Raw genomic sequence first — 133,701 nt, 5'->3', positions numbered from 1 at the left:
TAAAACACCATTAGTGCTAATGAGAAAGGGACTGGGAAGGGTTGTCCTAAAGGACTGTCACAAATAGAGGAGAGGCCCTAATGTTTTTTCCCCAGGCAGATTAAAAAAAAATCTCTCCTGAAGGAGATGTCGTGGTTTAACCTCAGTCGGCAACTGAGCACCACCCAGCCGCTCGCTCACTCCCCCCCCACCCCGGTGGGATGGGGGAGAGAATCAGGAGAGTAAAAGTGAGAAACTCATTTAGAAGTGAGAAACTGTTTAAGAACAGTTTAATAATTGAAATAAAATAAAATACTAATACTAATAATAATAGTAATAATAATAAGAAGAATATACAAAACAAGTGATGCACAGCACAATTGCTCACCACCCACCCACCGATGCCCAGCCAGTCCCCGAGCAGCGGCCCCCCCCGGCCAGCTTTCCCCAGTTTATGTACTGAGCATGACGTCCCATGGTATGGAATGTCCCTCTGGCCAGTTGGGGTCAGCTGTCCTGGCTGTGCCCCCTCCCAGCTTCTTGTGCACCTCCAGCCTTCTCAGTCGGTAGAGCATGGGAAGCTGAAAAGTCCTTGACTAGTGTAAGCACTGCTTAGCAACAACTAAAACACCGGTGTGTTATCAACATTGTTCTCCTACTAAATCCAAAACACAGCTCTGTACCACTACTAGGAAGAAAATTAACTCTATCCCAGCCGAAACCAGGACAGGAGAAAACGAGGCCTTGAGGCAGAGAGAGACCATCAACGAGGGGACAGGGCAGACATTTCCCTACTGAAGTCTCTGACTCTTTGGGTTCATCAGTGACAGTGAGGATTTAGACTGCTGCAGCCAGTCCAGCTCTCATCACTAACCTCCCATTCTTTCCTCTTTTTGCAGGGTGAGTTCACCCCTGTAAACTTTTTGGGATATTCCCTTCCGCAACCTCCAAACATCCCTTGCAATAATATCATGATTCTCACTGCCCCTGGAAACAAAGCGCAGATACTTCATAGTCACCCCACACGAAGTAAGCTACCCGTATTTTTGCAGTCAATCCCCAATTTACAGGTGGGGAAATGGACTAAGAGCAATGAAATCTGGCAGATCAGCTCTGGTTTGAGGTGCCTCCTTTGTAGAAAGATTGTGAGAAAGCTGTTTACCTGCAGCACACTAATTTTAGCTTTCTAGAGAGTAGACAAGATGTTCAGGCTCGGCCACTCAGAATTTTTTGCTCTGTTGCATGTAGGGCAGAACATGGAATAGGCCCCAGAAGACCTGTTTCTAACGGGCAAGTTTTAATCAGCAGCTGGCCTTTCATGCCACAGTAGGTAGGTAGATACCACATGGTATCTATGAAGTAATTGCACACGCTGAGACAGTAGCACAAAGTGCTTAGTTTGCTTTATTTGTACTATAAACAGGAATAAATATTGCACAATCGGACATGGCTGGTAAGTTTAGAGGTTAACTGAGTCATGGGTTTTTATGGCCAGAAGACGTGGTTATGATTGCTTAGACTGATCTCAGCGTAACACAAATCTTTGGATTTTCCCTGAAGCATTTCGCTCTTCAAGTTCAATACAAGGGTGCTTGATCTAGAAAACTATCTTCTGTGAAACATCCACTCATGATTTACCAAAATACACAGTTCACCCTGGTGCTTGAGTCACTTGTCTCACTGGTGAATCCCTCTTGCTGTGAAAGAGACGTGCTGTGTTTCTAGTTGTGCGTGCATTCAGTTTTTGCTTCTTGCAACAGACAGCTTCTTGCAGTAGCTTTGTGTGACTGCAGAGTCTTTACTGACCAGTTCCCTACTACATCCTTCCCCTTTCTTTCGGTAAACTGAATTCATTTCCTGGAGCCTTTTGCTCTAAGACTTCCTTTAAACCTCTTATCCATTCCCACTGCATCTTTATTAACACTGTGTGGACAGCACGTGGGCAGTTGACAACGACCATGACTCAATGGCTATTTCAGTCATTATTTCATAGGCTGCATTTCTTCCTGCCTGCAACTACATGTCTGCAGTTTGTGCGTAGATTTAGGTCTCTGACATGTAAAAACAAAGCAACAGGTTGTTTGCTTGCAACCAGCAGCTGAAGAGATCCAGACTGGATGCAGATCTCAGTGGCCCAGCCTTACTGGTTCCAGTTACTGGAGGACACTGGTGTGTTTCTGTGGTTTATCAGCAGCCTCTTCATTGCACCAGCTTTGACATTCAAATTCATCTGCGTTGCCTCCCCAAGCCTGTGATCTCTGCTAGACGGATAGGTGGTAGGAACCAAGCTTGAACATTGCAGCTGACACAAGCATTGGCCTCTGCAGAGCGGATGGGGAAGCAGGATGGGCGCATCAAGGAAGCCTTGTCTCCAGGATCCTGCCAGGGGCAGACACACATGCATTCACACAGGTGCTGCCATCACCGGTGCAGCCAGCGTACAGGGGAAGGGAAGGAGTAGCTGCTTACCAGCTTGTCTTAATTCACGTACACGCAGGTACATGCATACGGGGATATAAATCTATCATAAGGACACAGGCAGGTGACATGACTGGAAGTGCAGAGTAATGTGGTGAACCATCACAGACACAGGAGGAACTTCACGTGGGCAGAAAGTTGTCACCTGCATTTGGGTTTTGGCTGGAGAGCAGAGTCTAAAAGGCTTAATAAAAGGTTAGCCAGGCCTTTTCACAACTGTGAGAAATTACTGCCATCTCGAAAGGAAGTGTCTACTGTGCTGGTAGACATCGCAAAATATATGTCAACTATACAGACAGAGGGAGAATATAATCTGTAGAGAATTGTCCATAACCACTCAGAAAATTAGAGGCACTCAGAAAAACAAGGGTGTCAGTTCTGTGATCTGATTGCAAGGCCTGAATTTCCTTCCCTTACTGCTAGAGTTTCCTTGCAAAGCAAAAGCTGATGTTGTAGTTGTTCAGATAAATGGACAAAATAACAGGTAAGATGCCGATTGTCTTCAGCAGTGGCAGGAGAGAAGAGTTTTACCATTGAAGAATTAAATTTCAGCTTTAATATGCCTTTATCTGGCAAACACTGGGAAGGTTAATTGCCCTGTATAGTGAGATGGGGATGCTGAAGAAGTTGTTGCTGCTTCTGACAGATCCCCAGAGACTGGAGATGCACAGTTTTCATTTTTGTGAGGTGAGTTCTAACACAACAATTTTTTTTTTAATTGAATGGATAAGCAATAAATTGATTTGCAGGAGCAGGGGGGAAAGGTAGCTGAAGTAGTCATTTTGAGCTGCTTCTCATAGACCTGTGCTATCACTTTTAAAATCAGAAGCAACAGAGTGGTTTAAGTGTTTGTTCATTTGGTGGTTTTTTTTTGTAAGCAGATGTGAGTAGAGATTATTTTGCACATAGTTTATTTTAATGAGCTTTCTTTAGCCACAGAACAGGGCAGCAAAGGCAGAGGTATGTGGAGCATATTTTGGAGACCACGAGGGACGTTCTGACTCCTGGCCTGAAGTTATCATTGAGGTCAGAAGGTAATTTAATAGCTATAATATGTTAGAGTGTCCCTGTGCCATCTGTCATTTTTAGTGTCAAGAGCAGTTTTAGGTGTTGTGGATTATCGGCCATTGCCACCTTATCTTCAGCAACTACCAGTCTCTTGATGAAAGCCTTTGCCTCAGGATACAGTAAAGGGAAGGCAGAAGATCTGTTTGTTGATAGTCTGTTGATACTGGAAACAAAAATGGGCAAGATTCTAGGGATGCTCTAAATTGATGTAGCTAATTTGAAATAACTGATGGCTATATGGATTTATACTCACTCAGAGCTGTCTTTAATCTTTTCCTTTATAGATATTGCTGACTATTTTGATCCTTTCCCGTTCATTCCTGGAAATGGTATGCTTCCCTTACCTAACGTCTGTTTATGGCTAGTAATTGTGGGCAGATTCTTTTCCAAAGCACTAGAGGGCGGCAATAGTATATTAAAAATAAATCTCTCTCCAGCCCTGGACGATACCGGTGCCACCAAGATGAGCCCTGGTTTCTCTTTCTAGTCCTCTTTTCCAAGCTGGTAATCTTGTTCAGTCGCAATTCTGACTGCTAGGGCAAACACCATATCACTGATCTTTTAGTGGTTTTTTTTTTTTTTTAAATGAGTCCTTATTCATCTTTTGCTGTACTAAAGCAGACTTCAAGCATGCGAAGTCTGCCACTTGGGTATGGTGTGCTGGCTTGTACTCAGTACCTCTGCCTTTGCATTAGACCACTTCTTGGTTTAAATACACGCTTAGGTGGAAGGGGCATGAAGAAGCTCCCACTGTGCGCAAGTTGCTGTACATGAGATCTGCTTGTCTGAGGGTTTCTCACTGTTCCTGCTGGCCACCTCCTGGCACATGGGCTCTCCTGCACTGTTAAAGGACAGCCCTTACCGATACTGAGCAAGAATGTCATAACTGGGCTGTTGCCATCTATTTGGCAATATCAGACACGGCTGTTCCCTTGACGTACTCAGTACTCGTGGTTTTGCGTGCCAGCTTCACTTCTACTTGAGACAGGAGGGTGACAGATCTATGCATGATTCTGAACAGGGTGTTCACATGTCAGCTCTTGGTCTGGAGAGAATATCCTCTTATCCAACACTTCTCCTGCTCTTGAGATTTTCCAGGAGGAGACTACATGCTTTTCAGGTTATTTGGCATTACTCTTTGGAAAGCAGACCTTTGAGAGCTTCAGCTTTTTCTATTTCATATAAAACAAAGACAGAACTCTTTGAGGCAGGCAAGGCCAAAGCAGTAAAAGTTCAGCATTTTAGATGACAGAGAAAAGTGTATGTGATCGGAGTTCCTAAACACTGCATATGTCTGCGAATAATTGCATTAGGTTTCATAAAGCCTGCACTTACACCACAGTCAGTGAGAGCAGGAGAAATCAAGTTGGATTAAGTCCTTTCAGCTTCAACAGATGACTCAACATCTCTACCATTGTAACTAGCAACAGCCTTTGGTTCAATGGGTTAGGGGCCAAACCCTCACTTTTTTCATTTAAGGGAGGTAAGTTTTCTTGGCTTGTAGAAAGTAGTGCAGCTAGGTAACATCAAGGCAAAAGGCTGGATAAGATTAACTGAATTTAAATGGTAAACAAAGCAGAAACATGGACGAAGACCCTAGATCAGAACTGCCTTTCGGGTAATTCTGCCTCTAAATCCAGAGAGAGTCTGATTTTCTAGCTCAGGGCCATCTTTAACTGTCTACTTAACTCCAAGCTTCAGGGCACACGATAGTCACTACCTGGGTAAGAGGCAATCATCAGGTTAGTAGGATAGCAATGTATCGGCTCATAGTTTTTAGTGCCTCCTTTGGAGCTGTCCTCTACTGTTCACCTCAGGGATTGCATCCTGTGCTAGAAAGACAGACGGTTTTGCTTCACAATCCACATGGCAATTACCAGTGTTACTGAACAAATTCCCTGTTTGTACCTATGCAAGTGGTGGACAATGCTTGAATACCTTCAGTGCAGTGAGAGAAATATTAAGTGAGCTGTTTTCCAAATGTTTCCTTGTAAGAGTTGAGTTGGAGCCTAATATCCTAGTTTTAACATCTGGCCTTTGGAAGGTCTCTTTCCAACTTCGGCTTCTCTGGTGAGCACAACTAAAACTCTACACCCAGCATCTGGCACTGAGCTGCTTGATGTGTGAGTGCAAAGTTCATATCTCCACCTATTCCAATAACTAGCTGGACTGACACCAAGACTGGGTGAAAAAGCTTGAAATAAGAGCAAAACCATGCCTTAAAAGCGAGGAATGCCCTGAATACTTTACCACACAACCCAGGGTCTAAGCCTCCGGTGGATTTGCTAGCAGACACCAGCATTTTCCACTGCTTTTTCAGGCAGCTGCCAACATAAGAGCGATTCAGCTTTGTACAGGGAAGAAGGAAAGAAAAGGAACTGGCAATGGCAGAAACCAGGAAGGATGTTTCATTCTGTCTATAAAATCCACATTCAAGACATAAGAAAGGGAAGGCGCAGACATCCTGGTGGGACTTGCGAGCACCATGTGGTAAGTCATGTCACTTTTCTTTCTTGTGGAGGCAGTAAAACACGTATTTCTATCCTAACCAATGAACTCCCCAGCGATTTTATAGAAAAGATGAATTTGTTTCTGGCTTTACTGGCTTTTTTTCTCCTTTCCCTCCTGACGTGCTCCCTGTGGGATGAACTGCACTGTTTGGCTCAGCTCCCCAAATCCAGGCTGCTTTTACTGTTGTGTCCGTTTGGTAACTGCAAGACAAAAGTGCTTGGGAAGAATGTCACCAGGCAAGACTCCTTGGCAGGTTCAGCCAGAGAACCCATTTTAATTAGGTAGGCATTTGATGGTACAGGCTATGCTTTTCTTTCTTTTTAAACCTTCTAGCTGCAGATGGGTTATTAGTTACTGCTAATAGTGTATTCACCTACTCAGACTGAGCTACTGCTGGATCTATTTTGCAGATGTTGCTCCTGCAGTTTGTTTTCCTTTCCATAAATAGCAGACCTTGTGTCTGCAGATTTCTTCTTTCCTTTTGCTTACTCGACTAGAAACAACATTTAGAAACAGAAAACCATGAAAAAAAGCAATTAGTGCTCCCTCATGTTTTCTGTGTTTCCAGGCCAATAATAAAATCAAGTTGTCTAGGAGAAAGTGAGAAGTGGGCCTCGATGTGGTAAGAGATGCTCTGGAACTGCTGGGGTCTCCTTGATGCTCTCAGGGTCTTCACTCTTACTAATATTTCCTCATCCCAGACTGGGCTCAGTGAGACAACACACAGGAAACCACCATGGTTTGGGTTTCAAGTCTTTATTCTCAGAAGTGATATGTATATCTGTTCTCACATACCATGGTTATCTTTCACATATGCCTAAACAAACAAATACACTGGTAGAAACTAATGTGTCGTCTATAATGTTCTTGATTTGCCTGTGGCAGAAGAAGATCTCTGCCTGACCTTATTATATTGCCAAGTCAGAGCAGTTGCATGAGGACCGGTACTAAAGATTGACTCCTTAGGCCAGGCGTATATGTGGTGGTTAGGGCCAGAGCCTGTGTCTGACGGGATATTCTCCTGTGCTGGTTTTGGCTGGGATAGAGTTAATTTTCTTCATAGAAGCTAGTATGGGGCTGTGTTTTGGATTTGTGCTGGAAACAGTGTTGATAACACAGGGATGTTTTCGTTACTGCTGAGCAGTGCTGGCAGAGTCCAGGCCTTTTCTGCCTCTCACCCCACCCCACCAGCGAGTAGGCTGGGGGTGCACAAGAAGTTGGGAGGAGGCACAGCCGGGACAGCTGACCCCGACTGACCCAAGGGATATCCCACACCATATGGTGTCATGCTCAGCATATAAAGCTGGGGGAAGAAGAAGGAAGGGGGGGATTTTCGGAGTGATGGCGTTTGTCTTCTCAAGTAACCGTTACGCGTGATGGAGCCCTGCTTTCCTGGAGATGGCTGAACACCTGCCTGCCGATGGGAAGGAGTGAATGAATTCCTTGTTTTGCTTTGCCTGTGCACGCGGCTTTTGCTTTACTTATTAAACTGTCTTTATCTCAACCCATGAGATTTCTCATTTTTACCCTTCTGATTCTCTCCTCCATCCCACCAGGGGGGAGTGAGCGAGTGGCTGTGTGGGGCTTAGTTGCCAGCTGGGGTTAAACCATGACATCTCCAAAGCTCAGTGATATCTGGATGCATATTGTTGCTCAGTGACAGGTGATTTGTGTGGAGTACAAGGATGCAATACATATTGCTCACATTCAAAAACTTCACTACAAAATGTGTCCTTCTTGGAAGCTACCCGTGTTTTATGTCCCTTGGCTTTTCACAAGTTCTGTGGTAGGGACTCAAACATGCCAATAGAAATGATTCATGTAGTGTTGGCTACATGAACTTTTTATTCATCTACTGGCAGAACAGGATTGTTTCATCTGCCAAAGGGCATTAAGCATTCAGTACCCACTAAGAACTAGTGGTAGCTAGTAGAAATTTGGTAAATTCTGCATATAAGGACTTGTGGAAAATTCCTATAGACCCAAAGAAGGCCCATGCTAACACAGTCCTACTGAAACTCTAACAACATCTAATCACCTACAAAGCAGGAATTAGGCTCTACAGTGATTGGTCTGTTTTTCTGAGTTGCTGAACATGCTAGACAAATATTGGCCTTTTAAATGAGTCTTCAGTTCAGTTACTCCTGTAATTAGTCCTCTTCTCTATGCAGAAGCTGTGTGGTGCAGAGAGAAATGTAGAGACTGAAGAGGTGAGGTGTGGTACGACAAAGCAAGGCAAATCAGCTTTTCTAGACAAAGAGTTTGCAGTGGCCTTGGCCACAGTTTGAGGGAGCTGTTTGGAGAAGTTGGAGAGAACTGCCTGGTGGGGAGTGAATAGAAGAAGGCTGTGAGAAAGTCCTGTGCACCAGAAACTGGGACCCAGCAGGAAGCAGTTGGATAGTTTCACTATTTAATTTTGAGCTTCATATTAATAAACCGTGATCCTAGTAAACCCTTTCAGGCTGCAGCATGGGTAACAGTTGGAAAAGGAAACAGGCGAAGTAGCAAGCATACCTGCAAATATAGCAGTGATACATCCTACTATGATGATGAAAAGGAAAAGGCCCACCTTGCTATGTTCTGTTCTGTAGCTTTTCAGTTGCTGGAAGAAATATGGATTGTTAGATGTGAATGAAAACAACACGACATCGTTTCCTGGGTGTTCTGCACAGATGCATGCCGATATCCTCAAGGACATGAAAGTTACCACCTGGATATCTGTAAAGAAATACTTACAAAGCAAGGCAGGAGAATAACTGAGACCACCCTACCAATGCTTCTAGGGGAAGGCAAACTGAGCCTCCTATGGCAGTGGAAGCTGCCATAAATGTTTGTAGAACCTGATCTTATGTCCGCTCCACAAAGACCTCAGTGATACCACAGTGCAGGAGCTAGAAAGCATAGAAAAGGTGATAGCCTGGAGCTGAAAGGACTCTTCCTTGATCACCACTGCCTGTTAGGGTCTGAAATCCTGCAAACTGTTCTTGTAAGAATTCTTCAGCTCCTAACATTTATTGTCTGACCACCTTCTTTAACCTGTCTGATCTCCAGGCTTGATCCTGAGCCCTGGCTCTGGTCTGGCCATGGAATATGAAAAGTCAGTCCACGGTGATCTACCTCAGCTTAACAATTGTGCCTGATCGAAAACAGCACAAGGAACAGTACAGGGAAGAGATCAAGTACACACATGTGAATGCCCCGTCCATTTGCTCTGTGACTCTACAAACGCCCTGAGAAGGATGAATACCAACAGTGAGACAGAAACCTGTCAGCTGTGTGGAGAAAGGAAACGTGGTGAGGGTCTCCAAAACCAGTCTATCTAGGCTGCAGCCTGCAGCTGGTCTGCAAGCTCAGAGCATTGTTCTCTGAACTGGGAACATCCCTCAAGCCCTCTATTAAAAGGACAATATTGTCCCAGGTACGTGGAGGTAGATCAGAGGAGATGGGGAAAAGGAAACTCTTGGAAGTGATCATTTTCTCTAAACAAATCATTAGCAGGAAACTTTAGAGCAAACGTTGATTACTCAAGTCTCAAAGCCTTGATGGCAAAATTTACAAACGCACCAAGTTTAATATTCAACAAGAACCAAATGCAAGAGTGACTTAAAACCCTACCCTGAAATACATATCTCTTTTCTTCCAACATTGGAGTGTGTGCAGAACCTGAACTTTGCTCGGGGCTGCTCTGGATGGCTGTGTCACTGCTCAAATTTGCTAGTAATTATGTCAATGCCTCTTGGATCAATGTCCACTGAAGGTAGTGGGTATTTTTGCTTTAACTTCAGTTAATGTAAGTTTGGAATTAGTCCTTCAGAGTCCCTTCATAAAGCACCAAGGGGAAGCCATTTTTCTCTCCCAGAACATTATCTCAGTTTCAGGTTAACTATTATGAGTGTATAGAATAAAATGAAAATTACCTACTTCACCAAAATCAGATCTTGCTCCATACTCGACCTTTTTGCTAAGCTGAAACATTAGACGGTCCTGAAGAGAAATGCAAGAATCCTAAAAGCTTATTCAGAGACTGTGATCTTCTAATACGCATCTAGAGCATAGAGTGGACTAGCAAATATTGAATATAGTAGCAAAGACAAGTGCAAAGTCCTGCACCTGGGATGACAACCATATCCCACTCTCCTCAGCACTAGTCAGGCCACACCTGGAGTGTGGTCCAGTTCTGGTCCCCACAGTTCAAAAAAGATACGGACAGACTGGAGATGGCCCAAAGGAGGGCCACAAAGATGATCAAAGGGCTGGAGAACCTGTCCTGTAAGGAAAGACTGAAGGAGTTACGTCTTTTCTCCCTGGAGAAGAGGTGGCTCAGGGGGGACCTCATCGCAGTATTCCAATACTTAAAGGGCAGCTACAAAAAGAATGGAGGCTCTCTTCACAAGGAGCTACATGGAGAAAACAAGGGGCAAGCAATGCATACAAATTCCACTGGGAGAGGTTTCATCTTGATATAAGAAAGAAATTTTTTACAGTGAGAACAATCAATCCCTGGAACAACGTCCCTAGGGACATGGTGGAGTTCCCATCACTGGAGGTTTTCAAGATGCAATTGAACAGGGTGCTAGATAATCTCACCTAGGCTTCCTTTCCCATGAAAGGTTGGACCAGATGATCTTTCGGGGTCCTTCCAATCTGGGCTGTTCTATGATTCCATGATCTTTTTCTTTCATTCAAAGTATAGAATTTCACTCAGACCTGAATACGTGTTTATACATTGCCCAAATGCATCTGCAGTAGGCAAAACTAATGCTCTTCTTCCTAGTGAAGGAGCAGTCATTGCACTGTGAAGTTAACTGGATTTCCTATAGGGATATTCCCATGTAGAACCAATATTCCTGACTGAGTGGAGTGAGCTGTACTACTACTCATCTTGTATCGTTTCAGGTGACCTCATTTGTCATAAACTGTATTGCTATGACCTCTACATCCCATCTGCACCTGCACCACGGAACAAGGAGCAGATAGCTGTTGACAGCTTTATTAATGATAAGATTGTGGAAGTCCTGGAGAATGATGATTACTGCTGTTACCACGGTTACAGGAATTTTGTTGGTGGAGATACCATTATACATGCCATGCAGAAACCCATGAAAATTATCTCTGTTACACTTATACCAGTCTGCAAAGACCAATACTTCCAAACTCTTTTAGACATGCTTGTAACTGCAGATAAGCTGAGGAGAATTGTGCTGCTTTTGTTTGATGCTATTTACACCTTGCCCGATCTATGGCAATGTTGCTTTTCAATAGAAGTCAACAACCCACAACTTCTGCGCAAAATAATAAAGAAAACCATAGATAGTCATAGAAAACTGATGCCATTGAGCAGAAGGAAACAGGTAGTATCGAGGGAAATAGACACAGGTAAGATCATAGGTCTTGTCATGTTTAACTGTTGGATTAATTTAATTTGAAGTTTATTTTGCCCTGGAGAGGCAGAGGAGGGTGACAGCTTTGGAAAGAGGCAGTTTCTAGTATGGGACATTAAGGATTGCTCAGCAATACTGGTGCAAGTTTCTGCCAGATTATCTCCATCAGTCCAGGCTTCCTCCATCAGTCTATCCAGGATGCAAGTTGGGACAACAGTTTGTTATATGGGTACCTCACTTCAGTGAGGATTTTGACAGATCCACCTTGCTGTAGAATGTCTAAGGCTATGTCTATGCAGTCAGACCCCACGATGAGACAGAACTGCCTAATTCGGGCACAGTTCTATGCTTACAAATGATTTCTAAGATAGTCATAGATCATGTTACATCAACTAGAAACACAGGTAGAGCAAAGTCACACTGTCTGCACTTGGTGATGGTAATATATCCTGAGAGTTTTACCAAAACAGTCCTGTGGCAGTTCTTTCAAAACTCTTCTATCTGTGAAATCTAGATCTTTGGTCCCAGAGGGAGAGAAAAAAATATATTCTGCCTAAAGGTAAAAGCCTTCTAATGCAACCTGAAATAACATCTTTAGTCAGCCTAAAATATCTTGTCTAAAGAATTTCAAGAAATCTTAGTGCTCCAGTGAGATTTGCATACCTTGAGGGGAACCTGAAATCGTTTCTTTCCAATAGTAAAGAAACTCTCCAGATAGCCAGGGGGATGTAGGACATTCAAGCCACTGCTGTGTAGAACTGATCATGACTTTCTGGCCACCAGTTTGGTATTCAGATAAAGGACACATTTCTTGTGATAGATTTTCAGTATCTGACCTGGTTTGGGGAATAAACTCGGTAATGGAACTCTGGAGTATTTTCTTCAGCGCCCTTCACTGTGCTGAACACTTCACAAAACAGACAGACAGGCGCAGCTGCTGTCTCTAAAATCCTAAACCTTTCCTGACACCTATGTGTCTGCATACTGATAGAGAAGCAGATCTGCACTGATTCGTGTCTGTGCACCCAGCAGTAAACAAACACACGGGGCCAGGTACATAACATCAGTTACAAAGCGGCTTGCTTATTCCATGTCAGATTAGACATGATTGTGCCTTTTGGTTGTTTATATTTTGTCTTATCCTGGAGAAGAGCTTGCTCTCCTTAACTGTCCTGCCTTCTCTTTCCAGAGTCTACTTCGCCTTTCTCATCCTCCACAGGCAGAGACTGTAGGCGATACCAGCGTTTTTTAGTATGCATTACTGCAGAGTGTCTGCAGGATAACAGAGGTGGATTTAGCCAACTAATGTCTCTGTGCTCCATCTTTGTATTACAGCCCCTTTCAGGAGGTCAGATAGATCAAGGGAGTCATTCAGACCGTACTGGAGACATCACTGCACCTCTTCCTTCAGCAACTCATTCTTGCAGCACAGAGTGCTCCCCCACAGAGGTACTGCTCCTGCACATTCACTCCATACACAGGCTGCTCCCACATACTCGGTAATGCTCGCCCAGCCAGGGCGCTCCCACTCGTGTAATAGTCCCACACAGCAGCAGCTGGGAGGACTTTGTTGCAGTAGCCTTTAGGAACTTTAATGTCCTGCATAACAGATTCCTGCCTTTGCAATTGTGCTCTTGAGCTGAAAAATAAAGACCGTATTTATCTGCATCAGAGTAATTACTGGAAGATGATTCATATAGGCATAATGCTCTCAGGTGGTGGTGGTTGATAAACAGTGCACTGGAGCTGCTGCAAAGGAAAGAGCTGGTGGGGAAAGCAAGCATGAACTGCATGGCCCTTGCTTATGGCATTAAGTGTACATCTGACTGCCTGGTGAAGCTAGCTGAACTATAAAACACAAGCAAGATAAGAGAGGTGTTACGATTCAGCTTGAGTCTCTTAGGGCTGTATAGTCTTAATGGGCAAGCATCAGCTGAAATGTGGATTGCCATTCATGTCTGTGCAGCATTGCTTCTGCAGTGCTGTGAGCCAACTTCAGTTCTTACCATAGTCAATAGTAAGACTTCACCTCTTCCAATTTATCTCTTCGAGGGGGCAATAGACTGGCTCTTTCCTTAAAAACACAAGCTGTAGTCAGGTTTTCACCACTGCACCACTTTCAGAATATGTATATAGCTTTGTATTTTGGGAGATCTTCAAGGAGCATTATGTGCAAGGTTTGGTCAGGATGCCTAACAGAATAGTAAGGAGTGACTCTCTTCTTTTCCTTTCAGATTTCTGGTAGATTGGAAGTATGTTCATTGGTACGTTCCTAGCACCATCTCAAACCACATCATCTTCTCTGAGGACAGACAAACTAACTAATGGTCCCTGTAGGCTGTGATCCCGTACAGAAACCAGCTAGAAACTCTGGGAGGGTTCCAGCTGATATATGTTTATTTTGTTTTCTGTCCAGAAACTGAAGACATCCTGAAAGAAATGTCCTACATATATTTTCAAGAGCTGGATGATTATTTTATGAGATACTGGGATGCTAGCAATCAGTGGATCAGACAACAGATCTGTCAGGTGTTGGTCAAAAACATCAAGAGGGACTTTCTGACTTTCTCTAGGTTGGCAAACCTGGAGAACTTAGAGATGAGAGTAAGAAATCTCATCCAGTGCAACAGCTCTGCTTCCAACCAGGAGCTTCGCATTCAGCAGGAGAAAGTACACTGTTGGATTCTGGCAGCAATGTTTGTTCATGTCTACACAATAAACAAAGCTGAAAGGACATCAGTGTGTGTCCTTGTTTCGGCAGGGATAGAGTTAATTTCCTTCCTAGTAGCTGGTACAGAGCTGTGTTTTGGATTTAGGATGAGAATAATGTTGATAACACACCGATGTTTTAGTTGTTGCTAAGCAGTGCTTACACTAGCCAAGGACTTTTTAGTTTTCCATGCTCTACCGACTGAGAAGGCTGGAGGTGCACAAGAAGCTGGGAGGGGGCACAGCCAAACTGGCCAAAGGGACATTCCATACCATGGGACGTCATGCTCAGTACATAAACTGGGGGAAAGCTGGCCGGGGGGGCCGCTGCTCGGGGACTGGCTGGGTCAGCGGGTGGTGAGCAATTGCATTGTGCATCACTTGCTTTGTGTATTATTATTATTATTATTATTATTATTATTATTATTATTATTATTATTACTACATTATTATTATTATTGCTATTATTATTTTATTTCAATTATTAAACTGTCTTTATCTCAACCCACGAGTTTTTCTCACTTCTACTCTTCCAATTCTCTCCCCCATCCCACCGGGGTGGGGGGGAGGAGTGAACGAGCAGGTGTGTGGTACTCAGTTGCCAACTGGGGTTAAACCACGACAGTGTCTTATCAACATTATTCTCATCCTAAATCCCAAACACAGCACTGTATCAGCTACTAGGAAGAAAATTAACTCTATCCCAGCTGAAACCAGGACAGTATCCACCCCTTATTCTATACCATCTATGTCATGCCCAGGTCCCACACTTTCCAATACATTCCCATTAATCACCACCCCTTTTCCTGTCTTTTGATAGGATATCATTCCCTTAGTCTATGGGCCATTCCTCTAAAATGTCCATTGAGTTTATTTAGTCCATGACTTTGGAGTCTGTCTGTCATAATAATCTTTCAGGGCAGGAAAGATGGGGATGGTATGTGGTGTTGGATTGTTTCATGTTGAAGTCGGTTCTGGTTCCATCATCACTGCTCTTTGCTAGGTTTCATCAAAGTTCATTCTTCATTAACCTGGGTGATTCTTAGTGTAATACCATTGATATGGCATATAATATTATGTAGCAGTTAACATCATACAGTTCAAATCACTGGCTATTCTCACCCAAAATCAAATCCCCTTGAGGTACACATTGGACTTCCCCATCCTTCCGCATTATCTACCAAGTGCACCCAGGTCCTTGAGCAAAAGCAATCCCACGGATGGGTTTGCCTTTTCCCGAGGCAGGAATAACCCAGACTGTCTTCCCCAGCATATTTTTTATGTGCACTACCGGGACTTTATTCCCATCTACAGTACGTAAAAGTTCTGACTGGGCAGGGCCAGCTCGACTGGCAGATCCCCTCGTGTTGACTAACCAGGTGGCCTTTGCTAAATGCGTATCCCAATGTTTGAATGTCCCGCCACCCATTGCTCTCAGTGCAGTCTTTAACAGTCCATTGTATTGTTCGATTTTCCTGGAGGCTGGTGCATGATAGGGGATGTGATACACCCACTCAATGCTGTTTGGCCCAGGTGTCTATGAGGTTGTTTCAGAAATGAGTCCCGTTGTCTGACTCACTTCTTTCTGGGGTGCCATGTCGCCATAGGAATTGCTTTTCAAGGCCCAGGATAGTGTTCCGGGCGGTGGCATGGGGCACGGGATATGTTTCCAGCCATCCGGTGGTTGCCTCCACCATTGTAAGCACGTGGCGCTTGCCTTGGCGGGTTTGTGGGAGTGTGATATAATCGATCTGCCAGGCCTCCACATATTTATATTTCAACCATCGTCCTCCACACCAGAGGGGCTTTAACGACTTGGCTTGCCTGATTGCAGCGCATGTTTCGCATTCATGGATAACCTGTGCAATAGTGTCCATGGTCACGTCCACCCCTCGATCAGAGCCCATCTATATGTTGCATCTCTTACTTGATGGCCTGAGGTGTCATGGGCCCACCGAGCTATAAATAATTCACCCTTATGTTTCCAGTCCAGATCCACCTGAGCCACTTCAATCTTAGCAGCCTGATCCACCTGCTGGCTGTTTTGATGTTCTTCAGTGGCCCAACTCTTGGGTACGTGAGCATCTACGTGATGTACTTTTATAACCAGATTTTCTACCCAGGCAGCAGTATCTTGCCACAATGCAGCAGCCCAGATGGGTTTGCCTCTGTGCTGTCAGTTGCTCTGCTTCCATTGCTGCAACCACCCCCACAGGGCATTGGCCACCATCCGTGAGTCAGTACAGAGAGAGAGCACTGGCCACTTTTCTCGGTCAGCAATGTCTAAAGCCAGCTGGATGGCTCTCACCTCAGCAAACTGACTCAATTCACCTTCTCCTTCAGCAGTTTCTGCAACTTGTCATATAGGACTCCACACAGCAGCCTTCTACCTCCGATGCTTTCCCACAAGACGACAGGACCCATCAGTGAACAGAGCATATTGCTTCTCATTTTCTGGTAGTTCATTATACATTGGGGCCTCCTCAGCACGCGTGACCACCTCCTCTGGTGATATTCCAAAATCCTTGCCTTCTGGCCAGTCCATGATCACTTCCAAGATTCCTGGGCGACCGGGGTTTCCTATTCGAGCACTATGTGATCAGTGCAACCCACTTACTCCATGTAGCATCAGTTGCATGGTGTGTACAGGGGACCCTCCCTCTGAACATCCAGCCTAGCACCGGCAGCCGGGGTACCAGGAGGAGCTGTGCTTCAGTACCAACCACTTCCGAAGCAGCTCAAACCCCTTCCTATGCTGCCAATATCTCTTTTTCAGTTGGAGTATAGCAGGCCTCGGATCCTTTGTATCCCCGACTCCAAAACCCTAGGGGTCGACCTCGAGTCTCCCCTGGTGCTTTCTGCCAGAGGCTCCAGGTAGGGCCATTCTCCCCGGCTGCGGTGTAGAGCACATTTTTTACATCTTGCCCTGCCCAGACTGGCCCAAGGGCTACTGCATGAACTATCTCCTGTTCAATTTGTTCAAAGGCTTTTCATTGCTCAGGGCCCCATTTGAAATCATTCTTCTTCCGGGTCACTTGATAAAGAGGGTTTATGATCAGACTGTAATTTGGAATATGCATTCTCCAAAACCCCACAATGCCTAAGAAAGCTTGTGTTTCTTTTTAACTAGTTGGTGGAGACATGGCTGTTATTTTGTTGATCACATCTATTGGGATTTGACGATGTCCATCTTGCCATTTTATTCCTAAAAACTGGATCTCCTGTGCAGGTCCCTTGACTATACTTTGTTTTATGGCAAAACCGGCTTTCAGAAGGATTTGGACTATTTTCTTCCCTTTTTCAAAAAAAACTTCTGCTGTGTTGCCCCACACAACGATGCCATCAATGTATTGCAGGTGTTCCGGAGCCTCACCCTGTTCCAGTGCAGTCTGGATCAGTCCATGGCAAATGGTGGGGCTGTGTTTCCACCCCTGGGGCAGTTGGTTCCAGGTGTACTGGACGCCCCTCCAAGTGAAAGCAAACTGTGGCCTGCACTCCGCTGCCAAAGGGATTGAGAAAAACGCATTAGCGATATCAGTTGTGGCATACCGCTTGGCTGCCTTTGACTCCAGTTTGTATTGAAGTTCTAGCATGTCTGGCACGGCAGCACTCAGTGGCGGCATGACTTCATTCAGGCCACGATAGTCTGCTGTTAGTCTCCACTCTCCATTAGACTTTTGCACTGGCCATATGGGACTGTTAAAGGGTGAGCGAGTCTTGCTGATCACTCCTTGGCTCTCCAGTCGATGAATCAGCTTATGGATGGGAATCAGGGAGTCTCGGTTGGTGTGATACTGCTGCTGGTGCACTGTTGTGGTAGCGACTGGCACCTGCTGGTCTTCAACCTTCAGCACCCCCACAGCAGAAGGGTCCCCCAAGAGACCAGGCAAGGTAGACAGCTGTTTAATTTCTTCTGTCTCCAAGGCGGCTACACCAAAAGCCCACCGGTTGGGGTGGCCCCTTTTGGGTCCTTGAAATACCCTCTCCTGAGGTAGTCTATGCCAAGGATGCACGGAGCCTCTGGGCCAGTCACAATGGGGTGCTTTTGCCGCTCATTCCCAGTTAGACTTACTTTGGCTTCCAATACAGTTAGCTGTTGAGAACCCCCCGTCACCCCAGAAATACAGATGGGTTCTGCCCCTTTATAGCTTGATGGCATTAGGGTACACTGTGCACCGGTGTCTACTAGAGCCTTATACTCCTGTGGGTGTGATGTGTCAGGCCACCGAACCCACACAGTCCAGTAAACCCGGTTGTCCCTTTCCTCCCCCTGGCTGGAGGCAGGGCCCCTCTAGTCCTCATCATAGTATTCGTTTCTCATTTCCTGCAAATATGAGTGAGAAGTCTCTTCGTTAAGATCAGAAGAAAGATTGGCCCTTCTACTTTGTCTGGAGAACTGCCCGCTGGAAACTGGAGCAGCAATTTTCCTGGAAGAACCCCCTTTTGTGACTGTTTTTCCTTGCAACTCATGTACCTGTGCCTCTAGGGCTGAGTTAGGTTTTCCATCCCACTTCCTCATGTCCTCTCTGTAGTCACGCAGGTAAAACCACAGGGTGCCCCGTGGTGTGTATGCTTTATATCCTCTCTTGAGCAAAAGAACGCTGACTCCTAATAGCTGAGATACTGGTCCGTACAGGTGGGGAGTAGGACCTATCCTCTTTGAATTGCTGGACCTTCCAGGACAGTTTCTCCACAGCTGAGACGAGGGAGAAAGAGAGACCTTCTTTGTATTGCCGGAGTTGACCAGCCAATTCATCCACTGTTCGTCCCTCTCCGACTTTCCAGGTCATCACTGCCAATGAGTTGGCATATGAAGATGGTGCACTCCATGCAAACTTCTGCCACATGGGTCGTGTGCACTTGACTTCATCTGGATCTTTGGATAACTGCTTGTTGTTCAGGTCACCATAAATCACCTCCAGCATGGCTAATTCCCTCAGGTACTGAATAACTCTCCCCATGGTGGTCCACTTGCCTGGATGACATATAACGTCTTCCTTGAAGGGATACCTTTCCTTCACGCTTGACAGGAGTCGCCTCCAAAGGCTGAGGACTTGTGTCCTTCTTCCAATTGTTTTGCCAATGCCCCCTTCCCCAGAAAAGCATCCCAGCTGCTTGGCTTCCCTACCCTCTAATTCCAGGCTACTGGCCCCATTATCCCAGCATCGGAGCAGCCAGGTGACAATATGCTCGCCTGGACGACGGCTGAAATCTTTTTGTATATCTCGCAGCTCACTCAGGGATAGAGATCGGGTGGTCACTGCCTCGTTTATGAGTTCTTCCTCTTCTTCCTCCCCGAGCAGCGGCCGACTCTCCTCCTCCTGTTCTCGTGATAGCCCTACTCCGGGGCAGGCTGCCTCGTACACTTCTTCCTCCGGCTCCCTTTTAGAAGAATTTTCTTCCTCCTTTACTAAACGAGCTGACTTCCACTTCCAAGATTTCTTCTTGTGTACAGGGGCGACTGATACCGGCACAGGTTGGCTCTTTGGTTCAGCCGGGGTGCCTGTTGCCAGGGTCGGAGTAGCCGCAGGGCCTGTCGTTTTGTCATCAGATCCAGAGACCTTCTCTTCCCCTTGAGGGTACTGAATGGTGTTGAACAGGGCTCGGTAGGCATGGGCCAGGCCCCAGCACGTTGCAGTGATCTGTGTCTCTCTGGAGTTGCCAGGGTGACAGCATACTTTTTCCAAATATTCTACTAATTTTTCAGGATTCTGCACTTGTTCAGGGGTGAAGTTCCAAAACACTGGGGGTGCCCACTGTCCTAGGTACTTGCCCATGCTATCCCACACACCCTGCCACTCATAACTATCCAGCCTTGGGGCAGATCTCTGGATGATATTCTTAAATTGCTTATTAACAAAGCAATTAGACAAAACCGAAACAATATTCCCAAGAAATACCAATAGAAGTATCTTAACTACCCAGGGATGTTCAAGATACTGAAAAGTTACTGTAACAAAGGACAAAACATCATAGAAGAAGGTAGTGATGCTGCCATTCTGTATTTCCTCCATAAAAAAACCCTCAGAGGAAGAACTATAATTGCTAATTGTCTCCACGAAGTGGTACCCGAAGTACAGTAATGGCTTCAGTACAAAGCTCAAATACCAGATTAAGCTCAAGGCCGTGTTTTGAAAACAAACCTCCCAGGCAAAACATCACTAGTCACTGCAGACCACAGCAAACAGCAAAACCCAACACCAATCTCTAACATGTACAGCAAAAAAAAAGAGCATGATGCAGATCAGATAAACTAATATCAAGAACAGATGAATTAATATCGTGACCCACAACTGTTAACAGATATAAATTCCTTAATGCACTCTGGTTAATCTGTTACTATCTCAAACCCTTCAAGCGCCACGTTGGACACCAAAAAGGACTGTTGTGGTTTAATCTCAGCTGGCAACTGAGCACCACACAGCTGCTCGTTCACTCCTCCCCCCCACCCCGGTGGGATGGGGGAGAGAATCGGAAGAGTAAAAGTGAGACAACTCGTGGGTTGAGATAAGAACAGTTTAATAATTGAAATAAAATAAAATACTACTACTAATAGTAATAATAAGAAGAAGAATATAGAAAGCAAGTGATGCACAGTGCAATTGCTTATCACCCACCCACCGATGCCCAGCCAGTCCCCGAGCAGCGGCCCCCCCCGGCCAGCTTTCCCCAGTTTATGTACTGAGCATGACGTCCCATGGTATGGAATGTCCCTTTGGCCAGTTTGGCTGTGCCCCCTCCCAGCTTCTTGTGCACCTCCAGCCTTCTCAGTCGGTAGAACATGGGGAGCTGAAAAGTCCTTGGCTAGTGTAAGCACTGCTTAGCAACAACTAAAACATCGGTGTGTTATCAACCTTATTCTCATCCTAAATCCAAAACACAGCTCTGTACCAGCTGCTAGGAAGAAAATTAACTCTATCCCTGCCGAAACCAGGACACTAGTGCATTGCATAGTCAGAGGGATAGAAGTCTGCCTCAGCAACATTACTCAGCTAGGTCTTAATTTCCAGTTGAACTAACAACAATTTTGGCTCCCTGGTTGAATTCTCTTTCATTAGAGAAGCTATTAAATAAGAGACTCCTCAGATGATGACAATGAATTTTGATAGCATGATGTCACCAACCTGACACTTACAATAGCCTGGAACTGCCCTACAGAGATAGAGGCAGGAGGTCCTTTCCCAGCCTCTGGTCCAATTCCCTGGTTACAGAGCACACTGATGGATCCATCTGTTCCCACACCTGGGAGTGTTTTTGAGTCTCCTCTTCACAGAGGAACTTGTTGGTCTTTGGAGGGGCCTAGACATTTCCTGTAGTTATTCACAGTGCTCACTCAGAGCATGGGAACGTGCCCGTGGTGGTTTCTGCTGCCTGGTGGTCACTGCTGCAGCCTCTTGATTCAGAAGTTGTAAGACATTTTAATCAATAGAGGTTAGTTTCTGATGCTAGAAATATTTAACCTGTACTTAACTTAATCAGGGTTCACTCTAAAGTTAATTCAGGCTTTTGGCTGCCTGCATATATCAGTATAGAGCAGACGTTTCTGGGAAGTCTGGCCAGCCAGTTCAGCAGAACTGCACACATACAGCAGAGGAACGCCTTACACTCGATGTAATTACCACAGTTTGTGTCAGCGGTGGGAACTAGACTGAGATCATCCTTTTATATGGGTCACTGAAAAGTCATTTCTTTCCCAACTTGGTGCTTGTCTGTAGAGCTCTTTATTCACTTTTCAGTACCTTGTTTGAGCACCTTCCTCACACACATGAAGTGATTAACACCATGTGCAGACTGACAGCTGTCACATGTAGTTCCTCCCTCCCCACACGCTGCTTCTTCAGGATCCATTTCAGGAGAAATCCCTGTAGGCAAGTGGTACATCGGTCTTCCTGAAGACTGGGCAGCAGAGTCTCTGAGTCCTGTTGTCTGTGCTGGAAGCACAGCAATACAAGAGCCACCGTCCCTGGGGGGGCTGAAGTGTATGCATGACTCTCATCTCACTTAAATGACTGTTAGATACTTTACTTATAATACAATGTTCTTTGCTTGCAGCCTGCAGCTCTTAGCCAGATTTTTTGTTTCAGTTCAGCAAAAGCTGAGCCATACCATTTGCCTCAAAGGTACTGCAGCCATGACAGCAAAGGGAGCTCTATCCCTGCCCTCAGGGTTTGGGTAGTATGAAATACAAACTCCAGCCTTTATTTTCTTTTCTTTTTCTAGGGTCAGATCTGGACAAGCTACATGAGATAATGAGCCAGTTCTCTCCCATCCACAAGGAAGATATTATAAGGGTAATTGTCAAAGCTGCTAAGTAACTTTTCCAGATCTGCCAGCTTTGTAAATACCTTTTCTGCATGTTCTAGAGCATGGTGTCTATGGCACTGGCTGCTGCCACCCACATTATATCTACTAATGGTTAGTACCAATCAGTGTTAAGCAGTAATCAATAATCAGCATTAATCATTATCCTAATAATTGCAGGGTGAACTATCTGGAGGGCATGTTTGTTGAAAACCAGATGTCTGCTGAGAAATCCAGCCTGATACTCTGGTGGTCAGGTCTCACAAAGTGTTTGTGTAAAGCTTTGAACAGTCTGGCTTTGTCCAGCGCTTGCCTGGTCACTGCTGAACTTTAAATGGTAGGAAAGCTGTGTTTGGCCGGGCCTAAAACAAGCAGATCTGGTTTCTCTGACCCTGTGGAAAAAAAGGGTCAGAAGCAGACTTGCTGGTCCCATGTGTTAATGAGAAGTATGTAAGTGTTGCCTTATTTTCACTTGGCCACTGCATTTGGCCCAAAGTAAAAGTACCCATTTAACAGACTTGATAGTGGACTCCAGAAAATCAGGTTGATTTCAGACATGAAGAAAAATGTTTTTTAAATTTTAACCTAAAAGCAATGGACTTACACCATTGGGATCCTACTTAAGCCTGGGTTGTTTCAGTATGTTCAAGCTGTTCTAGCAGCAGCATTTCACAGCAGGCTTTTCTTCTTCGGGGAATGAAAGGCCATCTGGAAGCCTTCTCCTTCCCAGGATCTGCACTGCTGAAACCTGATTTTTCTGGCATTGTTAGATCTCAAAGGCTAATGAATGCTACGTGATTTAAAAGTGGGAGTACTGGTATTTCTGTCTGCACAGATGGAAGTAAGCAGAAGTAATAACTAGGAATGGTTAAGATTTAGTCATGTTTCTTCTCCCTTTTGTTTTACAGGGCTACCTTGACAGTAAAGGTATTGAACTAGTTTTCTCAAAGCATGCATGACAAATGTCTCTGGCAAGAAAACTTTCTTAACAGTACTTGTGTCTCAAGAGGAAATCAACAGATGTAATAATAGGAGATGCAGGAGGCTTTGCAAAATGCATGTACTGGAATCAGGAGGGTCTGAAGAGAACAGTGGCAGAGCAGGTTGGGCTGCATTTGGGTAACCCACAGAAAGGTCAGGGGCTTTGCTGAAGTAACCGATCAGTTTGCAATCATATTCAGATGTATGAATTGATCCAAGCATCTTATGACAGAAGGTCTTTCCATAAGGTTTTTCAGAGTTCTACAGGTGGGGAACCAGAAATGCAAGTCTGGGGATAAGTTAGCAGCTAACCCACAGTCTGGATGAGTTCTGGATGACAGTTCTGCTTGGCTCTAACAGTTTATGTGAAAAATCTCCCAGAACAGGTGTTATCAGTCATGAAAAGGGAATCTGTGCTTCAGCAGTTAACCCAGCATGTGGGAAACTGCCAAAGGAGACTCAGTGGGACTGAGCACGGGTGATGGGACAACACTAAGAATTTGAGGCTTTATAAACACTGAAATCTTGTGAGATCAATTCCTGAAAGACCTCAGAAATGATAAGAATAAAGGGTGTCACAAGCAGGTGGTTGTTTGAAGCCTTCGGCTGCTTTCAGAAACACACAGTGCAACCTTACAGCATGGATTCTGAGATTCCCCACTCCCGTTTCCTTCACCGTCGGCTGGCAGAACATGCTGCGCTGGAAATGGGAGCCCTGCGGAGGGGAGGAGGGAGAGTCCTTTTGGTGGGAGATTGCTCTGCACAAGTTACTTCCCCATGACCGCCACACTGGCGAATGCAGCAGGAATGATTTGTGAGAGCTTTGCCAGGGCTCTGTGTCACCAAGCGAGCAATGTCTGTGGCCTGACTTCCCGCGCATAGAGCGCTGGCGGGGGACGGCTCTGTGTTCAGACCTGGAGGGGAGATAAGAGAGGGCAGATGTGATGCAGCCGTAGGAGGGTTTTAGGTTTTGAGGGTCTGGATGTGAGTCAGTGAAGAAAACCAGAGTCAAACATCTGACATGAGTATGATGTGAATTCTGATATGAATCTTACGCCTTTAATACTGTGGGTCTTCCATGGGTTGTTACCGCTATTCTCTTGCATTCCTGAAACCCAGCTTGTTTCAGGTGGAAGGTAGTTTGGTTTGGAGGTAGCTTTGTGACTATGTTTAGATAGTCTACTGTGCTCTGGGAGATCATCAGGAGGGCTAAGAAAAAGAAACATTTTCTTTGTAACAAAATGATGAGATCAGAGTTCTCTAGAGCGTCTTACAATAGATTTACAAAATGAGAGTCATAGTGGCCGTGACCTCTCATATTCCAGGTGTGGGTCATTGTGGAGGATGGGAAGGGGTGGTGGAAGCCCTGGAGTGGCGGTCGTGGAGCAGGCATGTCTCTGGGGAGGTCCCACAGGGCATGGGGCAGGCAGGGAGATGTACCTGTGACGGGGCTCCTTCCACCTGGGGTGGGCAGGGGCACCTGAAGCAAGGAGGGGAGGGTGCCGAGGGGGCTCAGAGCACAAGCTGTGAGGGTGGGAATGGCTACAGCGTGGGCAAGGATCACACAGGGAGGAGCTGGGGTAAGTATCCTGAGAGAAGAGTGGAACTGAAGCAGGACCCAAAGCTGAGCGGCCGGAGAAGGGAAGCAGCCTGGCAGAGATGCAAAGGCGAGTCCTGGAGAACTGCCAGAGCCTCCAAGGGACCTTGCAGGGTGGAGGGGACTGCCCCAGCCAGGGTTACTCTGGGCTCTGAAGTCAGATGTTGTTGTGACTGGTGCCCTCTGCTGCTGCTATATCACGTTAATCACCTTAAGCATTTTTTAGAAATATTTCTTGTCCTTTGCCAACATTGTAAATCTTTACCGCCTGGTAAAGGGAATGCTCTGGCATCTCACCGCAGTATTTCGAAGAGAGCGTGTGTAAGCATGTGGCCAGGATTTTCTTCTTTGCTAGAGTTTTACTGCTGACAGCACCGATGTCTCCCTTCTTTACATCTCAGCAAGTTGTGGAGTGGTCCCTAGTGATCCCTGCTGGTCTGATTTCCCTTGGAATCAGCTCTGAGCTCAGAGTCAGAGTTTCTAGGAGCTTATGTTTTCACCTGACATACCCCAGTACAGTGATTTTTTCCAGTTATAATCACACAGACATGGCTTTACGTGACTGGCTACTACTGACTTCATCTCTCATTCAGTGGTTATCAGTATAAAAACACTGAGTCGTTTTGTGTAGACAGCATTCCCATGCCTTGGGTGGGTACAGCATTTTTTTTTACTCAGTGAAACCTGTTGGCTCCTCATTATCTGAGATCATAAAATATGTTGGTGACGTTTGCTGAAGATGTCCTCAGCACTTCCTCCAGGTACAAGCACACAGAAGACTCTCTTCCTTTCTCAGCCACAGCAGAAACATCAGAGCAGTCATTTCTGGAGTGAGGTAGCGCAAGGAGACCCCCACAGGTGACGATAAAAGCAGTCCCACAGCAGCAGTGATGTGGCCGTGAGGTACAGGAATCAGTGCAGGGCCTTCAGGTCTGTCCCAAGCTCTGTGACTACAGGAGGGCTCTCCAGGCACATCATGTCACCAACCAGTCAGTCCCTAAGCTCTGTCTCTACGTGCATTGCTAACATTTTGCAATTGCAAGCTTCTGCTATTCTCTTTGTGTGGCTTTTGATAGTGGCGAGTGTGCATGCATTAGTGTGTGCGGTGGCAGAAACAAGAGGCTCGAGGAAGCATGAAGTGTAAATTTGCTCCTGTTAGAAAGGCTGTTTGTGCTTCCCTTGTGAAATACCTGGTCAGAGCAAAGCAGGCAGAGAAAGGTCATTTTTCTTCTCTCTGAAAGCAGAGATGGAGACCTCAGAAAAGGAATATTCACTGTGGTAATAAGGAGCTACTAGTTATCTGTGTGCTTTTTACTTTTCCTGTAAGCAAGGGAGGTGGAGGTGTAATTCCACAGCAGAATGATTTTCAGCCTGTTGTCAATGGGCTTATTTCTCTGTAATTAACTGACTTTCATAATCACATCAGAACTGTATCATAGACTGTCTTTTCCCAGGGGCCTGCCAGGCCAAGGTTGAAAATCAGTTATCATACCTTGGAGAGGTCTTTTTGCAGATGATGAAGGCATTACTGGATAATTCTGCTCTTATTCATTCCCACATTAATCAGGAGCGATTCTTCTGAATTCAGGAGAAGTTCTGCATATTTATACCAGCGTGGTGGAGGAAAGAGTAATTTCTCTGTACAAAGAATTTCTTTGACATATTACCTGGTGTCTGGGTTTGTCATGTCTTGAGCTAGGATCCTGGGCAATGTACAAGAGGAGCCTTGTAGGTAGACAGAGGAACGAGATTGTTATCTTTGCAGTCTTCCTGCTGCTGAGTCCTTCCTTGGGTAGGGAAATCGCCATCTAGCTGTAACTGTTTGCACGAAGTGTTTTGTGGTAATGGTTGTTGGCTACTCTGCTGTTTGTGCATTTCAAGGAGCTGAACAGCAGTGGAGAGAGCTGCCAGCTTCCACTGAGAGATTGTAAAGTGTTTTACAAAGCATTTAGCCACAGCAGGCACTGAAAGAGCTGCACAGTAGTGAGTGAAGAATTAAAGAAAGGGGCTGTTTGTCGGGCAATGGACTGTAAACTCTGGGAGTCAGAGACCTCGTCCCAGTTTGTGTCTTCCCAGTCTTTTGCAAGGTGGTGCCCTCATCAAGCACTGCTACAGTATATGGTTGTGATCGCTGTACTACTGTTTGCAGTGTCTGGGGAGGGTGTTGTTTTGAAATCCCATCAGATAAGGGTGAAATATCATCCCCACTATGCCACACTAAACACATTCTCCTGAATGCAGACAAGTTAATTCTGTGCTGACTTGGGTGTGTTCCCCCGGCTTGCAGAGCTTCAGGCTCTGCCTGTTGCTCACTCAGAGCTAGCACAGGAACCTTTGCACATCGCACCTGTGCACAAAGTAGGCAAACCACATAGATCCAGGGCAAAATACAGCATCTTGCTATTCACTCCTGGCAGGTGGGAAACTGCTGCGAGGGATACATATGGAGGCAGAGCTTTGCTTTGCTTGTGATAACTTGCTAGCAAGCATTTGCCCTTTGACTCCTCTCCCTAATCTCTTTTGCAGATCTCCAAGCCTCTTGATGGCAACCCAAAGTCCCTAATAGAAGTTGCTGCAAGTCTTAGCATGGATGATGTCAAACTTCTTACTTGCCTGGAGCAGGTTGCTTCTGCCATGGCATATCTTCATGCCAGGAGGATCATACACTGCGAGCTACAGTACCGTTACATTTACATTAACTCTGGCCACAGCTGTCCAGAGGTATTTGTTCTTTCTATTCATTCAGTCTTGTTTCAGATTATTCCCTAACTCTACTTGGACCGCTGCTGCCTGTAACCACAATCCGCTTCCACCCAGGTAGACCCCTGTACAAAGAGAGCCCTTGGCAACTGAGCAGGAAAGTACACACAGGTGGACATTAAGGAGCACAGCACTACAGTCATAGATGGTTTGTCACATGTTGAAGGATGCATTTTTAGTTACATTAGAACAGGGAGGTTTGCAAAAACTTTAGTTGTTTTTTTCTTAATCAGGTGGTAATGCAGTCAGGTGGCAATGCAGTCACCCCAGGCAGAGATTCATCGTATGCCAAGGTAGGTTTCTGGGGAAGAGGTGTCTAATTGTTTTCTGGAGGTGCTCAGCTCTGTCCTGTGAGGAAGGTTATATAAAAAGCTTATATTGACTATCTTAACTTCTGAAAGGTTAGCTTAGATGACTGTCAAGACAGGTCAATCTATCATTACTCATCCCTGAACTGGGAAGCAGTGATGCTGGTCACTGTTGACAGAACACAGATAAACTGTCCAGCAAGCCCTGCACTGTTATAACTCCTGAATTCTTGCTGCTTTTGCTGAAGAGTTGATAAATGCTGTGGATTTAAATCCCCCCTCTCTTTCCCTTGTCTTCTGAAAGGTGATGGCAAAAGTTGGTTGCTGGGGAAGAGCAGTCTGTCTGCCACATCCAGGGACAGATGACAACCTCTTTGAGCCTTATGTGCGCAAAGTTATGCCAGCTGATGCAGCCAAGTGGTAAGTGCATTGTTATGTTTTACTCCCCCTCTCTTTTCTGCCCATTTTCCTACCACAAACTCTACCTTATCCATCCACAACTTTAGCCACCATCTTGTTTCACAATATCCACGTGCTTCTTACAGCCTCTATGAAAATGAGGAAAATGCTGAGGGTTTTCTCTTAAAGTTGTGTTTTCCATATTCTACCTCATACCTGTCCAAACAGCAGAACATGGTTGTTTCTTTGCTTCAGAGAAACTGTCTTACAGCTTTTTATCCAGCAGAAAACTTGGACATTCTGGCAAAAATTGAATTCTCCCATAACTCTGAACATGGAAGAAAACGCTGCTGTGCCTCGTGCCCCCTTTCTTTTCAATAGCTTAGGTATATGCCCCACGATGCACCGTTGTCACCCCACTTCTCTTACTGAGACACGTAGCCATAGCCACTAACACAAAGTATGAACTCAAGGTTCTGGATCCACAGTGAAAAGCATGAACCTCTCTGCTTTGCCTTGCCCACCAGCTCTATAGTATACAGAAACATGTTAGACCAATAACCTGTTCATTTCTTCAGTAGGGCTGCCCCAGAAGTGAGAAATGATGGGCTCTATTCCCGAGCATCAGATGTCTTTAGTTTTGGGATTGTGGTATGGGAAGCTTTAATGGCACAGTTGACCAACCTGCACATGTACAAGCCACTGAAACCTTTCCGCTCACCGAACAGCAGGGAGGTAAGGATAGTAAGGGTGTTTTGGGGGGAAACTCAGTATCAGCCTCTATATATATAAACTCTGACATTGCTAGGGATGGGAAGACCCATTTTCCAGTTTTTCTCTTTCATGTGTGGAAAGAACACCCCCCTCCCAAGTGTGGATGTTGCCATTGGTTGGAAGAGGAAGAGCAGAAAGACAGTTGTTCAGGTACCAACAATATAATAACGGAGTTAATACTCTGCTGTCAAATAAGTTGTCCTGGAATGGCTCCATTTGCTGCATTTGCCTTCACGAAATTCCCCAAGGCACAGAGACTTGCTGTCTGCTTCCTAGGAAGTTTATATTGTTTCCTGTTAGCCTATGTAAAAATAACGTAAAGCAGCAGAAAAACGGTGCCAGCCTCCTCCACTTGCTAGCTGAGAGAGTCACTGCAGAACACAGAGCTCCAAAGAGGAAATCACTTCCCCCCATAGAACAAACCCCAGTCTCAGCAGCATCATGAGGAATTCAGCCATTCACTTCAACAGGCAAGAGATCTGGTGTCCGTGTAGATATGCCACAAGTGTCTTCATTAAAAGTTTTTAAATGCTAAAATATGGTAAATTTCAGCATGTATTTTCTAAGGCATGGTCATGAAACACAGTCCTGCAGAGTTGCCTGCTGGAGGAAGTCTTTAACCTAATGGACAGCAATAAAGATTTTTGCTTGTCTCTAGCTGTGCTTTTCATGGAAACTGCCTCCTGAACTCTGAGTGCAGTGTATGGAAAGCAGACATAGAGACTTGTCTACAGGAGAACACCTCTGATCTTAAAAAAAAAGCCCTGAACTAAAAGACAGCATGTAAGTGCTGCAGGTGGGATTAGCACAGCTCCACATTACCTTCCACGTGCTATGTGTGACACCCCCTGTCAGCCCAGCAGCTTGCTGCCACTGGAACGACACTGAGGTAGCATGTGGCACATGCTAGTTCCAGAGCATCCTGCGGCTTTCCAAACCGAGGGGAAATCATGTGGTGCTTCATGCTAAGAGCAGGTAGATGATAGTTTCTGATGCTGAATGCTCCTGAATAACGATGGGAGCTAGCCATGAGTCCGGCAGAATGGGTCAGCACTTGGCATAATCGCAGCCCAGCAGCAGGGTGTGGGTAAGCGGCGCTTTTTCTCTCCTCTCTCCAAAGGGAATCAGAGGCTGCCAGACTTGCAGCAGTGCCTTCTCGTGTTGACACGGAGGACTACAACTCTGTTTACTTTGGGAGCAAAGCCCCAGAGGAGGATTCCTTCAGCCATATTTACGACATGGTTCTAGGGTTAGACCCTGGTCTCCCACAGGCTGCTGGCAATGTGTTGGACCCTGGTGATCCCCCCCAAGTCCAGCTGTTAGAAGGGAATGATCTTTATTTCTCCAAGCAAGATAAATGGGGAGAGATGGTTTATGAGTTTGAGGCAAAAAGAGGAACAGATAGGAGCCCAGCCACTTTCAAGGAGACTGGAAGATATGGTGATACTGGCATTAACTGGCATTAAAAAAAAAAAACAAAGATGGAAAAAGCAAGACGTTGGACCTCTGCAAATCCCTGATTCACGGCAGATGAAAATCCCAGCATGGCCAGTACCAGCCAGGAGAGGGCACTGGGATCTCATAACACTCGGAGGAGCCTGAACACCTTACACGATCACTGGTGGGACCAAAGTGACAGCAAAAGGACATCCTCTCTCCTGCATTCTCCCATTCTGATCAGAAATTATTAACAAACTAGCCAAGCAGCAGAAGTCGTTCATTTCTCAAAATAACACAGTATCAGTTAACACAGAGGATTCCACCAATGGTGGGGTGGTTTGGTTTTTTTTGCCACAGGGCAGCTACCAGCCTTTCAATGGGCTGTTTAATAATGACACTATTTCCAAACACTGTTCCACACTATTTCTCCTCTGGCAAGGAGAATGCATCGGTGGCAGGCAGGAGCCCACCCACGTCCCATAAGCTACCTCCACGACTGTACTGCAAGGACTTCACTTCTGTTCACTTTTAAAAAGCGTTTTTAATGTTAACATATGAGTACATAACCTTTGGGACTAAAACTGGGTGATTTTGTTTACTGAAATACAACTGTGATAACAAACAGTGTTGGTTTGTTTGTTTTCAAAAAATTGTTGGTGGATTTGGATGAAAACTAGAATACAAAACCAGAATTTACTTCCTGCTGGAGAGTTACACTTCTGTCCTCCCACTACATCAGCTCTGTCATTAGGTGAATTAAACACATCCTAAATTGTATCGCAACGCACAGCTGGAAATGTGTGCAGAAGGAGTGTAAGAAGAGCCAGCAGCCAAGCCTGGTCAGACCAGTGCTCCATCTATGCCAAAGCCTGTCTGATAGTGGCTGGGAGTGTGTGAGTATGTGAATGCGTATGGCACACACTTCTGGCTGCTTGCAACATACTCTGTATTGATAGTCAAAGAGTCAACAAGGTGAAGATTGGGAGAGAGGACAAGGCTTTCTTCACCCTTCCAGTCACAGCCCTGGATGGGGATGAGGAGAAGACTGAGTTTGCATGAGGGACTGTAGCAAGGATTTCAATTGCACAGCTCTTGATGAGATTGATTGCTGAGTTCATGAGATTAAGGGTGTAATTCTTAGGTTGACCAGAAGACAAAGTGTTGTTTGGCATTAGATGGCACTGAGAACTGGCCTGAAGGATAAGTTGCTGTCTGACCTGCTTGTCTTAGGAGCAGCCTGTGGAGTGGGATAGAAAAATTTCTGGATCTTAGGTGTTACAACATCTGTGTAGGCATCCAGCTTCAATGGGCACAAAATGGTCAATCTCTTGGTACAATTTCTCTGGCAAGGAGTATATGACGTTTAGCACAAGCTCTAAATGAACATCACACAGATTTGCCCAAATTCCTGTAGTCTTGCCGTACACATGGTGCATATATCCCAATGTTGCAGGCTCAGATATGTCAGATATGGTCGATGTGATCCTCCTCCACTGATGTAATCACATCGCACGTGGCCGGTTAGGTTGTACAACACATTGCCATCACTGGGGCAAATAATGTGTTCAGCCAGAGGCCTGGGAAGAAAGAGGGTCTGTGGAGCACCTGAGAAAGCAGCAAGTTTGCAGCATCTCGTCCTCTCCAGCACAAACCTCTTAGTGAGCAGCGATCTGGAGAGATCACTTTGTGTATCATGACGATTTGAACTCCAGTAGCTCTCCTTGGATCTGGGGTAAACCAGGCAGCAGTAGAAAAGGAGCAGAGGAATGTCCCAGACCACCCCTAGCTCATGTCTCCCTGTTTTAGGGACTCTTACCAAATGGCCTGGTCACAGAGGTTACAGGTCTCTGGAGCCCAGCTCCAAAAGTGACAGTTATGGTGACTCGTGTCTCTGGGTAGTTAGGAGTACGAGGAGACCTTCTACTCCAGTTATCCTTGCTCTGTGGTCCCTCCACACAGGTCTCTTGCTTAGTCTGGGAGCATTGAGTCAATCCGTGATTACACAATGAAACAGAGCTTTCCTATATGGAGCAAACATATCTCTAGGTCCATGTGCAGTGCAGTGCAGAGCCCCAGAAATGTCCTGTCATGCTGAGGATTGCCTCGCTGCATCCGTAGAGCCCTAGGTCTGCAGGCCTTTGGGGATATTTCTTATCTTTTAAGAAGGGAAAAACGTGACATATATGATGCATTGTCCTTGCGCAGTGCCACCTGTCACTGGAGCTTCTTCTTATTTATGGTTTTGATTTGGGAAGTAAAAAATATGTTTGGAGTCTTTAGGGAGCAAAAAGAAGGATAAGGAAAGCAAATATTTGTAGCATGACTGATTGGTCTGCTGTTGATGCACTGCAAGGAAGGCCTTCCTCTGTGTAACTAGAGGTAGAACAGCAGCCTACTGACATCAATCCAAGCTCTCCCAGATCAACGTGAGACAATATTGGAAGAAAATTCCTAGGCAGGGTTCCTTAAAGGTTTTTTTTGACTGTAGATCATTGTCTGCGGGTGTATGACTTGGTCTACCTTTCTTTAGAGCTTACTGCCAGCAGTGACATTCTGCTGCCAGACTAAAGTGAAGGGAGAAAAAGTGGTAAATTGCAGCGGTTACTCTGGTCACTTGGTTCCTGTTAGGTTTTGAACTCCACCTTTAGAACCAAAAATGCCTCAATACAAATATTGATGGTTTTGACCTTATAGTCATCAGTGGAGTGATCATAAATGAGCTTTTCAAGGGTGTAGCTAATCTCAACTCTGATTCAATCCCCCAAGACATGCCTGTCTGATTTCATTAACTCTAGTGGGCATGTAGACAATCATCTAGGATGTAGACGCATTGGTTGTGGAGCCTGTTATTTTAATTTTTGCGATATAAGGAAAGGCCCATATTTTTTGCCAGTGGAGAGTTGAGGGAAAAAATGGAGAGAGGTGAGAGGAGAAGCATGTAAAGAAAGGAATTCGTATTGCTTTTTTGATTTTTCTTATTTTTTGCCAAAAATTTACTTTACCCAGCACAGCCATAAGCAATTTATCAGATTATCACACTGATAGAGCGAGACTATATATCCATGACACCAGTAGGCAACAACTTTCCATATATATATATATCTCTCAATAAAATTAAATGAAAAAACAATGGCTGAGGCAAGTAGTTTAAAATCCTTTTAAAATTTGTATACTATGGTTATAAATTATCCGGATAGCTGTATTTGTTTTTATAAATACTTGCTTTCTCTCATCTAAGTTTGTTCATGACTTTCAATTGCTCTTTATATCAGCCAAGATTTATTTCCCTTCATGGCAGAAGGGGAAATGCCTTAGAAGTGCCTCCTTGATCTTTGTAAATCCCTCACTTTCCAGCAGCAGGGTGTGGCTGAGTCTAAGGAATGAAATGGGACCCCTTGACTGGACACCTACCAGTATCTCTCCCTACTTCTTCCTCCTCTGCAGCCCATAGTCCCCTGCAGGCTCTCAGAAGTGGAGCTACTGCCTTCCTCCCAAGAGACCTGCTGCTCACGGGCTGCACCCTCATCCTGCCTTTATTCTGGCACATATTGTCTTTTAACCCTGTCTACCCGTTACCCCCAGATAGTTCTTCCTTACTGACCAGGTTTTTGTGCTAAGGTTTCCTGCCAGCAGCTCCCTGAGACCTCTGCCTCTGACACGTCTCCTTCGGGGAATGACGATGGACCCGTGCTGCTTGGAGCTGCTTTTCTGAGGTCATATTTTACCTAGAGCCCCTTCTCCTCTTGGCCTGCAAGCACATGGTCTGTGAGCCATTCAAAATTCAGGACCTGCACTTAGTGGCTGGGCTGATGATTTTCTGCCTTAATGTCTCGTTTTCCCAAAGGCAGCAGTCTGCAGTTTGCAAAATATATTCAGATGGACTTATGGGAAGCGAAACAAATTACTCTGCCTCCAATAGTGGCACAAACCACAATGCCATAAGGATGAATCCACTTTTGAGGCTAGGGCTTGGATAACTCAATTCAGACCTAGGAAAAACACTTTATTATTTAAAAAGAGGGTGGTGATGTCCCTTTTTTTTTTTTCTTTTTTAAATTTTACTTTATTAAGGCTGAAGTACTTTTAGGCAGGACTTCACCCTCACTTGATCTACAGGTCCCCTCAAGTACACCTGGATCAAATAATAAATAATAGTCCTTCCTTAATAGCTTTTAGTCTGAAGAGTCAGTGTACCTTACATTGAAAGGTACAATGAAAGAGGTCATGGTACATTGAAAGAGGTCATGGAATTTCACTCTTCATTTTCAGTGAAAGCTATTTAGAAAGTCTGATGTTGGACCCTTTCAGCTGATGCCTGGATAAAGTGAGTTCATTAAGAAACATTTAACCCACCCATTTGCACTGATAAATCAAATAACCTTCTTGCCAAGTCCTTGTGAAACATCAGATAGGCTTTGCAATGTGTCTGGTTAGTTCTTATTTATTCTTTGTTTTGCTTCCAGCGGCTGTATCATCTGAGCTATTGAATATTAACAGAATGTATTGTACTCTACCATGTGTGGATCACTGTGCATCTTTTGCCTTAGCACTACTGGGAGATTTACTTCAGTTAATAACTCTATTTGAAAGTCACATAGGAAGAAGGCAGGGGTACATACCCGTTTGGTTTTTTTTTTAATTGACAATTTTTCTCTGAAATGTCATATATTGCATACCTCTCAAGTGGGGAAAATAAATCATAGTTGATGTTCTCTTCCACTATTCCAAATGAGTTTAAGCCAAAGGATAGGGGACATCTTTCATGTTTATGAGAAAGAATGCATTAGGCACCATCATTTTCAGAGGTGATATGTGCAGGTGAAGATGACGGCTAAGAGGAGGGGCTGAGCCAGCTTTCACACTTAAGGGAGGCAGGGATGCGAGCTGCAGCAGAAGAGTCTTTACGTGGGCTTTGTTCTCCCAGTGGTCCCATGCATGAAACCTGTAGTGGGGGAGGGCTGGAAGAGCTTGTTACATGCTTTGGCTATGGGATGGGGCGAGAGAATCAAGACCTGAATCCAGACAGCTGCCACAGAAGAGAATGGTCCCTGTGGGCTCTGAACCAATCATTATCAAACATTAAATGAAACTCAAATACAGTGGTTAGCTTAGAAAAATTCACTTCAGCATGAAGTACACACATATTTTGCTTTAATCAAGTGAACTCTGTCTTTGGTTCATTGACAAGTTCATCTTTCATGTAACCTTCCAAGCCATTGCTGCTTGTGTCCTGCCAGGAAAGCACTGTCTGTTCATCTGCTACCCAGGTACTGCTTGTGAGGTTATGCAAGTTCTTGTTTCTCATGGGACGCAGGTCATGAAAGGTCAAGCTGTGTCAGTTAATCATTCGCTGCCAGAGCATTTCATGGCTGGTTTCCACTGTGATGAGTGGAAAAGATGTCCCAGAAACTCCCCCTCCACCCTGCAAATTCTCCTTTTCCCTGTGTCACCATGCAGCTGGTGTAGGCCCTCACAGAGGGAATGACTTGAGGTCTTTGGCCAAGGCAACTACTGGTCCTCCCTGTCTCACCTGTCTCTGTCCTTGCACCCTGCAGCCCCACTGTGTACCCACCAGTTTGGCACTGACTTCTACAGAGAAAGGTCCCTCCCAGGCAGTGCCCTCCACCCTGTCCTGGGCTCTCTGCACTTCTCTCTGACTTGTAGTATATTAAACACACTTCCCTCACTTTCCTCCATTTTCTGACACAGTCCTTCTTTCTAAAGTTATTCTACATGTCCTCGGTTATCATTTAGAGTCGGGAAACATGATTTACACTTTTACTGCGTTTCCTGTATTTTGGCATGGTTAGGAGAAAAGCCCGACTGACAGATACTAATACCTGTAAACTTGAAGTTAAAACGCTGCTGGTTTCTGGAATTTTTCTCCATTCAAAAACTGAAGCCTCCCAAATGGTAAGAAAACAGGTAAATCCATCTGTGGGAACTTGTCTGGAAGACTAGGCTGATGAGAAGAATAGCCAACAGTGTGTTCTCCCGCAGATATTGGTGTTGTATTGCGCTAGGGGATTCTTGCATGATACTGAGGAAATTGCTATAGCCTGACTTTCTACACAATCAACAGGGACATGGTGTCACCACAGTGAAGAATCCTCCTCCACCACCATCCTCCTGCTAGAATGGTCCAGTGCTGGCTGTGCCACTGTGGTGGGATCACTTCTTAGGGCTGTCCTGTTTCTTTGATTTTCTCCTTTAACTTCCCAAACCACCCTGCTACTTTTGTGCTTCTGTCTCCGGCAGGACTGAAAAGCATAGTGAAGGTATACATTATATCACTTGGCATTAGTATCAGTTACTTTTTTCTTCACGTTTTAAACGCATGATTTCTCATCTGTTTTTCTTATCACTGTAGTTACTTGATATCACCAAGTGTAGCCAAAGGTTTCATTACTTGATGATTGCTGAATTTTTCTTGAATTTTAAATTGTCAGTTGGGGTATTTTTCCGTTATCATTTTTCTTTATGATATGCACTGTTTTCAGTACATATAAACTATCAGCAAGTTGCATGTTTCCATTATCTTTTGTGATGATAAGCAACTTTTTAAAGTTGCTGAATGCCTCTAGTTAAGGCCCTAGCCCGAGTTTCAGCAGGTCTATGTTCAGGTCCTCTTTGCACTGCAGATTCCTGGCTCAGCCTTTGGAAAGGCAGGGTGGGCACTCTGCCCTGTGATGATGATGTCACAGCTGGGGGCATCTGATAAAGTTGCCCTTTCACTTCTTTGTCTCCCAGAGCATGGACCTTTTGGATGACCTGCAGTACACCATGGTGGTTCTGCAGCTGGTTCAGGAGGAGCTCCACTGCCCATGCAGCCAGCTGGGAGCAGCAATCTCAGGAGCCCTACTAAGTTCAGCCATCTTCTTTGCAATTTGGCAGCCTTCACTTCTGTGCCTCTCTTTACCGTGTATAGCACTGGGACAGACTTTTCCCATTTCCTGACTTTTTTCCGCCTGGCATGAGGAAGGGTCTGTTCTTTCTCAATGCTGACCATAGTCTAGAGCTAAGCATTTTGGCTTTATTCTAAGATGATGGGTTATAGCAGCAACATAGTGATTTACTGTCGGTGGAGTCACAGTACAGGTCACAGGAAGGCTGTTATCAGCTTAATTTCCTTGCCCTTTTGGAGACTAAACAAGCAATTCGCTATGTATTGCAAATGACTGATGAACTTCATTGGCTTCGTCCTTTTCAGCTGAGTTATGTTTTGGGTCCAGCAAGTTCCTACACAAATATTTAACCATTTTTTTTTAAGCTAGCTGGCCAAATGTAATTTCTGTGATCTGAAAACTAATGGTGTGGTTTGTATCTTACCTCTAGTACTAGTGTAGCATGTTACAAATATGGGTGTCACACAAATTGTTGAATGCTGAAGTTATCACCGAACCTTTAATACATGCTGATCACGGCAGATCCTTTGTCAAATTGCTGCCAGAAATAAGGCAGAGGTTAATATTGTGATTTTCTACAAGGCACTAAGGACAGTCCTATCTGAAAGTAGTAAGAGTTTAGTAGCTGAGATATTGTTATTCACAGCAGAACTGGCAAGATGATTTCCGCAGGCTACTCTGCTAATCTGCTCAATGAAAACGTTCAGTGAATTGTCACATTATAATGTAAGGACATAAGAGTCTGAGGATGGATATACTGGATCACGACAATAGTCAAGCCAGCCCAGAATCCTGTCCAACAGTGGCTTAAAAATGAGTTCCCAAGGAACAGAATAAAAGCACGGCAACCACAGAGGAAAATGCTCTCAGACTGCTCCAGCCTCCAGTGATTCCTGAGCCATCGGTGGTATCTTGGTGTTTGAGTACCCTCAATGGATTTTTCTCCCATTAATTTGTCTGGTTACTTTTTGGACACATACATCTTTCAAAATGGTGTTCCACAGCTCAAGGGCGTGGTGTGTGAAGAACCACCTTCTTTTGCCTGTTTAAAACCTGCCAATTGCTATTTTAGTGCTCTATTGCTCTATACAGGAAGAGAATATGAGCAGTCATTCCTTTCTTACTTTCTCCAAACCCTTCACAGTTTCACAGATGTCTGCTATATCCACTTCATTCATATCATTTCCAGCCCAGGGACACCTAGTCCATTTAACCTTCCAGATTTTAAGTCATCCTAACTGCCTTATTTAAGGCTTTTCAAGGCCTACTCCATCCTTTTGGAATCACAGCTTCACACAGAATTCCAGCTAAAGGTCCACCATAGGCTTGTATGGTGGTGTAAAGAGGTGCCCTTTTTGTTCTCTATTCCTTTTTTAATAACGTTCTAATGTTTGGTTTGCTTTTTTGGACATCCTACTTGGCATAGAGCCCCCTTAATATCCAGCCTACAATGGAGGAAAAAAAATGAGTAAAAACTCTGACACGGTCTCCTCTTACATGACCTCAATCTGCCAAAAAGCAAAGGTTTCGGGATGTTCTCAAGGAGTGCTCGCAGATTTCCAGGCTTCAGCCTCTTGCATTTGTCTGTCCATGGCAGTAGGAAGGGGGGGACTGCTGCAGCACACTCCTTTTGCACATCTTGTTTCTCCCAATCACCTCCCAGCCTCATCCTAGCAAAGAGAAAGGGTAGAAAAATTTTGTCCTTGTAAAGGCTAAGGGAAGATGGGAAATTTGGCCTATGTAAGAGATGCTAATGTTGCTGATAATTTTGCAGTTTGATCTACAGTCTTCATGAGATCAGGAAGACCTTTCCCCACCAAAACCTGCTGTAGCCAGCCAGCCTTCCCTGCCTATTTCTTTCCTCACTAAAGCATGTCAAACATGTAGCTGTGTCTCAGGGGTGAGAAAAGATTCAAATGCTGGATGTCTTAAGGTATATGTACAAGTATGATTCAGCCTTTGCAAAGTGCTTGACTGGAGCAGATAGCCCAGGAGACTTTTGAAAGAGGTTGGAGCTTGCACAGTTGGTCAGTAAGTTTGCAGACGACACCAAGTTGGGTGGGAGTGTTGATCTGCTCGAGGGTAGGAAGGCTCTGCAGAGGGACCTGGACAGGCTGGATGGATGGGCCCAGGCCAACTGTATGAGGTTCAACAAGGCCAAGTGCCGGGTCCTGCACTTCGGCCACAACAACCCCATGCAGCGCTACAGGCTTGGGGAAGGGTGGCTGGAAAGCTGCCCAGCAGAGAAGGACCTGGGGGTGTTGGTCGACAGCCGGCTGAACATGAGCTGGCAGTGTGCCCAGGCGGCCAAGAAGGCCAATGGCATCCTGGCCTGTATCAGAAATGGTGTGGCCAGCAGGAGTAGGGAAGTGATTGTCCCCCTGTACTCGGCCCTGGTGAGGCTGCACCTCGAATACTGTGTTCAGTTTTGGGCCCCTCACTACAAGAAGGACGTCGAGGTGCTGGAGCGTGTCCAGAGAAGGGCAACGAGGCTGGTGAGGGGTCTGGAGAACAAGTCTTATGAGGAGCGGCTGAGGGAACTGGGGTTGTTTAGTTTGGAGAAAAGGAGGCTGAGGGGAGACCTCATCGCTCTCTACAGCTACCTGAAAGGAGGTTGTAGCGAGGTGGGTGTTGGTCTTTTCTCCGAAGTAACAAGCGATAGGACGAGAGGAAACGACCTCAAGTTGCGGCAGGGGAGGTTTAGATTGGATGTAAGGAAAAATTTCTTTACTGAAAGAGTGGTGAAACATTGGAACAGGCTGCCCAGGGAAGTGGTGGAGTCCCCATCCCTGGAGGTATTTAAAAGACGTGTAGATGAGGCGCTTAGGGACATGGTTTAGTGGGCATGGTGGTGTTGGGTTGACGGTTGGACTCGATGATCTTAGAGGTCTTTTCCAACCTCAATGATTCTATGATTCTATGATTCTATGATTAGAATAGCATAGCATAGCATAGCATAGCAAAGAATAGAATTAGAATAGAATAGAATAGAATAGAATAGAATAGAATAGAATAGAATAGAATAGAATAGAATATTTTCAGTTGGAAGGGACCTACAACGGTCACCTAGTCCAACTGCCTGACCACTTCAGGGCTGACCAAAAGTTAAAGCATGTTATTAAGGGCATTGATGCTAGAAATTTGATTGCATGTCCTTGCCTCTCAGCTTACGGTACAACATCCCACTGCCTGGGGCTCAAGGGTAAAGCTGTCCTTTTCAGAAGCTGGATCTGCTTTCAGTTTGTTTCTGGTATGTTGTTTGTATGTTTCTGGCACATATGTAATCGTGTAAGGGTTACACTATGTAAAGCTGTTCTTAGAACCTTCGATACCCATCACACTCCCCAGTGCATGATTAGCCAGAAGGTATATATTCTGATGTTGTAAATGTTTATAGCCAGATAGCTTCCTTTGCCGGGCAATATTTCTGAACATTGAACAAATATTGAAAATTGTTACTTTTATTTGTATCTGGAAGCCAGGGAATAGACACTGGCTAATAGCCTGCACCCAGCTTTCCACTGTGGAAACTCTGGATCCCTCTCCAGCAGGATGGGGGAGAGACTTGGAAGAGCAAAAGTGAGAAAAACTGCTAGGTCAAAGTAATTACAGTTAAGGAAAGAGAAGGAAAAAAAAAAAAATAACCAAGTGATGCAAAGACTCACCACCTCCCACCAGATAACTGATGACCAGACAGTCTCTGAGCAATGGCTACACTGGAGAGACAACTCCCCAGTTTTTATTGCTGAGAAAGACGTTAGATGACATGGATTATCTCTTTGGTCAGTTTGGGTCAGTTGTCCTGGCTGTGTCCCCTCCCAACCTCTTGCCCACCCCCAGCCTGCTACCTGGGTTTGGGGACAGAGTGAGCAACCGAGAAGGCCTCGACACTGTGCAAGCACTCTTCAGCAATAGCTAAAACACTGGAGTGTTATCAACACTGGTTTAGTCACAAATCTAAAAAACAGCACCATACAGGCTGCTGTGAAGGAGCCAGATCCAGTACACCCCTGTAGGCTGTAAATACACTTGAAGGGGCTGTTTTGGGAATAAGAAGGTGTCTTTTTTCTCAGAGACCCAATCTGGAGGAGAACAGAAGCAAGTGAATTAAACAGTAAGTGCAGGTCCCAGATTAAAGGCTATGTATAAACACAGGATGGGATCCCAGGAGCTGGCCCATACATGCCACTAGGCATGTATGCAACAGCCTCCAGAAGACATTCAGAGGAAGGCTTGGATTTTGAAAGATCAGTTCGTACAGTGGCATCCCACCCTGTCAATCTGAGCTCAAATTCACAGGTGGAGCCAGAGAATGGTGCCATTTCATAACAAGGCCAGAGGCACCAGCATCTGCTTTCATACCACGCTGGGAAGAAAGCAGAGCCTTTCAGGTGCTTCTCGTGAATGTGAACTGTATCAGGATGGGTCTTTCATACGCAAATAAGCCTTTCATATTCAAATAGCCTTTCATACTCAAATAATTCCTGTCTTTCTGTCATCAGAGGTGACCCAAGACCTTTGGCAGTTAAATCTCTTTCCAATGAAACTCACAGATCCCTCCAAGCAGTTCTGGCTTTATCCCAACACCATTTTGAAACCCTTCAGGGATTATATGAGTAATTAGATAAATAATAACAAAGCCATGTCCGGACGTGAGAGTGACTCTGCGAGCAAAGCCCTGCTTTTTCAGTGCACTAGGCTTCACAGCAGTTGTTCACCCTCAGGGCTGCCAAAAGAGGAACGCAATGCACCTTATCTGCAAAAGTAAAGGAAAAGAAAATGCAAACAACTTCGGTTTTTCCTTGATGACAATAAAACTGACTGTTCTCAGTGATATAATCATCCCTCCAGACACAGCCTAGAAAGCTCATCTCAATTTCACTCATCTGCCCGCTTCTGGTTGTAAATACCCTTGGTGTGCAGTATTCAGAGCAGTGCCCGTTGTACCAGAATTTGCAGAATTTGTTGCTGATAAAGAACATCATTAGGACCAGGAGAGATGCACAGGGAATCAGAGTCATCTGTCTCAAAACAGATCTCTAGCAGTCAGACATGTAAATCTGTATAAGTCTCCTGAGGCTCCCTTTGTAGTCAAGGGAAACAAATAAACTTCTTCAGTGACTGACTCATTTCACACTAAAATAGGCGCGTAAGAAAAGTCAGATGACCCGTTCTCTGGAAGTATCAGTGCTTCTCCACTAACAGGGGAGACTAGCTGATTTATACACCTACCTTTTTAATATCTAAATTTAGGTGGGAAATGTTTCTTTCCTTGCTGCTGTAGAATCTGCTAGTCCTCAGCTAATTGGGATAAAGATAAAATCTGCCCATCCTTTAAATCCCATTTTGACAGCTCAGTAGAAGACAAAGTCTGGTGTTCACAGTATATCTGGCTATTTTTGTACACGTGAAAGTGCAGATGTGAGCACTCAAAAACTGATTGAACCAATGTGGACTCAAGTTCTAAACCAATGAGTTGGTGCAGGAAAGAAAATGCCTTTCACAGCCCATTACCATTACCTGAGAGACAAATAAGAGACTTATATATGTAAAAGTAGGATATATAAGGATATATAAGAATATATCCTTTTTAACACTTCCTTCCAGTGTCACACCACCTAAGGGGTCAGTATCATTTTGCCTATGTATCTCAAAAGATGTAATGGGATGGGCTGAGTGTTGGCAGGTGGCAGAGCCTGTTTCGCTGGCTCGGAGGAACTGAAATGGTCCCTGCTGTGGTCATTTGGGTGGGATCTGTCTCATCTGACATTAGTTGTCTGAAAGTCTGGATGAGCTCCCTCTCTAGTGTGTGGAGAGAAATAGGCACTGCCAGAGGACACTGACACCCATTTAATGCTCACCCACTATCGATAGGTACTGGACAGAGACCTGGGTGTCTGAGGCAAAGAGCGGGTGACCAGAGCCTATGGGGTGATGGGGAAGGGCTCTTCTGTGGGGCAAGACCTACCCAGGGAGCAGAAATGGGGACTTCTCACCCCTGCTGGGGATCTGGAGCTGTAAAACAAAAGGCTTCTCAACAACAGGGAGAAAAAAAGAAGAAAAAAAAAAAGGCAAAAAAAAGCAGCAAGCTGTTTCAAACAGAGCTGTCCAGGGAGATTTTGCTACAGAGCAACTCCGTTTGACCCACTCTATTTTTCTTGCCAGCATTATCCACTGCATTGTCTTTGAGCACCAGTTTCATAGATAGGAAATATCTATGACCTTTGTTAATCAGAGCTAAACATGAAAATAATATCCTTTGGCACTAATTCTCATTCAGACTGAGTTTAAGAGTATTTTCATGTCTCTTTCTTATTACACAGAGATTTCCTTCAGTGATGAAACTAATTGTTTTTTTATTCCAGTAATGTTCCCATTCCCTTCCTTAAGCTGCAGTTGTTATCAGCTGCCATTCTCTACACCCCATGTCCTCTTCCCTTGTTTATTTGTTTCCCTACTGGGGCTTCACTGGGTCTGAATTAATATTGCTTTAGGACTATTACATGACTCACAAAAGTCAAGTTTAGTAACATTCATTAACCTTAATAACCAAAGAGTAATTCATGCTCTTGACACTTAAGCAGAGTCAGAAAATAAGTATAATTTTGCACTTACTAAATTCCTTTTTCTCACCTTGTACATACTTCACTGGTTTACTGCACTACAGGTTTCCTGAAACCTGAGCTATGCTATTTAGTGATTATGTGTCTAGTTTAGGAAAGGTGTACCTGTTATTCAGACTCCTTCCCATACCGACTTAGTCTTAAGAAGACATCATCCACCCAGCCCTGGCCAGCAGCAAGCCTGAGTGCCTGCTGAATACGCAGCCCCTTTCACATGCCCTTGTACAGTGATGTTTCCTCCAAGCTTCCCTGACTTGCTCTAGTCATCTCGCTATAGCTACTGTGTTCAAATGTGCTCCGAGAGGATCAGTATCTCCTTACATAAAGTCACATAAAAAGGAAATATACAGCCTAATGCCATGCCTTGTAGTTGGGGCTGAGTGGAAAGTGGGGGAATGGCAGGGGAGGCACATTAGACCCAAGGGGCTGCAGGAGTCTGCGTACAGTGTTTACAGTACATGGCTAACACTTTAGACACTACATATGATGATGCACAGACAAGATTTGGCAACAGAGTCCTGGGATCAGCTCTTTGGTCTCAGGTGACTGAATCACTGTTCTGCTCTACTTCTCTGCCAGAAAACACACACAGTTCTCAGCCTGTTTGTAGGGTTTTGGATTCCTGTGGGGAGGAGGAGTGGGAAGCATAATATTTCATTTAAGATTTTGCATTGTATTAAATACTCAATATTAATTAAGCCAATCATTCTGTTAAGCTCTGTTCAGGGTGCCTTTACCTTTCATGGATCTTCACACCTTCTATGGATCTTCAACAAGTTTCTAGAAACATCAGAAAGGAGACTGCAGGTTGCTGCAGGGATTTGTGGTTTGGGGAGAACCTGTGACCATGCAAATGCTGTAGGCACTATGGTTTGTCTGGTTAAAATATCAGGTTAGGATAAGCTGAGTGTATTCCTCAAAATCTGCATGTGTGACTTGGGTACAATTGCATAATTTCATTCCAGAAATGGAGGTGAAATGCCTAGGAAGAACTTGGAGCGATGCCCTTTTTCAACCACAACACCTCCCTCCACTGTGCTCAGATACTAGAGGGGCTGGCAGATGTCAATCTATGTATGAGGGCAAACAGCAAGATTTTAAGCATACACATAGCAGCTAGGCTCTAAATATTTCTGCATTTTGAGTTTGTTTGACAGCACTAGAACATGATTTCTTTAGTCCTGCATGAATGATTACCCAAAGGTACACAAGCTGGAGAGGTAAAAAATCAGTATGCAAACAAGGAGTTCACCCCTAGTTTGTTCATTCTTATCTTGAGCAGATTAATAAGTAATCTCATATCTCAGCAGGAATAGGGAGGCACTATTGGCTAATTTCATCCACGTGCTTTGGTATCACAGCATATAAATAAGCATGGATTTACAGGTCCAACATCAGGCTCTTCTGACACTTGACTTCTCTTCCTCAGCCCACCAGGGAGCTCCTGGGAATGACCACTATTTTCTTGCTGATCTGCATCTCATGCCTTCTTCTCTTTGCCACCTGGAGAAGCGTATCACAAAAAGAGAAGCAGCCTCCTGGTCCCATCACACTCCCCATTGTTGGAAACGTATTCCAGCTGAACCTGTGGAACTTGCCTGAAAGCTTGAAGAAGGTAAGAAACTATGTCCTTCTTTCCTATGTTGTCTCCATTGCATATAAAACAAAGTCCGGTCCAGACTGTCTCAGCTTAATTCACGAGCTTAATTTGCATTGACCAAATGTCAGACTCAAACAGAAACAAAATGTTTCCCAGAAATACATGCTTCTGAAGTCTATATATTGCAATAATCTATATATCAAAGTCTATATCTAAGTCTATATATTGCAAATCTAAGTCTATATATTTGCAATAATCATACTAATGATGACTCCTGTGCTGACCTCACGGCAGTACTGCAATTTGCAGTGGATTTGCAATCAAGGCACTGATGCTATTGCAATATTCACTGTACTCCTCCTGTGCCAAACTCCTCACCATGCTGGCAACATGGCCTGGCCCTTTTTTGGGGAGGACCCTGCTCCGTTTTGCTGCCTCTGCTCCCTAGCAGATAGGTAGGATCTCCCGGGAGCAGAAGTAGTGAGTTAAGGGGTTGAAACAAGAAAGTTGGGAGGTGAATTGTGCTGTCCGTTCCCTCCCCTGGCTGATGTCACCCATCTGTCAAACAAAACCTGTGTGTTGCAAGGCCTGGGAGGGGATAGGTGGAGGGATTTCAGCTGGAGTGCCTGTTCCTTAGGGGATTGTGAGGGGATAGTGGCAGATGGATGGGAAGGGCAGGTGTCCCTGGGTTCTTCAAAGCAAAATTGTGGTGATAGCTGACATCACCATGTGTATCGTCAGATACACACATACCCATATGAGCTCCTTTTTGCTTTGGTGCTTGTGAACGTTGAGAATCATGACCACCCATAGGCATTCTGCTTTGTTTCAGAGCACTAGGTGGTTCAGTTTCCCACCATAAAAAACCTGGGACTATATCTAGTTTGCTCTTAAAAAGTGAGCATGAGACTAAGTGTTACAGGTCAGACCAAGTAGCCCAAGAATCTTTCTGCAATTGTAGCCAAAAGCAGATGCCTGGGAAAGAGTACATGATTAGTGTAAGGATGCAGTGACTCTCTGCTGATATATTCGCCCAATTTCCAGAGATCTGTGGCCCAGGAGATTTTAGAGACAACTGTGGTATGTTTGTGCTCAAAAACCCTTTAGGCACTTGCTTCCATAAGTGTATATAATTGCTTTTTGAGCCCATGTAAACTGTTATCCACTGTGGCTGTAGAAAGGCATTCCAAACTGTTTAGCCAGCCCTATGAAGAACTATTTTCTTTTCTGGGATTTGGACTTGACACCTCAACATTTCCATTCATATCCCCTATTTCTTGTACAAATCCCTCTTCCCCTGGCTGTAATTGCAAGTTGAAAGATCTCTGCACTGCTGCTAATCAATGCCATGTCTCAGTGATGCTGGGACAATGGCATATCACGCCTCAGACCCCTTCGCTACAAATTTCTTTTCACATGATTAACATTCAGACATGTTGTTCTTTGTGTTCTTCTTTTCTACAGCTCAGCAAGAAGTATGGTCCTGTCTTCACAATATATTTAGGCCCACAAAAGGTTGTGGTGCTGTATGGCTATGATGTTGTGAAAGAAGCTCTGATTGATCAGGCAGATGACTTCAGCGGAAGAGGCAATCTACCACTGCTTAAAAAAATCTTCCAAGGCACAGGTACGTCCCTGGTAATGTTAGCATAAAAAGCTGATGCTTTCAGTGCTTCAGGAGCACAGCTGAGAGGGCAGTGGAGGACGGAATGGTGGATTTCATTTACTACTTTCATGCATACAAATTAGCAGTAAAAGACTAAAAGCCCAACTCATTACTTGGACCATTGAGTAAATTGGACCCCTGGAGAACTGTTTAAGGTCCCAGGTTGGCTTCACTGAGTGCCTTTCTGTTTTCAGCATGCTTCAAATTATGGCTAAAATTTTGTTCATTAAATGTACCTCTAAGTTCTGATGTTCATTCTCCCATTTCTGAAAATATTGACAATATACATACAGCTAAGGAACCAGCAAAAGGAAAGTCCACAGCACAACAAAGACAAGATAATATAGGCTGTCCCAGTAAGGGCCATATTCAAGATTAGGCCCTGAGCTTATTCATCAGGGCAGTTCCCAGTATGGCATTTATCTGGATAAATAGTACCTATTCCATGGTACTATAGTACAGTATCAATGGTATTGTCAATAATGATACGCTGTGTGAAGATGCATAGCAGAACATTTGAGCAGTTATGTCAGTGCAAAGGCCATGTGCTTGTGGCCAAGATCAATTCAGCACCAGTGTTACCTTCTTATTTACATCCTAATGTAGTTTTTCTTATTCTGGGAATAAACTCAGTTTTACTCAAAGTTATGTGACAGATGGATCAGATTTGTCACCTCCAGAATTGCAGAGAAGTTAGGTTTTTGGGCATATAGCAATTGCAGTATAACCCCACAGAGAGGTGTCTTTGCATGTTGAGTACTTACTGTGTAGCACCCATTCAGGGAAAAAAAAATCTACTTCCTCATGGAGGTCTATTTTTCCTTCCTGTGTCAGGCATTGTGACCAGCAATGGGGAGACCTGGAAGCAGCTCCGACGATTTGCACTCACCACCCTGCGGGATTTTGGGATGGGGAGGAAGACCATCGAGAAGCGAATCCAGGAGGAAGCTCATTTTCTGGTGGAGAGGATCAGGAACACACATGGTAGGACATAGACTTTGTGCCTGCTGGGACACCCTGCATCTCTGCAATGAGACAATGAGGGGTGTAGGGCTGCTTCACCAAATCTATGACCCAAGAAGTGGGCATGTGGCTGCTGTTTCTGCTACCTGCTCCAATAGGCAAAGTTATCACTGCTGGGAGTGGGTCAGTCAAAGGCACTGTGACAGTATGGAGGGATAAATGTAGGAGATTGATGTTGGAAAGCATCCTTTAACGTGTTCTGCTTGAAGAACAAGACAGGAAGTGGCAAAGGGAATGGCTTGGCCCCACAGCCGAGGATTTGGTGGAGTTCAGCCATGGAGACAGGGCTGGGCACTGCCAGGTAACCAAGCAACATGCACCTCCTTGCTTTGTCTCCTGCAGCTCTAAGTAAATGGATCCTGAAGAAGTGGGTGACCAGAGAACTCATTTACAGATATTTGGGTTTGGATCCAGTCCATCTGAATGCTAGACAATACCTCCTAGTATTGGCGGGGGCGTGCAATGGGAACAGGGGCTATAAGCTGCTTTTGAGGGCAGGGCATAAGGTAACCCCCTTGGTTTCAACCTATAAATGCGTTTTCTGGTAGTATATAAGACAATGTTACTTCTAAGTATTTCACCTGAGAGTGGCACAGTACCAGCCTGGACCACAGGCTTCCTTTCCACAGCCAGCCTTCAATGCGTGCTTATTCTGCAAGGAGGAAAAAGCAGGTGGATCTAAAAGGATGCTGAAGCATCACTGTTTCCCTTGAGCCACTAGAAAATTCAGTCTGGCTTCACAGATAAACAGTCCTGCTACAAATCAGAGAAAACACTCTCACCTGCATTGCTCTTACCCTTTCACTAGCACGGTAATACTGTATTTCCTATGCCCTACTGCAAGCCTCCATCTCTGGCTCACCTTGTTACGGTATCTTTTACTGTGTACTAAAAGGCTTTGCAAGCAAGATATATACAACTGAAAAGTATAAAGCCGTTATTTACTCTTAATGCAAATAATAAATAGCCAGGACTAGTTATCTACTAGGCTTAGCATTAATATACTCACCACCTCTGATGAAACATCTACTGAGTCTTCAATGGCCAGGGAGTCATCAGTCAGGCAGAGAAGGGTTGATGCCATTGCTCCTTGGAATAGGCTGATCCTCAGTGCTGCCCAGTTGCCATTTTCTGACTCCTTGTTTTTCTTTTAGGATTTTATATCTTTTCGTGTTGTTGTTGCTCCTCTTGAAACCTTGAGATGCAGCCTATCACTGCCTGCAATTATACCTTTCCTTTCTTTCTTGGGTCTAATCTAACTTTTTTCTCACACTGTAGTTCTCTTCTTAGAAGCTTATGCAACTGTGCCATCAAAACTAGACTTTGATCACAGGCATTTGAACCCCTAGGAGAGGGTTATACAACTGAGGTTACGCTAATAGAGTTCATAAACAGGGTGCAATAACCTAAAGACATGGCTCAGGCAAAGTCCTTATGGTTTCATTGGGTTTTGGTGGGAATCTTTAGGCCATTTCCAATAAACAGTCTATAAGGCAGACAGGCATGTGTCAGCTGAAGAGGAACCAAACCACTCAGACCAGTGTTCTGCTGAGAACAGTACAAAAGAGATACTTAAACCATTCAAACAGGGAAATTAGTTCACTTCAAGTAGAGAAGAATAAATTGGATAAGCCCTTCACCATCCTTTCAAAGGACTGCAAAACTCTGGGTCTCAAAAGGATGCAAAACTTCCCTGTAGTCTCAGAGGAGGGGATGATGCCTGAAATACTGAAAGCAAGATACCGTTGGGGTTTTTTTTGTTGTTGCAGAGCAACCCTTCAACCCTGGCAACTTCTTAGCCCACGCTGTTTCCAACATCATCTGCTCCATCATCTTTGGGGATCGGTTTGACTATGAGGACAAGAAATTTCGAACTTTAATTGAGTTGATAAATGAAAACAACAAGCTCCAGAACTCTGTACAAACACAGGTGTGTACAGTTTTATTTAATGAATAAATTTGTTAATGATTACAATATTTTATTAATGAATATTTATTCATGTTATTAATTTTTAATTGGAGTGGATTTTCCTAAATTTGCAGAATTTTTTTGAAAGCCAAAAAGGCAGTTAAATAACCAATTCCTGCTGCTTTTTCTTACCTTATGGAATTGCCATTGTATGTCCAAAGAAGGATATCATTGCAAAAGTCACTCAGATAAAGTCTATCCCTGAATATAGTGAAACCAGAAAGTAAAAGGCATTAAAATCCAGTTGAATAATAAAGACCTACTGTTCCAAAACAGTTTAACTGCCCCACTTTCATAGTTACAGTTAGGGGAACATTTTATTGTATCCACATTAATTAGAATGTGCTCTTCCATCATTTTATTTTTACAGCTATACAATTTCTTCCCAGCTGTCATGGATTTTTTACCTGGGCCTCATAAAAAATTTATAAAAAATACTGAAAAAGTTGATCAATTTACTTTAGAAATCATAGCGGAACACCAGAAAACCCTGGATCCCACTTGTCCTCGAGATTTTATTGATGCTTTTCTTAACAAAATGGAACAGGTAATGTAAGAGCAAGAGATTTATTGGATTATAAGAAAACCACTGCTTGAATCCCAGCTTATTTTCAGTTGTGGCAGGGCACTGGGCTTTTGCAAATACAGAGGGGAACTTGCTTTTCTTGGCACATCAACTTCATTCTATCCTGTCCATTTTCTTATCAAGGATTTTTAAGCACAGAATTAACAGCACTAGCCAAAGTTAGGAAAGCTGAAGACCAACCTGGTTGATGTAATTCAATACTCCTCCCATATTAAAAAAGGTTCATAAGATTATTTAGTAAAAGTACCTTAAATGCTGGTGTTCTGGAGACTGAGTGTCTTATCTTTGAAAGGACATTAGATGTGTTTAAAAACATACATTATGGGTACAGGACTTTCCTTTTTAAACAAACTGCCTAGCTCTGTCATTCAAAACATTCTGCCAAATCTTCCTCCAGGAGAAAGGGAATGGTCACTCAGAATTCACCGTTGAGACCTTGAGCAGAACCACGCTCGACTTGTTCTTTGCAGGAACAGGGACCACCAGCACGACACTGAGACATGGAATTCTGATTCTCCAGAAATACCCAGAGATAGTAGGTAATAGAAAAGGAAATAAATAATTGAAAACTTTTTAATAGGTCATGGGATCAATTTGGACAATTCCTGTCACTACCACATGTGGCAATGGTCCCCCAACTAAGGAAACATGTATTTGTGTGTGAAAATGTGTATTAGTCTTAGTTCTATTCGCAGAAAAGAGATACTATTCCTGGTGCTCTAAAAGCAAGTTTTGCTGTAAATATGGGGAGAGGTTTAGGCAAACAGATGGGGGACTTGTGCATTCAACACTTAACTTATTTCCTAACAGAGAAAATTCAAAAGGAGATTGACTGTGTGATTGGCCAAGACCGAAGCCCCTGCATGGCAGATCGGAGCCAGATGCCCTACACAGATGCTGTGGTCCATGAAATCCAGAGATTCATTGATTTCGTTCCACTTAATGTCCCACATACTGTGATCAAAGACACCAAGTTGAGAGACTATTTTATCCCCAAGGTCTGTTCCACTCTGTCTGAGAAAGGTCATAATCTCTTGAAAACAATGATGTGTTCTAGTCATTGTATTTTATTTTCTTTTCAAAAACACTGAAATGTGATATAGAGTTGGAATAATTTTGTTTGGAAGGGGATTCTGGAAGTTATTGAGTCCCTTGTATTTGAAGACAAAAAGACTTTTCATCTTCTACGTGAAGAGGGAGATAGAGCTTTCTTTTTTTTTTTTTGTAAATGTAAGCAAAGTTCTAATTTATTTGGAAGAAATATTAAATACTCTAATCGGACTCACCATTAAAATTCATTAAAAAAAATGTTTTCCATACCAATGGCACACATTTTTATTCATTAAATGCTCATTTTAAACTGGTTAAGTTATGACTACCCTTCTATTCAGCTCTGGGAACTTCTCAGTGCTACTTTGCTTTAGCATGTCTCCATTTTAACTTTCTTCTCCTCTCTTTGTTAATTCAGGACACTATGATATTCCCTACGCTGACTTCCATCCTACATGACAGCAAGGAATTTCCAAATCCAGAAAAATTTGACCCAGGACATTTCCTGAATGCAAATGGTTCCTTTAAAAAGAGTGACTACTTCATGCCATTTTCTGCAGGTAAGACCTCCTTCTATTTCAGATCCTAGACTATCCTCTCCTAGAACCTCTTTGAAGATTTTGGCTCCATCACCATGGTCTGTACAGTGAAGTCTGGTGATCTGCTAGAGTCACTTCTGGGTAGCTCTAACCCCTGTACTAGAGTTTCAGTTGACTTCCTTTTTTAGCAATCACAAAAGCTCCTCCAATGCATTCTACAAAAAGAGATGTATGAAGTGGGACTCAGCCATGCAACTTCTCTCTCTCCAAACTTAGCATCAAACAGCAGCAGAACATGAGAAACTGAAGCCTTCAAACTGCCTTTGCCCACTGAGCACTCTCATTGTTCTAGACACTTAGCCCCTAGTTTAATTCATTTGCTTCCCCAAAATGCTGCAGTGCTGTCTGTCCATTCTGAGATGTCTGAACTTTCATGGAACAGTGGTTAAAATAAGTTACCAGCAAAATACTCCACTGTCACCTCACTTTTTATTATTTTTTGCTTGCAGGAAAACGCATCTGTGCAGGAGAAGGTCTGGCCCGGATGGAGCTATTCATATTTTTAACAGCCATCCTGCAGAACTTTACCTTGAAACCTGTTGTGGATCACAAGGACATTGACATTTCCCCATTAGTCAGCACTCTGGCAAACATTCCCCGACCTTATGAGGTCGCTTTTCTTCCACGTTAGCCAAGTGAAGACAGTTGCCAGTTCCCAAACTCATGAAAGCTCCGGTTGAATGACAGTAATTTCCTGATCATTTGCTAGATACTTTATGGAGAGAAACATGCTCAGAAAAGAAAAGTGTATGGTGCTTTTATAATCACCACAGCCAGCTCTAAACAAGAGACAGTGTAGGCAAGTGCATAGGGAAGGAGACAGCTCCCTGTGCAAAATTATACAGGCTCTCCTCTGCACCTACCTCACCTAGCTCAGGTTCCTATCTGGCTCCTGACGTCCCGACATGTCAGGGTGTGTGGACTAGTGCTCTGAGAGCCCTGCTGCTGCTGTCCCTATGGCTTGATCCTCTCAGCACAGCAGGAACAGACGCTTGTACTCCAGGGTTTCCACAGACTCTGCTTGAGGTACCTCTCTCCTCTGTATTTTCAGTTTGTTTGTGACCTATTTGTAAAGGTAAGCATAAAACAGTGGGGTTTTTTCTATTAGAAGATGATCATCTACTGTATTCTTGCCCCAATACATATTGTCTCCTGTGGTGGGAATGGAGTTTACCAATAACTGGGCAGATGGGTCCTCTCCTGTGTGATTATAATGAAGGTTTGTGAAATTACAATTTATATTGCAAAATAAAGTAGTAGTACACTGAATTGTTGTTTTTCTGAGATCCCAGAAAAACATCTTTTAGTGAAAAACCTGCCTCCACAAAGCTTATACTCCCAAATGTCTTCCAAGTCTTGTACATATCTGACTGTTTCATTTCACTCACTTATATGAAATATATTATGGCTTGAAGACTGAGCTGGCCAATGACCTATAAAACTTCCATTCTCGGTAACAATGTGGGAGAAGGCTGGACTGACCCTACGAGACCTACCAGAACCCCAACTGTGGTTACAGAGCTGTCCATTGTGGCAAAAGAGGACAAATTAAGTAATACTGGCATCCCCCTAGTGCCATTTACTAGATGAATGGCAGCTTGCATCTTCCCATTATTTTATGAAGCGCATAAAGATCACTACAGCAATGTTACAATCAGGAAAAAAAAAAAGAGTTTACATGAGTTACCAAGCATACACGTACAGATGTAGGACTGGTGTTTCCTAACTTGATCACATTGCCTGCAATGTATAATTTATAGCGATTACAGTGAAGACAGAGAGCTGGATCTGCGCTATGTGGAAAAAGACAGCAACTGTAATATTACCACAATGGCATTAACTGTTTATGTGAAACAGGCACAACTTCTTTCCTTTCAAAGTATTAATAAGCTACATATACCATGAGTTGGTAGCATGGCATTGCAAAGGCAAAAGCCACAAATGTCACGGAATCACAGAAATATGAATAAAAGAAAGAGATATGAAAATATCACCTAGTTTATCGCCATATACCAAAGAGGATCAACTATTACAAGTCTTCTTACCAGATAAAAAGAAGAAAGCATTCCATACTTCCTCTTCAGCTGTGCCATGACTAAAATAGGCAAAACAAATGGCCCGGGGGCAGCTTCCCTGTTCCAGACATCTTCCTCCATGCTGAAAAGACAAGGAGGCAGCCAATGCAAACCAGCAAGAAAACAGCTTTAGCTCCCAGAGATTCCACCATAACATGCACTGGGGCTTTGAGATTAGAGGAGGGCTAAAGCTGTGTCCTGGAAGCCTCACTTTGCGTCACCTGTGGTACAAAAAGCAGTGCAATGGTAACCAAAAACTGCTCACAATTCATCTGGGTTAACCTGCTTTAGCACCAAGTAATATTACCACCTTCTGGGAGACTAAGGATCAGATTTTAAAAAATTCAAATGCTTAATAAATAGGATTTAGCTCATCAACCTTTGTTGACCACTAAACTTAAAATCATCAGTTTAAAAAATTAACCATCATTGAAAAGCTCTACATCTCCCACGAAGCCATACTGCTCGCTCTCTCCCTGCCTGCTAGCACTCAATGTTGCCTAGACTTTTTCTTCTGCTGGGACTGTACAGACAGTGCATTGCTTGCTCATGTGCAGGACTAGGCAGGGCTATATGAATTTTCTGTGGCAAACCTGACACAATGTCCTGTCACTTGGCCACATGAAGAAGTGGCTTTCAAACTCGATTAATCCATTCTGCGCACTGTTACCATTAGTTCCCAAATACCTCTCGCAGAACTTAAGCACCTCTGTGAGCTCAAGTTTCTAAGATGTTTCGAAGAAGCTGGGCAGCAGCTATAGAAGCAAAAGTCAGCTGGGCAAGCACTAACAAAGAAAAGAACTGGCAAGTTCTCAAACCCACTAAGGGTGTCCCCGAGTGAGGAACTCAGTGAAGCAATCCATGAGGCAAACAAATGTACGTTGCAAACAGTTCATACTATTTTATTGCATGGATTTCCTATATTGTGTCTGTATTGCATTGCTCTCTTTAATTACTCCCTATGCAGTGCCTTTAAGTAAAATTCTTTAACTTGCTATCATGTCAGAGATATGCCGGGTTTCTTTATGGCAGCTTGCCTGAACTTCCTTTGTTCCTAGTTCAACTCTTTGGAGAGAGAGGGAGGGCAATGGCCCCCAGTGAAAAGTAGTCCTGGCTATCTTAGGATATACTTGTCCCACTGGGATGACATACCCAGTTACTAGAGTGGAAAGCTGTGTGAGGATGCCACCACAGCCATCTGCTCTCCGGGTCATAACCCAGACCTTACAAGATACAACAGCTATCATCTACAACAGCAAGAGACTAGGACCATTTAATGCCAGTGAGCCAAAAGTCTCTCCAGATTCTGCCGGGCTTTGCTCCTATACTAAATGAAACATCAGCCCTTCCCGCTTCTGACTTCTCAGTTACATCCTCCCCAAAGAACACCTCTACCTAGGGAGAATCTCGCAGAAAAGTACCTGCTCCTCTGGAGAGCTTTTGGGAGAGTGGCGTAAGTCCTTTTCCACTGAACTCTACGCCTTTATCAATCAATCAGAGCTTATTTCACAACATAAGGTCCATACAACACCACTGCATGTATGGAGCCCAAACATATTGTGAACATAGGACCATACTTCTTACTGAGCTGAAACAATTTACCAAAAAAGAACACAGCTTTTAAGTTACATCCACTTGCCTCAGGAAAGTTATTCTTCAGCTGCAGCATGTTTCCTATGAGGGGCAAAGGAAATGGCCCAGGAGGCAGCTTCCCTGTTTCAGACATCTTCCTCCACGCTGAACAGACAAGGAGGCAGACAATGCAAACCAGCAAGAAAACGATTGTGGCTCCCAGGGGTTCCATTGCAATGTGGAACAGGGATGTGGGATCAGGAAGGGCTGAAGCTGCATCCTGGAAGGCTCACTTTATGAAGCCGACAGTAAAAACAACAGTGCAAAAGTAACCAATAGCTGCTCTCGTTTCCTCTGGATTAAACATACTGGTGAGAAAAAATCACTCGCTGCCAACAAACTTGGATGAACTGCTTAATTTTTAAGTCTTTGTGACCTTTTTTAAGATCAACCTTGTTCTATAACTATAATATCAGAAAGCAGGGACAAACATTAATCGTTAACAAACCTTGCATTAACAAACCCTGTCATACTTTCATAGCATGCTTGTCTTCTGCCTATTACTGTTGCTTATATGTTTGTCCTCTGATGGGATGCTGCAAATACAACAATGTATTTATCTTCAGGCCATCATATACACTTGTGATTATCATCCCATTGGATATCTTTTAACATTTCTATTGAACACAGAGTTCCAGGTTAAAAAGCATACTCCATTCTAGAAGAGCTGTTTTTCAGCTGTTGGACATGTTGCAGTTTCCACTAATGATTTCAGAGCCCATTCTGAAGACTGTGGACATCTCCACAAAGTACTGTTCTGAAAGTTGGATGACTTCAGAATTACCTGTTAGAGCAGCCGGGCAGAACTGTCTTGAGGTGCCGGGGAAAAAATCTTCCTCTGGAACTGAACTCTTCTATTTCTGCTTGAAGAGCTGCATTTGCTAGGCTGATTTTCACCCCCTGGTTTGCAGTTGCAGTCCAAGTCCTCAAGAACTGCTCCAGCTCCAAAGCAGTTGCACAGACCGCTTTGATGTACTTTGCCCCTTGACTCTCATCTGTCAGCCCTCCCTTTCCTCTGTTCTCTTCCGTGTTCTTCCCTTCAAGCACCCGCTACTTTCTTACTATCTTTTCCACCAGGAAATGCTGCAGAAGAGAAGAGATAGAGATTTAGTCTCCCCCTGTACCTCCTCTGGAACTTCTCACGGACTCTCCAGGTGAAATGTTTGAGCAGCAACCAAGTTGTGCCCCTGCTTTTGGACTATACATTTCCCCAGTACAATGCTGTTCACGCACACCTAGCTATGTCTCTTCTGTGGTGCTAGTCTCCAAGGACCTGCCATCTTTGCCATGATTTGGATTCTACCAGTCACACAGAGGGCCCTCAGGCAGAGAGGGGAATAGTTACTCAGAGACAGAACTGGGAACACAGCTGTCGGCTCTTGGCCTGATCGGGACGCCGCTGTCACACAATCCTCCAGCCAGCCAGGTAGACAGTCTCTAAAATTTTCTCCCAATAAAAAGTCACTTGTGGGACAAGCTCCTCTTCCCATTTCTACTTCCTGGAGGTGGGATACTCAAGAGTTTGTGAAGGAATTTGCTATTTCTTAGCTCTCTTACCTGAAAACACTAAGTGCTTGCTGACAATGCATGGCTAGATGGATTTCCATCTTCAGAGTTCCTGGAGGTTTTCATCTTTGTAGTTTTAAAACAGCATTGTATTTTCCATACGTAGAAAAGCAACCTTTTCAACAGGAACAAGATTTGGTCCTCACTTTGCCTTTACTGCTTTATCTTGTGGAAGTTTTTTTCTGCTGACACATCGCCCTCTTGTGGCCCTCCTGCAATCCTGTCAAGGAAAGACCATGAGCAGAGAAACGCCATATTATTTTTCTTTGAAATTCTCTATGCCCCGATAGCACAGATTCCTAGACCTTCCAACAGCATGCTGGGTTGCATGTGGTGAGTGGATCTCTTCATCAAAGCAACTATCAAATGCACCTGTGATTAAAACAAGACATGGCTAAGCCAGTGGTTCTACAAAAACAAATCCAAATAGCAGTGTCACTGGAGTATATTTAAACCTATTCTTGAGCCTGCTCTTTGCCTTGCTATGAACATACAAACCAGGCACCAGGCCTCTGACTACAAAGAGGTGGGATGGGGCAGGCCAGGAAGCTCCAGGCAGTCTGAGCATTCTCCAGGTGAGGTAAGTACAGAGGGAATGAGATACAATGGTTTTACTTCCATGTGACCCTATTTACCTATCCACTGTCACTCAGTCCCCTTGATCTCCTCGGCCTCGAGGGGTGAGGAGCAATACCTGTAAACAACAGCTACATGGATGCTGTTTTAGAGGGCACCACTCCAATTTTGGTCATGACACTGACAGCACCCTCTGCTTCCAGACATGTCTTCGGAGACCTGAGAAGTGATTAGGGCTTACAGCTAGTATGCGTGTACTCCAGAGTGGTGTTTTGTATAGTCACAATCTGCTTAATCACAAATTTCCAGTTCTCTGCTGAGCAGAGGACAAACTCTAGCCCTCGTGCCCCTGAGAACGTATTCTTGCTTAGTTAGGACTAGCCTATCCTTGAGTGCAACCCTTTCTGCCCAAACACTCTGACAATCCTTATATCTAACTACCATGTTAGGAGAACTTCCTACTGGGCTGCTGTCATGCCCATAGCTGCCTTTGGCAACACAGCATGCTCCAGGCACACGTTATGGAAGGAAAGTCTTCCTGCTGCAGGGTGAGCTCGGTACATTAAACCATGCTTAGGAAGGGTGAGGCACATAACTGTCTCCTCTTTTCTATTAAGAAAGACTAGCAGCCCTGAAACATCTTCATTATTATGTGCCTCCCCATGGTCTCAAGATGAAAAGATGCCCTACTGGGTCCAAGGCAGCTGGAAGTGCTAGAGGATGTAAACACAAAACAGAGAGGAGAGCCGTGCTGTTTTTCTTGGCCACTTCAGGAACTTACATAGCAAGGCTGCTGTTATGATCCCAGTGACAGTGAATCCTTCTTACTATGGAACTATGAGTTGTGGCATCCCAACTGGAATGTGGACAGTATGTGTTAAGGAAAAGGGAAGGTGACTGGGACTCATCTTAAGACAGAGCAGGGCTGCCATACATCCAGTTCCGTATCTGGCTTAGATCTGTGGAGTCTGTCTCCCATTGAGGGTCTGAGCATATGGTCCACATCCAATAAGGGAGTGGACTTGCCACTACATTGGCAGTGTGCTGCCATTAGAGCATGGAGCGTGTCTGGGCCGTGTTCCGTTCTATGTTCAATACTTGATTTGCAGGCTATCTGCCATAAGCAGAACTTATTTGGCTTGCTGCCATGCGATAGGACAAGTCACTGGCACTTAAGGCTTGATATTATTCTTATCACATGGAGATGATCACAATTCTCTAGACAGCAGGTGGCCAGCTCTCCATTGTAGTTCCTTAGGATACAATTCTGTCACCCCTTCATCTTGGCCCTGCACCTAGCCAGAGTGCAGGGCCAGCTGCATCCCTGCAGTGGAGAACAATCCCTTTGTGTGCCAGCATCCGCTCTGTGCCTCTAGCACCATCTTCCCAGAAAGAGCTGGGAATCAGAGAGATCACTAGGCTGGAAGATCGGTGGTGGTGTTTCAAACCTAGAACAACCTGCCCTTGTAAGCATTTCAGTGGCTGGTCAGCTCTAGATGATGTCCACCTATCCAGAACCATTTCCAACCTGATATAAATCAGCAACTTTTCTGTTCTTGGAGATGGGTAGGGGCCAGGAAGGGGACTTACAGGGGATCAGGGACTAAGCTCCCAGCCACATGCAGGTGCTGTATGCTGTAATGAAAATTCTCATTCTTCCACGGAACAGAGGAGCTCCGAGCAGCACCCTCAAGCTTTTACATCAGCAGCCAAACATCTGTGATTCTCCTTCACAATGGCAAAGCCAAAGGATGGTACTATCAAAAACACTGTTGAGTCTGTCTGAATCATGTCTAGCTCTTGTATAATCTATAGATGCATGAAACACTGGAGAAACAGGACTTTTAGATTGTCTACCACTTTGTGGTACCACTTCCCAGCATGAGAGATCACCAAGCAGGCCACTGTTCAGGCTGTCATTCAAATGCCAGTCTCTAGGCACGAAGACTTTAGGTCTGCCTGGCTAGATCCTCTTGTCCAGCAGAACTGCGAACACACCATGAATCCTGAGAAGATGACGATCTGTCAGATTTTAAAACAGTCTGCTGTTCTACATGGTATAATTTCCTCCAACACAGAAATGATAACTCATCTGTTGGTACCTCTGTGGCTTTGATAACAGTACTAAAATGTCTAATTTGCTTTCACAGGTAGAAAAGTCATCAGTGAGCTAACTATGGATAAAAGCAATACAGATGCAAATGGCTGGATACCTCTGGGAGACTTAAACCCCGTTCTTTAAAGATGCTCATTCCAAAAAGGCCTTTCTTCAAAGTGAACTCAACACTTTCTCAAATCCTACATCAAGGCCATACAGAATAGTATTTTCTATTTTAAATTTAGGATTTTTAAAGTGATGGTGAAGGCTTTCAAAGGTCATCTGCTTCACTGCTTTTAAATAGCACTAGGGAAAAGCGTCCATCTTGACTATTTACAGTGGCTGTACACTGACTGACAGCATTATGATCTTTACCACACTGGCACCTGACTAGACATTCTTCTAAACAGCCTGTAGGAAGTTTGAACTACTTCTTTCCTACATCAGCACTTGTACTATCCTCAACTGCAACTCACTCAAAAGCCAGATTGAGCTAGTCAGCGTCAATAGGTACGGAAATAAGAAACTTGGAGTAGGAGTACCTGTTCAGTAAGAAGGGCTCTGCTAAATTAGCAATTTGGAACACTGTTAATCTGGTAGAGAAGAAGCTTTTTGTGCTGGGCATGCCTCTTCAAAAACTACTAGGATCAAAATTCATTGGTAAAGTAGAGAAAGATCTACTAAGTTCACTGAGCATGTGATAAAGCAATACTTCTTGCAATTTCACCTGAGGCCCAGACAGTCAAAGAATGTAATTGCAGGAATACTTGACGCAGAGTTAAAAACATGTTCTCTTCTATGATCTCCAGCAGCTGGAAGGAGTTTGTCTTTATTAACAGACCCTTGGAAAAAATAAAAAGACAACTTACATAATCGTTCCAACAGGAATTTGAGATTCCAGAGAGACAAATGCAGCAAGGTGTTTTATTGTAAATTTATAATAGTCTCTCTATTTCTAACAGATAAAGGTGGATACCAAAAATGAAGTGTTTTCAATACCATGCTCATAACTCCAAAGGCCTGGGTATCTTCTCAACGCAGAGCTCAATGAAGGAAAAAATGAAGTTTAGGTCCTGCTGCTACTAAGGGAAAATGTCTTTATAGGTTATGGAGGGCTTTTCTTAGACAGAGTATTTCATGTGGGACATAGGACTAACACACAGATAGCCAGTATCAACATATGAGTTAGGGACAGGCTTCTACTTTTCACTGCAGAACGACTGAGGCAACAGAACCTCTTGAGAAGAGGAAAATACTATTCAGCCTTAAGCCTGAATACAGCCTACTGTATTCAATAGATAGAAAAAGTTACCAGTCTTGATGTTAGCTGTAACCAAATCCTTGTCAACATACAGAATTGCTGTTGTGCAACTTAAACAGAAATCAGTCTGACTCATAGCCCAACTCCAACTTAAAGACTCTTGTAATTTCATCGTTTCTCCAGTTTTTTGTACTTGGCTTCTGCAGAAGGAAAAATAACAGTATTTTAGGACTGGATAGGTAAAAGCTTTGAATCCTGTAAGCTGCTATACATCTTAAAATTCAAGTTAATTTACAGTATCACTCAGGGTCATTTTTTACTAAAGCATTTAGGCAAATACAACTGTATAATACAATTCTTAAGGACCAGGTGCTTAAGCCAGACAACTAATATTAATTTAAGCCAAGGGGACTTGAGTGCCTGGTGGAACTTTATGAATCCCTCTGTTTGCAGGATTAAACATCCGTTTTTAAAATTTGGGTCAGTGCATATTGTAAAAGAGAAATCAAGATTCACTAATAAGCCGTAGTTCAATAATACCTGTACTGGTCCACCTCCATATAACTTGATATATTAATCTTTTCCCAACGCTTCCCACTTCACATACAATGTTCATTGCTCAAAAGCAGCACAGGCAACTCTGCAGCTCAGACTTGTTAAATAGAGGAGGAGTTTGTCTTTTTAAATCCCCTTGCAAGGGACTATGCTGCTAGGTAGTAACAGTAGAGGACAATAGTTACCAAGTTTTTTGGAATACGCATCCAATTTATAAGCTGCCTGCTCCAGAGCTGCAACCTGTTCCTCAATTAGGTTGATTTGTTCCAGATATGGTTGAAGAGCAGCATCTTAAAAAAGCAGAAAAATCGTATCTGTCAGTTCTCAGTAATTCACTTCCAAGAAAAAGTTCACACTTGAAACACAAGAATTTCTCATTACATTCTTCAGATAGAACAATTTAAAAGCTCCTTCCTTACCCTGCCCCAAAATCAAGTGGTGATACTGATCGCCATGTTCGAGGAAAGTACGAAATGTTTAAGAGTACTGGCTAGACTCAACACAAGTAACGATACAATGTGAATCAAAAGAAGCGTTATTTCATATCAGATCCAAAATTTGGGGTAAACCAGGACATAAATTCAGATGTCTTTTCTCTTATGCTAGTCTACATAGTCTATAGCTGTAAAGAAATATAGAAGATTGGCATTGTATAGCAGCATGTCTATTTCAGTCAGTTTTCCTTCCTTCAGCACCTAATGGAGTGTGAACTACCTGACACTCAGATGTTTCATTTCCCAAACAAGCGTACTGTTCGTTATACCCCTACCTTATTTGGTTTACTTACATTTTTGATTTAAATCCTTCAGATTTCTACTGATGTTTATAGCAATATCTTTCATTTCTAGATACTTCAGGCTAGTCAGCTTATTCATGTTTTCCAAGAGTTTGTAGTCTTCACTGGTGGCTTAAAAAGAATAGAGTTTATTTTAATTAAAAGTTGATGTGGTTTGAATTAGGTGCAGACTCTTCAAGAGGACAAGAGATTTCAAACCAACAGCCAAATGTAACAAAGAATAGTTTAGATGGTAATACAGGTGTTGGTATAATGTTCTACAAAAAGAGAGATGACATTTTGTGCATTGTAAAAATCAACTGGACTGATGAATACTTATTCACTTGCAATTTTTTCTGAGAGAGAAAAATTGACTAATTCCTCACATTTCTACTCTTAGTCTGTCAGTTAAACACTTACGTTTACAAAACTGATAGCACAAATCCAGACTGGTAATCTGTACCGTATACCCTCCAAGTCCACACAAATCAGTAGTGCCGTGGAGTCTTTTCAAAACTAGAGCCTACGGAATCCACTAACTTGTTGAGCAGTTTACTTTGCTCCAGTTAATGTTGCACAGCACTTTATTCTAAAGCATGAATGTTGGAAAACGTGTATGATCCTTGCTCTCACTCAGAAACAAAATAGCTGCACATGTTCCACTCTCAGTTGTGCTTCTTTTCTAGTCCTTCTTAACCTAGACCCCTTTTGTTTGTTTGTTTTTCCATGTACAAGCTTCCGCAAGACTAAAAAGAACTTTTTTTTACGTTGCTGATATCACACCGAATTCTTTTGAAAAACGTGCTATTCTGGGACTTCATTAATATGACTAATCTCAGTGTTGTTAGTAGTCTAGCAACACACCAGACTTGAACTGCCAGTCTTGCTAGATATGACCTAAATAGATATAGTTTAGACAAACTATACAACAGATTTTTTTAAAAGAAAATGAAAAGAAACAAAAACTCACTTGCAGGTCAGTATTGCAGTGCCTTACCTGTCAGTTCACCTGTTAAATAAGTGGCCATCTTGTTGAACATGTCTTTACAGAGTTCATTGATGTCTGCCTCTGCTGGTTCCTTAGCTTCCTCCGCTGTTTCAACAGCAGGATCCTCTAATCAGGGTACAGACATTACAGGGTTAGGGGAAAGTTAGCAGGTACGGAAACACACCGTAAAGATTAAATGGTCCCATCTTTTTCCCCTTCAAATTGACTACACCTACTTTCCATGTAATTTGTCTACTTTACACTAAGGGGTAACAAACCTAGGCAGTTTACTTGAAGCAGCATCAAGATTATTTCAAAATAATACTTTAGGGAGCATTTAAGGGACAGGCACCTGGCCTGACCACACTTGCAAATATCAGCCCCCTCCTGTGCTTAGACGACAGGAAAGGAATTTGGGGAGAGCTTTTGAGTGATTTTGTGCACAATACTACTGATGTTTATTTCTAGTCACCGATTCAGAACGGAAGAACAGCCCCCCCCCAGTCCGTTTCACGAGGGGCTACAACAGATTCCCCACCCGTGGAAAGCGATAATCACCGCTTTTCTTCTCCAAACCCATTTCTACCACAACCTGCCCTCGTTCTGCTCTTCGCAGGAGCAGTTCAGCACCTCTTCCTCAACCCAAAAGGTTGCTCTTTCGTTTGTCGGCAGCTTTTGCCGGCTTGAACACAAAGGCTGCCCCGAGGCCCGCGGCTCCCGCCGGCCGAAGCAGCGGCGCGGGGGGTGGTGGCGGTGGTGACAGGCACACGGGGGTAAGCCCCTGGCGGGACGCAGCCGCCGGGCTCCAGAGCAGCGGCCGGCCGGCCGACATACGCGAAGCCGCGAGCCCGCCCCGCAGCCGGCCCCCACCCCACCGCCGGAGCCCTTCCCGCCGCGGGGCGGCTGCTGCCCCGCCGGGCGGCTCCTCCCTGCGCCGCGCCGCGCCGGGAGCAGGCCGCGGCCTGGCAGGGCCCGGCCACCGCCACGCGGCCAAGGGGCGAACCCGCAGACGGCCCCCTCGGCCCCGGCCCCTTACGCTTGGCGGGCTGCGCGCCGGACTCGGGCAGCCCCTCCGCCGCGGTCGCCATGGCGACAGGCCCCCTCCCGCGGCGCCCGCTTCCGCCTTCGACCCCGCGCAAGGCCGCGGCCCCGCCCTTCGCCGCCGCGGCGCACGCGCGACTGCGGGCGGGCCGGGGGGAGGCTGAGGCGGCGCGGGGCCGGGGCGGGCCGCGGCCCTCAGCGCTGGGCCCTGGCCGGAGGGGACGCCGCCGCCGTGCCGGCCCCGGCCCGCTCCCCGCCGGGGGCACGCGGCAGCCGGGGCCTGACAGCCGCCCCGCGCGTAGATCCGGGGCCTGGCACCGCCACCGCTTCTGGCCGCGTCGTGAGGGGAGGCCTCCGCTGCCGCGTACAGCGGGTGTCTGATGGGCGACAGCTTCGGTCGCGGGAACAAGCAAGAACAAACAGCCTTCACCACGGCAGGAGGAGAAAGACAAATACCGAGATGTAAAACGTGGCACGAGTTTACTTTTTACCAGCTGTAAAGGGCAGCGAAGCAGCACAGAAAGAGCATGGTTTGTGCTTGACGGGGCCGCGCTGTCAGTTTGATTATTTCCCTCTTTCTAACACCGCGAGTGAACCGTTTATTGCAAGAGCACCAGAAGCACGTTCACGCCGCAGGCCAGTTTTGAGGGCTGCTGCTAGCCCGGCCCTCGCAAGCGAACTCTCTAGCCTTGTGTTTGAGGATGTTTTCCTTTGGCTTAGTCGGTCCGCTTGCATCCGAGTGTCTTAATGCAGCTTAAAAGCAGCTCTGCTTTTGCTAATGATGTGGCGAGGAGACAACTGCTAGCATGCTATACAGTCTGTCCTGTGGTGACTGTGGTAAGCGTTGCTGTAGTTGCCACAGCAGTGACTACACGGGTTTTTTCAGTCCATAGTGCAAGTAGAGTATAGGTGCAGCTAAGCATTAAGTCTGTTAAAAAGATCTGCCATTGCTAAGTAGACAAATTTTTATTTAAAAAAAGAGAAAGGGAATTTCCTCCCCTCCTCTTAAGTAGTAAATGTATTTTTACTGTTTGGTGGTTTTTTGAGGGGGTTTTGTTTGGGTTTGTTGGGGTTTTTTGGTTTTTTTGTGGTTTTTTTTTTTTTTTTACAGTACAACAGTATATATTTCTCACTTTTCTTAGATGAGATGTCTTATACCACTGCTGTTTAGTTTTTAATCAGGCAAGAGCTTCTGCAAGTAGCTCCCATGGAGAAGCTACTAGAAGTGTAACTGTTGGTTGGAAGGAGCACTCGTTACCTGTCCTGACTTCAAACTCAAATGCATCTCCAACATGCTGTGAATGGCTCTCCTCAGATGTGACGGGCACTAACAAGGGGCAACATATCGATGCATAAATGCTGTCATCACCTTATACCATTTGTGACAGAGAATCTCACATGTTCAAAGGAAAACGTTTCCCTTATACAGGAAACGTTCCAAGTTGGCCACAGAAGAAGAATGCTTTACAATATATAGTTTGATATGTACCTAAGGAATTATGAGAATTATATTCTCTTACAAAAAAATCACTTATGCAATATACATTAATGCATTTCTTCTTAAAAACCAAAATCATACAATCATGTGGAGATCATGCTCCAGAAACAAGGGGACAGGGTTCCCATCTGAAGTCCAGTAAAGTCAGTTGAAATCTTTTGGCAATCTCCAGTAGGCCCTAACAAGCTTTGCAGTTTTAAGACCGGAGAAGCTGCAGAGCAAGGCAACGCAGGAGTCTATGTGAACTTTCTCATAAACCGGAGTTTTGCATAGGCAATGATAAGGAAGATAACAGTCATGCAGAAGAGAGCCACTATGTTTTCCCACATTGCCCAGTTGGTAGGTGCGATTCCTTGGCTGCACAGGTATGCTTCACCAGAACACCTGCAGAAAAGCATGGGGCAGAAGTTGGTATTACTATGTGGTGCAAGTCTTCAGGTAGTTACCTTTATTCCTGTTCCACAAAGATTCTTCTACCCTCAACTCTGCAAAACAGGTGACAAATAGAGTAACTTCATAACCTATCACTGAGAAAAAAAGCTTAAGGGACAAATCTAGATCTCTAGTTCTCAAATTTTTCAGTAGTATCTTAATTGTTGTTTATAAGTAGCTGGCAATTTATGAGTAAACCTCAGAACCACAGTAAACCGTGATAAGTACAAAAGCATTAGTTTCACACAGCAACCACTGGAGGTCCATAGCAGGGGTTTGGGGACCAAAAGCTGTGGAAACAGCGCTCTAGCACTGTTCCTTGCAATAACCTCAGTTTGCCAGCCCTCTAGCACGTGTCATGAAATACTTGCGTTGCTACAACTTCAGGTATTGATAGTCAAGAGTATTTCAAGTGGAGCGGTAGCACTGGGAGATGGATACCTTGGCTCTCTGCTGTATCTGCAGGGAGGTTAATATTTACAAACAAGTTCTGAGGGGGCAGGCATGTTTCTGATCACAGGTCTACTGCTTCCCAACAACTTTGTGGCCGTCCACACATTGCATTTCCATTGCTAAGTGACCCTGGGTTTGTTTAAGAAAACTGATAAGCTAGGGCTAGGTTATCAAAAACAAAATTTAATTTAGCTCATCTGCCTATTTTTAGGAGTAAAGTTTCATCCCTACTTCACTCTTGGGTAATTGTGAAGTTTTACTATATAATCCTAAAATACATTATTTTGGGACATATTATTGAGACTGGCCTGTGAGTGCCAGTGGTTATTCTGTGAATAATAAAAGTTTGAAACAGTCAGACTTCTCTTTAAGCAAGCCATCACAATTCAGGCCCAAGAACCACCATGAGTTAGACTTACATTTCTCCTGAAATATCAGGGGGACAACTGCCTGCATCTCCCACAGACACAGTAACATTTGGATTCTTCTCACCACAGAAGTAGAGATCTCTGAACTCATTCACTTGAAGAGCCTAGGGAAAGAGGCAGACATCAGATTTTCACAGAGTTAGTGATTTGGGGTGCTAAAAACTGAAACACCTCAAAGGAACTTGATTATAAGACGACACATATCGCCATTCTTGGAATATTATGTTTATGTTCCTTTTTATTTTGAAGCTCTTAATTACTGCCTCTCTGAGGAACTGCTCCAAGTGCTACATGCAGGATGGTTTGGTGTCTTGAGTCTTTGGCTTCAAAGTTACATTTCAGTGATTTAGCCATGGGTTTCTGTCTTGCCAGCTACAAAATCCTGTTCATCCACTTCATCTGGGTCAATCTACTGACCCAGAAAACTATGTGGCTGCATGCAGACACCCCAGCACCAGCACACTGAAGCAGATGGCACAGTCAGCCAAGGCAAGAGGAGAAGGGTTCCCTTGCGCTGGCATCCTGGGCTAACCACAATCTCAGGGGACACTTCGATGTTCAGCAACACTGATAAAAATATCTCAGTGATACCCAAACAGGGGAGGTCTCACATCTGCCCCCTCCCTGATCCTACCTTTCTCTTCCACTGCTGGTCAACGTGGTCCTGTCCATGCCACCCTGCACCAGCTCCAGCATTCATTTCACCCATTTTTACTCAAAGGTAGGAAACTATTCCTCCCAAATAGGCTTGGCCAGGATGAAGACAGGAGATGGAAGCACAACTCCCACCTGTGACCAGTGGGTGACCTGCTATGTCTAGTTACTGTGTTTCAAGGACCTGTACCTTTAGCTTTCAGGTACTCCAGCTCCTTATTATTTACAAATGGCAGTAAGTCATATTTCACTTCAGAGGAGGCCACGCTGAAGACTGGGACGCTCGGTCATTATGGTAAATCTTTTAACCAGTTGGACAGTCATTAACCTCAGACTGGCCATGCAAACAGCAGTCTCTGGAGAGGCCATACAGTATCTGACTTTATTCTAAACTATAGGGATCAACTATTCAGGCTAGGAATTAGTGCCTCACTGGACAGCTCTGTTGCTGTCCAAGCAGCACTAATTTTGTGGCACAAAGGATTTGTTCAGTCTGAGACTTCCACCTCTCACACACAGATTAACTTTTGCTTCCTTTTTGGGGTTGGCTGGTTTGTTCTTCTTTTACCACATTCATGCAAGGAAAGAAACCAAATCTGACTTCTTTTAAAAGAACTTCATTTATACTCAAAATCTCTCCAGAAAGCAGCAGTGTGGCTACATTACTCACAGGAGACCGATGCTACTTTCTACTCACAGTGAGGCCGTATCGGGGGATGCTGAAGTACTTGAGCCAGTTCAGCCAGCCCATTACAGAAGGGAGGTTTACTAAGAGCCCCGAAAAGATCTGAAATAGAACAGAAGAGGCTAATGAGTCAAACTCTGTTTACTGCAGACAATGCTACTCCTGCACAGATGCAGTTGCCCAGCAGCGGTGCGCTGGGATAGATGGACCTCCTACTGCTGTTATGCCTGTGCCTACAGGCCTGAGGTTCAAACCTTGCAGCAGTCCCAGCCAGCTGCCCCAACAGCACACCCAAGTACTCCAGTTGAACTGCTTGCAAAGAGGTCAGAAAGGTTTTCTACATCCACATGTGAGCTAAGAAGCATGCATGCTAACAAACTTCTTACTCTGGAGGACTGTGTCCTATGGTAGAGCTAGCCAGAGGCTAAAGAAGGATGGGAGATGAGGAAGTGGAGAAACAAGAAGGAAACCACGGGGACTCTTAAGGGCTGTTACTGTTTCAGCTTTCTCCTCTGACCTACATCTTTTATCTGTGCTCTCTCCTGCCTGGAACAAGGTTTGCTCTTTTACTTCTTAGCACAATTGGACTTCATAGCTAAAAATGACACTTCAGGCTGTGCTTCATCACAAGTGTTCTTGTGCTTACCCTGCTGTCTTTCAGGATGCACATGTCCCGTTCCTTATATGCTGTGACTTAACTCAACGTACATCAGCTGCATCAGCTGTCCTCCACTATGCATGCACGCTTCTCATCCACAGCAAGCGTTTGAAGCGATACACTATCACTTAGCTTATTGCAAAAGCCGGTTAAGTTGCAAATCGAAGAATAAGGATGTGCTGTGGGCTCAGAATATGTACACAGACAGCTACCAGGAATCACCTGACAGAAGGTACTTTTTACTCTAAGGTAACTTGATAGGCCTCACAGTCAAGAAGTTTCATCACTAACATTATCTCTCTGAAAAAGAATTCACATCCCTCATCTATGAGTAGTCAAAATACCTTTCTCTCACACTTGCTCTCTTACTTAGAAGTCCTTGAAGAAGAGTATTGCAGTAATTTCTGGAACCCAAGGGCAATATTGAATTAAAATAAAGAGGGTATGCTCCTGCTAATCCCAATGGGCAACAAAAATTAATGCAATAAAATCAATCAATCTAAAGTTTATTTCAAGATTTTTTTCCTTTTAAATGATCTAGTCGATCACTTAGATTTCTAATACTGGAAATGTAAGATTTTTTTTTTTTAAATCAATTTTTGTAAGGACAATTTAAAAAAAAACACACACTACTTTCTTGGGGCACACTGTTTGCAAAGCTCTGGTAGCATCACACCTACTGAACTGCACCTGAGCAATGATTTGACCCTTAGATTACAAGTTGGCAGAAGTACATCTTTGACTATAGTGACAATAAAATCACAATAAAATCACAGGCGTGGGGCTGACATGCTACTGGACTGTGGATTCTCAGCCTGCTTAGGGCTGGCTCAACCCAGTCCTCTCAGCCTGTCTCAGCTGCTTCCTCACCTCCACCAAAGGAGCACACACACCCTTACATACTTACAAGCATCAGGACAAGACAAATAGTGATGAGCAGATTGGCCACAGCCACGACATCCATCCCAGCGCTGATAGCCAGAGACATGGCCGTGGCGGTGTAGGACACGAGTACCAGGGTCAGCATGAAGAAGAAGAACCGGCCTGCAACAGCTTGGTATCCTGTCAAAAAACAGAAAGGAAAGAGTCCAGTAAACAAGCACATTATGAATCCCAGAGAGGTACCCTTGGATTCCTATACAAGACAGGGAAAGCAGGAAGAAAGACCAAGTTTGGAGTTGGCAGGAACTATGCATGCTCCAAAGGCCCAAAGAGCATTACGAAAAGATGTGGTCAAGCAGGTCCCTGTCTTAGATTGCTGGTGTCTCTGCCCCTGCCCCAGAGTCCTCCAAAGTTATGGTGCCAAGCACTTAAATCAGTTGAAGGCTCAACTAGTTTCATGTTATAGATATAGGAACTCTGGCTAAGTCAGAAATCAGATGTGTTGGAAGATGACAGGTTCAATGAAAGCATCAATTCTTTACCAATCATCCAGTAACTGATGCATGAGAATATGATGGCTGGAGCAGTTCTCATGGGCAGCAGATCTCCTATCATCAAGGCCAGGAAGTAGGCAGACACACGGTAATATCCGCTGGTGTACTGATGGCTGCGAGGACAGGAAGGAGGGGAGTTGTACAGGTTTAGAGGTTATCTAGTAAGCAGGCTCAGCATGTGTGTCTGGTTTATCCTGATTCAGTTTCTGTTCTCTCTACCACTGACTCCTCTATGTGCAAGTTGCTTGTTTTCTCTGTGCTATCACTTCCCACTCTGTGAAGTAAGGGCTGATCTATCTCACAGGCCCTGCAGTCATACTGAGAGCCCTCCGAGGAAAGTGAATGAAAGGCTATGTGACTGCTAAGTAACATATTGGAGAAAAGCTCCTAAATCTCTTTTCAAAGAGAATGATCCTTAATACAAGAGTATGGGAAAGTATTAGGCTGCTATTAACTGGAGGAACACTTCATCCACAGCTAACTCATCCAGCTGCTTCCAGGGGAGAAGGAATGATACCCAACAATGGGAAAACACCTTTAGGACATCAACTCACCTCCAGTTCACAGGGCAATTAAATGTCATTATGATGTTTTGCTGCTTAATGGAGCTCCTGAAAAGATGCTTTAATTGGCAAGGTGCCAAAATCCCCATTGACACAGCTGGTAAGCTAAGCTGGTAAGCAGGGTAGACTGGCAAGAAATGTCAGCACGATGGAGGTTTACTCCTGAGCAGCTGTTAGGGGCAATATTAAGGTGCTCTGAGCAACCTGTGGGTGGACATGTGCATTCCACGCACAAATCTCCAATTTCTTCTTTACTGCGTAGGATCTGCCTCTTGCCCTTTCATCCCATGAGCAGGAGGCTATTCCAAACTACATTTTCAACATATGTGTATATATACATGTGTGTATATAATACACACACATTTACATATACACACATACAAACAGATATACATATTTATATAGACAGAGATATGCACTTGATTATTAGGGAGCTCTTGTAAGCCAGCCAGCAGGCCTCTTTATCTGAGCATCCCTTGCGAAGCTTTTCCAAGAAGTCTCCCTTCATCTTTGCACAGTCTTACCACTTCAGGATCATTGCAAGACAGTGTTTCAACCCTGTCAGCAAGAGGGCAGGCAGGGTTCACAGTCTGCAGGATTCTCATGCAGACTTCAAAACGAGCTGTTACCAAAAGTGAGTAGGAAAAGCACTTCTCAATAAACTGTGACACAGCAAGCAAGTAAAAGCATTTTATTTCTCCCCTCCTTCCCCCACCTCTTAGCGTTTCAGCTCCCTGCTCTACAGACCAATTTAGCATTACTATCACAATCTGATGTTGCAAGGGAGCAATCAAGTCTTTGGTGGAAATCATTTTGTTTAGCCTGTCAGATACTCTCCGCACCTCACTCCAGGGTATGAGACAGTCTAAGTGCCTCACTACTTACACAAAGAGTTTCTTGTCTCTGATGAACAGCTCAATTGCAGAGACACTGGAAAAACACTGGTTTGTGGTGACAAAAAACAAGGATCCAACCCTAGAAGGCAAAACAGAACAGTCAAAAAGTGAGAAAACAGCCTAGATCAACACTGGCAGCCTCAGACATCATCAATACCATAAAGTCAGTGCTTTTCTGTCTCTGTCCACAGAATAGAGATATTTAATTGTGCTACTGTAGATCTTAGCTGTAAAACCAGGTTTATTCCTTTATCTTCCCTTTCACATGTCCTTTGTACACATGTGTGAGCCTGACAGAACTGCAGTCCCTTTAGGGCCTCCATCAATACCATGCTGCAGTGCATTGAGGCTTGTTAACCCAACTCTCTTTTGTGGTCCAAGTGGATTCCAGGGCCTTCCCTGTGGCTGAAACCTGTCTGCTACAGATAGAAAAATGAGCAAAGCTGTGGCTTTCCAACTTACCGATTCTGAATGCCACTTCGATCCAATTTTACACCAAAAAAGATAGCACCCACAACCAAGGCTAGAATTACGGTCACTGCAATCTAGAAGTGGAAAGAAGAAAGGGAGAAGGGAGTCCTTCAGATAAGTAAATAGGGATGAACTTATTATTAAGAATTATGCAGGGTTTAAGATTCACATCTACCTAAAACTTTGCTGTTGTGAGTCAATGTATACCTATGACACACACAATTAAAAGCCTTACGGCAAATTTTCTGAGTTTATCCTCTTCACTTTTCTCCTTCCTCTGATGATCTTTGGCTGGGAAAGGTTAGTAGAAGCACACTTGAATAACCCAGCTTAAAATTTCAAGTGAGGCACAAAATTAACATCACCCTAGAAGCTCCCCATGTGAACCAGAGAATGGGGCATTTCCCCCCCACTCCCCAGTCTTCAGTGCAGTAGTCCCTGTGCTAAACTAAAATGGAAATTTTTTTCAAAGGCAACAAAGGTAGCTGGGCATCTCACTCCACTTAAGTGGCAGTGGCACAGGACTTTCCTGTTTCCCTAGCTGCCTTTGAAAACAGAAGTCTGTCCTACAAACTGCAGGTTGTGGGACTGAGAGCAGAGGGAGTCTGAGACTTTTAGCAATTGTTACCTACTTGTGCAATGGAGGCCTGTGGGTTCCTGATAAGGTTTTTCAGGGAACGCTTGGACACCCAGTACAGCTGGGTGAGGAATCCATTTGCATAGGTAATCTCATGCCCCTGCTTGGATACTCTCTGCTTGCTTCCCCGTCCAAGCTCCACTTTCCCCAGTGCTTCCTTTGTGCTCTGATACAGGCTGGAGTTGAGATATTTCTGGTGCAGCACATCTACCACACTGCTGTCCACATTATCTTCTGCCACGCCATTTTCACTGCTCACCTCTGAGTGAGAAAGACAAGATATGGCTTGTGATTCCCCATGAACTCTACCTTCAGATGTGGCCCATCAACATGCTCAGCCACTTTGGAGGCTGAATAAAAAAAAAGCGGGAATGCCCAGAGAATTTGAATTGTTCAAGCCTTAGCTCTGAGCTTAAGAGGCTGGCTTGAGTGAGAGGGTTTCCCTACAGTTTTAATTGAACCTAGCTAATCTGCCTGTTCTTGGTGGCACAAAAGTGGCCATATTCTTAGAATAAGGCACCAGAAAACCTTTGTTTCACTGAATTTTGGGGAAATCAATGTTTGCTCTGATCCATTTCCCCATCCCCAAAATGCACCATTACAAAAACTGTTCTCTTACAATCCTTCAGTCATGGATATGCTACAGCATCCCCAAACAAATATTTCTCAACATTCACTCACTATATTGTTAGAGTTTGTTCTCTAATCTAGTTCCAATCTTTCTCAGTGCCCTGTAAATCCATTACTCCTTAGCCTATCTACCCCGTCTTCTCTGCAGCAGCCTCTTACGTGACTGAAAACTTCTGTCTTCTCTCAGGTGTCTCTTGAGACTAAGCAATTCTAGTTTTTCAGACTTTCCCACATAGGTTTTGTAAATTACTGATATTTATCACTGCTTTCCTATATTACTGAAGGAAGAAAAAAAACCCTTTTAGAAGTTTTCTGAGCTCTTTAAAGAAGCCCAAAGCCAAGTATATCTATTAGTAGGAAAAATAAAAAGATAATAAAGTGCCCTTAGACTGGAGGAAACCCAGAGAATACAAGCTTGCCAGCACCACATACAACTTCCCTTCTACACCAGCCAACAGTGGATTTCTCCTGCACAATTCACCTTTTCCTGTGTCCACAGGTCTGTGATCTTCCTTGCCTGCTGCCACAGCTGTTGAATCACCATTTATGATATCAAGGAAGAAGTCAGCTGGATTGTTGAAGGGTTCACATTCATATCCTAAAAAAAACCCCAAAACACACATGCAACATGTTTGTATTGCACAGAGCACAGCTTGGAAGGTCAGGTCTAATACTATATCACCCTTCCACAACCCTGTTACAAGAAAGCTTCACTGATTTCCACGAGCATTAGTTTACAGCAGTAGAATGGACAGGATTTAGGAGATGGTGAATCTGAGGTATCTACACAGAGCTTCAAAGTTGCTTATTCCCCACTGATTTCAGGTGAGGAGAAATCTGTAACTTGCTTCTACACAGCTCAGCATGGACAACTCTTGCCTCCTTCCTAGCGCTATTCAACCACATCCCACTCAAAGACGCACAGTTCCCCAGTAGAGGTTGCTGGGTGTCTCCTCTACAGCCTCAGATGCTTGCTCTAGAAGCTCAACTCTCGCTTGTTTCCTTGGTCACAAGGAAGAAAAAAGGGCTGTCCAAGAGCAGCTTCTTATAATATGGTTCTAGCTATGGGACGAGGAGGAAAGAAAAAACAAAAAAAAGGATGCTTATTCTATAGCATTCCTGTGAGAAAGGAAGTGAGGTGGGATACTAAGAGGAGGAGTAGAAGTAGTGAGATTGATTAAAGCATCTCCCTCAAAGCCAGGGAAAACTTACAATCCAGTGTGTTCATGGCTGCATCTAGACTACATTGGAAATTCACTCCACATTCTCTGTCCATTACAGTCAGAAACCCTCACCCTGCTTGCTTGGAGAGGGGGCAGCCACCCAACAGTGCAATTATTAACCCATCTTAAGACACACCATGATTTTGTCCTCTCAGTCGCCCACCTGCATTCAGACTAGAGCAGATTCTTGGATAAGCCCCTATAGATTGCTGCCAATCTGCAGGCTGTGTTTCAAAACCCACTGGGTCTGCCACCTAGGCCTGGCAGAACTACAAGCATCATCTTGTCTGTTGTGCATCACGCTTCCAAATGTCCAAGCGATTCTGGGTTTTTGTCCTGATGCAAGGCAAAACAAAGGCAGGAGAGCACCATGCTCTGTGTTGTCTGGAAAATCTTGTTTCTATCATTCTGTTTTTTTCCTGTTCTAACACAACACTGTTCAGACTGTATGTGTACCATCTCTAGTATACTAGTGATAAAACAGCACAGGATTGTTATCCAGTGCTAGGGTAAGAGTCTACCCACAGATTAAACTCATTAGCCAGTTGCCTTTGCTCTTGGCACAGGAGACTTACCAATAGAACTAAAGTACTCCAGGGCCTGCTTCGCAGGACCATGGTACAGCACCTTTCCCAAAGCTAGTAATGTCAGACTGTCAAACAGCTTGAATATGGAATAGCGGGGCTGATGGATGGAAAATATGATGGTTCGCCCTCTTCTTGAGAGCCTGAAATAGAAACAAAAAGTCTCTCAAATACACCACGCTTTGCATTTCAGAAAGGTCATGGTAACCCAAGCAAAAAATAAGTATCCAAATCCAAGATGAATACTTGTCAACTTCTCAGTGTCTCAACCCAGAAAAGCTGTAGTGCCCCCTTCTCTGTCACTGTGTCAGATGCTGCCTGCAAGACCTTCAAGACAGTACCCATCATTACAAGAGATCGTCATTGCAGTCTGGGTAGACAAAGTACGATGTTGTCTGTAGCTAGCAAAGGTTGAGGCCACAGCTGTGCATAAACCCTCCTTACATGTTTTCTATACCAGGCTTCAACTTGACTAACTGGAACAGTCCTACTGCACTCAATGGCAGTACCAGGCTTTACATAGCAGGCTGTGGCCAGCTGAGATTTCTTAGTTCTTCTGCTGAAGATTTACTCTCTAGAAAAGTCAAAACTAATTTTCCTTCAGGTTTGTCAGATGCTCTTTCAAGTGCTTTAGCACTGGTGCTCAACAAGTATCCTTGCCAATCAAAGACCTCTATCCACAAACAGCAGAGCAAAATGACCCCCCAGGCAAAACCAGACAACATGCTACAAACCCAGGAGGAGGGTTAGAAACTTGTTCTCATTAAATAAGCCTTGTTTGGTCCTCTTTGTACCAGAAGACGGTTCATCTCCAAAACAGAGGGCGCTGAGGGTAAATCTGCAGGTGAAGTCTGATCTGAGTTCAAGGCCATTGCCAGAGTGGAGGAAGAGACTTTGTAATAGACTCATCTGGAAGGCCAAGAAATTATGATTACAAGGCCTGACCTCCCAGTCCACCCCTCTCTGTGGCAAAGGGAAGCTGTCCAAGCTACATCTGCTTTTTGGGCTCCAATCCAATGCTTGCTGTGGAAAGATTCCCATCAACTTCAAAAGGCTTTGGACAAGACCCAAATAAAGAATTTACTACTATTTCTGAGTCTACTTGTCTAGTTACTCAGTCATAACAGCATTTCTTTTTTTACTAATGAGCTGACAACAAAATTGCAGCAGAGCCCTGAAGAACTGACTCTTACTTCTTCAAGACGATGAGGACTGCATTGGCTGTGCTGGCATCAAGGCCAGTTGTGGGCTCATCCAGAAAAAGGACTGGTGGCTCTGTAATGAGCTCCATCCCAATGTTGGTTCTCTTCCGTTCCCCTCCAGACACTCCCCGGATCAATTCGGTTCCTACCTACAAGCAGAAGAAATCAAGTATTTGCAACAAGACCTAGGCAGTGCATGCTCTGGCATTCAGGGCTCTCCACACCCAGCAGCCCTTTCCATTTTCAGAGTCCCATTAGTGAACTCTAGGGCCAGCAGCAGCAGATGGGTCTGTCTCTGTGAGGGACTGTGTAGCAGTAAGCAGAGCCTGATTTTTTCAGAGGTACCAGGCACGTTATGACTTCAAGGAACAAGGATGACCCTGACAAGGAAGAGCCAGAATGAGGCCACAGCAGTCACAGGTGACATTGGTGTTCAGGGATGCCTTTCGTTGGTAGCTCACCTGCTGCTCAAGAGTGGGGTAAGTAAAGTAAAAGTAAATTAAGAATAAAAATGCTGCTGGGAGGAACAAGCTCTGCGCAGAACTTCTCCATCACAGCCCAGCTTTCCATCCCTCACAGCTTTCAGCACTGTAAAAACAATTTCCCTGTCTTGTCCCACAAAGCCAGGAAGTGACTGAGCAGCTTTCCAAGGTGCTATGACTAGGCGAATTTTTCCCCTCTGAACTTATACAACATGCTGGACACGGTCCAAAATCTTCCTGTTTTAGTAGCAAATATACATACCTCTTGTCCAAGCTATGTCCTGAGCTGGAGACTGATTTCTTGTGTGCAGTATGGTTTAGTCAGGTTCCTGCTTAGCTTAGTGTAGCTGCACTATGTACGCCATACTGCACAGAGTCAAGTAGTTCAGTTTCCAGAGGTAGTATGATTTCTGAGAAAGGTATTCTCACTGCTCACCTTAGCATCAGCCACTTTGCTTAATCCCAGCTCGCTGATTATCTGGGTGACTCGCTTTTCCTTCTCTTTGACACTGATGGAGCTGGGGAGTCGCAGGGCGGCAGAGAAGTGCAGGTTCTCCCTCACCGTCATTGTGCCCATGACAACATCATCCTGAAAGCAGTACAAGTGGATAGTTGGAAAGCCTCCTTCTCAGCTACCTGACTGGGCACCAGCGTCCCTGTAGTGGCAGTTGCTGGATAAGCTGTTTGTGGACCACAGTGGAAACTGGACTGAGGGACAACCCCTGCTTCAAAACTTCATGACACGAAAATCAAGGTCACTCAGTAGCAGTCAAGGGGAGAATGCAGCTCTGCAGGCTCCCAGCTTACAACGAGCACCACCCTCAGCCTGCTTTCAGGCTCAGGAGTTCAAGCACAGACAGTACCATTTTGTACTACACATGCATTTTCCTTACAAGCCAAAGGGAGGCAGAGCAGGTAGCTGGTTTTGTAAAGAGTTAACCTTCTGCCAGTCCAGCTGAAGCCAATGGACATTGCTAGTGCTCAGTGTTCAAGGTAGAGACACTCAGGGAATCACCCAAGTCAGCTCTGTTCCCAGTTACAAGCCATATCTTGCTGTGGTCCAGAGCACCTGCTGAGTTCAGCTGCCAACTGAACTGTCATGTCCTCCCCCACTCCGTGTCCTCCCCTTTCTGTGTCCTCCCCTTTCCGTGTCCCACCACCCCCCCCCCAAGACGAACCAGTCCCTGTCCCTGCCCCCCCCCTTGTGTAACCGGCCCCGGTTGCTCTCCCCAGCTCCTTGCTGGCAGCAGCTCCTCAGAGAAACAAGAGTATTGCACCAAGATGCTCCTGATTTTTTCCATGTCTCAACTATATATAACTCTTGGGACAAGACCTTATTCTAAGGGCTTTAGAAAAACTCCAAGTCATGTGCATTCTGAGTAAGAATCAAGTCTATCCAGTTGACAAACATCTGGGCAGCCTACACCAACCTGTAACAACCATGAGCCACACAGAGTTGACATCAGGTCCATCCAGAGCTCCATGCCTCTCCATCACCCCTGCTTTGATATTTGAGCTAATTCTGCATCCCACCATATGACAGGAGAAGGACTGCAACACTGGGCAGCTGCTGAGAAACATGCCTGTTAATCAGGCACCTTTCAACTCTAGTGCCCTTTTGGAAGACACAGCCCCTAAGCTGCAGGGCAGCAGATTCTTGCCTGTTTTGGGACTCCTTCCACATCAGATGTAGTTGATCAGCAGCACAAAGGATGTGCCAGCCAACCATGTTTGGCACTGGAGTTAACAGAGGAAGACTGAACGTGCTGCTGTGCTAGAAACATGTGACAAATTACTCAGGGTGTAGTGTTATGATAAACTGGTTTTGCTGCCAAAGCTGGTTTAGGAATTTCCTACCATCACTGCCCTCCCCACACATCCCCAGTCTCTCATCCTAGCCTCCCATTCCCCATCCTCAGATCCACCAACTGTTGGGTCACCACATTGGAAACTAAACGGCGAATTTAAGCTACCTTAATACCAAACGTAACAAACTGTGGCACGACACCCTCACTTGCAAGGCACAAGTGGAGAGACCACCAGCAGTTTTACAGGGATAACACATGACTTAGCATGTCTGTATGCTCATCTGCATAAAACTGACCCTATAAGTATGTATGTATTTAGGCCTTAAGTGTTGTTTGTAGTCTTTGGGCCATCTTTATTGATCTAGGGAGTACTACACAGGGGTGGGAGGTGAGAGAGATCATTTAATGTCTCACCTAGTTGCCTACCATTTTAAGGTTAAGTTTGGTTGCTTTGGACATTTGAGAGACAAGTGTCTCAAACTGGGACCGCTTGAAAGAAACTTCCTGGCCATTCATGAAACACTGAGGATTTGGGGATCTTTGACCTGCAGCATCAAGACTCAGCATCAGTCTCGTCACATGCATCCTCCCAGAGCTCCCCAGCTGGCAGAAAAGCTGCCTATTTCACATCTGCCTGCAGTCAGAAGCCTGGATGGTTTCCAGATTTGGCTGCTCATATGGCTGCCAAAAATCCCCTTCTCCTCAGCTCCCCCAGGGCTTTGAGGGTCTATTATTGGTCCAGGCCTCCACCCACTTCCGCAGATTCAGCCGGCTTTTCCTGTCTCTGAGTGGAACCAAGCTCTGTCCCAGCCAACCAGAATCAGAGGAAGAACAGCAGGGATCTATTTACTTCCTAGAATTATTGTCTGATAGCTTGAAGGTACTTCTGCCAGCGAGAACTGCTTTTGAGTTTTACAAGAGATTTTGGGTGTTGTGGGTTTTTTCCTTACCTTTTTATTTTTTTAAAGCCTTGCTAGTACTTCAGGGCAGAGCCCAAAGAACAAGCCACAGTAGCCCAGTGGTTTGGGCTTTGGGAAGACAAACACCTCTGTGCTTGACTCAGCTGGAATAACAGTTTGATCCTCTTGTCTTCCATATCCCAGAAAAATACTAAATATTGTAACATCTGAGTTACCAAATTAGACTCTATATGGATCGTTGAAAATTACCTAACCTAGCAGTTCATGCTTTGCACATCTTATGCGGTCTACCCTCCCAAGGGCTCCCAGGCCTCCACTGAAGGCAGTTACTCACCTGCACAACATATCCTGAGATGCACTTGAAATTTGGAGGTTGTGGGATGCCATCTATAAGCACTTCTCCAGACAGGCCTGCTGGGTCCTTTCTGGCAGCCAGCACATCTAGGAGACTTCAGACAAACACCAGGCATTAGGTTTTGCCATAACAGCCGCTTTTACCTTTGACTGGATAAGTACCACCAGCCAGGACTGCAGTTACAGCCTGCTCACAGCATACTGCAAACCAAAGGGCACAGAAAGGGGCTTCCTCCACTCTGGGGGCTTTAGCTCTTTGTACAGAAAGCCTGGTGTAGATACAGGATTTTCCAGCACAAGGTGTGCCACAGCAGTATGGTAGTATACAGACCCTCACAATTCACAGCAGTCAACCCCCTACAGACAAACTCAGTCTCCATATTAACAGCAAACCTCAAATGCACACAGACAAAAGCACCCTGCCGAGTAGCTGCAGTCTGCTCTCCAGCCAGGGGAGCACAGAAGTAACTACTTTGATCTCAAGGAAATTAATCCAAATGGGTATAAACAAGACTAAAGTTAAGATTAATTCTATAAAGTCATTTTGTTTTAACACATCACTGGATTCCCCTCACTGCCAATGCAGAGGCCAGCCTGCCCGCTAGCTAAGTAAACACTGCCCTGATGAAGTGCTGCTCTTGAAAACATCCTGATTAGCCAGCAGTCTCCTTAGAGGGGGAGATCAAGGGTCACCACAAAGTCACACCTGTGTGAACAATGGCCGTATTTGCCAGTCTCAGACATTCTTGAAGGCAGAGAGTGACAAAGAGCCATGGTTATACGGGAGAGAAGACAGAATCAGCACTGCTTGGAGATAGTCTGCAGGGTATTTCTCTGTGCTTGCATCCAAAGAACTCGAGCACATATGCGCCCCCACCACCAGGCCACAGCCAAGCTGGGGTGAGGATCCAAAGGATCCCACAGACTGACATTACACCATATTCCTGTCAGTCATCAGAGAGGGGGTTTGGCCTAGCATCTTCAAGAAAGTCTTGCTGCAGCAACTTCACAGAGGACTACATCCCTCCTGCCGCCAAAGGAGCTTGCCCCCATCTCCACCCCATGACAGGTCTAGGACAGAGCCTACACCTGAGCTCCAGTCACCCCAGTTCAGCCTGGTATCTTAACTTAGGCCACCACCAAAGCTGACTGCAGTAATATGGGCCACCAGTTGGAGCAGATGAGACACACTGCAGGGCAAGAACACCAGCAAAGCAGACAGCAGTGGGCCACCAGGTCAGACTGCATCACCAGACTTCTCACAGGCACACAAAGGTCTGAGCCTGCAGATCCTCACATCTTCCCCAACCCTCAGAGTCCCCGATCCTCTTTGCACAGCTGACTGTCCATTTGAAGGAGCAGGAGAAAGTACTCACGAAGATTTACCGCTCCCTGTTGGCCCCAGGATAGCATTCAAGCCTGGCTTCATAATGCCACTGGAAGAAGGAAAGAGTTATTTCCAAATGGAGGACTGTTCACATGCAGCTCATAGTACAGGTAAGGTGTGAACAAAGTGCTGCTGAAAGGAAAACTCAGAGATTATTAAAAACTTCTCCTTAAACCTGAAATCAACAAGTATTTTTCCTTTCTTGTCCTAGACTGCCAGTCAGAACAGAAACAGAGCCGGACATAAAAAGCAATCTACAAAAGACAGAAATTAAGCGTCTTCCCCGCTGAGCTGGGTCTTGAAAAGAATAAGCAACTGCTCTCTGCTGCTCATTCCTCTCACCGCAGCTTGAATCATAGTTAAGGGAACCCTCAGATGATCTGGCAGAAGAGTTCACACAAGTTTAGTCCTAATTTGCTCAGATCAATAACTGAAACTGCTCCAGCTATATCCCCGCTATTTTGCCTAAAAGCAAATTAGAAAGTGCTCACATGAACTGCAGACTGGCAGGAGGGTAGTCATTTCTTTACCAGCATAGCTAGATCTGGAAGGTGACATTGAGGTCACAGATTCACAGCAGCAGGTTAATTCCTGCCCTCTGGTGTTTTATTTAAGCAAGAACTTACTAAACATTATGAAGGATCTTCTTTTCCACAGTTTTCCATTTACATAGGAATCCACTGGACTGCTTAACGGAGTACTGGATGTTATGGAAACTCACAACAGAGCCCCGAGGTGATCGGAGTGACTCTTGTGTTGGAAGAGAACGTTGGAAATTGCCCGCTCCTTCCTCTTCTCCAACAGAAATAATGCTGTGATCAAATGTGTCTGCCATCATGTCCTTGTTACACAGGTCAAGCTCCACTGCATGGAGTTGTTTGAGGTCAATGTTGTTTTGAGCAGTTCCCATCTGTTGAGACAAAGAACACAAAAACATGCAGGGAAGGAAACATGCAAGCAAAGATTTCTGCAGAAAGTGTCTTGGAAAAGTTCACACACACCACACCAATCCTTACACGTGCCAAGTTTCCAAAAGAATGGACATCCACACTGGAAGACATCCAGTAGTCCCCAAAGGCACGGAAACCCACAGATTTAGAACAATACACACAGCCTTTAAGAATGAGATGTGTAAGTTCCTGAAGTGATGCTAGCTCAAAGAACATCTAATGAGGTAAAACCCAAGCCCATCTGTGATGGTCACCATCTTGCTCAACACAGCAGGGACTATAAATGCAAGCTGCTACCACTTGAGCTAAAGAGACTCAAGCTCCCCTACTTCAGGTGTAACATGCTTACTTCCCCTCACATCCCCACAAAGCCAGCAGAGAAAACCTATTGATGAACCTGTGTGAAGAACCACAGGAAGAAAAACAGTTGTGCTTATGAAAATGAAGGCCAGACACATGCACCTTGTTTGCTGGCAGAAGTTTGTTTCAGAGATACCACTGTGATTAAAATAGCAATTACACGTTGCTTATCATGTTTCAGTCACACCAGTATCAAGATACTTCACAACTACAAATAGGAAGAGAAATTGGGATTTGTCTGCAGGCACCATTTACCCTGAAGAACAGTAGGAGTTCCCCCTTCCACAGGGAGAGATCTGCGACATCCCACAGTAAGGAAAAACATAGTACAAACTGGTACATTAAGGAAAATTAAATACGATATCTATTTGTAATCACAAAGTTATAAAGCATTCTGGTTCAAGCAGATAAGCTGCCTCTGTAGCTCAGGATGGGAGCACCTGTAAGGGAGGACATGTGAACAGCAAAGGGAAGGAACTGTTCTCCCTGTCCATGCATCAGGGCCCACATAGGAGGAAATATATCAATATGGGTATAACCATTAATATTGATTCACTTACTGGTCACGGCAGCAGAGCTCTTTTGTCAAGGGGCTGCTTCCCTTCCTGTTGCTGTAACTGATGGAGACCAAGTTTGGATCCCTTCTCTCATTTAAAAAAAAAGAAAAACTTTAAAGTCCTTGCCTTGACCTTGCACGTGAAGAACTTGGAAACCCTGCAGTCCCCAAGTTCTGCAGCCTGTGCAAGGCCTGGGCATAACTTGTACCCTGCCTTTTAGCCAGGTGCCCTCACAGCCATAAACCTTCCTGTCCCCCTTCCAGGGAACTACAGCAAGGAAGAGAGGAATTGCTATGTGCCCCTTCCAGAAATTGAACATGACGGGTTAGACTAACACAAGTTAGTCTAATCATTTACTTCCCTTCTAGCTGCTGGCATGATGGTGTTTGTTGGAAAGCTAGAAATTTACTATGATGTTGCGGACAGCCAAGGCAGTCACCAGACTAACTAAGAGAGCAAGGAGAGAGAACTGTCCACAAAGACATCCATTGCTGGTTACTAGAGTTCTGTGGGAAGGTAGACGTATCCCACCAATCACCCTTTTCCCACCATCTGCACTTCTTTCCTCCCAGGACTGAGAGGGTGATAACCAGTAGGACCAACCATATCCACCACTGCAGAAGTAGTGGATTTCTCAGGTAGAGAGAGATGGTCATCCTTTTAAGAAACTGGAACTACAAGAGCCAGATTTAAAGAAACAGGAATTGCCCTTTCCTCTCTGCCTCTTCCTATCACTTAAAGCTCAAGAAGTTGCAGTAGTTTTTTCCTGTAGAAGTAAAATAAAAGTGGTGGGGAGAAGGAAGGGTTGTTTAGCTCGGACACACCCTGAATTCTAAGGCTGGTCACCCTTGGGAAAGCCTTGCTTATGGGAAACAAGAAAGGATATGCTGGTTGTATCAGCAAGAGAAGGCTTATATGCTTGAAAGGTTGCACAACAGATCAGGACAAAAAAAAAAAAAGTCAGGATGACAGTGACACGAGGGGCAAAGACCTGGTTAGACTTTTGAACACTTGACTGTCTTGTATACCTCACATCTGTTCTGGATAGGTTCTGTAGTTTATTACACCACGAACCCTTTTATATGGGTTTTTGCAAAGCTCCTGATTAGCACTGGCAAGCTAAACCACTGCTGCGGGCATGTGCGAGGATGACAGGAGGATGAGAAAAGCTTAGCAGAGGCTACAAGCGGGATCAGGCAGCAGCACCTCACAAGCAGTGTCCCTCCAGCCTCCCACCCTCGCCCCCACGGGCCGGTTCCGCCACTAAGCCGGAGCCGCGAACCGGCCCGGCCGACCGCGCTCCGCTTTCCTCCCCAGACCCCCGCCCGCCAGCGGGGCGGCCCCACGCCCCGGCCGCGCCGCGCCAAGAGCGCTGCCCGCCGGAGGGCTCCGCCGCGGCCCGGCCCGCGCCCTTACCTCCCGGCTACCGCTGCGCTCCGGACGGCGGCAGCGAGGGTCTCGGCGGCGGCGCTGCCTCGGCGGCGTTTTATAACCGGGTCCGGGTGGCGGGTTACATAAACCGGCGGCGGGAAGCGCCCGGCGCTGTCACGCAAACCCCGCCGGGACGCGGGCGAAGGCAGCGGCGGTGGTGATGGAGCCCCGCCCCGCTCCGCCAGGCAGCGCGGGCCCGGCCCGCGGCTGCGCGACCCCCGGGGCGGTGCCGCCGCTGAGCCGGGCCGCCCCCAGCTGTGTGGGCCGCGCGGAGGGAGCCCGTGCCCCCGGCCGGCGGCGCTCGGTCCGGGGTAGCGGCGCGGCCGAGCCCCCGTGCGCGGGGATGCCGAGGCTGTCACCCCGCCCTTCTGGGGCGGGAAGAGGAGGAGGAGGAGGGGGGAAAGCAACACTGTTCTCTCGTTAGAAACCACCGAAGGGGGGAACGGGCATCGGACAAGAGATGCCCAGTAAGTTGTCCGCGGCCCCTGCACGTCCTTGGCACAGAGGGGTACAGCCGGGGGGTGGGAGGCAGCACCCACACTCTCTCTCTCTCCCGCCCTCCCACCTTCTGGAAAGGTCATCACACCCAGGGGATGGTTCCAGTCCAGCTGGGTCAGCTGAGGCCAGAGGCTGCCCTGGGAGCGCCTCCAAGGGTGACACTGCCACACTGATCTCACACCTTCAGAGGCACTGTGCTCCTCAGGTGTTTCCCCGCTGGGCCCAAGGGGGTCATGGCAGCCCGCTTGGGGTTACCCATTGTCCATCGGGCTGACCCTCTGTGCTGCCCTGTGTTCCCAGCTAGGAGAATCCGTGAAAGCAGGAAGATGGGCTTTCTTTCGGTTTGTTGTCAAGACTTCTCCTCGGCCTCCTGTTCCCAAGCACTACTGTCGTTTTAAATAAGCTCGCTCTCCCCAGGCTCCTTGGTGTTGTGAATGCAGGAAAAGCCTGCTTTTATGGTTTATAAATATGATTTATAGCAGAGCTGTCCAGTCACCATATTAATTGCCTCCAGTTTGACTGCCCCCTGCAGTTCTGTACAGCATTGCTTTTTTCTAACAAAACCTCTTGCTAGATCAATTTAAGGCTCAGCTAAGCTGAAGCATACCTCTAGCCACCCAATCAATACCGATAATAAAAACTCCAAAGGTTCACCTATCCCCTTTCCGACGCCTGCCTCCCTCCAGGCACGTTGATGCACTAGGCAGAACGGCATCGTTCTCATCGCATCTCGTGGAGCTGCATCGCTCTACAGGGCTGACAGGAGTCCGGAGCTGGTGGGATTGTGAGGGTATTGAAATAGCTTTAGCGATCTGTCAGGAGAGCAAGTTTTGGCATAGGTACACCCAAAGATCAGGCTTGCTGAATAAGAATGTTATCTTCAGTCACTCTATGGGTCAGAAGCGGACTTGAGTTCATGTTTCATTTGTGATTTAACTTCCTCTTTTAGGAAAATCTGCCTGCACTGAAGACTTTTGCCCTAGTGTTTTACCAAGCACACACATCTCTCTGTCTCCAAGCGTAGTTCAAACCTAAATACTCACTAGCCCTCAGTGTGCTGCAGTGACAATCCTCTCGTCATGTGCCTGGGACAGTGAGGGAAAAAAGCCTGCGTGCTTGGGAGCAGAGGTGAGCATTTTCTGAGTCATGAACTTGCTGCTCCACATAGTGCCTGCACAGTGGTGCAGGAGAACAACTCGCTGAAGGAGCACAATTAAAGGTTCAGGTTACTCTTGACAGTTAGTTTCAGTTGCTCAGCTGCTCCTCAGACAAAGGTGATGGATGCCTTCATGCTGGTAATTTCGGAAAACAGCACTGCTCCTCCCACACTTCATGAAATGGAAAACCCACTTCTCTGCCCCCTGTGCCTAAGCACATCCTGATGGCAAAGGAATAGACAGAGACCCGAGATATGTGGAGGAACCAGATCTGCCAACTACTGCATCTGGCTGGAGGCTCTGGCTTTCCTCTAGCCCATTCTTCAAGCAACAGTCTCCTGGGCTTCTTCAAGGCCCTTTTGATCCTCAGCCTGTTTCACCTCCCATCGCAGTTGGGAGTATTTTTCAGCTGTATCATTTTACTGATCCGGTTGATCTAGCTCATACTGTTGCTGATGATTTCTGCCAGTACGGGGGTAGGAAACAGTGGCCAGGGGTGTGGGTTTTTAAGACAAATACTCATAACAAGCCTGAGGAGAGCCTGTTACGCTCTGTACTTTTCTCTCACTGCACCACTGTAGGTTGGTGGGTGCCAGCACTGCTTTCTGCTGCAGCTCCGCAGAGAGGGGCATTTGCCTTGTACACTGTCAGCCTTTGCTTCTGATTAAAGGATGTGGTCTTTACAGAATGACAACAAAGGCATTAGCCCAGCGTAAAGCTCTAGCAAGCACCAAGCTACAAAGCCCTGTTGCTTTTACTGAGTGACATTAAACAAATAATGCTACAGGCCTTGCCTTGATACACTGTGATAGCAAGGCAAGAGCAACCTGGGTCATGTTTCAGATCTCATGCAGGTTTTAGCACAGATTTGGGATCTTTGCTCTTGCTCCTTAGCCCCTGCTGCCTTGAGCCTCTGATCTGTCTGCCACTACAGGGTCACAGAGCAGGAGAGACCATGACACTGTGCTGGGCATAAGGGAAGGGACCTAGCAGAAAGTCAGACTTTGAGGAGCCCTGCTGAAAAGCATCATTCTCATTTGCAGCTAATTTGAACATTGCTTCTTTCTTAGGGTTTCTGGTCACCCTAGACATGTCCTGCATGTGCCCCAGCATACAGAGTGGATAAGAAGTTACTGAGGACTATGAGTTCCACGCTCCGCTGAAGGTCCTGGCCTCTTCTTCCCGTCTTCCTGCAGCCTGAGCCACAGCATTACAAAAACATCTGTTTGAAGGGGGTCCCGTGGGTTCCCTCTAGCCCAGCTTTCCACTTGGACCAAAACTTGCCACCACTTGATCAAGTCAGACATGACTTTGTCTAGCAGAATCGCCAGGCACAAAATTTTCAGATCTGTTTCTCCACTGCTTGCTTTAGGATGCTGCTTTCATTGCCCTGAGGATCCAGGTTGTTTTTTAATCCTGCCTAATGCCTTTATGAATTTCATAAAGGTTGTAAAATATTTCAGGGACTTGAGCCAGCAAGAGAGTGCATGAGAAATATGTGCAGGAGGAACTGCATGCTAATGAGTACTATTGCCTTCTCTACCGAATACAGCAAGAAGCAGATCCCAATGCTCGCTGTACAAAAGCAGCTCTGAGATCTTTGCAGAAGACAGCAATATCAGACATGGTGCATAAGTGACAGATATTTCCCAGCTCTTCTTTTCCAAAAGCTCCAGTAAACCATTCTAAAAGACATACCCTGTACAGATGTGTACACATGTGCTGAATCTGCTGCATCTACAAATTCACCACCCTAGGCACAAAAAAAACCTCTCATCATGCCTTTTCCACCCTGATTGCTCATCATGTTAAAGCTACTGCTGACTGGCCTCCCTTACTTGGTTAAAGTGCTGCTTGCCTTTGGGAAGTTGGCTTTTGCAAGACTTGCAGATTATGTCGAAGAAATCTGACTTTGTCAAGTTTTGTTAATCATTTAGTCCATTATCTGAATTCATAGTAGCACTAAATCCTTAACTGGTTAAAGATAAGAAAGGATTCATGCAAGACTAAGAGTAAAGGAAATCAGTATTTAACTAGTGCGCTACACTGAGATATCATGGGCTTGACTCTGACAGAAATCACGAATAGCTAAACTATAGGATCAGTAGAACTACACACGGGTGTTATCTGGGTAAAGCAAGTAATCAGACAAGGATGTAATATCTGTACTTTAAAGTATCTAGTGCATCTAAACCACCACTGCAGTTCTTCAGTAGTTAAAAAGCTAACATCATAAATGTGCTCAGATATTTACAACTCCAGCTTGCTGTTGTTAGTAATGTTACAGAGAACCGAGGACTACCATAAGATGTACAATAAAAATACAGAGACACACCCCTTTCCCTCACCATCTAGATAGATGAAGAGAGGGAGCTAACACAGGCAGCGGGAGCAGAAACGGTGAGGTCTGATGAGAAAGCTGGGAACAGACACCTAGACCAGGGATACATCTTAGCCATGCAGTATAACAGCTACTAGGGAGGTAAGCTTTGGAAGCCTGCTAAGAAGAAAGGAAGCTCCCATGACCTCTCTAATGAAGCAGATCTGGAGAGACACCAGTCGTGACTGTCCCATGTTCTTACACCTTTAGGACAAAGCCTGGGACTGCAGACTAAGAAGTGGCACTGAGCTAAGCTGGGGCAGCAACACACGTTTCCCGGTGCAAGATTCTCCCACACTCAGCCCAAGCTCCTGGGACAGGACTCCCTCAAGTACAGTTTGCATTGCTATTTGCAAATGAAGAATGGGCACTCCGCCCTTCTGCTTCCCTTTTGAGGGCCTCAGTGCCCGCAGGAGGTTAACAGGATTAAAGTGTGTTTTATCTGTTCCAACTCAGCTCTCCAGAGGTCAGCTACCTCCCTAGACATGAATGTTGACAAACACAATGTTACGTATCCACTTCACCTCCTTCCTCAGGAGCAAAGTCCAGGCTGCCCCACCAGCCATTCCTAAAAACTTTAACTTTTATCCAGTCCCAAGGCCTGAGCTGCTGCCATTAGTACTTGTTGTGGCAGCCCGGAACAGATTCAGACTTTTCTGCAGTAGTGGCTGTACACCCAGAGTCGCAGTGTCCTTCCCCAAAGGGACACTGCACAACAGCAGAACATGAGAGAGCATAAACAGCTTGTGTTCTGGAGAAGGAGAGATAAGAAACTAGCTCTGTCTCGTCCATAACTCCCCCCTTCTTTTGTGCCTTCCTAGATGCCTACAGCGTTATAAGACCTTGACAGAAAACTACCACGCCACATCCTTCCAACACAGGGCAGAGCATCATGTTAGGTGAAAAAAAAGGCGAATGTTTTGAATCTCAGCTGTCCCCTACTCTGATGCAAACTGCAGGAAAATCACATTCACCAATAGGAAAACTGAGGCAAAAAGACGGGGAATCACCAGGTAGCAAGTGTTATCAAAGAGAACCCAAAGCAGTAGGCCAGACTAGATGTTTGACTTACAGATGAAGGCAGTAACATAGATGAAGGGGAGAACAAAAAGAAGGAAGCACTTGGTTGCACAGCTCACCCAGTAATGCCACAGGAAAAAGCTCCACACTCCTAAGCTACTTATGCCAGAGCTCTCTGTACTCACCTTCCAGCTTGCCCAACTGGTTATGTTCCACTAGGTCCCAGGTGCATCTCAATACTTAGCTATCTTTTTCAGTACAGCCACCGCCTGGTGTTTGTCTTGGCCAGGGCTTCTCAAGTTTTTTGACAGTGCTGCTCTGCTCCTCTCCAGACCTAATTTTTCTCTCCTAGTTTGGAAACTGCTGTGTAAGTGGGGATGACTAGTGCTTGCAAAAGGGGCAGAGGGAGCCCAGAGCTACCCAGGAACCACTGAAGGGCAGCTAGGTGTCCTAGGGCAGGAGACAGTTGGCACTAATTCGGGACAGGCAGGTGGAGTAGAGAATCATAACAAAAAAGCTAAGATAGATCTGAATGGAGAGTATATGAAAGCCTGGGTGTAGAACACCAGAAGTGGCAGATGTTGATGGCACTGAGCTTAGCAGCTCACCAGGACATCAACACATTTAGGGGTAGCTCCTCCAGGCACTCAGACTGGGAAAGAAAAGACAATAAGTAAATCTTAATGACTCACAGAGGAGGGACAGGATAAGAAACTGAATACTGTCATCTCCTAGAGGGTATGAAAAGGCACATGCAAAAACAAGCCATGGTCACCAGGCTAAGACCTGAGTGAGACCTGAGACCTAAGAACAGAGGACATGAGAGCTCCGTAACTGGCATTCCTCATTCTGTGTCATCACAAGGGCCCCTGACCACAGCACGTGGACACAGACCTTGGTGCCCAGATTCTGAACAGTCCATTTGGACACACCTCTTGGTGCTCATGAGTACACAGGCAAGAGAACAGAAGTGAGTGCAATTGGTTCTGTTTTAAACTGAAGTAACCATTGAGCTTTGCTGCATTTTTTTTTTTCCTGCTCCTGGTGCCTGCATTGCCCACCTCTGCACTGATCTCTGCCCACTTCAGCCTTCTCTTCTGTCCTACTTTCAGCAGTTCCTCAGCAACACAGCCCTTACCAAAGCCACTCATGTCTCACACCAGAGTAAAAGACCTCCGTAGTCCAGTTCTGCGGCCAGAGCATGGCCCACAGACCACTCCCTTCCATCAAAGGCCTTCCTTCTCCTCCCTAGTGCAAGAAACAGGCAAGCATGCAACATAGTCCCTGAGGTTTTCCTTCCTGAGAGGTCTCCCAGCCCTCTCTCACAAAGCCTGCCAAACCTAACAAGGCTGGCAAAATCAGAGCTGGAAAGGCCTTTAACAATGAGTGTCCAGCATACAGAGGAGGTGATCAAGGAGGCTTTTTCAGTGCTGTACTGTGTCCTTCCCCTCCACCTTGCTCTTGGAAAGTCTAGACGTGGGTTGGATGTCACAAGTCTCCTTCCACCACTGTTTGCCTCTTTTGAAGGCAAACTCCCAGTCACACATCTCAGTGTGACCCAGTAAGCAGCTTAAGGACCAGACCCTGGTGCTACAGGACTTCAGCTGGTCCACTGCCCTTGTCTCCATACATACATGGTGGAGAATGCAGGCTGGTGGCATGGCCTCTTCTGGGCCTGTACAGGATAACACCCTTTGAGGCAGAAGAGGCTGTATTTCTGTAAGGACTCAGAAAGACTGACATCTCTCATTGCCGTAACAGTTGTCTATTCTATAGGAAACTGAGGAAAAGCTCTGCCCTTTTGTTTGTCCCAGAAATCTTTGTATGTGATTTCAAAGCTTGCTTTGCTTTGCAAACTCCAAACATGTCTGAACAACCTGGGTGGTTTAACACGTTACAGCAATGTGTGTGTGCGTGTACATGGAATTTTTCTATGTCTGAGCTAGCCATTTGCTGTTATGTGTGATGCTTTTTGCAGAAAGGGACCCTGTAGGTAGTCACAGCCAACCAAATCATAGAATCATAGAATCATAGAATCATAGAATCATTAAGGTTGGAAAAGACCTCTAAGATCATCAAGTCCAACCGTCGACCCAACACCACCATGCCCACTAAACCATGTCCCTAAGCGACTCATCTACTCGTCTTTTAAATACCTCCAGGGATGGGGACTCCACCACTTCCCTGGGCAGCCTCTTCCAATGTTTCACCACTCTTTCAGTAAAGACATCTTTCCTCACGTCCAATCTAAACCTCCCCTAGCGCAACTTGAGGCCATTTCCTCTCGTCCTATCGCTTGTTACTTGGGAGAAGAGACGGACACCCACCTCGCTACAACCTCCTTTCAGGGAGTTGTAGAGAGCGATGAGGTCTCCCCTCAGCCTCCTTTTCTGCAGGCTAAACAACCCCAGTTCCCTCAGCCGCTCCTCATAAGACTTGTTCTCCAGAGCCCTCACCAGCCTCGTTGCCCTTCTCTGGACACGCTCCAGCACCTCAACGTCCCTCTTGTAGTGAGGGGCCCAAAACTGAACACAGTATTCGAGGTGCGGCCTCACCAGGGCCGAGTACAGGGGCACGATCACTTCCCTACTCCTGCTGGCCACACTATTTCTGATACAGGCCAGGATGCCATTGGCCTTCTTGGCCGCCTGGGCACACAGCCGGCTCACGTTCAGCCGGCTGTCGACCAGCACCCCCAGGTCCTTTTCCGCCAGGCAGCTTTCCAGCCACTCTTCCCCAAGCCTGTAGCGCTGCATGGGGTTGTCGTGGCCGAAGTGCAGGACCCGGCACTTGGCCTTGTTGAACCTCATACAGTTGGCCTCGGCCCATCGTTCCAGCCTGTCCAGGTCCCTCTGCAGAGCCTTCCTACCCTCGAGCAGATCAACACTCCCGCCCAACTTGGTGTCATCTGCAAACTTACTGAGGGTGCACTCAATCCCCTCATCCAGACCATCGATAAAGGTATTGAACAAGACCGGCCCGAAAACTGAGCCCTGGGGAACACCGCTCGTGACTGGCCGCCAGCTGGATGAATGATGGGATGGCTTTTCAGCCCTTTCTCAGGCAGCACAAGCTCAGCCAGCTTCAAGCTCCTGCCTTGCACGTTGCTCTGACAGGCTGTTTCTTAGGCTGCTACGGTGCCTTCTGGCACCTAGAGGTGAGCAGGCCAGCAGGGAAATGACTGGTATCTTCTGGAGATGGCAGTGGTCAGTGTACAGCACCATCCAGAGCTGGTTCGGGACATCCTGTGCCGTAGAGCCCTGTCACTCTGCCAGGCGCATGGGCTCTCTTGGTAACTTGCTGTGGCACGCCTCAGCGAAGCCTGGTGTGACCTCAGGCTGGAGAACCACCACCGAACACTCACATTGTTTTGTCAGCTGAGCATTCGCATTCCTCCTTCAGCGCTCCTGGGTCAGGGCTCGGCCTTAGCTCACCGCACCCCAGGGGCTGGCACCCTTCTGCCACCTGCTTGCGCACCTGGCATGCATGCAGCATGGCTGGCTGGTGATGAGCTACGCCTGACATTTGCCACCTCTGAAATCGGGCCATGAGCAAGGCTTCTTAGTCAGTTCCTCAAGTGTTGAATTCTGCCACCTCTCTCCAAAACCTGGCATGTTCATTTTAATGTATCCCTTGGCCTCTGAGCTCAGGAGAGGGGCTGGACCTGGCACCCACTGAAATTCCTCCTACTTCTACTGCTCTCCCAGTGCCGGGCTCCTTGCTTTCAGGTTTGGAGGCCCTGAATTAGGGCTTTTGTGACCAGCGAAAGGACAGCATGGCACTTCATCTGGGTTTGTAATCAGCTGGCTGATCAGATGATGCTGGCTTCTCCCCTCCCTTTTCCCTAGTTACTGATAAACTCTATGAATACTGATAGCTGTTCCCTGATGTTGCTTTTCTCTTTATAAGTGACTCCTGCTACGATGTGTTTGTAAAACAGGCAGGGGCAGGACAGTCTCCAGCCAACAATCTCCTGTGCTAAAGGCTGACCAGTCAGCAGCAGCTGTAGGCTAATACTACCACTTATTAAGGACTTTTCACAAGACTGCAAAAAAATAAGCAAAACCTGTATTAACCCTGTTTAAAGGTTGGCGAGAAAAGAACTGTAACCTGCCAGAGATGGGCAAAGTTTGCAACAAATACTCAGGTGGGAGGATCTAGTATCATAAAGTGTGTTTTGGAAACCCTGGATTCTGCTTCTGTCTTTTTGCCACTGAGAAAATAATTTTTCTGTGTCTTAGTTTCTCTCAGTAAAACAAATGGGATATTTGCTACCGACCTCCTTTGAAAACGGAGCAGAGTAGGGTCTGGATGGGCAAAGGGTTGTGAGTGGTGCTGACTGACACCTACTGGTAAACTAAACACAGTTGATAAGGTAACTCCAGAAGCTGGGCTGTATTTGGGAGGGAGGGGGCGGGTCTGGGGATTTACGTGTTCCTTTTAAACACGAAAAGTTAGGCTTGCTCGTTTTTGAGACAGATGCATCATGCTCTTGGAGAGAAACAGAGGAGACACTGCCAGGAGCTTTCCACGCTCGTGGCCATGGCTGGTTGGGGCTGCCCCTTGCCAGATGCCTGAGCCTGCTTCCAGATATCTGTGCCGTGCCCCTCCCTGCGCACATCAATGAATCTCTCCGTGCCTCACTTGTGCTTTCACACCGTGGTTAGGGCACTGCTTTCTTCCCCCTTGGCTGGATCCGAGAGCGCCTTAAGGCAAGCCTCTCCTTCGGAGCACACGCAGCACCTACCACAGCGGGGCTCGGACCCTGGCCACTGCAACTGCCGACACAAATAACCACAGTGGTGATATCTCTTCAGAGCACCTTATACTTTTCCAAACCTCCTCCTGAAGATTTTTAACCACCTCAAGGCACAGCTGTCTTCTGCAAGACAGGGGCTCCCCAGCCAGACATGGCAGTTTGGAAGGCAACCCTCTGCAGATTGGAACAAAACACAGCCGTGCATCTGCTATCGAGGAAAAAATACTTTACTTTCCCCATGAGATGTATATCATCTAAATAATGCCAGCTCTTGATGGGAGGCCTGACAACACACATCCGAAAAGAGAAGCTGTATGAACTTACCATTCAGTGTATTTATGTTATTTCTCAACCAGCTTGAACACACGATTGACAATTACACACAAGCTATTGCTCAGGACAAGTAATAATTGCCTTGCCCTACTCTGGGACACATCATATACATGACGGCATGTTGACAAGGAACAGACAAGACACAGTTGCATGGAGATGTACAAGTAAGAGAAGACACTAATGGAGGCACAGGCATATACCAGTGACAGAACTTGTTTTACACTGAGTGGCACTGGCACCACCAAAATCACAGCGTGGGGCGAAGGGAGTGGTCTTTCTGCCAGAAAGGAGGAGAGGAGCTCACTGGTCAGGCTGTTGACGATACCCAGGAGACCACTGCAGCCTGTAGTTCTTGTCTGATCCCAGCCAGAACTGGTTCAGGGCTCCTCAACAGTGCACTGACTGCTGCCCCTCGCCCCAAAGGAGAGGAGGCTGCCAGGCTGTTCTTTTCAGCGGGAAGGGGGGAGCCCTGGCAAGCTGGGCTTGCTGCTCCTGTGGTTGTCACGGACAGGCAGAGTGAGGGGCAGACATCTCTCCCACTTGCAACAGCCCCGTGGGGACTCCATGCTCTCCCTTTGCAGGGGAAAGGTGGCTTCCCGGGATTCAGGCATGAACAAACGCTGCAGTGCAAACACAAGAGTTTTGCTCCTCCTGCTGCCCTAAAGAGCATCCCACATTGCCTGTGACCTGGTTGACTGAGGCTGATGGTCACTGTCCCGTAGATCTGAGTGCAGTTGCCACAGCATTGTCCTCTTGCCTCACCTGCCTTCCCTGATGCTTACGGGGGTCCCTGTGCAGAAACGAGCAGTGTGGCGGAGGTTGCCTCCTGGTGTGTAGCGACAGCGGGGTTCTTGCGCTGCACTGCAGTGGCTGCAGCATCCCTGCCTCGGTGGGTGAGTTATCTGTGGGGCTGATCCTGCAGATGTTTGGCACAGCTCAGGAGGGGAACAGAAACACTGGGCAATGCAAAGAGGGAGGTCTTGTGCCGCCTTTTCTGTTGAGCAGAACAGCCAAGCAACACTCTCCCTGTGACAAATCTGAGGCTTTATAAAGCCAGGCCTTACAGATAATCACTGTCACCATTTTCTTGGCAGGACCTGAGTTCAGCATCCTGTTAGCAACAACTACTGTGAGGACATGTTAAGGAGCTGAGCCTCAGCCAGCAACATGTCTTCCACTGACTCTACCAGCACAGGATCAACCCTCTGAAGCAGTTAGTTACTGCTTGGATCTCTCCCATGGTTCCAGACTTAGTTCTTCACAGATCAGTATCCCAGGTATTTGATATCTATGCAGTAACACAGACTCAGGACCTCATCGAATATTCTGAGTCTCTGGAAAAGGCAGGCAGTCCTTTAGAGACTTCAAAAGAGCAGTCTATATTTTTTATTTTGCAATTAGGCTTCAATAACCATAGTCTGCTATTGAGCCAGGATCTAAAACAAGGTCTTACAAATTAATTTAAGGAAGAACCTTCCTCTGTGCCTTTCAACACACAGAGCACCCGATTCATTAACTGCCCATTAGAGAGCATGTAGCTCCTCTGTTCAATTACAGCTTAGCATATGGATTTTCTGTTTAATTAAAATTTGGAAAAAAAAAAAAAGCCTATGTCAGGAAGTTCTCCTGACATAGGCTGTTTTCTTCTGAATAAGAGAATAGCTTCAATGCTGAGTAGGAGGAAATAAGCAACATCATTGTTCTGCGTTCAGCTGGAAAAGCTGAAGGTAAGAAGCTCTTGGTCAGTTCTGAATTCAGTGGAGCTGGGAGTCGAGAACCATGACAATGTCTCACAGATAAGTCATATCCCCAACAGCAGGAGCAGCTGAGGGGAAGTGAGCTGTGAGACCCTGCAGTTCCTGCATCTACAGCTCTTGCTGAAATCTAAGCTCCCCATGGGCTGGGTGACAAGGTCTCACAGCTCCTGCTAGGCTCCAGCAGCTGAATGACCCTCTGCTTCAGTTTATCAATGATATCTTATAGCTGTGACAGCCCTGGAGCCTGGGCCATCTGGGGACAGGGCTGATCCTGAAGTCCTTCAGATGCTCCCAGGGAGGCTTTCCCCCAGAACACAGTGACACATCCATCTTGAAAAGGTGGCAATACAAAATGCCACTGCACAACGTCCCCACTAAACCTATCACTGCACAGCTCACTAAACAGTGTAGCATTAATATGAGTTGTTAGCAGTGGTCTGGGACAACTCACATTTCCATTGGCTTGAAGCCTACAGAGCCTATTTGAGGTTAACTATTGTAGAATACCAGCGATTAAGATATTTGAAATACATTTACGGTGGTCCTGTAATAGCTGCAATAGTCTGCACTAACTACAAGGAAAGAGAAGTCTCAGCAAAGTGAAAAATGCCCGGAAAAGAAGTATTTTGCACGTGATTGAAAAGCCTAACATTCACCTCATTTTCACAATATTCCTAAACTGAAATGGTGTCAGCACCCACCACTGCAAACAAAATTGTTTCCTTGACAAAAATTAGAAGTGTCACAACTTTGTACGTATGGTGCTGGTTTTGTGAAGTACCTTGAAATGCAATTTAAGGAGTGTGAAAATAGGCAACAAAGATTTCTTAGTGTCAACAGCTGTGTTAGAAACCATATAACCAGAGGTCTGTTCCCTAACACTCAGACCTCGGACCCTACCAGTAACAATTGCTTCTCTGTTTATGATATTTCAGATCCCCTCCCAACTCTCATTTTTGTTATCCAGAGTAAGGTGTTAGTATCCTCTTTTCTCAACATCTGAACCTGAGGTACAGAGAGGGTTACCAAAGCGTTCTGGAAACAAACTACAACAGAACAAAACTGCTGGTAACCAGGTAGACACAAATAACTAAATTTCTCACACTAATTATTATATTCTTCTTTGTTTACATGATTACCGCCTCTTTGTCATGCAGACAATTGTGTGTGTTGGGAACAAGTTGCAATGTGCCACTCTGGACATAAGCGTTCACAGAGTTCTGGGGTCTCTACTTTTTGGGAAAGGATAGAGAAAAGACTTTGCGTCGGCCTGTTCAGAGGCAGAAAACTAATGCAACACCTGGTTCCAAATTTCTACCTACTCCAGAGATACAGGGGCCAGAAGTTCTAGCTCTGTGACATTTCCAATGTAATGATGTGTAAAGAGCATCCCTGACTTTTCACATTATGAGTTCCTGGCAACAGTGGTATCTGCGTCCAGCTGTCCTCATTTTTCTAACAGCGGGGAAACAACTGACAGTGACTTAGTATGGTGGGTGGCAGACTAGGAGCATTGGGCTGTTCGCTAGAAGCACACATCAGACTGCGGCTGGATGTTCTTGGGCACCTGAGATCCCAGCACACTTGGCCTGGGCAAGATGGGGTAGACCCCATTTTGGGAAGAGTTGCCACTCAGGTTGTTTCCCCGTACACGTTCCATTCCCCAGCTTTCTGCTTCTTCTTTCCCCAGCTGGTCTAGGCTCTGGGGGAGCAGCTCTTCCTGACTGGGTTCTTCCTCCTGTGAACCAGAAGAAAGAGTGACCTGCATTGCTAGCAAGCTACCAAGAAGTCTAGCAACGCTCCAGGAGAGAGACAAGGTGTGCATGATACTTAAATATCTCCCCACATTCTTCCAGAAATTAATACAACCTGCCTGTCTATTAAAGATCCAATATACTGTTTGCTGCAATATACTGATGAATGTACATTCAAGCATTAGGCAGTCATCCCTTTTCGCCCTCTACAAGAACATTCACAGAAATCCCGGGGCAAAGCAAATCTGCCAGCAAACACTCGAATCATCTTTCAGGCATGTTCACATGAGAAGTAGGACCCTCCAGACTACTCTTTCAGACGGGAAGGGATCACAGAACTACTCTGTGAAAGAGAGCGCCTTCTTTCTGACTCAGCTAGGTCACTGTGTACTGTTGGACTGTTCTTATGAAAGCCATAAAGACACGAAGTAATGACATCGCTCCTGCATGCCTTTCTGCCTTTGACTTTAAAGCTGAAGACCCCAAATATGCTGGTTGACTGAATACAGGCAGTCTTTGGCAAAAGTTGCAAGTCTGCAATGAGGTGCTATAGGCACACTGCTAACAATCTTCCACCTCATGTGTGATAAATAATCCACAGGCAAGATGTTAAGATCACAGTCCACAATGCTATCATGAGCTGCTCTTGCTGGGAGGGACAGTGTGATCTTTTTTGACGCCCGAGAGTAAGTAGGTGCAAAGAAACTGAAGACAAGTGAATTGCATCCACTGCCACAGGAATGAGCTTGGCCTCAAAGGAGCTGGAAGGTGTGTTTAAGGGTACCATGGTTAACTGGGGGGACACGAAAGCAAGAAGCTTTTTGTCACTGTGCTTGAACAGAAGAGGTGTGATCATACAAAATGCTGACCCTGACCAACCCTTTTTGTCTTATGTCAATGGGGACTGGGAAAGCAAAGATGATACCAGGTCCATTCACATAGCAGGGCTGGTCAGCTACCCTGAAGCTGGTTCAAATGCATGGTGGAGGGCTACTAACCTTGCTAACATTGTCCAGTGGCTTGCCCAACAGGTCCTTCCTCTTCAGCTTGTTCCTTTCCAGCACGTCTAGCTTGCTCACCACTGCATCAATCTTGGAGCCAATGCTGTTTATGGACTGTTCCAGCTGCAGCACACGTTGCAGGAGGCTGAGGAAGACATGGAGAGCATTTGCAAGCTTTTTGTTGTGATGAACAGCGGGATTTGCAGCAGAAATCTTATGGACAGACCCCAAACAGAAGTGAATGCTCCACATCAGAGAACTGATTCATAACCACTGAAGACGTAACTCCCTGCTACACTGTGTTTTCATCTGTAATCAGTGATTCTGCTTAGGATGGATCTCAACCAGTTTGGGTCACAATATAATCCCATTATTAAATATTGCACCTGCCTCTCCCTTGATATGGCCCTATGTGGATTGCTCAGTGTTTCTCAGTAGCAGAATCAGGATCTCCTGATTCTCTGTGCTGTATTTATCCCATGCTCCTCCTGTGGAAGAAACAGCCAAGTGTTATTCTCAAACCTGGAGGATGGAGGCAAACTAGGCTATAAATCAAGGATATTTATTCCCACAGGACCTTCTGTAAAGGTATCAACTTCCCCTGGACCAGTTATCTGGCCTACCTTCTGACCTGAAAGATGACAGCACAGCCTGTGGCCAGCTGACAGCTGCAGAAGTTATTCAAGAGGCAGAAAGCAAAATTTCTTAACCCAATCTTTTACAGGAACAAGCAAACTACATTACAAGAACTGTCCCAGTTCTCTCCTGACCTGCTCATTTACACGTGTGCAAGACAGAAAGGGACAAGATCTTACTGAAACTTCTCAGCACCAGTGTAAACAGTTACATCAGGGAAGGAAGCAGCAGGGGATCAGACCCCTCATTTGCAGGGGGATTAAACTACTGCCAGCACAAACATACACTTGGAACTCTTCTTTGGAGACCCAGCTGGCCTTATTGGCGTGGTTATTCCTTGCTTCCACATAGGTCAGATTCTCATCCAGGTTGTTGTCACCATAGGATTTCCCCAAATTTTCAATCTCTGTATTCAGAGCAACCTAGAAGATAGATAAAGAAACTCCTGCAAAGTTGGATACTAACTCTGTGTCAGCTTCACTGCTAATAACAGAGCTGCACAGGCAGTGATATACTCAGCTGCTATCCAGGCAGAGTTGGAGCTGTATTTGAGTTGCCTGCTTAGTTTATACCACAAACCCAAAGATTCCTGAGGCCACTTTGGAGTGATCTCTACCAAATAGACGGTTTCTCTCCTTGCCCTTTTTTTTTTTTTTTTTTTTTTTTTTTTTTTTTTTTACCCTTTTCGCCTCTAGGTCATGCTTCATCTGCTGTTGCTCCTCTTCATCAAGGATATGGTTGCCATCTTTGTCAAACCTGGAGAAGGCTGCTGTGATCTCATGGTCTGCATGGCCCAGTCTGCAAAAGAATAGAAAGAGAAAGCTCAAGGCACTGAATTACACTGTTAGGCTGTAACAGTGCGGGAGCATGCCTTTTGAAATCAGCGTATCGTTTCCTCCTGCCAGTGACAAACCTAACCATCCCAAATGGGAAAGAGGTAGCAGCACAAACCCATTTAGAACAGGAGATGAAACACATGAGGAAAGATGGTAAGTATTTTTTTGAGTCTTACATTGCCCAGATCTGAGCTAACTGCTCTCTCAGCCTTGAAAGCCAGAAAATTTAAATTACCTGTATGACGAAGAGAAAGGGGTAAGCGGGCATCCCTTAGGCTGACTCACTTACTCCTTCAAGCTGTTCTTGAATTCTTCAAAGTCCAGTTCTTTTGTTCCATTCTGCAGTGCTTTCTGCACATCGGAAATCCGCTCCTTCTTCAGCTTCAGCCTCATGAGCGTCCGGTTGTAGCTCTGTTACCAAAGGTGCAAATGGACATGGAGTCATGCAGGTAGAACAGTGAAAAATAGGGCAGAGCGGACAATGCAATATGGTGAGCAGATGCTAAGTAATACAGGGAGATTTTAAGCTTTCCAGAAGCAAAAATACAATGCTGCTGAATAAGCCCCATCTCTAAACTAGGATCACGCCTTCAAAGCGACACCAACATGGTAGCCAGACTCTCCATGACAAAGTTTGCCCTCTGCTTTTCTCCTCCTGACTCTCCCTTTTTCTGAGCTCCCAGTCATCAGCTGTTTAAGACATCTCAAATGCCATTCTTTGCAGAATGTTGGTCCCACAGCACAGAGTTGTGAAGTTCCAAGACCGTTTCTGGAATTTGCCCATGGGAAATCCAGATGTAACCCACTAGATTTGCACCACTGTGACATGCTCAGCTTAGCGAAATAGGACTTGCCATTTTATTGATCAAAGTACACTCTATCAAGGACTGAAAGAGCTTTGCCTAGAGGCTGTCCTGGGAAGAAAAGTCTCTCAGAAACACTACCAGCATGCTCAAGTAACAGGATTCCCCCAGCCCCTGCTTTCTCATCTTCCCATTGCCAAAGAACCTGGGAGCTTGATTTATCCCGGAAAGGAACTGACACTCCTGTGTGCACCAAGAAGGTGGATCTGGTGTTGGCAACCACTGTTTTTCTCTAGTAAATTCCACGTAGGTCAGAGACTACCAGAAGATGTTTCAGAATTTAGCTAGAAAGTAGCACAGCTTTCACTATTCATCACCTGCTTCAAGATGTCCGAGAGCTGCAGCTCATCTTTCTGGCTTGAAAGCTCCTCCTTGACTTCTGAGTAGGTGTCATTGATGATCGCCAGAAACATGTTCTAGAAAAAGGGGAAGAAAAGAGATTAATAAGCATGAGGCATCTTGCCTGCTCCAGCAGCTGAAGCAGCAAGAGACAGGCATAGTCATGCAGGGCTTAGTTAAACAAGGAGCTGTTTCCACACGGCGTATCCCTTGGGCAAATTAAAGTGGGTGAAGGGAAGGCCCACTTCAGCCACACAGTGCTTTCTCACTGGAGAGGAGGTCCTTGCAGTTAAAGCAGTGGCCGAAGGTACATTTGTTCCCAGCTCAAATACCATCTTTGGTAGCCTCTCCTGCAAGATCTTAGGTTACATTTGGATTCCTAGCACTGGGTATTTAACCTGGTCATTATGAGTATTCCTCTGCATCCATTGCCTAGGAAGCCAGAGGCTGTCCCCCATGCTTTGTTCACTGCCTGCTACAGGGCAGCTGAACTTATCCCCTTGAATTCAGCTACTACATCACTGGTATTCCAAATCAGTTTTAGTCTTCGCCTTAAAGGCTGTGATTATGGCCCTTAATCACCCTGATCATCAAATCCCCAATTGCAATGACGTGCTCTTTGTCTACTTTGGTCTATTTGCACTGCAAAGCTATCGTAACAGAACCTTCCTTTCTCTCTAACCATTTGCACTGCACCTAACTCAGGGATTATCAGGAGGGGTCTCTCAAACACTGCGGTCAATATAGGGGCAAGGAGGGCTTTCTTGCTTACCAGGAGCACAAAGAAAACAAAGAACACATAGGTGACGAAGTAAATAGGCCCAAGGACCCTGTTGGCATTGTCAATGGAATTGTAGTCAAAATCACCGAGAATGATCCGAAACTGGGTGAAGCTGGAGGAGAGGAAGAGCACAAGGTCACACAAAGGCACATATATTTATCCTACCTCCTCAGACAGTCCTGAGGTGAACCCTGAACCTGCCTGCAGCCCAGATGGTCACAGGCACAAGCCAGAACAGGGTCTAAGTCACTCAGTCTGACTGGTGACTTAAGTGTATCCATAGCATTTCAGGGGTGAATGGAGCTGATCTGGTTAGAGCAAGAGCTGTCTGGAAAGTAAAACATGTTTTCCACACAAATTTCTGTTTGTTCAAAGTGTGTTTTGGTCTAAACAGGAGTTAAAAACAAAAAACCAAAACAAAAACAACCTGAATTTTCCCTTATAAAGGCATTTGACTCACTGAAGCCTTCTCTGGCAAGAGAGTTCATGAGACTGTAGAGAGGATGTTAGTACTGGACAGTGCTCTTCAGCCTTTTGCAATTCATAGCCCCTGTAACAAAGCAAGTTTCAGTCTATTGATCAGAAGCTTCCTTATCTCAGTTACCTCTTGTAGACCCCTTAAAGCAGGACCTGGATGCCAGAGGTCTGTGGAACACAGGCTGAAAACCGCTGCTGTAGCAGGTACCTCCCTTAACATTGTGCATTGCCTGAGCAAGCCCACGGACTGAAGGGCTGTCTGAGACTGGATATCTTAGCTCTCTTCCTCAACACCCCCTTCTGTGGGTGCTCATCCACCCACTGGTCATCCCCCATCTCAGGTACCTTGATACATTTTCTGTGGAACTTCTCTGGAAATTGATCAGTGAAGTGACCCTTGTAAAAAAATATCCTCCAGTGAAAAAAATGAAAGGGGAAAGAGAGCCCGGAGCCTGAAAATCCTGTCTGAAAAATGCAAAGCTCCATTTCAGATTCCTTGCATTTGGACTATTTAGGGAGCTGGGAATGTTTTCCAGGTCTAAGGAAGAGGAATATGGCATTGCTTCCTCTTCTTTGGTTTAAATTGTCCCAATTCAGTGATGTTGAAAAATCTCCTTCCAATAAGAAATTATTTTTATCTCTTTTGCTTTGAAAATGTCTACGTAATCTTATTTAGACTATTATACAGCATATTTTAGAAAACTTCATGCTGAATTTGTATTAAAATTAGCATATTATATGACTACCAACTTTCAGAAATAGAGCTGCTATCGTATCAAAATCAGATATATTTATAAATAATATAAATATGAAGTTTCTGAATTTTTCATTTCAGTGTTTAAAGCTATGCTCTTGATAAGATAAATGCATTACTTCTGCTTTTCCCTGTGAAAACCCTGTAGCAACAAACAGTATTCCTTCCAAATCTTTGTTTGAATTAAAGTGCACTATCTGATGAAAAACAGAAAAGTTTTCATGCAGCTGTTGTGCAGACACTGAAACGATGTGATCAGCAAGTGTATTTGGAAGCCAGAGAATTTCAAAACTCTGGAGCTTCTATCTGGGCCTCTTCCTTATTGAAAAAAACCCCCACACACAAACACACACACACACACAAACACACACACACACACACACAAACACACACACACACACACACACAAACACACACACACACAAACACTCTGAGCCTACCTCAGAACACTTATTTTGAGCTATTTAGTTCTTACCACCAGAATTACAGAGAAGTTTAACCTAACTAGGCCTAAAGCTGGTGTATAAAAACACAAATTTGCCAAGGTTTCAGTGACAGTCAGACAGCACCATTCTACCACCTTTACGGACCCACAGCAGGCAAGAAGGTGACAGAAGGTCCTGCAGAACTGAAACTAAATTGTCAGCTGAGTTATGATGCTTTTCTGCAGAAAGACATTAAACCACTTTGCATGTTGAGTACCCTTGGTGTGCCTAACAACTCCACATCAAGGGAAAGCTGTCTAGGCTTCAGCAAACTGAAACTTCCCACTAAACGCTCCCATGAAAAGGCTGGGATTTCCATTGAATTGTAGGGCTGCAAGGAGTCTCAAAGGCTGGTAGGGCCAGCTACTCGCGCCCTTACTGATAAACACCAGACAACCAGAAATCTGTCTGTAACCCTCAATTTTCTCACTGCGTTCTTTTGTCTATGAAGATGTCACAGCTGGAGGACTGTGAGCAACTTATTAGCCATTGTGGCTTTATTACAATGAGATACAACAAATGTCTGATTGACATTCAGATTTCCAACTAGGGAGAGGTTGGAAAGTAGTTAAAATTCCTTTGATGAAATGATGAAAACATGGTTCTGACTTATACACTTACATGCACTTAACAAAGGTACTGAAGTTTTCCACTTGTGTCCCAAAAAGAAGGTAACCCAGCTGGGCATAGGCAAAGAAGACAATGAAGAACATAATGGCAAAGCCCAGGATGTCCTTGGCGCAACGTGCCAGTGTAGAGGAGAGCTGGGTCATTGTTTTGTTAAAGCTAATATACTTGAATATCTGCAAGAAGAAAGAACAGGGGCAAAGTTAGGTCAAACCATCAGCTAGGTCAGTCTCTCTCATATATGCGAACGCTTACTAAGACAAGAGGTTCACTATAGTACCAAAGCGCCGAGAAGACTGCCAGGCTAGGGGAATGGTGGCTTAGTGTTCAGAATATTTGTCCCAGGTGTGCCACTATCTTCCTGTGGGATCATAAACATATGACTTTTTTACCTATGACAAAGGAAAATATAAAGAGGGACTTCTATAAGGACAAATGTCTTGAGGATAATAAGGAGCCCCAAGTACGGTGTGGCTTTCCACCACACCAAGATGCCTTGGTTGAAATGCAAGGTCCATGCCAACAGACGAGTCATTCCCAGTTGTTGGGTGGCCATCGTGAAAGGAAAACATGGTTTGCTAGATTATCCTCCAAAACACTAAAATAGTATGGGATGGACAAAGTTATATTGTACTCAGGATTTCCTAAAACCACTTTTACACCACAGTGGCTGAGCTTGTCTCTTTGTCCATTATCTCCAAATAACTGGCCTCAGAACGCAGGGTGAAAGGTTGTCTGGATTTACTGCAAGACAGAGCATATGACTTTGAGGAAGAACCTTCTCTGTTATATAGCTGTTACCCTCATTCACTCAGAGGGATGGAAGAGTCAACCCCCCAAGCTATCTAGAGGAAGAGGTCTGAGACTGGAGGCCTGGCACCTCCCAAACCCCCTACAATACCTTGATCCAGGCAAAGAATAAGTTGACTGCATTCATATTGTTGTACTGTGTCTGCCAGAATGCCAGGAACTCGAAGTCTGCATAGGTGTTGGGGTGTTTCAGCAACTCTCCCAAAAGTCTGTTCACCTCAATGGTGCGAAAGATGTGAAAACCAATAGCGACGATGGAGAGCTGCGAAGAGGAAGAGTCTGCAGTGATCGCTGTGCCTATGCTTTCCGCAGAAATTAAAGTGTCACAGAATTCCTTGGCATCACACTTCACAACTGCAGTCTACTGGTAGGGGGTGGAAATAAGGTCTTAATGCACTGAATGACTTCACAGCCTCTCGGGCATCTCTAAGGAAAGAATTTTCTCCTAACAGCTGATAGAAGAGCATGTGTTCATTTACTCTGCTAGTTCATTTTGCTACTGGAGCAAAACATGTGCCAGCTCTTGTCTTATCTAGACCAGTCTCCCCGTTCCTTCATTTGTTTTGGCTCTTATACCGCTCTGCCATTGCTGCCCCCCAAAAAAGTGTGCAAGGATCCTCACCAGAATGACAACCACATCAAGGATGTTCCAGATGCTGGTGAAGTACTGAAGCTTGTGGATACGCAGCTCCAAAATCTCCTCCACCACATAGTAGAAGATGAAGACACAGAAGACAATTTCACAGGCAACAATGAAGAAGTCCCATGCACTGACGTATCGTATAAGCTTGACTGTCCGGATTTGCCAGGAGGGAATGGCACCACCAGTGGCTGGAAACTCAACCACTAACCTTGAAGGGGACAAGAAGACTCTGATAATTACAGTCAGGGGGAGGAAGGCTCTTAGATAATTTTGAGAGGCATCAAACCTGAGCATGAGCTATCCACCAAACCATGAGTGGAAGAGTTGTGCATGTGTTTATGCAGCCTTACCTCTGCTGCTTCACTGCCCGTGATAGGGAAGGGTGAAAGGTGAAGGAAAGTGTGACTGGTTATGTCAGGAAGACCAAGACTTCTTACTAATCTATGCAACATCTGCTGACACCACTCAGTCCTACCCCCTGGTGGACCATATTAAAATATTTGCATTTTAAGAAACTGTGGCATTGAGGAAGAAGCAAGAGGCAGAAGAATATTCAGTGGGACTCTGCTTACCTCAGAATGCAGAACAGATTGATATTTGCATTATACACAGAGAAATCAATGAAGACAACTCGTGTCCCCCGATCCAGCCACAACTTCTCCTTCAAGACTTTCAGGGCTTCAGCACTCTCTTCTCTGGTCAACTTGAGGTCTATGTAGTATCCTCCTCCACTGTAAGTGGTTAGTCTTCCCCAGTGAGATGAGCCACTCAGCTCCTCCTCAGAATGGTACCTCCACCTGCAACAGACAAGCCATAAGCAAAGGCATCGCAATCCCAGGCTTGGATATGACCTTGTTGCCAGGAGAAACTAGACTACATCTTCAAGGGACAGAGCAGTTTTTAATTAAAGAATTGGCATTTAATTCCTGTTCCAGACCTGAGCCTACATCAGTTCTTCATTGTTGATAGATTTCTGACCTAGTGCTTCCCAGCAGTGACACAACACAACTTGTGATACTATGGAGGGAAAATTCTGCAGGTTCGTTGGCTATGCCACAGTCTCGCTTGCATGGAGGTTACTCCCAGGATCTGCTGGGTTGCCTTCTACCATGTTGCACTCAGCCCTTTGCTTAGAACACGCTTGCACTCATATTTCCTTATGAACAGTAGCTTCTCATTCACAGACCAAGACTCATGCAGCAAGCAAAGGGTTATTAAACTGCAGCTACCTCACATGATTATAGAGAAATAGGTTTTCAAGATGAAAGAGATGCAATCCCTTCTCTCTGGCTCCTGAAATCCAGGAGGGAAGCGGATAGCATCATCCATTTGAGAGGTCTGGTCCCAAAGGTCTCTATTTATCCTTACCCTCTTAAAAACAGACAACAATCTCTACCTAATTCTCCACTGGATTTTTCATGGCTTTCCCAACAGGTCCCACTCTGCCACTCATCCTGTTGTGCTTTTCCTCAGAGACACTTGGCCTTATTGATAGACAAAAGGGACTTGCTGCCGCTGACTGCAAGGGGACTTCCAGCCTTATATGAAAAGCTCAACCCTGGCATCCTGTGGCTCAGCAGATCTTATTTTAACTAGAAGAGACTAATTTGGGGGAACTAAAAGAAACAAAGAAACAAAAAAAAAAAAATCACAAATTTTCTAATCCTGAACAGCAGAAGATGTACTTACGCCGTTCCATTGATGAGTCCAAAGGAGACCCTTTCCTCCTTGTCTTCTGAGTATACATCATAGCAGCCTGAGATTTCCTCCTTGAAGTCATCATGGACCACACAGGAATTGTTCTTCACTTTCAGTTGTCGCATGCGTGGGACACCCAGCAGCAGGTTCTCATAATAGATGTATGACTGGGTGCCATGCGCTGCTAGGGACTCATTGTTGTACCACTTTGTCCAGTAAAGATTATCCAGAAGGGGACCTTGTGCATACTGCAAGAGAGGGAGAGGAGAACAACTTCTTCATAGTCCACATATCGGAGAAATTTTCTTGGCCTAGGCTTGAGATAGTAAAACCTGACCCACTCCTCTCTAGTCCCCAAGATGGAAAGTAGTAGAAGCTTGTGTTGGGTATATGCTAAGGAGGGGAAAGACCAGGGCTGGTGGAGTCATGGGGTGGAGGAGGGATGCTGGGCAGCGGGGTCGTTGTTGGCTTCTTGCAGGCCTGTAACATGGTTGTTGCACCTTATTGGGTCAGTGAAGAGACAAAGGGCCCTGCAAGCCTCTTTGTCCCTTCCACTTCAGTGAGCACAAGTCTCAAGGAGTTGTCCTGGCATGAGGTGTGAATTATGAAAAGGGGGTGTGCCAGTGCCCTGGAAACAGTGGGGGAAAACCAATAGTGCCATAGTTCATTTTACTTTTTTAATACAGCAGGAAAAGACAAAGCTAACTGACAAACAATTTCTGGCTGACTGTCAGAGATAAGTGATTGCAATATCTCAACAGCATTCACTGTGGCTCATATTATTCCTTCACCAGTTCTTTGACAGAAATGTGTTAGACCCTAGACATCTTTTCACCTCTTTATTCTCTTTGATAAAAGTCAATGCAAATTTTAATCCAGCTTCTTCGTAAAGTATCTATAGATCGGACCAGCCCAGGCATGAATTACAGGCAGGTTAAGTATGCTGTTCCCACAATTGACCATGAAAATGGACATAGGCTTATTACTAAGAAACCAGCACAAAGACATTGGACTGTAGGATTCAAAGCCATTTCTACCACAAGGAAACCTGGAGTAAGTCACTTGGCCTGTCCGGGCTGGTACTCCCTATCTGTGCAACGAGCATCGTATCACAGAAATTTCTTTTTGTTATGTCCTGCCTGCCTAGCTGGTAACTTTCTGGGGAATGGACTCTTCTGGGCACACACAACACTTAGCCTAGCCAGTATTCTGGCCACAGTGCTCAGAGGGATAAATTATATTTTAAATCAGTGGATATTTTGCAGGCAAATGATATTGTAACTATTGCTAGTAGCTGGCAAAAGCTTGTGGCAACGAAATACCTTGCTGAAAGCACTAGGTAGCACATTCAGAGGGAATTGAATATCCCAGTCCAGTTGAGATTTCCAGGGCTCCCCATGCCAGGCCAGACTTGTACTCACCACCCAGAAGTCAGCCATGCTGCCGATGGACTGGAAGGAGACACGGCCGTCCGTAGAGGTCTGCAGGAAGAGCTCAGACATCACTTTGGTGTAGTAATAGGCATTGGAACTTGTCATTCCATATGTCACTAAAAGAAGAGACAAGAGGAGGGTCCTCCCTTATACCTGAATATTGGAGCCTGACATAAATATATGTATATATTCACTTTCTGTGTAGCTTATACTAACACAGGTAAGCTGAGCAAGGCACAAGAGAAGAAACCTTGGGAACTCTAATCATATTACTTTCTGCTTTCTTAGGGATTTACAAACTTATCTGTTGCATGTTCCAGAATTTAAACTGTCAGACTGACAGACTGTAAGAGTTTAAAAGCCAGAGAAGATCATTGGATGATACAACTGAACATCCTGGGTAACAATTTTTTTTCCTCAGACTAGATTTCTGAGAGAAATTTTCTTTCTCAGAACAAAGTCCATGATCTGTATTTTGAAGTTCTGATCTGAATCCAAAAAGGTATAGCAACCACCCCATTTTCCCAAGTGGAAAGCTCCAGTTAAGTTCTCATCTACCAAGAAACGTCAAACAGGAGCAGGCTCTAACTTCCCTGAACATGTTGTTTCAACTCTCCAGTGCTCCTTCCTGCAGAAAAGCGTCCATCATGGTGATCACTAAGAATATGTCCTACTGTTGAAAGGGCACCATAAAAATAAAGCAGCTGACATTCAAGACCCCCGCACACACACTTCTGGATGAGTCAGTGTGCAACCACATGTACGTCTGTGTCCGTATCTTTGTTCTTTAGGAAGAGTGGCTGAAGCACTGTCTCCCTGGGCCAGTGCGATAGTAACTCAGGTTGGTATTGTCTGTCTATCTCTCCTGCCATAGGGTTCATGAAATATAATCCTCTTCACTGTCCCATGCCACAGGTGCTCATTTGTGATAATGAATTAACCTTCCCAAAAAACAAACAGCCATTGTTCTACCCACACAGAGCCCATTAGCATTCAGCACAGGGACACATTAAATCCACCCAAGAACAACAGTGTGAGCTGCCATCTGCTTTATCATCTCCACCACCCCTCCAGTCCCAGAGGGGAAAACCCTCCCTGAACCCTGTGTCTTTCATCCCAGGAAGTTTCTAGAGCTGCTCTCTGGGATTTGAACATTCGCTGTGAAACTAAGAAAAGACCCTGGGCAGATTCTCCCAGGACTGTGGAGTGATAACACGGATCAGAAAATACTGCTTCAACTTAACCAATATCAACTAGGTCTAGAGCAATAGTTAGTGATTTTACTTGTGTGTGTAGCCGCTATTCTGCAGGTTAATGACACACCTGCTTGCTGCAGTGAGTGCCTGTACAATAAATTTAACACCTACAACAGAGTGAGGAAGTCTAATAATAAAACCTCACATTATTCCCCTCGCGCTGCACACAGAAAAGACACCTATGAGATATGACAGCTACTTACATAGACAGATGTCCACCAAGAACACAATATAGACTAGCAGCTCTCGCAGTGTGGTCTTCACATAAAGCTCTCTGTTTTCAGCTGTGTTCTCAGTCAGCGTAGTGCCCCACAGACCTGTTGAGTGTAAAGAAGAAATTGGAGAGTTTTGATGGCCATTCTCAAAGGCCATGTGAGGAGCTGAAGTCCCGTTCCCAAAGAACACTCTTGGGAGTTGGATTTTTATCACTTTTCAAAGCAAAACCACTTTTCTTCTCAAAACTTGACTAAGAGCTGTAAAAATGTGTTAAATAACCCCTAAAAAGAACCATTCCAGCATGAACAAAAGATTTAGGGCTGACCAAAACTGAAATATATTCGCTTTCTTATTTTGCTAAATCAGTCTCCAGTTTTTTTTTAGTTCAATATGGACTGGTCTTTTCCTGCCTGTTTTTCAGCTTACTCTTCACAGAAATTCAGTCTTTGTCACAAGTACTCTTGAAAACACAAAATTTCATCTCAGTCATCCATGTGCCAACAGCCGACCTTCTCATAGGACTTCCATAGCAGAACTGCATCTGATGCTAGCTTTACAACTCTTAGTCCTTTTTAGTGTATATTGACCATCAGGCCCCAAATATTTGTCCCTTGCTTACCTAAAAAACTCTTGCAGATTTCTTCTAGGTCACGACTCAATCAAATAACCCAACTCAGTATTTTCAGCATAAAATTTAGAGCCAAATTATCTTCAGGATGTCTATCAATGGAGCTCTGCTGACTTCAATACAGTTATGCCAGTTGCACCAGCTAGTGATCCGATTTCTTCACACAGTGAAAGCAACTCATTAAACGTCAGCAGGGTTGATCAAAAAGAGAGAAACACTTCCTTTAAAAGGAGCCTTGATATTTTGGGTTTGATGAACTGCCTGACACCATTAGTGTATTTGTTTGTTCTTGCTGTAATGGCTTTCTGTTGTGATTTCTGAAACGCTCCTGAAGTTGAAAGGCATAAGAATTTCCACTTGAAAGCCTGGTGATGGAAGCCATGTCAATAATACCCGTAGTCTTGCTGCTTTCTGCAGCTCCTAGAGAGCTCAGCCCTGACGCCCATCCCCAGCAGTACAGAACAATCATCTTCCTGCAAGCCAGGATCAAAGCTGATCAAAGGCCACACATTTGAAGTCATCTCTGGCAGAGGAGAAAGGGCTTTTTTCTTTGGAGCAAGCAAAAGTGGTATAGTGGTCTGTGCACATTTACTCCTGTCCTTTCGATAGTTCTTTGGCATCTCAACAGATTAGAGAGCTTTTTCCACCTTCAGCTACCATAGTGCCTGTTGCAGCATCCACCCTCACTCCTGGACAGACAAACCAGTAGCCTGTTCTGGACATGCCAGACCAGCAACAGAAATGAGAGCCTGGAGAAGATCTGGATTAACTCATGTGCAGGAGGGAGTAGCATGTGGCCTGCGTGAGTCTCCACAACGGAGAAAAACAGGGGGCAACAACCACCCACCTGTTCAGGTCACTTTTAAATGACACCCTTCATCTCTAGATATGACTATGCCACAGTCTTTTAACAGGTTTATTCATTTTTCCATGAGGCAGGGAACCCCTACTATCCACATGTTGGGAACAGAGGCACAGACTTTCTTTGCTTTGGGAGTTTAAGTGTACTCGGGAACACCTAAATTCAGGGACAATCAAATGTCCTTGAAAACTTGGTTCAGAGACCTGCCCAAAATTATACCTGGAGGACCATGAGGCTGGCCCAGTACCCTTTCAGACTGCATCCAGTAATTGTAAAACTATATCAGTTGAGGTTTGGTTTCAGCTGTTTCTTTAGGAAACATGCCATGGAAATATACCACCTCATACATGAAGCACGCCCCCATCTGCGTCTCCTGTGGCACCACCTGCTCCCTTGGGGATGCAGCTGTTTTGGACAGGACATTTGGAGTAGAAGGATATTCAAGACTGGAAGACATCCGGGCTTCCTTATGGCATCTTGCACAACCGTCCAGCACTCACAAGGCAGAGCAAAGAAAAAAACCTCAGAATCTAGAAAACAGGCAATCAATGCAATTTGTTTGTAATCCTCGCCTTCCTGATAGTAACAAGTTACTGGTAAGAATTAATGGCAACATCTACATTATCTTCCAAGGCTGCTTTTGAACCAGACTTGTGACCCAGGTGAGCGACTAGCTTACAGCCTCGGGTACAGCCTTCCAAAGGCAGTAGGAAGCTGGGTGCCCGTCACCGTGCCACCCAGATACCCAGCAAAGTCTGTCTGTAAACTGGCCACGAACAGCTGAGGTGGCAGGAGGCAGGCAGGAACCGGAGGACCCAGAGTTGTTTGGACACAGTTTAGAGAGGAACAGTCCTGAGCAGCGGCACTAGGAGCAGCAGCTGCTCACTGGTAGTCCTACCCAGTAGCTGGTGAGGACAAGAAAAGAACTCAGTAAGCCAACTATGACCAGTACCCCCGAAAAGCTATGGACACATAATCCCAAGGAACGGTTTTTAAGCAAAAAAAAAACCCACAAACTGTCCATGGCTAAGCAACTTATCTTTACTACCTCCATTTTCCATGTGAGACACTTATGTGATTAAATGGAAGGGGAGGGCGGAGGGGGAACCAGCAATATTAGGAGAGGCAATGAAAAACAATGAGCACCTAGTAAAAATGCGAAGGAAGGATGCAAATTCTCCAAGGAAGAAGTCCCCACCTCTGTGAAGCGGATAGAGGCCTTTCTTCTGGCTGCACTGACCTTTGGATCTCATCTTCCCAGCTCTGGTCTGTCCTACAACCCTATTTACCACCCTTGCTGGCAGGACACACTGCTGCAACAGTCACAGAAGAAGGGAATGCTGTAGTGTCCTGACAGGTATTTTCATTTGCGTGCTCCAATTTCAACCCTGGCATCTCACAAATGGAATTTTGATGTTAAAGTATGGATTTGTTTTTCCTTTTTAAATCTCAAACAATGCCTAGAAGAAAGGATATCAGAATAAAACAGGTAAATGATACACTGCCTCTGATACACCAAGCCCGCCCAACACTGCTCCTTGGCCAGGAAAAACCTCTAAAGCCTCAGCTCTGGCTTCCATGTGAATTAATACTGTTAGACTGTAACTGCAACGACAAGTAAGAAAGAATTGATCATAGAGGGGCTCTGCAATTCAGGACCAGGCTATACCGTTACTCACTCACATGTACTGTTTGAGGGTACAGCTCTGAGAAAGGTTCTTGCAAGACCGGAAAGCAGAGCTCCTCGTGTTCCTTTTCTTCTAAGTCAGGAAGAAAGACACATTGGCAAGAAAATAATAGTTTCCCCGAGAAATAGTTTATTGCTTTTTCTTCCCTGTTTTTACAGCATTAGGACTTTATGCCTCCTATAAGAAACTGTTCAACAAATGCCCTTGCCCAGGGCTGTATCCTTACAGGAGACCTGACTTGCTCCCAGCTTTCTGATTGCCTCTGAATAAGCCTACATAATATTTCATTCCCCTGGAAACTAGCATCTCTTTCTTTCAGCTGTCTTCAAGCAAAGCCTTGTTTGATACATTCCTATTATCATCTGCATTTCAGTCCTGACAGTGCTAGACTTTCTCTGGTGGATATTTATGTCAGTTCTTAATTTACTGTAACACAGGGGCCAGTACCCCTCCATCTAGAAAACGCACACAAAGACAGAATAGTCTCATCACCGGAGCGATGGTTCCTGTGGATTCAGGACACCTAAGCTCTGCCAACAGATTCATTGCATGACCATGAGCACACCACTAAGTCTGTCTGTACCTCCTGCCTTGTAGCAAAGGTAACAGGACAGACCCTGGAGCTACAGCAAGGCACACGGAATGAGGATGCTCCCTCCAGGTCAGCCAAAGATGATCTCTGGGGTAACGCTAGTCTATGTTGGGCAGGTTCCTGGGCTACACAGATACTATGGGGTTTCTACCTTCTGCATCCCCACACTCACCCCACCCCCCCATACCATTGTTCTTCCCAGGGGCTAGTAAATCCTTTCTAGTGAGATATCAGAGCTTTACCTCGGATGCCTCTGAAGATGTAGAAACAGCACTTGAGGAAAGGACTTGTCTTCCCATCCACAGCTTTGTTCTGCTTTTCCTGGTAGGGCAGCGGATCCCCTACCTCTTCAAAGTTCTCCAGGATGGACTTGGGGTTGTAGATGGCTTGAATCTTCAAGGAGGTAGAGGGAGAGCCATTGTAAACAGGATTATCCCAAGCTTTCTTCCCCACTGCCTCCAGTTCATGCTCCTCTGAGGCTCGAAAGTGGCTCTCAGCTCTGTTGTTTAGGTGAGATGAGCTCATGGCTGGTCACTGGCAGCAGAAGTATTTTTTAACTGGAATTGTGGAGACTGCCTGCCCAGGCTAGAGTTGTAAGCTAGCAGAGAGAGAATCAGTCAATGCCAAACAGCTTGTCTGCCTCAGCAACCCAGGAGAAGGCACACCAAACAGCTTCCCACAGACAGCACACATCCTCTCTCTCTTTTATACCAGCTCAGCTGGTGACACCTACCAGAGGGGTGGCACTACCCGTTGTTAGGAACCACCGTCAGCCCTGTTATCCCAGCAGTCCTGGGAACACCGACACATCCAGGAGACCTTCTCTGCTTCCCAACAGAGATAACAGACCCAGATGCCGTCGTGGGAAGAGGAGGCTGCTAGGAGACGGCCCCTGAGTTGAGGCGGGGGGGGACAAGAGGAGGAGGCCGGGATTTAATTGGACCCCTCAGGCTGCCTGCAGCCCAGATCAGCTCCAGGTGAAGCTCCGGCGGGGCGCAGCGAGGGCTGGGAGCCGCTGGGGAGAGCTGTGGGCGCCCGGCTGTGTGGGGCTGGACGGGGAGCCTTTGCTCCGGGGGTCGGGGAAGCCTCGAATTTTCAGTGAAGCGCCAAAGGGCCGAAACGCTCCCTGCGAGCGGCGGCAGCGTGGAGCCGGTGGGTGGGGGCACCAGGTGCCGGCGGCAGCTCGCCCCGGGCAGCTGCCTGCACTCGGGCTCGGCGGCATGGCAATTGGTGTGCCAGGCATCGCGGACACGCCGGGAAGAAGCAGGGTTTTGGCCTAAAACGTGATCCCGGTCAGCATTTCCACAGCATCCTCTTTGCTGTCTTATTGTTAAAAGCAGGAGTAAAAAACAGGAGTAAACTTCTAGTGTTGGTTTTGGAAACCAGGGGCTGGACTCTTCTGCTTTTGCAGGATTTCCGTAAGCCCTGCAGTGCCTGCTGGCCCTGAGGCAAACCTGAGAAAAACCAGGATTATACCAGGCAAAACTGGAAATAATAATAGCTAGGGGTTGCCAGCATTCCCCTCTTTCTGGCCAGCAGCAAGTAGTCCCAGGCCTGCTGGAGGCCTGTGACTGTACCCCTGGGGGGGAGGATCAGGTGATGGCTTAATCCTGGGATGACAGGCTTCTGTCTTGGTGATGAGATGATAAATGAATGTGTAGCCTGAGCCTGCTCCTTCCTCAGGCCTGAATACCCAATTTGGAAGAGGTGCTTCTCCACAGGTACTGATGGTAGCTATTTTTCTGACATTACCCAGGGGTGCAACATGACTCTTGCACCTGTAGGACCACAGAGGCAAGGGTGTTTTCTCTGGACTATATTGTTCATACAGGTGATTTTGCCAGGCCAGCTGGGCTGTGCAGAGATGTCCCCTAGATGTCACCTACCTGATGATGGCACTGAGTAGCTGCTTGAACAACAGTGAGGCAAGACCTAATTTGTCACAGGGCACTAAGAGAGCAGCAGCTGGTAATTTGGTTGGTAGGTTGCAGGTCTGGGCTGGATCCTTAGAGTTAATTTGGTATTATTAGTGCCTGTTGTTTTTTATTACTCCCTAGCAAAATGAGAGTGGTGGAATGGAGTCAATGGGGTGGATGGATGGAAAGCATCTGCAGAGCTCTCCTGCAGCTGGAATGTGGAGGGACGAGACCTCAGTGAAAGGTCACACGCCAGGGCTGGGCATCCAGTCACACCCCTGGGACCGTACAGCAGATATCCCTGCCCACGCACAAGCAGCATGGCTTGTGGTGCAGAGCTGCTGCTTCAGGGGAGCGTGCAGGTTTTTCCACAGCGCATCTCTCACTGCCTGTGGCACAGCACTGCTTCACATGGCGTCACATTCTCCAGGGCCCAGGTATGTGGCAGATCTGCTTTCTTGCTGGCTAGGCCACAGAGCAGGTGGTGAGAGGGGGGACCTTGAGCTTCTGTGTTGAAAGACTAAGTCACCCACCTAGCCCAGAGGCCAGGTCACGTCTGTGTCACCTGATTTTGAACAGCCTAACACAAGGCAGAACAAAGAACGCCCTATAATTAAAGAAATGCATGTAGGGCTTTGCGGGCAGGCTGGGGTGACTCATTCATTTATGCAGGTCTGTAAAGGTCCTTTTCAGCCAGTAAACTTTAACTGTACTGTTAGTGCACGCTTCAGTTTTGGAGGGGAATCTAGGTGGGGCTTGAGCTGTCTATCTGGCTCACAAAATGGTACAAGCACTTCCTTGCTAGAAGGCAGGATATGTATTTGCATAGGAAGCTGCCTCGTTTTACGCTAGATGGTGTGGGGAGATGTGATGCCCATGCCCTCATGCAGCGGGACACAAGGGAGCAATAACTGTGCAGAAACGGGGGACAGGATGGAGCGAAGGCCCCATAGCTCTCACCTGTTCGGACACGGTCATCCTTGAGTATGTCCTCGCTTGATAAGTCTGCCTCTGCCACACCTCTCGCAAATCTTAGTGAAACTTATGCCCATGCCCTCATGCAGCTGGACACAAGGGAGCAATGACTGTGCAGAAACGGGGGACAGGATGGAGCCAAGGCCCCATAGCTCTCGCCTGTTCGGACACTGTCATCCTTGATAAGTCCGCCTCTGCCACACCTCTCGCAGTTCTGAGGCCTAAACTTATGTCAAGGGCCTAAAGACTCAGGCTCTGAAACACATTTGAACACACTGAGAGAGAAAACCTAAGGCGGGGAAGTGAAAGGAGGACCTCGCCTGCATAAAGTAACACCAACTTGTGATACTGAGCACTTAGTTTAGTGATTTAGCAGTTACGGCTCCTCGTTGTTAAAATAAGAGGGAAGGAGAGAAGACAGCGCATTTGAGTAAAAGATAAGACCCAACCAAGGGCTTATCTACCGAGACCATGCAGCAACAAAAGCACAAAAGGTTGCGGACTGGAGGAGGCTCCTTGGAGCTCCCTCTCAGCTGGACTGAGATCCCCGAACCATCTGTGACCACCGGCTTGATCCTTATCAACAGGTCATATTACCCTCCCTGTGTATGTAGTTGTGTCCTGTTACGTGTTACTATTTCGTGAACCTGTATGCTTGCTTAAGGATTCTGGCTCTCATAATAAACTGTCACCGTATAGTACCCGCCTGACTGTGGAGTCTGAGTAGTGGCTGTTTCCCCCCCCCCTTCTTTTGGTACTGTACGGTGCATGACAGGAGATACGTCAGCTCAGGGAGACTATGACCCAAACCTTAAGACCTCATAAAACAGCATGCTATGTGTTGTCCTCTATGGTGTTTGATGTAAAATCCTGTGGAGCACCAGTATTTGCTGGCTAAGGAGCGACACATGTCTGATAGCACCTTTCAGCAGTTACCTCACATATTTATTCCTTCCAGTGCTTTGGGCCTTATTCACCAACCTTTCATTCTCATGAAAACCAGCCAACAGACCTTCTCTTCTCCATTCTCTTTTTTCCCCTGTGTGTTGAGGTCCATTTTTCAGCAGGCCTAGAAGAAACCTTTCGGAGATACCCCGGGAGGATTGTTTCTAAAACCAGAAACCACCATCACAGTGGGATTCAGCGTGTTAGGATAAGACAAAGGAGCACAGCCCCAGAAGTTTTCCGGTCAATTGATTCCTTAAAATATGATGCAGATCAGAGTATGATCACTCATTCACCGCACAGAGAGATTCCCCAAGCAGAAGGACTGTCAGCAGAACTGCTCACACCCAGCCACAGATAAACAAACAAAAAAAAAGCATACGTGTTCACTGCATTTACAGTAGAGGAACTCCAGGTTTGCTGCTCCTTTTTTTCAATGGCTTGTTTCTAAGTGTCAGTTCTGATAGAATCATAGAATCATTAAGGTTGGAAAAGACCTCTAAGATCATCGAGTCCAACCGTCAACCCAACACCACCGTGCCCACTAAACCATGTCCCTAAGTGCCTCATCTACATGTCTTTTAAATACCTCCAGGGATGGTGACTCAACCACTTCCCTGGGCAGCCTCTTCCAATGTTTCACCACTCTTTCAGTCAAGAAATTTTTCCTCACGTCCAATCTAAACCTCCCCTGGCGCAACTTGAGGCCGTTTCCTCTCGTCCTATCGCTTGTTACTTGGGAGAAGAGACCGACACCCACCTCGCTACAACCTCCTTTCAGGGAGTTGTAGAGAGCGATGAGGTCTCCCCTCAGCCTCCTCTTCTCCAGGCTAAACAACCCCAGTTCCCTCAGCCGCTCCTCATAAGACTTGTTCTCCAGACCCCTCACCAGCCTCGTTGCCCTTCTCTGGACACACTCCAGCACCTCGACATCCTTCTTGTAGTGAGGGGCCCAAAACTGAACACAGTATTCGAGGTGCGGCCTCACCAGTGCCGAGTACAGGGGCACGATCACTTCCCTACTCCTGCTGGCCACACTATTTCTGATACAGGCCAGGATGCCATTGGCCTTCTTGGCCGCCTGGGCACACTGCCGGCTCACGTTCAGCCGGCTGTCAACCAGCACCCCCAGGTCCTTTTCCGCCAGGCAGCTTTCCAGCCACTCTTCCCCAAGCCTGTAGCGCTGCATGGGGTTGTTGTGGCCGAAGTGCAGGACCCGGCACTTGGCCTTGTTGAACCTCATGCAGTTACAGATACTCTGAGGGGAGCCTGGAGGTTTGTCCTGGGGCAGAAGGAAGGACCAGGAAACAACACAGTAGCTGTTCTGTGGTATAAAAAGCCACTGTGAAGAAAGGAGATAATTTGTTTGTTGTGACCGCAGGGATGAAGATTTAATTTAGACACTGAGGGAAGCCACTGAGCAGGTGAGAGGAAGAAAGCCGTGGAAGAGTTCACCTAGGGAGGGGATACATTCCCCGCCGTTGGAGAATGTTGTTATAAATAGGCTAGGCGAAGGTCTCTTAGAGATGGTAAGGAGAGAGGAGGGAGATGGCCTTTTAGAGATGACCTAGCCTCTTTCCATCATGGAGTTATGCAATGCTAGGATTAGGCCTCCAGTCCCTGTCAACTGGCCAGAGGCTCTGTTAGGTAACCTGTGAGCTCTTCATCCCGAGCGTCTCAAGCCTTGCAGTAGGCTACAGCAGCATGCTGCTGGAACTGCGTCCTGTCAGCTGGCATGCATTCACCCGTGAATGAGAGTACTCCCACGCTGGAGGGAATAATGACTTTTTAAAAGTAATTAAAAGATTTCATCTATTGGAAATCATGTGAGAAGAGGAGAAAGGGAGAAGAGTTACATTTAAAAAATCCAACAAATAATCTTAATCACAGTATACTGTTTGTATAATGTTGTCAGTGCTCTGGCTTCATTTAAATTGGTGATTCAAATGGCTAATTGAAACAAAATGCTTAACAAAAAAAAAAATCATCTTGAGGTACACATACACAAACACCTCCACTACAATTTTCTGTTGAGATCCCCACCAACTAAAAGCATTAGAGCCACTACTGATGAGCGGCACTAAATAGGACGAAATATAAAGATACTCTCTACTAAGTAATGCTGCTATCACAAAAAAGACAGTCTGTAAGAACAAGGACTATCCTTTATTATACTGGCATAGTTAGGAAACAACAGGCGTGCTTCTGAGTGCATCAACCCTCCTTCAGGTTCCTGCAAATCTTCTCACTGAAAAAAAAAATAATAAAAGGCTTGCATTTCTAAAAAGTTGTTTTTCCCAATGATGTCTTCTGGCCTAATAAAATATATTGCCTTTCCCCACACCCCTGGTCTTGTTTATAGCAATAACGTGGCTTGTCAACAGCTATAACAACTCTACTACTGTAACAAGGCTAAATTCTACAGCACTTACCCATCGGTTAGCAGCAGCTGGGCAGGCACTGCAACTCTGGAAGCTTTGCATCCTTCAGAAACAGTTCTCAGATAATCCTGGGCAAAGGCCTCCAGCGGCAGGACAGAATGCGATGGTGGGACAAGGAACACGCGTGCCAGGTATACGTCCGGTGCTCAGGCCTCTTCTAGCAATCGCTGTCTAAGTTTGTGAATAGGAAGTGAGCATTGCCGTGAGCCCGTAACCAGCCTCTTGGCCTGACCCAAACCTACCCTTTTTCACCAGCTTTTCACAGGGTCGTGAGCTAACCTGGTTGGGGTAATACAGATTTTTTTTCTCTGAGTGGCATCATAGAGTTTGGCTTAGCTGTGTGTGTAATTATGGGGCTATCCCCTCAAAGGCTCTCAGGACAACTGACATCACAGCACCTAAAGGGTGGGCATGCAGGAGCCTTGGCAGTTTTTGTGTGGTTTTGTCTGAGGTTTTTTTGGTTGGGGTTTTTTGTTTGTTTTGCTTTTTTTTTTAAACTGTTCCTCTACATAGCTAACCTATGGGCTAATCTATGGTGCTTATACGGTACGAATAAATCTACCCTGCTTCTCCACAGGAGATGACAATTTTGCTTTACGAGTGATTGAGTCCGCTATAAAAAAGTTCAACCACCTTCTGTATAGCAAAGGATAAAAGAAAGTATGGATTTTTGTTGCATCTAAATAACCCAAAAAACAATTTAAAAAATATATTAGCAGTAGGTTCCTTCAAATATTCACTGTGAAGTTAGTTCCTGGCATGATCATTATATTTGTAACTGTTTTACGGGAGAAAGATAAGGCACAGCTAATTTTGCCATGAATTTGTAGTGCAACGATCACATGATGCAGGAGTGCGGTGGACTCGGGTAGGAGGCCCTTGTAAAGGAGTATCAGGCTGCCTACGCAGAGCCAAAATAAAAATCCTTTTTAAACAATCCAATTTTAAAAAGCTACAAATAGTATAAAGCAGAGAAAAGAGGAATGTGTATAATGACACAATTAGATGGTTCTTCAGTTTCACGATGTGCTCTTTTCCTAAAAAAAAAGGTCCAATGGAGTAGATATCCCAGATAGCAAACAAGTTATGCGGCAAGTATGGTTCCTGTTATTTAAGTATCAACATTAGATTCATCCACTGTGGCGGTGGATGTCAGGCCTTAATATACACAGTACATCGGGAGGGAATTAATCACAGTGAAACACCCAAAATAACGAGATGGCAGATTTGATTTAATTTTTATTAAAAAATACACATGGCTGTTGCCTTCCTTCCAGTTTAGCTAGGACAAGCTTGAATATGTCTATTAATTCTACTTACAATAACGTGATAAGAATTAAGGGGGGGGAAACTTTATTTTGACAATGTGCAATACAGTCTAAAACGTAATTTGGGAAATGGACAAAGTGGCACGTTTAAGCCAATCTTCCTGAACAGAGGAGAATTCACCATCCCTGTACGAGACATTATCACTCAAGACCAGATTTCCCCACCTTGGTACACTTTCTGTGGAACGTGCGGAGGTTCAAGCCTGCCGTGCTTCACTCCACTAGCCACGCGCAGCCCTCCTCAGCCCAGCCAGGCAGAGGGAAAAGGTCTATAGCTGCCAGCTCAATCTTGAGTTTTAGGGTCACTTGCAAAAGCCCGCTTCTCATGAGCTGTCCACAGCAATCCAATCACACCACACAGGCACAGTCAACTTCACCCTCTACCCTACACCTAACTTGTACCTCTCCAACTCTTAAACTGACAACTGTCCAAAACCTACCTACAAACTGTCCCAATCTCATCCTTTCACTCTAAACTGCTCTCTCTACTGCATCTCATAGACAAGCCTTCACAAAGCCACTCGCTCACCCTGCAGTAATACTCCAACATCAAACACCTGCGTGAAAACTTCCACAATAATACTCCAACATCAATGAGCTCTGGCATGGAAAATTTTGCTTTCTCCTTAAGATTCCACCCTACGCTAACTGCTGACAAACACACACTATGCTTACCAAAGCCAAACAGTACAACTAGTGCCAAGTTAAAATCGCATGTGCAGTACAATATTGTAGGTGTGAGTTAATGCAGAGGGCGGCTTGCAAGTTGCAGAGTGTACACCCTATGGTTTAATATGGCACTTTGTTGGCCAATCTGTGTTCTCCCTGGGAGAAGTGTATAAGCAGAGGCTGTTTAACAGCAAGATGGGAATGGTTCTCCAGGTCTCTGAAGCTGAGAGTAATACGTGGTATCTGTGTTGTGGCGCAGGATCTTCTTGTCCACTTGCTTCTCTATCCAATCAGGTGCTGCAAAAGAGAGAGAGAGAGAGATTTAGGACAGGATTAACAAAATCAACATCCCTGTCCCCAAGCCTGCAGATATCCTAGAACGCCTGATCAGAGTTTTGCCATTCTCCCCCACTTTACTGGGATGTGTTACTGCAGAATTTTCTGTCCTAAACACACTCTTGACCCATCTGACATGCTTAAAGGTTCCTACCCCAGCATCCCTTCCTCGAGGGACCTCAGCATTTCCCTTTGAAACCACACCTCAGTGCCATCCCCTCCCTGAGGTACCTCAGCGTTTCCCGCTGAAACCCCTCTGGTGTCATCCCCTCCATGAGGTTTCCTTCAGCCTTTCCTGCTGAAGCCTCCCCCGATGCCATCCCCTCCCTGAGGTACCTCAACATTTCCCGCCGAAGCTCCTTCGGTGTCCTCCCCTCCCTGAGGTACCGCAGCCCCTGCCTCTCACGTGCTCTAACGCCCTGATGGCGGCGCTGTCCTTGCCCTGCGCCGCTTCAGCCATTACCTTGCTGACCCGGCGCTGTCCCCTTGCACTCACTTTCCTTCCTCTGCCCTGGCGTCCTCACAGGCTTCACCCTCAGCCCCACCGCGCGTATCTGAGCCCTACCCAACGGTCAGCCCGGGGCTCCCTTCCCTCAAAGCCACTCTCGTGTTTCCCGCCTCGCCCCGGTCCCTCCCCAGCGCGGGGCCGTGGTGTTGCGGCTGGTGAGGCACCTCGGCATCTCCCCATGGTGCCCGCGGGCTGGCTGCCTCTTGCCTTCCTCCTTCCGAAACCATCTCGTCCCTCACTCTCCAGCCTCCCCCCTCAGCTCGTATCAGGGTGGTCCTACCAAGTCACCTCAGCGTTTGCCCGCCAACCCCTCGCTTACCCTCTGCCCCACCATCCTTCGCACCTGCGGCTGCACCCTGGCGCTGCCGCCGCACCTGGCGGCACGTGCTACTGAGCCCATGCAGCCCACCGCCCGGGAGCCACACCACGCGCCCGTGGCTGCAGAGCGCCGCTGTCCCGGCCGGGGCGTGTCCCCGCTCCCAGACACCAACAGAAGGTCAGGACGGCCTCGGGTTGCCAACTGCTCGGGCAGAGGCAGCCCAGGGACAGCCTGAGCTTGAAGGCACCACCATCTGCATCACTGTGGGAGGGAAAGGGTCACAGGACAACACGAGATAGAATCATAGAATCATAGCATCATTGAGGTTGGAAAAGACCTCTAAGATCATCGAGTCCAATCGTCAACCCAACACCACCATGCCCACTAAACCACGTCCCTAAGCGACTCATCTACTCGTCTTTTAAATACTTCCAGGGATGGGGACTCCACCACTTCCCTGGGCAGCCTGTTCCAATGTTTCACCACTCTTTCAGTCAAGAAATTTTTCCTCACGTCCAATCTAAACCTCCCCTGGTGCAACTTGAGGCCATTTCCTCTCGTCCTATCGCTTGTTACTTGGGAGAAGAGACCGACACCCACCTCGCTACAACCTCCTTTCAGGTAGTTGTAGAGAGCGATGAGGTCTCCCCTCAGCCTCCTTTTCTCCAGGCTAAACAATCCCAGTTCCCTCAGCTGCTCCTCATCAGACTTGTTCTCCAGACCCCTCACCAGCCTCGTTGCCCTTCTCTGGACACGCTCCAGCACCTCAATGTCCTTCTTGTAGTGAGGGGCCCAAAACTGAACACAGTATTCGAGGTGCGGCCTCGAATGAGGCCGCATCCCCGAGATGGCGGATGTTGTGTCATTTCCACCTCCCAGTTTACAGGACTGCATCCTTTCGGCTGTTTTAGCTCAAGCATCTTTCCTACTTCTAATTGCATAGCAGTAACACTTGCAAAAACTCACTTCTGATTAGCTTTCCACACCAATCCAATTGTACTACACAAAGTCAACTTTGCCCCCTATGTTGTAACTAACAGGTACCTACAAACTGTCCAAAACCTACTTACAAACTACCTGCCTACCGGATTTCATCCATTCACATCCACTTGCCCTCTTACTCTCTGTACTACATTACATAGACAAGCCTACACAAAGTAAGCCTCTTTTCCTGCAATTGTACTCCAACATCAGCAAACACCTGCATGAAGACTCTCACGCTCCTGGAGAGTCCACCCTGTCCTGACTGCTGACAGAGACACACTGTCCTCACCACAGCCAAAACACTGGTGCAGAGTTAAGATTGCATATGCAGATCGGCCCGTTCTTTTCCACCTTACCCAAATGTCCTGCCTGCCTGGGGATGCTCGAGGCATCCCCAATCTCCCACGTGGAGCTCAGCCTCCCCCTTCTCTTCCCCAGCTTCAGCACTCCCAGTGTCCCACACCCGGACATCAGGTGAGAAAAGCAGCTGGAACACACACGATCCTTGCATACAAAGTGCTCACTTCCACGCTACTGGTTAAGGTAGTCTAAAGGACAAGATGGTCAGAGATGCTGAAATTATTACAATAGGGAAGACGTGGGATGAAATGCACCAGAAATCATGAAAAAAAATCCCTTTTACTGGTTGCTGTGCCAAGCACACGTACCTTTAGACAATGTCCCACTCTTAAATCCTTAGTAAGGAGAAGAGAGCACCAGAGTTCATAAACTCCCCAAAATAGCAGTATCAAACACTGAATTAGAACTACAAAGCATTTAGATTTCATGGTTAGAAAAAAGTTCAATCAGTTAATAAAGAGCAGACTCTTGTTGAGACACTGAAGGTAAATCTGCTCGCCAGACCCAAGAGGACAGCCTCTCTATGAGCTCACCAGCCACTGCTGAAGCACCCCTGAGGGGAACTTCTTTTATCAGTTAGAGATGATGCTGGGATGCTGGGACACCAGTTACAGACTTAACTCTCTGCGCTGAGCAGGACTGGAAGCTCAGCTCTGAAGGTCCTCAGTTCCCCACCCCTAGCCCCTTGCTGGAGGACCAGGACTGAAGTATCCAGCTATATAATATAACCAGCTTCTATGTGGATTTTGAACAGTCCTTTCAGTTTGCTTCCAGGAGCTTAATAATCATCACAGAGGTTTAAGGTTTCCCAGATGTCTCATTCTCGAGAAACCTTATACAACAAAGTTATAGCACTACACAATATACTATAGTCACTCTTTGCTGCAACTAAAACAAAAAAAGACACAGCCATGGATAAATAATTCTACACCCAAGTTCCCATTTTGTTATTTATGGTGCTATGTTCATTCTCTTACTGATAATCCATTTTCAGCAGGTTCCCATGCAATACCTACACAAGCATTTGGTTCCCACTTCCAGACAACGTGAGCTGAGCTAGAGCTGGTGGTTATCCCTGGGGCAGGGTGAGAGGATGGGAAACTGGTGGTGGCAGTACTAATCAACTGTTAAACATCAGAAGAAAAATCTGGACTTCCAGGCAGAGTACCTTGGTGCTGAGTAAGCTGTTTATGCTGCATTTTGAAAATTTTCCCAGCACAGTGTATTCAGATAGATGTGTTTTCATTACTCTTCATTTAAACCAAATCTTCTCTGGCTATCTCCATTTTTGCATCAAATGAGTAGATTTACTCTGCGTTTGAATTACTTGATACGATTCTCATTCTAAGAATGTGCAGAAGTTAAGATAGCCAACCATCTCATGAGAGACTTGTTGAGGAACCAATATGAAAGGTGAAAGCTGCTATCTTCAGACCAAGATATAGGAACTGTGTCAGTAAGCATCCCTACGTGTCTCCAGTCCATCAAGATAGATCTGTCTGAGTTGGAGGAGAAGGTGGAGAGGGATAGAAGTGCATCTTAGACAAGCACAGATTGAAATTGAACTGTAGAAACTTATTGCGAAGTTGTACAACACAGTAACAAGTTTCCATACACATCTGTATGTGTATAAATATATATTTACTAACATTTATATATTTCCTAATGCATTGGAGAGCTCTCTTGCATTTATGTACCTGTGCAGTGGCCCTCGGTGGGGACTTCACTGCCTGGCTGCAAACTCACAGGGAATGACATGTGCAACTCCGGCTGAGCAGAAAGAAGCAGGTGTAAGAGAAAGTTACAAGGTCCTTTACAAGATAATGGTCATTTTTCCTCTTTTCAGAATATAATAATACTAACAGATCAGTAATATTTATTTATTTTGATGATGAATAACCTTTACTGTCGCTCTGCAGGGTGTTGTTTTCTTAAACCTCCATTGCAATACATGCACATGTTCATATGCGTGTGTGTGCATGTACGCACACACATCTACTACAGAATTTGCTGTTGAGTTCCACATCAGCTAACAAGCATTAAAGCCTGCACTTCCAACCACCGCTCCCTCTCTAAACTTGAGGCCTTGCAGGCATCTTTCCCCCTGCTTTTACCCGGGACGTTCAGCATAGCAGTCTTGGTTTGCTGAAGCAAATGGGGTCTAGGATGGGAGCCCCCACGCCCCATGGCTCCCACTGGCTGCTCAAGGCCTTGAGCGCTCCTACACCAGTGACTCTCCAGCAGCCGCCCAGCTCCTGTAGCCCCAATTCCAGTAGGGCTGGTCCAGCCTTGGTGAGCCCTGATGTGACATGATGGCAGTGCAAGAACCAGAATCTGGCTAACAGCTCTGATGCAGCATCTCTGCAGCAAGCATGCTCTGTGCTCCTAGGAGCTGTCTGGGCAAACATTGTACTGGCATTACCAAGAGGAAAGTCCGTCTTTGAAGCACCGTGGGCAGGGATGAACACCCAGGTGGGCACCACACCTAAAGAAGCACAAGTGGTGTAAGGGGCCTGGCTTGAAAGCAAAAGGTACTTCCTCCTGTGCAATGCAACTGGCTCTGGGGTGGCAACCAACCAGCAGTTCACTCCCAGAGGTGACCCACACTTAGAGAGTCAAGCAGCTTCCTTCAAGGTGCTCAAAGAGCAGCTTCCCATAAGCTGGGCTGCTGTCAGTGCCAATGGCAGGGTGTTTGGGTGCAGGCTGCTCCTTTAACCCAGATTTAGCACAGCCAGCAGAGAGAAGGACACACACAACCTGTGCCCCATGGCATATCACAAGCAAACACCTGCCAGTGTCCCTGCAAAGACAAAGCAGGACTCGGAGATTGAAGAGGTCTTCCCCAGCCCAGCTATCCACCAGATGCAGGTGAGTCCCTGCATAATACCCCTGAGAATACAGCAGGTTGCAAGCTTGTGCTGAATAAGTGTGATGAGAGGAAGGGCTGCTGATCGCTATTCCTTGGTTTGCTCCTGAAAGGGCATAGGCTGGTTTTTAAACACCTGTTTGGAAGGCCTGTTCCTCTGAACCCTTCACACTAGCCACTGACTATTCAGACAGACTGCTTGCTGCTTTCCCTCAATGTCTCTGCACAGAAAGTGAATAACCAGCCAGCAAGTGGCGTGTCATACAACTAGAGAAAATCATTATACCATAAAGGCGTTTCCAATAATCAGGAATCCTTAGCCTCTGCACAGCCCGTTCCCTTAAAGGACTTACAGGTTACATGAATAGGGAAGACAAGCAGGCACAGAGGTGAAGAAACTGGCTGGACCTTCTATGGCAGGCAAAGAGAGCTGAACAAGGCAAACCTCCAGACTCCCGTCCCACCAGGTTCCTGGCAGATGCAGCCTGCCTCTCAACTCCAGCAGGAAGAGGTCCGCATCCAAGAATTCAATACCTTGCTTGTTTAGTCCCAAAGAGGCCTTCCCTACCAGCACTCACTATGCTTCTATGATAAGGTAATGTAAGGAGCAGTTTAAATCTACAGAAGTAGGAAGAGCTAGTTGAAGAGGAGAGAAGCTTACGAGACAGTACAGGCCTAAACTGGTGAAAGTTGTGCTAATGTGTTGGCTAATGCATAGGAAAAAATAACAGGAAGCATCAGAAGTGAGAGATGAGATGGGAATTTCCATCAGCTTTGTTAACAGAAGCAAGCACAATGGAAAACAGCATCATTACATCCACCTTCCTGATAGAATACCATAATTCATATAGTGGGAGACTAGTAAAAGAAGGTCTCTTGTGACATTGCTCCCCTCCTCCTGAACTTGTGTTCCTGCTGGCGTTCCCACCTTTAGATGCACCAGCACTTCTTAAAGCATTTAGTCTCTGAAGCGTAGGTAAGGCCTATGCTCTTTTCAGTTTATTCACAGTAAATCTTGCGTTGAAATATTGTGTGGTTTCATTAGCTATTATTTGTACTTCACTGCTTTTCATCTACTCACCAATTACACGCTTACGAGTTTAGTAAAGCTCTTAAACTCACTATTGTGACCACCTAGTTTTGCTGGGCGGCTCCCAGGAATTTTATAGCACGTGGCTGTTGTCTACAAACTGGCGCAGGGCCGCCCTGTTTGGTAAAGCTCACTGGGAGCATCATTGACCTTTTCTGACTTTCTGGATGCATCCCATGAGGATGGTGTTCAAACCCCTAGGCAATCTGGGTCCAGCCTACCTCAGACACTTGCCCCCCCTGACCGGGGTACAATCCAGCAGCTGAGATCTCTGCAGGATGCTTCGAGGGCTGCAGTCCTATACTTCCAGTTTTTGCTGGACTTTGGCAACCCTGCAGGAGTCAATGGACCAGATATGTCTCTCAATTTCTCCCCTTCCCCCCGTAAACAGCCAAAATGTAAAATTCTCTACGAACACGTGAGCTGCGGGCCGTGTGGCAGCACAGGACCGCGTTGAAGAGGCAAGTGGCAGCTTGATGGGAAGGACAAGGGCAGACCACCAGCAGAGCCCACGCGAGACGGCAGCGGGACCTTGCCCTCTGCCATCCCCGCTCCCCTGCCTGCGACCGCCTGGGGAGCCGGTGGCCCCGCTTGGAAGGCGAGCAGGCTCCCACCTTCCCCGCGCTCTCTGCCCCGGCATCTCCCAGGTGCCGCCCGGGCCCCGGCCACCGGGTGGCAGCAGCACTCCGTCCTCCCGCCGCCGCTGCCCGGGGCCGCGGCCGCCCATCCCGGGCGGCAGAGCCCCCCCTCAGCCCCAGCCCCACACCCGAGAGGCCTGGCTGGTGAGCAGTGCTGGCACGTAGAATCCGCTTGTGAACCGTGGATCAAGGGGCTGCCGTGTGCTCTTCGCCCTGGCCGGGTAACACCGTTTCCCCACCGTGACCATCTCTTACGGGTGGTCTTCCATAGGAGCGGAGGTGGCCCAGACCTCCAATTCACACACAGCAAAGGCCGTGTATGAGGGCAAACCTCTACTGCTGTCCCAGGGGCCCTCCAGTAACATGGCTGTGGGGCTGCTGCCTTTCCCACAAGGGTCCCCCCGGTCCCAGGCAGGTTATGGGTGGAAGGGGAGATGGCACTTTGGGTGACAGCAAACCAGCTCATCCGCTGACTTCCCCAGACGCCTGCCCATGTCAGGCCAGAGGACAGCAGGCTGAGCATGATTTGTGAGCCAGAGTTAGGCCTGATATAAATCTCATTTACTGCAACACAACCCCATTCCCTCTTGTTCAGTGCAGAGAGGAAGCAGATTATTGTCTCCTTCCAGCCTTGTCCTTGCCTCCCTTCATTTCTCCTGTGGCTGCCACCAACCAGCTCCTTCAGGCTGAGCACACACCTTGCATTCCTTCCTATTCTCCTCACTTCCTTCTGAATTGACCCAAAATTTGCTCCCTCTCTGAGGGCATGGTGCCCACTGCTGAGCACATTTCTCCAGCTGGTGCCTTCCCGGTGTTGGGATGACTTCACATAATGACCTCTGCTGCTCCTGCTGCCACAGCCTGAGCTTTGTTAGCTTATTTAGCAACCCTCTGGCACTGCTGACTCGGGTTCAGCTGCAGCTCCACAAGGCCTCCTGGACCAGGCAGTGCAGGATGGCTGCCTGGGCACTCGCTGCCTTGTCCCCTTTGTGCAGCTGGTCCTGCCTCATGGCCTCAGTTGGCTCCTACTGCCTGGGACCGCATCCCCCAGCAGCCACGACCACTGGGAATCCCAGTCCCACCAGCACTCACCTCCCACACCAGATTGGTGTTGTCCGCTGCCAAACTCAGTCAATTGCTGCCCACTCTGTCACCCTGGCTAATAAAGACAATATGGGCAGAGCCAGCACAGCCCCAAACAAGACCCATCCTGTCACTGCCAGGACAGAGCTACAGAGACATCTGCCAATTAGGTGAGAGGCAGCCAGTCTTCTTCAAGAGCTAGGCAGAGCACTCAGCTATCAATCCTGCCTGAGAACCGGTGCAGGTGGTTGGGATGAAGGGAGTTCAATTTATTCCACCTGGGAAAGCTTTTTCTGGCAGGTTGCTGCTCCCTGCACATGATCCACATGCTGCAGCATGAGGGGCAGACACATGCCATGGAGGGCAGTACCACAGTCCCCACCAGCAGCCACCTGCTGAAAGTTGCCAGGCTCTTTGCAGTTAAATCATTGCATGTCAAGAGGTGCTGGGCAAGAGACCTTGGGAACACTCCCACCTCTCAGGGCCTTCTGGCAGGGGCAGACAATGCAGATATCCCATGCAGATAATTTAGGGAAAGTCTAAGGGGTGGGGCTGGGGGGATAAAACTGGATTAGCAGTTCAAACTTAGATTCTCAGCACTGGTTAACTGTCATGTAACTCATACCTGGCCAGGGGAACTCACCCTGCCTGTTTCTGTCATGCCTGGAGCAAACTTTAGAGATGAGACACAATGAGATCGGGGACCTCCAGAGCAAAACCTCGAGCATCTCTGACACTTGCTGCAGAAGTATCCCTCTCCCTCAGGTGTCAACTGCTGACATTTTGGTGCTGTTTTTTCCCTTAGTCCCTGGCTGAGATTCACATTAGCACCCATGTGCTGAAGAGGAGAGAGCCTGTCCCCAAGGATGAAAGAAATGTCCGTGATAGATCCAGCAGCACCAGGTGAAGAGCTGGGTCCCTGCACCGGAGGGCCTGGCACCTCCTGAGATCTAGCTGTGAGCCCCAAGGAGGAAATGCAGAACAAGG

General features: G+C 45.9%; 4 protein-coding genes and 1 long non-coding RNA gene across 11 annotated transcripts; 1 reads left to right on the top strand and 4 right to left on the bottom strand.

The window, feature by feature from the left end:
- Positions 1 to 45,622: 45,622 nt before the first annotated feature.
- LOC143160662 (cytochrome P450 2H1-like) lies at positions 45,623 to 53,976 on the top strand. The gene is made up of 9 exons (XM_076338659.1): positions 45,623 to 45,829; positions 47,279 to 47,441; positions 48,315 to 48,464; positions 50,273 to 50,433; positions 50,843 to 51,019; positions 51,456 to 51,597; positions 51,869 to 52,056; positions 52,527 to 52,668; positions 53,157 to 53,976. Exons 1-9 carry the CDS (start codon positions 45,665 to 45,667, stop codon positions 53,336 to 53,338), a joined length of 1,470 nt encoding a protein of 489 aa, XP_076194774.1. The 5' UTR covers positions 45,623 to 45,664; the 3' UTR covers positions 53,339 to 53,976.
- A 775-nt stretch (positions 53,977 to 54,751) lies between these two features.
- On the bottom strand, positions 54,752 to 58,130 carry LOC143160663 (uncharacterized). The gene is made up of 3 exons (XR_012995427.1): positions 57,972 to 58,130; positions 57,199 to 57,497; positions 54,752 to 54,864 (listed from the first exon to the last, which is right to left on the bottom strand). It is a non-coding gene; the product is annotated as an uncharacterized LOC143160663 (long non-coding RNA).
- A 3,335-nt stretch (positions 58,131 to 61,465) lies between these two features.
- On the bottom strand, positions 61,466 to 65,361 carry BLOC1S2 (biogenesis of lysosomal organelles complex 1 subunit 2). 2 transcript variants are annotated; one of them, XM_076338069.1, is made up of 5 exons: positions 65,270 to 65,361; positions 64,243 to 64,359; positions 63,258 to 63,377; positions 62,656 to 62,760; positions 61,466 to 62,115 (listed from the first exon to the last, which is right to left on the bottom strand). In XM_076338069.1, exons 1-5 carry the CDS (start codon positions 65,319 to 65,321, stop codon positions 62,084 to 62,086), a joined length of 426 nt encoding a protein of 141 aa, XP_076194184.1. In that variant the 5' UTR covers positions 65,322 to 65,361; the 3' UTR covers positions 61,466 to 62,083. The 2 variants fall into 2 exon arrangements, with proteins under 2 accessions (XP_076194184.1, XP_076194185.1); XM_076338070.1 differs by lacking the exon at positions 65,270 to 65,361 and adding an exon at positions 64,826 to 64,974.
- An 864-nt stretch (positions 65,362 to 66,225) lies between these two features.
- Positions 66,226 to 86,131, bottom strand: LOC143160661 (broad substrate specificity ATP-binding cassette transporter ABCG2-like). Of its 6 annotated transcripts, none has more exons than XM_076338652.1 (17): positions 85,959 to 86,131; positions 84,546 to 84,631; positions 83,302 to 83,585; positions 82,665 to 82,724; positions 81,269 to 81,383; positions 78,643 to 78,795; positions 77,716 to 77,873; positions 76,514 to 76,665; positions 75,197 to 75,313; positions 74,081 to 74,346; positions 73,440 to 73,522; positions 72,967 to 73,056; positions 71,507 to 71,631; positions 70,990 to 71,144; positions 69,437 to 69,526; positions 68,077 to 68,189; positions 66,226 to 67,156 (listed from the first exon to the last, which is right to left on the bottom strand). In XM_076338652.1, exons 3-17 carry the CDS (start codon positions 83,583 to 83,585, stop codon positions 67,009 to 67,011), a joined length of 2,109 nt encoding a protein of 702 aa, XP_076194767.1. In that variant the 5' UTR covers positions 84,546 to 84,631; positions 85,959 to 86,131; the 3' UTR covers positions 66,226 to 67,008. The 6 variants fall into 6 exon arrangements, with proteins under 6 accessions (XP_076194767.1, XP_076194769.1, XP_076194770.1 ...); XM_076338654.1 differs by having other exon boundaries at positions 84,546 to 84,626; XM_076338655.1 differs by having other exon boundaries at positions 84,546 to 84,602.
- A 13,271-nt stretch (positions 86,132 to 99,402) lies between these two features.
- Positions 99,403 to 116,781, bottom strand: PKD2L1 (polycystin 2 like 1, transient receptor potential cation channel). The gene is made up of 15 exons (XM_076338068.1): positions 116,499 to 116,781; positions 112,474 to 112,587; positions 111,003 to 111,130; positions 109,573 to 109,829; positions 108,456 to 108,680; positions 107,863 to 108,091; positions 107,332 to 107,502; positions 106,425 to 106,606; positions 104,079 to 104,199; positions 103,285 to 103,383; positions 102,394 to 102,515; positions 101,949 to 102,066; positions 101,554 to 101,690; positions 100,630 to 100,777; positions 99,403 to 99,615 (listed from the first exon to the last, which is right to left on the bottom strand). Exons 1-15 carry the CDS (start codon positions 116,779 to 116,781, stop codon positions 99,403 to 99,405), a joined length of 2,547 nt encoding a protein of 848 aa, XP_076194183.1.
- Positions 116,782 to 133,701: the final 16,920 nt, after the last annotated feature.

This window comes from Aptenodytes patagonicus, chromosome 5, assembly GCF_965638725.1.
Source record: "Aptenodytes patagonicus chromosome 5, bAptPat1.pri.cur, whole genome shotgun sequence".
NCBI classification, from domain to species: Eukaryota; Metazoa; Chordata; class Aves; order Sphenisciformes; family Spheniscidae; genus Aptenodytes; species Aptenodytes patagonicus.
This window is presented reverse-complemented; position numbering and strand designations above follow the sequence as displayed.

Coding starts and splice junctions, on each gene's coding strand:
- LOC143160662 (XM_076338659.1), top strand. CDS start 45,665: ATGACCACTATTTTCTTGCTGATCTGCATCTCATGCCTTCTTCTCTTT. Junction 47,442..48,314: donor AAAAATCTTCCAAGGCACAG/GTACGTCCCTGG, acceptor TTCCTGTGTCAG/GCATTGTGACCAGCAATGGG. Junction 50,434..50,842: donor AGAACTCTGTACAAACACAG/GTGTGTACAGTT, acceptor TTATTTTTACAG/CTATACAATTTCTTCCCAGC.
- BLOC1S2 (XM_076338069.1), bottom strand. CDS start 65,321: ATGGCGACCGCGGCGGAGGGGCTGCCCGAGTCCGGCGCGCAGCCCGCC. Junction 64,360..65,269: donor CGGCGCGCAGCCCGCCAAGC/GTAAGGGGCCGG, acceptor TACCCTGATTAG/AGGATCCTGCTGTTGAAACA. Junction 62,116..62,655: donor TGCGTATTCCAAAAAACTTG/GTAACTATTGTC, acceptor TTCCTTCTGCAG/AAGCCAAGTACAAAAAACTG.
- LOC143160661 (XM_076338652.1), bottom strand. CDS start 83,585: ATGGGAACTGCTCAAAACAACATTGACCTCAAACAACTCCATGCAGTG. Junction 82,725..83,301: donor AAGATCCTTCATAATGTTTA/GTAAGTTCTTGC, acceptor TCCTTCTTCCAG/TGGCATTATGAAGCCAGGCT. Junction 71,145..71,506: donor CATCAGTTACTGGATGATTG/GTAAAGAATTGA, acceptor GTTTTTTGACAG/GATACCAAGCTGTTGCAGGC.
- PKD2L1 (XM_076338068.1), bottom strand. CDS start 116,781: ATGAGCTCATCTCACCTAAACAACAGAGCTGAGAGCCACTTTCGAGCC. Junction 103,384..104,078: donor TTGTTTTCTTTGTGCTCCTG/GTAAGCAAGAAA, acceptor CCCTTTTTCTAG/AACATGTTTCTGGCGATCAT. Junction 99,616..100,629: donor CACTGGACAATGTTAGCAAG/GTTAGTAGCCCT, acceptor TCTGGTTCACAG/GAGGAAGAACCCAGTCAGGA.